The sequence below is a fragment of the Eubalaena glacialis genome, chromosome 13, assembly GCF_028564815.1.
Source record: "Eubalaena glacialis isolate mEubGla1 chromosome 13, mEubGla1.1.hap2.+ XY, whole genome shotgun sequence".
In the NCBI taxonomy this organism is placed as follows: domain Eukaryota; kingdom Metazoa; phylum Chordata; class Mammalia; order Artiodactyla; family Balaenidae; genus Eubalaena; species Eubalaena glacialis.
In genome coordinates, this window is record NC_083728.1 from 17,132,518 (window position 1) to 17,274,518 (window position 142,001).

Below are 142,001 nucleotides of genomic sequence, written 5' to 3' on the forward strand. Positions count from 1 at the left end.
CCCAAAGCGGCCCCCTCACCCCTACCTAGACCGGGTCCGTGCCTTGAAACCATCTCCCTGCTTCCTTTCCAGCCTCGATTTCAATGGCTCCAGCTCCTCAGCTTGACTCTTGGCAGCCAAAAGCAAGCCTCCTAGAATGCAAACCTGATCTTGACTCTCCAGAACTTAAAATCTAGGTCCTCTCCCTCAGGGTTAAATAGTCTGTAATCAGGTATTTATAGGATTCTGCCAGATCACCGCCCCACCCCCCAACCCCCCGCCACCAGCCAAAGGAAACTCGCCAGCCTCCTGGCCTTTACTCGGGCCGAGTACACTTCCCACCCCTCCCACCCGACTAGTTCCTGTTTATCCTTAAGAGTCCGTGGCCCAGCCTGCTTGTTGACTTGTGCGTCTCCCCATTTGAACTATGGGCTTGCTAAGATCCAAGTGACCCATCAATTCACAGCAGTATCCCCAGGGCCCAGAATTCAACTGTTGCACTGAATTCAGTTTACCACATGCTTCAACTCCTAGAGGCTTAGCAAGGATTTTCCATTTTAAGTTGCCATTTACCAAGTACCTCCTGAGTGTCACCCCAGATCGAAGACAGGGTGCTGAAAGGGGGAGTAAATGAATTATGAGACAGGAGCCTGGGGAGATGGGCTTAAACCTCAGCCTCTTAGCCCCTGCTTATGCCTCAGACCCCTCTTCCAGAAACTTCTGGCCACCTGGGGACAGTCTAGCCCACTGCTGCAAACTTCACTTACCACAACAGAAGGAACACTGACATCTTATTACACTTGCTAGAAGCTTCCACATCAATTAATTCAGGGCTTCCCCCACCCACTTCCCTCATAAAGTAATTCATGTGGACATCCCCTCTTCATTGCTAGGGCATAATATTTAAGAGTGTAGGCTCTGAAGCCAGACTTCCTAGGGTTTCATTCCCAGCTCCATCATTTACTAGTTATGTGATCATAGGCAAATAACTTCTCTGTGCCTCAGTTTTCTCATCTATAAAAATGAGATTTATCAAAGACTTAGATAGGTTTTACTATGTGCCAGCCACTGTTCTGTATGCTTTATACATTTTAATTCATTTAATCCTCATAGCAACCCTATGAGGTAGTATTAGTATTCTCTTCTTTTGGCAGATGGGGACACTGAGACACAGGCCTCCCCCAGGTCACACTGCTAGTAAATGGCAAAGAAGGGATTCAAGCCTGGGCTGTCTAGTTCCAGAGTATATGCTATTAATCACTACACTGGTACCTACTTTGTGGGATGGTGTTAGGATTAAATAAATTTATATATGTAAACCACTGAGAACAATCTCTGGTACATAATAAGCACTATATTACTTTTTGTTGTTATTATTATAACTCTTCAGCTGCTCTCATGCTTGTCCTTTGAGGTCTAGGAAGCTGCTTTGCACACAGCACACACTCTCACATGGATTATTAGTCCCATTTCAGGAGAGAGACAGGACCTGCCAGCTCAGGCAAGGTATTTGCCCAAGACAAGAGACAGGGAGCAGCTGTCTCCAGTTGCTAGCCAGTTGACCAATACACTTATCGACTGAAAAAGAATGCACAACCTAGAAGTTGAGAATTATGTTTTATTCAGCAGTATTACTGAGGACTTAAGCCTGGGCTATAGCATCTCAGATAGCTGAGGGACTGTTCCGGAGAGGTAAGGGAGGAGCCAGGATATATAGTAGTTTTTGCAATAACAAAAACAAAAAAAACCCAAGTAGTCAGAACATCAAAAGATTACTGCTAACTAAAGAAAACCAGACATCTTAAGTTAATGAATTTAGCACTCTTCTATGTGTGGGAAGATGCAGGAGTCTGAGCTTATTGAAATTACTTGTTTGATACACACCTTAACTATCTAGGGCCAGGATCCTATTTTTCTCCATCCTGAATCCCCCCAGGGCGCACCATCAGGGGTCGCTGCAGTGGCTGAGGGCTTCATGGCCACAACAGCCTTTGTTTACTGAAGAGGCAGGTGATGTTCTTTGTCCATATCAGAGTCTAAGAAGCCTGGAGTCAGTGCTTCGAGTCAGAGAGCAGGGAGGTCACCCTGGTACCAGATGGAATCTGGTTATCTGCACAAGTGTGTCTTCTCCAGTTATCATCATGCCAACAGATACCCCTGGAGAGAAGACTCCAAGTGTCCTGGGTGCAGCCACAGCTGGGAGTGGTCCCTGGGCTCAGGACTGATAACATACAGACTGCACTCTACCAGGAACCTTTTCCTGCACATGCCTTCCTTGGACAGGGAGGCTTCAGTCATTTGGTCATTCCACAGTTTGCCCCACCCCAGGTTCCAGACCCAGGGCCTGCCCCCCGTCTTGGGAAGACAGCATCAAATCTATTAAATGCTCGGGATGCAGCATCAGCCTGGACACAAAACAAACACTGATTGATAACAAATAAATGATAAGTAGGATCACATGTCCCTCTGCCTGGCGTCTTCCCCTCCACCTACTGAGCACCTCCCTTTTCACCCTTGTCCTCCCACCGTACTTCCTCTGCCCATAATTTTACTGCTCTCTCAAGAGCAGACAGCCCCACATTCACATTTCATCTTCAGATGTTGACCATAATGTTTGGCTCCTGGCAGGTACTCACAGAAGGGCTTTTACACATTTTTAATTGAATGAATGAAATGTTAAAGCTAACATTTGGGCTGGAGAGTTGTTAGGAAGGCACAGAACTGGGGGAACTTGGAATGCTAGAGTTTCGATTGTGTCTTATAAGGACCATCAAAAGAGATTTTGAAACAAAGGAATGTTTTTCAGATACTTCTACCCAAGGAATTCCCTGGCGGTCCAGTGGTTAAGACTCTGCACTCTCAATGCCTAGGGCTCAGGTTCAATCCCTGAAGGGAACTAAGATCCCCCAAGACACACTGTGCGGCCGGAAAAGAAGAAAAAAGTTTAAAAAAAAAGATACTTCTGCCTCACCCCCAAGGGCAGAGTGTAGAGGACAGAGTCATGGCAGCAGGTAAGTGGCCAGAGGCATGAGAGGTCCAGGACCAGCAGTGGAAATGGGAAACTTTCAACAACAGGGTGGATCCCAATGCAGGGAAGCAATTCAATTAACTGATTCAAGAAATCAGACCTCAACAGATAAATTTCCTCGCCCACTTCTCAAAAGATTGAGATTTTATGAATAACTATTTGCAAAGCACCTATATTTGAGTTCCAGCAAAGGACCTGCAAAATATTCAGGTCAGAAAATAATAGCTGGATTTTACTGGGGAAGACACCATGGGCCAGGCACCATACTAAGAGCTTTGCCTTCATTTTCCATTTAATGCTCATCACCATGAGAGGCAGGTATCAATCAATAAGCTCCCCATTCTAAAGATAAGGAAACAGGCACACAGGTGTTAAGTTGCCATGATCACACAGCTAGTGGGCAGGTGGCTTGAAGCAAAGCACCCATACTTTGAGATGTAAATTGAGAGTACAGTTTGTGAAAATATGTTGAAATGATTGAGGCTGGGCTGCACCTCAAAGGAGCTAGTCATCAGGAGACAATCCAACATCTATACTCACCAGAACCTCACCAGCTGATAGGAGAGACAATGAGTAAACAGAAAATTAGATCTATCAGGGTGAAGATAAAGGCAGGGGCTGTGGGTATCAACCAAAGGGGTCACTGAAGGCTCTTCACAGCTGGGTGATTTAGGAATCTGCAAGGTGGCCAGAGGGAAAAGCCAGTGCATGTCAAGGAGAGAAATATTAGGAAGTACTCAGACTGCCCAGAGTTGAAGTCATTTTTTTTTTTTAACTTTAAAAAAAATTTTTTATTGGAGTATAGTTTCTGCTGTACAGCAAAGTGAATCAGTTATGCATATATCCACTCTTTTTAGATTTCCTCCCCATTTAGATCACCACAGAGCACTGAGTAGAGTTGAGTTGAAGTCATTTTTGATTCTTCTCTCACATCACTTATCTGACCCATCTGCAAATCCTATTGGCTCTACCCTCAAACTCTACCTTCAAAATATATCCATTGGTAAAGCACACGAAAAGATGCTCAATACTATTTCATTTGGGAAATGCAAATTTACAACCACAATGAGATTTACACACCTATTAAAATCGCTGACTAAAAAGACTAATCACGTCAAATGTTGAAGGTGGGGAGAAGTCTCTCAAATACTGCTGGTGGAATGTGAAATTGTACAACCACTTTGGAAACAGCACAGCAGTTTCTTAAAAACATATACACCTACCATATGACCCAGCCATATGGAGCCAAGAAAAATGAATGCACATGTTCACACAGAGCCTTTTACATACTTTTATTTGTAATAGCCCCTAACTGGAAACACCCCAAATGTCCATCAACAGGTAACTGGATAAACAAATTATAGATATAAAACAAATATATCCACTCTGACAATAAAAAGGAATTACTTATACAATGTGAATCTCAAAATAATTATGCTGAAAGAAGACAAAGAGTACACACTGTGTGATTCCATTTACACACGACTCCAGAAATTGCAAACCAATCAACGGTGACAGAACCAATCTAAAGTGACAATGGTTGTAGAGAAAGGATGACAAAGGGACACGAGGAAGTTTTGGGGGAGTGATGGATATGTTCCATTTGCATGACTCTAGGGGTCCCTCTTCAATCACTGGGAGAAGTGTGGGGTCACTGACCACAGAACAGGGCAATCAACCCTGCGTGGGCTTGTCCAGCCTCATGCCCGCCCTAGCTGTGTCCTCATTCATGCAATCGCAAAGAGTGAAAATTTGGTTTCTTAGAAACCTTCTGGGAATTCCCTGGCGGTCCAGTGGTTAGGACTCCGCGCTTCCACTTCACGGGGCACGGGTTCCATCCCTGGTCAATTGGGGAACTAATGCAAATCTCTTGCATTCCTGATGAGGGGGATGAGACTCCAAGAGAAGAGCCAGGATCCTGGGCTGCTTTAATACACACACCACGTCCAGCCCAAACCTCTGACTTCTTATCCTGGGCCTTCTCGGGCATCAGCTTTCACAAACACTTAGTTCTTCCTTTTGTAACATGGCCACTTGCAGTTCAGCAATCAAGCTGGAAGGAGTCGCGGACTAAGGAGTTAGGGCACAAATTCAGGGAGGGAACGGACGACGGACACCAAGGCCTAGTCCAGAGGCGGGTGGAAACCACCTGCACGGCCCAGCCAGGCCGGGTCCCGCGGCCGCACTTGAAGGTAACATCACCCACCTCTGTGAAGATGGAGAGGGAAAATCAGGCCTTGGAGTCCACCTGGAAGTCTCTCGCCGCCCACAGTGACCAGGGACAAGAGACGTGACCTGTTTCGAGGGGGTCCAACTAGAGAATAAAGGCCGAAGATCCCAGGCCGTCTGACCACGGGGCCCGCGCCTCCGCCCACAGAGGGCCCACTTCCAGGCGCGCGCTCCGGCTCAGGCTCCGCGCGAGGCATCGCGGGAGTCGCACCGCCTGACGTCACTATAGGGCGCGGGCTTGGGGTCAGGTTGGAACTCGGCTGCTGGGCTGTGGAACTCCCGGAGACTTTCCCCGCGACGCGGTCTCGCCCGCTGACCCGGCCGGCCCCGCGCCCTCTGAGCCATACTCCCTGGGAGCCTGATGGTGAGAGGACGGGTGAAAGGCCCAGGGGAGGAGAGGGAGCAGGGCAGGTACGTCGCCGGCCTCCGACACTATGGCGGTCACGGCCCGAAGCCCGGTTGACCCCCTTCTACCTCGAGCCGTCCCTGACTCGCCGTGTGGCTCAGCAAGCCCTGCACAAGCCCCTAACACTGCAAGTTTCCTTCACGCTATTTGTCACCGTCAGCGACTCTTACGAGGTTAATTTCTCTCTCGGATTGTGAGCTGCAGGAGCGCAACCCTAGGATGAAACATTAGTGGGCTTCGTGTTAAAATTTGGTATAAGCAAGATTTATTACTCTTTTTAAAGTATATATTTCTTCCTGTCTCTTGAAGGCAGCGGAAGAAATTAATAACATTGGTTGCAGAAAGAGGAACTGAATGGCTAAAGAGGGTGAAATTCTCTTTCAACATCCTTCAGCGCCGTGCTTACGTATGTATTACCTAAAATTTTTTAAATTAAAAAAATTTAAATTTCCTTAAGGCATACGTAGCGCTCTAGGACCTTTTATGGGAGAGTTTGAAAACCTCTCATACATGATTTTATGAATAAGAAGTAACTTAGCAAAAGCCACACAATGGATCTATGATCTATCATAAGATACTGCAAGTTTTCCTCCGTGCTCTTGGGGGAGGAGAGACCTTTTGTCACCATACATCTCTCTCATTATGTTATCACCTCTTCGTTTTGTTTTTTTTTTTAAGATTTATTTACTTATTATTTATTTTTGGCTGCATAGGGTCTTAGTTGTGGCACACCGGCTCTTCATTGCGGCCTGCAGGCTTCTCTCTAGCTGGGAGGTGCGGGTTTTCTCTCTCTAGTTGTGGCGCGCAGGCTCCAGAGAGCGTGGGCTCTGTAGTTTGTGGCACGCGGGCTCTCTAGTTGAGGTGTGAGAGCTCAGTACTTGTGGCCCGTGGGCTTAGTTGCCCTGCGGCATGTGGGATCTTAGTTCCCCAGGCCAGGGATCGAACTGGCGTCCCCTGCATTGCAAGGTGGATTCTCTACCACTGGGCCACCAGGGAAGTCCCTCCTCTTCGTTTTTTTTTTTAAATAAATAAATTTATTTATTTATGACTGTGTTGGGTCTTCATTGCTGAGCGCGGGCTTTCTCTAGTTGTGGCACATGGGCTCAGTAGTTGTGGCTTGCGGGCTCTAGAGCTCAGGCTCAGTAGTTGTGGCACACGGGCTTAGTTGCTCTACGGCATGTGGGATCTTCCTGGGCCAGGGATCGAACCCATGTCCCTTGCATTGGCAGGCAGATTCTTAACCACTGTGCCACCAGGGAAGCCCTTTCCTCTTCGTTTTGATACTAACATTTCTCTGATGAGAGATTTTTTGAGTTCAACAAATAAAGTCTCCAACAATTTTTTTTTTTTCGTTGCTACCTGCTAGGACTGGTACTATCACTTTATTGTTGTTTTGTGTGTATGTGTGTGTGTTTTTTTTAGAGTGAAGTTGAAACATTTGTTCGAGTCAGTTAACTTTTTCATCTCAAGTGGCATATGTGCCAGAAAAAGGATGTGCACATAGGTGAACAGCATCTGGGATAAAGGGCTCATGTTTGAATTTAAAAACAGCCCTGCTCGTTATCTTAACCAATTGTTTAGACTTAACTTCACTAATAGTGGACCAATCTGACATTATACATAGCATCACCTATGAAATATTCTTGCCAAAAATGTTTAATTCAAAGCTAGCCTTTTATGTCTAACTTCCAGTATGCAGGAAATAAAGGAGATAAAGGGACAAGTTAATAGACATCAGATAAATCTAGAATGTGGGACACCTAATTTAGTCTCTTCAAAAAGTCAATGTCATTTAAAAAAAAAGGAAAGAAAAAGGAACAAAAGAAAGAGGTAGGGAGACTGTGTATTGGATTTAAAGAGACTAAAGAGACAAATCCAATATGTGAAACTTGACAGGGTCCTGGATTGAAAAAACATCTATAAAACATTTTGGGGACAGTTGGGAGACATCTGAATAAATATTAAATATTAGATATAATGGTGTATTGTAGTTATACAATGATGTATATTAAGGGGTAAAGTATTATAATGTGAAATTTAATTTCAGATGTTCAGTAAGAAAAATACACACATAAAGTATATATGGCAATATGTTAACTTTTGAAAGTAGGTGGTGGGTACCGGTGTTTATTGTACTATTCTTACCACTTTTCTGTATGTTTCAAGTTTTTCATAAGAAGTTGGGGAAAAACATACATCCTTGCCACAAGTCACCCATAGATGAAGGGGAAAAGGCGGCTGACGCATGGTAGGACAGGCCTTGCTCCCTCCGAGGAACCTTCTCGAGTCAGGAGTGTGGGGGAAGAAGCTGTTAGCAGGCAGGCAGTGCTCCTCTGGACCTAGGTCTCCCTAGTCCTCTGTGTCCCAGTTGGAAAGTGAAGTTGGATTAGATTCAGATCCAAAAAGTTCCTTCTAAAATTGTAGGTATGGGACTTCTCTGGTGGCGCAGTGGTTAAGAATCCGCCTGCCAATGCAGCGGACATGGATTTGAGCCCTGGTCTGGGAAGGATCCTACATGCCACGGAGCAACTAAGCCTGCGAGCCACAACTACTGAGCCCGCGCGCCACAACTACTGAAGCCCATGTGCCTAGAGCCCGTGCTTTGCAACAAGAGAAACCACTGCAATGAGAAGCCCGCGCACCGCAACAAAGAGCAGCCCCCGCTCGCCACAACTAAAAGCCCACGCACAGCAATGAAGACCCAACGCAGCCAAAAATAAATAAATAAAATAAGTAAATTTATAAAAAGATAAAAAATAAAATTGTAGATACAAAGAACAGAGTAGTGGTTACCAGAGGGGAAGAGGCAGAGGGGAGGGCAAAATGGATAAAAGGGATCAACTGTGTGGTGACAGATGGAAACTAAAGTTTTGATGGTGAGCACACTGTAGGAAATAGAGAAGTAGAAATGTAATGTACACATGAAACATAGAATGTTATACACCAGTGTTACCTCAATAAAAAATAAAATTGTAGTTATCTATTGCGTAACAGTTTATTCCAAATTAATGGCTTAAAACTGCCATTTTATTATGTTCATAGATTCTGTGGGTCAGGAACTCAGGAAGGTCAGAGCAGGGACAGCTTGTCTCTGCTCCATGATGTCTGGGAACTCAGCTAGGACAACTCAGAAGACTAGGGGTGACTTCACGTTTGGAGTCCTCTTCATTCACGTGTTTAGCAGGTGATGCTCGTATAGGTTGCGACCTCGGGCTGTTGGCCAGAACATCTATACATGGCATATCCACGTAGCCTATCCAGGTGGCTGCAGACTTGTATGGAGGCTCCGAGTGCCCCAAGTGAACCAGGCAGAAGCTGTATAGCCTTCTATGACCTAGCCTCAGAAGTCACAGTGTCAGTAACATAGTGCCAGATTGAGAGGGAGGGAACAGATCTCACCTCTCAATGGCAGGAGAACCAAAACCACAGTGTAAGAGAAGAGCACATGGGATGGGAGGTAATGGTTGAGCACATTTTTGGAATGTATTCCAAATACATTTCCATGAGACTCCCTGCTGTTCCACAGCTGCTTGTTCTCAGCTGGCCCCCAGGTTCTGCCCTTTGAGCAAAGTGGCCTCCCCCATCCCTAACACTGTGTTCTGGCTTGGCTACTCTGAATAAGCCCTGCACTAGGGCTTCAGTGTGAGAGAATGGAAGCCTACAGAGCTTTAACATGAATAAATCATTTGAAATTCAAGATGTGACTTGAGCCTTTCTTCCCAAGGTTTTAAATTTCCAAAAATGTATAAAATAGATAACTAATGAGAACCTACTATATAGCACAGGGAACTCTACTGAATGCTCTGTGGTGACCTAAATGGGAAGGAAATCTAAAAAAGAGGAGATATATGTATACGTATAACTATTCACTTGGCTGTACAGCAGAAACTAACACAACACTGTAAAGCAACTATACTCCAATAAAAATTTTAAAAAATGAACTTCCAAAAATGTTAATTCCTCGACAGGCTATTTTCCTGGCTTCAATTATCAACTCCATGTGAACAACTCAGATCTTGAGACTGGACATCTTTCCTAAGCCTTAGTTAGGTATTTCTAGCTATTTACTGGTTATTACCACTTGCACGAATTGCCATTGTCTCAACTGGTTCTTATGCTCTGAAACAGCTCGCCCTTCAGAATCCCCGTCTTCCAAAAACTCCACCACTGTCCCGGGCAATCAGGCTCAAAATCTTGCCAACCTGACCTCTAACGCCCAGACCAAATCTATTTCAGAATGCCACCTTTCCTACAACAGCATCTTAAATCCACGCTCTCGTTACTTCCTCTTGGAGTTATATGACGCTCCCCCTAAGGGCCTTCCTTCCAAAGTTCTATCTTTACAGAACCCACCAGCTAAGCTATTCCCGTTGCACCATATCCCTTACACACTGGCAGCAGTTCTGCAATCTTCTATCTGGCTTTCAGGCTTTCCCCAAAGCTGGTTCCCAGTGTATCCAGTACATTTGCACAATGCACAAATGCTGTGCATTTCCACATCAACTGCTCCATTCAAGCAGGTACAGTCTCTCCCGTTGTCCTTGGGACAGATGATCACATTTTGTCCTGCATTATAACCTAAAATGATGATAGAACTGAGTGGTTCAGGAGCTCAGAGGAGAGGGACAAAGTGTGGGTGAAGGCAACAGCCTCCAAATGGTTGTGCCTGTGTGCAGCTGGGAGATGAAGGAGTGAGTGAGCTATGTAAGGAAGATACCTATCAACTATATTACCTTTCTCATTAGGTACAGTGGGGCAAACAGACTGTGGGTTAAGTTTGTTTTCTATCCTTTTGAGCTAGTCCAAAAGCTGTACAGTATTCATAAGCTTGAGAGTTACTTATGCTTCTGATAAAAGAGACTCAAATCTAGAACTGGAGTCGAAAGAAAAGACTTCAATGAGAGACTGATGCATAAATTAAAAAAGTACAGATTCAAACAGATTTAATTTAAAAAATGGAACATATCTTACAGAAGTTAGAAATGTTATCCCTCTCTGGGCACTATAGAAGATGCACAGACCTTCCACAGCTCATAGAAGAAAGACTGTATAGACAATTTTGATAAAGAATTGAGGGACAAATCAAAAAGAGTTTATAAAGAGAGAATCAGGAGGCAGAAAATGCTTGAAGAGGCTTGGTCCTCAGAAATTGTTCTGGAATGCCGTTTCACTTGTATCAACATCATGTTCCTGGATGAGGGAATAAGACATAGAATTTTAGAATTTCAGTTCAAAACCTGAAATGTGAATTCTTTGTTGTTTTGGACTTTGATTAGAGATTCTAAATCATCATTAATTGGGACACATAGGTAATCTCTGGGCTTTAAGGCTAAATCCAGCCCAAGGATTAAGTTTTCAAGACCAGGACAGGGCTTTGACCACAGCCCACCACCCACCGTGAGGAGTGGGGAGCAAATACATTTGAAGGTACTGATGCAGACACCACACCAGACTTCTTACCTTGGCCTTAGGGGCCTGACCCTGCCTTGCCACCAAGGTAAGTACTGTTGGGAATCTACCTGGCCCCCATCCCACATTTCAGTGCTGAGCAAGTATACCAATACCTTGCCTCTGAGTTGCTTTCCTGGTACTGATCTCAGAGCACTCTAATTGCCCAGATGTTCCTGTCTCGCTCACTGCACGTAGCTCAGGCAGACAGCAAGGACTGCATTCACTGCCACAGCCCTGACATCTAGCACCGTGCCGGCACATACGAGGCATATATTATAGTATAAGTACCCAGCAGAGCCAGACCCCGCCAGTAGTGGCTCAGATCCTAATCAGTCTTTCTGTTCAGCATCTAAAATCCTGTGTGTGTGTGTGTGTGTGTGTGTGTGTATGAAAAATGGACTTTCTCTTTATACTGTTTTATAGTCCTTTCCCCCCACCCCATTTACTCTATCATGAATGTCTTCCTAAGTCCTTAAACATCCTTCTAAACATTCTTAATCTTATGGATGCACCCTAGATACTTAACTAGTTCCCTACTGATGAAAGTTTTTCTTCTATTAAAACAATGCTTCACTGAGCATCCTGACTGGTAAATCTACACACATTCAGGAATATATATATATATATTCTGGCCATGCCACATGGCATGCAGGATCTTAGTTCCCCACCCAGGGATTGAATCTGTGCCCCCTGCAGTGGAAGTGTGGAGTCTTAACCACTGGACCGCCAGGGAAATCCCAGGATTATATTATTAAGACAAATGCTAAGCATTAGAATTGCTGGGTCAAAGGTATACATATATATATTTAGGGCTTCTGAACGATATTATAAAAAATATCTCCATAAAAGTGGAACCAGCTTATTCTCTCATCAGTAGTATATAAATGAATGCCCATTTACCAACCTTGGTTGGACATTTAATTTTAGAAATCCTGTCCAGGGATAGGCAAGATGAAGGCCAGGCATAATTTTTAAGTTCTTGGTCCTCAGCCCTGGGCAAGAGGATTTCTAACATAAGGTGCTGACCTCACGTCCTGCTGCCCCATCCTTGGTTCAGTTATCTCCAGCCACACAGGCATTACTGCTGTCCCTCAAACAAGCCAGGCAGAGCCCAGCCTTAGGGACTCTGCACAGGTCTTCTGCCTGGGACACTTGTCCCCCAGCTATCTCCATGGCCAACTCCCTCAACACCTTCACGTCTTTGCTCCCATGTCAGCTTTGTAGTGTGGCCTATCCTGACCACCCTATTTAATATCACCACATTCAGCACACTGATCCCTCTGACCCTGCTCTATTTTTTAATAGCGCTTATCATCTCCTAGCATCCTATGCGATTTACTTATATATTACGTTTATTGTTTACTGTCTCCTCCAGCTAGATATACGTCCCATATGTGCAGGGAACATCGTCTGTTTTGTTCACCTAGTAGATAGAGAAATGCCTGCAGAATGAATGAATGAATGAATGGCATAGAACACGAGAAGTCCAGTTTATGGATGATATCACCACTGGAAGGACTCCCACTTGAGTGGGTCTTCTGGGTTCTATACCTGGTTCAATTTCTTGAATTCCACCACTTGGAAGAAGATGTGCTCGAGGATATGTTTGGCATCTTGCTGGTCCTTTGGTAGTTTATTGGTGACTCCAAGGATGTCACCACACTTCCTGATGTAGAATTCCAGGTCTTCTTCAGTACCTAAGCACAGTTGGGGCAGTTAGATTCACCCTTGACTCTGCCCTTCCCCAAGTACAGACTTACTGTGGTTTGGGTATCCCTGTCAGGTTCCTACATCTCTCAAGATCACTGACCTCTCCCTTGGGTAATGTGACCAAAGGACTTAAACAGTGACAAACTGTAGAGATCTCTGATGTGCTGTTTTTGTAAATTAGGACAAAAGTGTGACACTCCTGATTAGAATAAAGCTAGCCAGGTTCTGGCTCCCTATTACCAGATCTGGCATTCCTACATTACAAAGAACAGGAGCAACCAGCAGGGAATCAAATTACCATTCTCTGATTGCCGCAAGGATCACTGTGTGAAGGACATATGGGTATTTTATTTTATTTATATTATTTATTAAAAAAATTTTTTTGGCCACACCGTGCAGCTTGCAGGATCTCAGTTCCCTGACCAGGGATCGAACCCACGCCCCCAGCAGTGGAAGCGTGGAGTCTTAACCACTGTATTGCCAGGGAAGTCCCAGGGGTATTTTAAATAGCATTTATTATAGCAATATTATAGGAAAGGAAATAAAAGAAAGAAAAAATCATCCATAATTCTCTGTGTAACCATCCCCAGCCCTGTATCAAGGATGGACAGCCATTACTGCCCTACTTACACTATACTGTAATTTCTTTTCTTCCCCTCTGATTTGCATTTTTAAAGTTATGATAGAAATGATCTCTCACTCTAGCTCTACCCCCACCAATACTTCCTAGGGTAATTACTGCCATGTATGCCTACATGTCTACATATGTGTAAAAAAACGGGATCAAACTATAACAGTTCTGTAAGTTGCCGTCATCATTTAACGATGTAACATGGACATTTCATGTCAAAGCTTATGCTCCACATCTTTCTTTTAACAGATGTATAATATTCCACTTTGTCTCATATTTTTTTTAACCAATTCTCCTACTGATGGACTATTAGACTGTTGTCTATTTTTTGAATGCTACAATTAGTATCTCTGTATCTTTTCTGTTATGCATTTCTACTAGGATTTCTGCAGGATAAACCGCTAGAAACAGAAACGCAGGGTCAAAGGGTCTGATCCTTCACAGGTCTATTATTCCCACTGGACTAATTACTAGGTCTTGCTAATTTCTGATTGCCTAGCACCTACCACAATGCCTGGCATGGAACAGAGATGCAGTAAAGGTGTCTGACATTGAACTATTTTCATTTTTGCACATTCCTTTCTGGTCTTCGAGCACATACAGATGTTCACATAGTTGGGATCCTACTCTAAGTACAGTTTTATATCTTGCTTTCTTCATTTAGGAATCTCAGTGTCACCCCCTGGCCTTTGTAACCCTCTTTTATAATGACTACATATTGTCCCACTGATTGAATGTGGTGCAATTTACTACCATTTCCCTGTGAGTGAACACTAAGGCTATTCCCAATTGTATTTTATTTTTTAATAAGTAACATCGTAGTCATCTGTGTACCTTCATTTATCTCCCTAAGTTAGATTCCCAGGAGTGGGGTCACTGCCTCAATCTTATGTCTCTGAGTCCACGTGTACAGGCCCACCTACTGTGCTGGAGGAAGGGCATGTCAGGAGGAGCAGGGGGCCGAGAGTCAGGAGCACCACTCACCCTGCAGCTGTGCGGCCCGGAGCCTCATTTCCTCACCCACGGGTCAGGGTGGGCACACTTGACTCTCTAGAATCCCTTCCAATTTGAAGTCTCTGTAATTCTCTTGGCCCTGACTGAATTTTTTTATTCAATGGCTCCTGTGACCAATGGCCTAGATTTGCTAAGAGGCAGCCAGAGTCAGAATTCATCCTGGGGTCACCCAACAGGTCAGAACTAAAGACACACAGGAATTAAAGCTGAGACCCTGGTCTCTGCTTGGCACCATGCTCTAGCTCACTGAGCTAACTGACCCCTAGGGAAACAAGCCACATCATTCACATGAAATAAACAAAAATTGTGCTTTTATACTTCCATTGATATTCTGTTCTCCCTAAGCAAACTCTAAGCTTTCTTTCACGGCAAATCTCAGAAATTCACAATTTAATAAAACTCACAAAAGAAAACAAACAAGAATTTGACCACACTCACACTTATTGGTGATCTGAGCAAGCCGGGCCTTCTCAGAGGAGAACGTCTCATCTAAGTCAAACAGCTCCAGCGGAGGGGGTGATAATTCCCTGAAACTAGGAGGGAAAACCTAAAAGGCAATAAGGTCTTTCACGAAAGAGCACATCCAAAGCCATAACTGACGGTGATGAGACGTAAGGAAAATGAGACGGTGAACCGCCCAGCGCCCATGCCCTCCTTCCCCCCTAACCCATGAGACCACAGCAAGCAAGACGGCGGCCCAGTGCAAGCAACCCAGCAGAACCAGCTCCAAGCACACCGCCAAACTCGCCAAGCTGATGTACCGGCGCCCATTAACTCATGCAAGGACACACAGCTTGGGGTTTATCCAGCTTATTTGCATTTTGTGCAAATTTGTGTTGAACATTTGATTGCATGAGTCGTTTCTCATCTGATGATGAGTTCTTCAGGGACAGAAATTGGGGAAACAGATGTAGATTAATGTAGAAAGTGCTGAACTTATAGCCAGAATTCGCAGGTATGAAGCAGTGGTGTGCTGATAAATGTCGAGCTATCACTCAAAACAAGAGGCCTGATCTGTAGCATTTGTCATTTCCTGTTTTGTAAACGCTTCCACTGTGGCCAATTTTCAGGTTTCCAAGGTGAAGCCAACTGGCTGATAACATTCCAGAATGTGGTGGGATAAGACAATTTTGAAGGCAAGTGGAGCTCACGCTGGACTGGAGTGTTGAAAAGTAACCTACAGACACGTGACTGTCCCCTGGGCTCTCAGAACTGTGCTGTGAATCTGAGTGCCTGTGGCCTGGGGAGCTCAAAGCTTTCTAGCACAAAGCTCTTCCTCCTTTTCAGCCAGGAATTCTCATACATGCCCTTCAACCCCACAAGACAGGAAACGTTTAACAGCCAGAGAGGTCCACACCCTTGATTCCTCAGTTGGGAACTACACCAAATGGAAGTCCCTGTAGAATACTAACAGGTTTGGTCTCTATGCATGTTTCGAGCCAGAGAAACAGGACCCCATGAGGAGGCCAGCTCCACACGAGGCCAGCAACAGCGGGGCTCTGCGGCAGGATGCCCCCCCCCACACCTACTCACCGCTGGCTGAAGGGCTGGCAGCGGCGTCTCAAACTGAGGTTGGATGAGCTGGAGCGGTTCATGTTTCACGTTTAGCTGCTCGTGAGCCCTGTGTTAAGAAGAAGATAAACAAGCAGGAATCAAGATGAGACACTGATGCAAAGCACGTCTAACTGATCTCACGGTGCTCGTCTCCAACGATCAGGAGGCTCAGCACTTCGGCAAAAAAAATAAAAATCACACAAAATGTATTGTTACATGTAATGTAACGATCCTTTCAGGAATCTTCTCTACTGTAACAGACAGCATGACTTTATTGAGAACTGAAAGGGAAAGTTCATTCAAGTTTCCTATCGGGCTTCTCCTAAATAGGCTTTTAATTTTTACCCACTGGACACCGTGAATCTTGTAACTCACTGTGTCTCCTTATTTGTTTTCACCATCAAGAGACAGGAGTCAAATCTGAAGTCTGCTTCTGGCGACTGAACAGATCCACAGGATATGCACTTCTGTGTGCTCATTCACTCCACAAACATCCACTGAACACCTACTGTGTACCAGGCAGTTTTATCTGCCAGGAGTACAGCAGCAGGGGAAAAAAGCAACCAAGGCAGGCCCTCGTGGGACTGACATTCTAGCAGAAGAGAGACACACAATAAACAAAAGCCAAGATGCCAGGGATAAATAAGCATTAGGAAGAAAAGCCAATCAGGAGAGAGGGACAGAGACAGGGAAGGGGCAGGGAGTGGGGCTTTGCCAGAGCAGCCCTGCGTGAGGGGAGGGGCAGGTCAGGCAGTCTCCCTCAGAGGCGTCCCAGGCAGAGGCCAGAGCAAGGAGAAGGGGGAAAGGGGAGAGAGACATTTCCCCGGAACAGCAGGGCAGCCAGAGCAGCTGTGGCAGAGTGAGAACGGCACGAAGGAGTTAATGGAGTCAAGGGCTGACCTTCCCCCACGGTAGTTTTTTTATTGCGGCTTCCCCTTTGCCTCCGTTCTCTCAAACCTTAATTTGACCTTTTGCATCGGGGTACAGATTGTACAAGCTCTGTGACCTCCTCTGGGAATGAGGCAAATTAAAATATACTCACTCACCCAACTTAAATTGTGTGCTCATTTGTGGCCTTTCAAAATTCATCTAAGCAAGCAAATGCCAAGGGGTGTGGACAAAGTTCATGCCCGTTTCTGTGCAGGGGTGCTTTCAGAAAGGAGACAGGTCTGTGACCGCAGAAAGACGGCTAGCTGAGCTTATGCTGTCACCACCTCCACTAGTCCCAGATGCTTGGGGAGCGTCTTTCCTAGCAATGAGCAGATGATCCCCACGGACAGAAGAGAAATAACTTTTCTTGAGCATCTACCACATGCCACGTGCTGTGCCTGACCCTGTGCGAGGCACTTATTTAATGTAATCCTCAAAACCGCCCTGGACAGTGGGTGTAATCTCTTACAGAAGAGGAAACAGAGGTATAGAGTTGAAGTAGCTCCCCAAGGTCATGTGCTTAGGAAGCAACAAAGGCAAGATCAGAACTCAGACCTGGCTAATCCCTGCCAACCAGAAGCCCCGCGACTCAGTCTACCCAGATGGCAGAATTAGAGGCAGTTCTAAGCTAAAGGTCCTAGTACCCACACACAAAGAACCCTGCTGCCAAGTCCTGGCCTTGGTCATTCTAGCCATGATATTCTGTTTTCTGTCCCTAGATAGAGCTGACTGTGCTGAAGCCCTGTGTAAGTAATAAAATAAATTCCATTAAGTCTTCCCTTTCTCCACTCGGCTCACCACCTGCCCAAATCTTCCTCCTACTAGTGGCCAACATGTACTTGATGGGGGTGCGGAATGGGTGGAGAAGCTAATCTTAAAAGCAAGCAAAACCTAATCCAGAAAGATGATCAATATGGGAAAAGGGGAAGAATAAATGCCATTGCTATACACAAATCTGTGAAATGGGGCTGCTCTATATTCCAGAATACTCTGGCCTGACCTTTGCTGGTGCATTTTCACCGCCCATGTCTCACTCTCCATCCCACCATGAACTCTGAGGGCAGGGACGCCACACTGTTTGTCTCTACCTCACACCCCACAGGCATCAATAAAGACCGGCTGGACAAATGAAGTCACTTCAGAGCAATACCCTACAGCTGACATACATATTTAATGACGAATGCAATTTTTACTCAAAAAGAGAAACTGCATTCAAAAGTTGTTACATGCGAATAAAAATACCTAAGAGCTCCGCACAGAAACTGTAAACCAGTAACTCCTGCCCTTTGCTGTGGTATGAAAGACAAATACAATTAAAAGAGCCGTCCGAGCCTCTGAAACATCCACCACCTGACTCTGCCGACACTAAAATAGCAGACAGTTCCAAGCAATCTCTCATTCACACTGAAGAATGGTCGTGATGGCCTGGTCCACCTGCATCGGGGGAGAAGCGAGTCAAAACGGCAGCAGCCGGTTAGACTGGAAACAGCCAGTGGAGCAGCCTGATGGAACTTCTGTTGTTCTAAGAAAAGCCCTGAGTTAGGAGGAGAACGTCGGAGCTCAAAACCAAGCAAATGAAGAGCCAAATGTGCAGCCAGGATTTACAACCTGGCTGTCACCTGCAGGCTGCAGGTGCTGAGGGGGTGACAGAGAGGCCCTGGCAGCTCTGGGGGTGTCAGTGCTGTTCTCTTTTTTAGAGACTCTCTAACTTCCTACAGTAATAAACCTCCAGATAATTTCTTCCCAGGTTCAGGGTTAAGATTGGCTGGATTCAAATTCAGGTGCCACCGAAAACTAGCCGTGTGACCTTAAGCAACTCACTTATCTTCTCTGTGCCTCAGTGTCCTCATATGTAAAACAGGGAGAATAACTGTATTATGATTATTACATGATAAAGCAACGTACATAAAAAAATTAACATGGTGCTTGTTAGGAGTCAAGGCTAAATGCAGGTCAAATGGCAACTAGGAATGAACTTCCTTGCCTGGACATACCCTGCCTTTGCTCAGAAAGCAACCTCCCTGCAGAATGTTCTCTCCCAACACCCCAAACCATCTCCTGAAATCCTCTCACCCCTTAAAGTGCACCACCCATCAGAGGGCCAAGCAGACACAAGTCACCCAGAAATGTTTTCTGAAATCCTCAATGCCTGGCTAAAACGGCCCCTCTTTCTTAAAGCCTTCCCTGCTCACCCCAGTCAGAATCGAATTCTCTTTCCTCATTATGCTATGGCCTCCAGTTTTACAGTTCACATTTAGCATTAGATTAACCTTGCATCACAGCTTTTGTCTGTCTCCTCCATAAAACCATACACTTTAGGTACGGTGCTCAGCACAGCCAGAGCTCTATGAGTGCTTGATGACCTTGAACATAAGTACAGGGCCAGGACGTTAGACAATCATCTGTAGCTGTGCCTTCAGCCTTTGGTTTATCCAGATGTAGATCCTGTACCAGGCCAGAGATGCTCAAAAATGTTAGTCCCTGCCCCTGTTGTTAGAGATGCAGAACACCACCAACAAAGCCGGCATGAAACAGTCAAGGACTGGCCTGAAAGACACTCAGGCCTGGCTCAGATCCCTGCTCCCACCGTGGGAGAATCCTTTCCCTCTCTAAACCTCAGTTTCCTCAGCTGGAAATGGGGCAGGTAACTCAGAGGACCACTGAAAGTATTAAATGAAGGCACAGTGTGGAGTGCTTACAGGGTGACTGCCCACCTTGGTTTACTGAGGGGGGTCTCTGGGACGTGGGACTCTCTGTGCTCAGACCAGGAATGTCCTGGGCAAACCGGAACAAGTTGGTTTCTCTAAATGTCCAATACAGAGCCTGGAGCACAGCAGGAGCTGACAACTGCTGGCAGTTTCCTCTGTATCAAGCCCCACCCCAAACTCCCAGCTGTCTCGGCCAACCTCATCACAGGTCTGAGAACACGTTTTGCACACCGCACTTGCCGTACCCCTAACTCCCGCCCCCAGGCTAGTGTTTTCAAACCGAACACTCAAGTGGAGTGCAGAGCAGCTGAGAGAGCCGAGGTACTGACTTGATGACCTTGGGGAGGGAAGTGGTATCCAGCTGGTAAACGGACAGGTCGAAGAGGGTGGTGAAGTCCCGAGGGTTCTCATCGCCCTCCTGGAGACACACTCGCAGCCGCTCGGACAGGGTGGCCGTGTCGGGCAGCATCATGTAGTCGGAAATCTGAAAGCCACAAGAGGGTTCCTTTCAGCAGAGCAGGGGCAAGAATTTACTCTGTCTGGTCTCCAGCGCCTCAGGTCTAAATCTGCAATATTTCTACTCTCTTGCTAAGACATCTCACTGTTCATGATCACTGACAACTAAACCTTAAATAAGCCACTCTTGGTGGAAAGAAGGACAAAGGTCACCTGGGTAATCCCCAACGCTGACAAAACCCAGCTCTGCAATGATTCATGCTGGTCCGCACACAGCTGAATATGGCTGGAGAAACGCACAACCCTGCTGACTGGTCTCCTTTTCATTACACACTGATCTTGAGTGCTCAGCCATCAATTAAATTCTCAAGTTCATTCCCTTTTCCCCTTCTCGTAGGCAACACTTTCCTTCTGTCACGTCAACCATCTAATATGATTTTCTACCTCTTAATTTTAGCTGATGACCTTATTTTCTACATCAGTGAGAAAACAGACACAATCATAAAAGAAAGTCCACAAGCTCCCATTTCAACATCTATCCTTTCTCCACCCACTAGCATCTGGGCCGTACACTCTGCTTTCTCTCCTGTCCTGTGTACGAACCACCTGTGACCCCAGCACAGACAACCCCTCCTTGGACACTAGACCCCAGCCCTTCTCACCTAGCCGAGGACATGCCTGCAGCACTGCTGAGAACCCTTAATGATGACATGTGCTGTCTGTTGGTAACAGTAAAAGACCGGGAAAACCTAAATGACCATCAATAGGAGACTGGTTAAATACACCACAGTACAAATAATGGAAAATTCAGTTTTCAAGAAACAAAACAAAAAACAATCAAAAGAAAGCTCTTTATGAATAAGTATGGAAAAACCTCCAAGACATACTGGTAATTGTAAAAAGCAAGGTGCTAGACAGTGTATATACAAAGCGTACATAGCACCATTTGGGTAAAACAAGGGGGAAGGAGAGCATACACACGTGCATATTTGCTTATCTCTATATAAAATATCTCCGGAAGAACATACAAGAAACTGCTAAGACTGCTGTCACTGGGGAGGGGAGCCAAGTGGCTGGGCAAAGACAGAAGGAAGACTGTTCATTGTGCATGCTTTTGAATTCCAAACTATGTGAAGGCATTACCTAGTCGAGCAATAAATTTAAATTTAAATAAATGCATGCTGGCAACCAGGAGTTTGTGTATTCCTAATTTCCCTTTGAACTGCATTTAGCCTTGACTTCTAACAAGGCCAACTTGGTGATAGTTTTAAAAACTGGTCTCTGAAGTCACCCACAACATACTGTTCCACATTCTCCAGAGCCAGCACTTGGGGAAACGTGCCTGAGCGTGATGGAAATGAGACGTCAAGACAAACAGGCTCACTTTTCTCTATATCCCAAGCGTCGAAAACTCCCCCAATTCTCAAACTTCTTTTTTAGACAAGAAACAAGGGAGAAGCATCAACAAATAAATGCCCTTCCTAGCGCTATTTGGCTGTTGTAGAGGCTTCAAGCCTCTAATAGGACAGGGACGAAGGTGAGAGCAGTAACAAGGGCGCTGACTATGGCAGAACATACACCCGGGTCACGGCACAGAGATAAGTATGGGCCCAGCAATCCCAAAGGTCCCGTGGCTGATTCTTAGCTCTGCACAGAAGCCTGCTACAAAATCCTAGTTCAGACAAGTAGCAAGGCCTTAGATGTCCAGACAGAAACATAAAAAGAGTGCTCCCCAGGGAGATCAGCTTGGTGATTTGTGACCACCTAGAGGAGTGGGATAGGGAGGGTGTGAAGGAGGGAGATGCAAGAGGGAAGAGATATGGGGATATATGTATATGTATAGCTGATTCACTTTGTTATAAAGCAGAAACTAACACACCACTGTAAAGCAATTATACTCCAATAAAGATGTTAAAATAAATAAATAGGGGCTTCCCTGGTGGCGCAGTGGTTGAGAATCCGCCTGCCAATGCAGGGGACACGGGTTCGAGCCCTGGTCTGGGAGGATCCCACATGCCGCGGAGCAACTAGGCCCGTGAGCCACAATTGCTGAGCCTGCGCGTCTGGAGCCTGTGCTCCGCAACAAGAGAGGCCGCGATAGTGAGAGGCCCGCGCACCGCGATGAAGAGTGGCCCCCGCTCGCCGCAACTAGAGAAAGCCCTCACACAGAAACGAAGACCCAACACAGCCATAAATAAATAAATAAATAAATAAATAAAATTTAAAAAAATAAAATAAATAAATAAATAAATAAATAAAAATAAAAAGAGTGCTCCCAAGACCACTGGTTTTCATGACTTCCTGGCAGATTTTGAGGTTAAAACTTGTTATGTAAATTCCTTCAGCTCTTTATCAAACTATTATTTTATTAAATATCATTTGAAACTGAGCTATTGTCTGGGTTTGAAACCCATTCCAACATAATAAGATTTGATCTGAAATCACAGGAAGTTTAGATTTTCAGAATTTCTTACTGTGCAATGATACTGGGTCCCGTGTTTTACTTTCCAAAGCCTTACAATACAAAGAATGTTTTTCACCAGGTCTCACAACTGAAAGATGTATGAAACTGCACGGTTTCAGAGAAAGGCCTTAACAACACTCCCCTCCTCTGGTTTTCTACTGATGCTTCCCTTTGGAACCAGCCCAGGGTCACACGTGGTGGAGTGTGAACAACAGAGCAGTACAAAAGGCTCAGGCTCCGGAATCAGCCTGAAGTGGGCGTTAAGAATGGCTTGAGCAGGTATTAATCTAAGTGGGAACCTTGAAGAATTTACTTACTTCAGTTTCCTCAGCTAGAAAACAGGAATGACAGAAACTTAGCAGGAGCAAAGTGGCCACACAGGACAGGAGCAGATGCAGCACCTCTTAGCGCTGCTTCCCTCGACCCACGACACTCTAAGTAGGATTGGCGGCTGTCAAAGATGCCGTCCACTCAGAGTTGGGTCCTGTGAGACCTGAAAAGCGAATTCCTGGCTGTACCCCAATTCTTCTGTTTTGGGAGCGAACATCACTTTCCAGGAGAAATTTAAGCAAAATAGCTCCACACAATGTTTCCATGTAAGGGAGTATTTTAGACATGGGGCTCTCATGTTTGCTAACCCTAGTCAGCCCCTGGGTTTCCCAGCAAAGTCAGTCCTCATCTGAGGGCAGAAGCAGTCAGCGGGCAGCCATTTCTGATGGCCTCTGCCCACCTCCTGCTACCCATCTCCAAGAAATCATTTTCCTGACATTTCAGGGTTTAAGAAACACAGAACTAAAGGAAGAACGAGTAGACTTTGAATTAGGAGACCTGGGTTTGAGTCCCAGCTCTGTAATTGCTTGCTCTTTGGGAATATTACAATCCTGCAGAATTTCAGTTTCCTCATCTGTAAAATGAGAATAAGACCATCTAACTCCCAGGGCTGTGGTGAGGTTTAAACAAGATGATTTATGTGGAAGTATGTGATATACAGTGCTTGGTAGATAATAATTACAAGAGTTTTTTAAAAGTCTTGATAGATATATAGCCCTTTTTACAGCCTTTAGTTTAACAAGTAAATTTACATCTATTCATTTAGGCCTCACAATTATCCTGTGAGACAAAGAACACAGGTATTAGTGTCCCCAAAACTAATGAGAAAACTAAGATGAAAAAGGTCAGAAATAACCTGCTTAAGGTCCCAGGGCTCATGGTGGAACGGGACCTAGAATGTAGTTACTGGTTCCTAGTCCAGTGCTGGTCTCACCACTCTGATTTGTCTGATAAGTATTATTATAATGACCTTAGGATTGTTATTCCTAAAGGCAACAAAATGAGGGTTTAAAACTTAAATTCTGATGATCTTTGTTTCTTCATGAAAAAATTATTTTTATAACCTTCATATTTTGGAAAGAAGTATTTCTCTACAGATACTGATTCTGAAAGTTTGGGCCAGAGAGCATACATTAAATTCCAATTATTACATATACAGAGAGAGGCTCCCACCCCATTGAATTCTACGACGAATTATATAATTCATTGATTTATTATTTTTTTACAACGTGGCCTTCATCTCGCCAAAAAGCATCACTTCTTGCCATCTGTCTAACAGATAAAGTAAGAGATAGATATTCCTTTGGAACTGTTAGAAGTGGTGCTGAGAAGCTGGACCCAGTTTTCATTTCAAAGTTTTTTTTAATGATTCATAACCTCCTACCTCTGGGTCCTCAGCATCAATCTGGTTTAGGTGGATGTCTCCTGTTGTGAGCCACTGGAAAACAACATCCTAAATTTAAAAAAATAAAAACAGAATTACCTATTTGGTTATTTGAGAAAGCTGAGGGCAGGACTAGAGAATTAAACCAATCAAGAAAAATGATAAAGGGAAAGAGAATACACACCAGTGATTTGAAAAAGGGAAGCCACCCTTATCTTGGTGAAATCATATGAAAACTGCAAAGTTTTCCTTACCCTAGTGCCATTTTTATTATTGGAAATTTATCATCTATCTTAGGGCACTCTAACCTTTAATCACCAGCCAGAATTTATTAAAATTTGTTCACTGTTCTGAAACAATCCCTGCGTAATGTGCTGATGACAGTCTGGACTTAAAAAGTACAATATAACAAGATGCCCCCAGAATGTGATAAAGACGTTGGAACTTCATGTAGATTCTACAGAAACAAGATCCTTTTTTTTTTGGCTGCAACTCACAGCTTGTGGGATCTTAGTTCCCCAACCAGGGATTGAAACCAAGCCCTTGGCAGTGAAAGTGCAGAGTCCTAACCACCGGACCGCCAGGGAATTCCCAGAAACGAGATCTTAAATCAATCTCTCAATAAGACAATAATCCTTAAGGCTGAAGGAACTTATTTCATTAATGAGAAAGCTCAGTGGGACCTTCTCCCTCTGGTTGAGTGAGTCACCGGCATCACGCCAACATCCAGCTCTGGCCTGCACCCTGTCACCCTTCACAGGACATGTTTCCTTTGCACTTGCCATGCCTTTCCCTCCTTCCCCGCCTCAATCAGAGACAGTCCTATCATAACCCCTCCGAAATCCCACTCGTGCTGGCCAGCCCCTCCCCCGACTCACACCTTCCCTGCCTTCATTCAGGTCCTTGTTCCTTCTCTGCCAGCCTCCTAACTGGCTCCAGATTGCCCTCTCCCTTCCATCTTCTGCACTCACAGATCTGACTATGCCCAAGGCTGCTGGACACTCTACAAGGGCTCCCCATGGCTTTTCGAAGAAAGTTTGAGCTCCTAGGCTCTATACGGGAGGCCCTGCTTGGGTCTGCTCCTCCCCACTTCTCCAGGGTGGCTCCCAGCCCGGGCTGGTGCGCTTAGAAACGCTCCCCACGTCCTTCTGGATTTACTTCTCTGTCTCTCACATTCTCTCTCAGGGTCCTATATACTTTTTTAAAGCAGAGACTATGCCTGACTCATCTTTGTATCCTTAGTGCCTGGTGTATAATGGGTTCTGAATAGCTGGTTTTAAATGACTAGATGAACTCAGCAGTATTTTTTTTTTTAATGACAGGAAAATCATACATATTATTCATTAGATAAAAGAGAAGAGCTTACCATGATTTTGCTGTTTTCTTCTTTATCCAAATATTGGTCACTGAACATGTGACATGAGCCAAGCACTGCCAGTTTCCCACCTTGGTTCTGTTGATGACAAACCAGTGTCAGATATTCAGATCCCAAAATGTACCACGTGCATCTCAGTCCCCAAACACTTATCATTACAACCATGTGAGCAAATGTCTTATATACTAAGAAGTGCCAATTCACATGGGCATTTTAATGGTCTAGAAATGTCAATTATGATAACAACTATATTCCAACCTGCTTCTCAATTTAGACAGTTCTATACCCTTCAATTTGACTTTAATAGAAAGCAGTGTGAATTGGTTCGACAGTATTTTCCCATTGTGAAACTATAAATGAAAATCATAATCTTAAAGGAAAAAACAGACAAATCCATAGATAATCTGTAAAGATTTAGACATCTATGAATACCAAAAAACAGTATTTAAGATCCAAACAGAACACTAAGCCACAAGCACGAAAAGTTCACAAAAGAAACGACTGGTTAATAATAAAAACTTTAATATTAGTAATTTAAAAAATCAAAACAAAGTACTTTTTCCTATCAGATTAATAAGAAAAAAATGACTATAAATAGTGTTGGTCAGGTTTAGTGAAGTAACTTCTTTGACAAATGTTGCTGAAACTGTCAACAAATGCAACAAAGCAGTATAAAATATACCAAAAACTCTGCACAACTTTATAGTCATAATCACAAAAGATTAGAAACAAATCCAAATGTTCACCCACAGAAATATGGTTAAGAATAATGGAACCTCCCCCAGTTGTTAAATTATATATTAGAAAGGTTTCTCAGTAATATGGGAAAATGCTTCTGTCATAACATTAGGTTAAAAAAAAGTGTACCATCAATTGTACAGCTATTGGAGTTTAAAGCCTGTGAGGCAAGTAAACAAAAATGAGGCACAAGCAAAAGTGGGAGAAAATGATCAAAACGTCAGCCTGGGCTGCCTCAGAGTAGTGCATCTCTGCATTTAAAAATTTTTCTACAATGAGCATATATTATTTTTGTAATGAGAAAAAAAACAGTGCAATATTAAAAACACAAAATGAAATCAGATTTTCTAGCAACGTCACATACAGAGGACAGGCACAACTGCAACCACACTGGGAAAGAATGACACCTAAGCAGAGCTGTTGAGCTACAAAATGCACAAATTCTGCAAATAAAACAAAATTTGCAAAACAAACTCTGACCTGTCCCACATTAAAAGCAAATGCTTCAGAGGAAAAATAATACGATTACTATACCATAACCACTACAAACAGATAGGTTACTGAGAAGAGGAAGTGAATTGGGTGGAATTCTATAGAAATAGCAGGGACGTGACTGAACGAACTGGGCTGCGATTTGAATCCCTGTAGGTTAGTAAATACCTATACCTCTACTCACAGTCAGATTTATATTATCTTTTCCTTAGTATACAGTTGACCCTTGAACAACATGGGTTTGAACTGCATGGGTCCACTTACCAGCGAATCTTTTTCAATAGTGAAGAGTACTGTACTACACGATCTGTGGTTGGTTGAATTCGCAGATGCACAACCGCATATACAGAGGACTGACTCTGTAACACGATTTTCCACTGTGCGGAGGGCTGGCACCTCAAACCCCTGCACCGCTCAAGAGTCAACTGTATTTTCTTTTCCCTACCTCATTTATTTCAAATAGATTATACATCGTCTTTTAATCCTTTTATTCTGTCCTGACTGATTCTACCATTGTCTTCAGCTTCCTTTTCCAGCATCTGTCTATAATTTGTTCCAATTAAATAAGAGTATGTCTACTCAAGCACCAATTTGCTCCTTCAATGTTAATGAGTCTATCCCAGTAAACCAAAGACCTAGAAAGGACCATGATAAGCTCAATGAAGGCAATGGCCCTGGGCAAGGAGGCAGAACGCTGCCCCGGTGCTAGCCTGGCCCTGCTATGGGTTCCAGATGGAGCCTCTCCCTGGGATCACTGCTTCATCTCACCAACAAGAGCGACAGGCAACAACCTCTCTGAAAGATTGTGTTTATAAGGCAGGACTGAAAGCCTATCAGAAGGAGAAAATGGGCTTTTAATAGCTAGGCAATGAGCACATGATAATCTCATGAATTCTAGAAGAATCACCACACTTAGCACAGAATTCTGTACCCAACAGATGCTCTATAAAAATCCACTGATTAAGCCAGGTAAAATCTCTGTGCACAGTTAAAAAATCAAATAATTATAACAGTTCTAGTATTATACTACCAGAGGCCCCCTAAGATGATGTCTCATTACTTTTGTGCCTATAAACAGACATTTAATGTAAACAGTTATTTCCACATCTTGAATCATTTAATAACATGTTAATTTGGGTTTTTTTGGCCGTGCCGTGGGGCATGCGGGATCTTAGTTCCCAGACCAGGGATCGAACCCGTGCCCCTTGCAGTGGAAGCACAGAGTCTTAATCACTAGACCACCAGGGAAGTCCAATAACACTTTAATTTTAAAACAGTATTTCCTGCGGTTTAGGAGAGACTAACTACCATTAATAGCTATATCAATTTTGTCTAAATATCGTCTTTCAAACACAGCATAGACATTTATTTACTTCCTAATAAAAATGACGTCAGAGCTTTTAAATATGAGAGGGAAAAGTAATACTTAGGTCCCACAAAGAAAAATAGAATCATGTGTAGCTAGAGACATGTGTAGTCTCTGGAGAAAAACTGAGAGGTCAGCTGGTGAATTCCAAGTCTTGGTAGACAGATGAAGGTGAATTCAGCAAACATGAATTAAAAGGCAGTGGATATGTGGGGTGATAATGAGAACGGCTGTGTCCTCTGGGACCACCTGTTCCCACATTTTGTGGGGTTTCCAGGATGAGAACTGAACAACTAGTCTTCTGGTATGTTTTCCTGGGATACACTAAAATACCAGCAGCACAATTCTGTGCATTGTGGTATAGGTTGCTAACTCAACCTTTCTCTGAATGGATTCTCTTACACTGAGGGTGAGAGCTGGTAGTCAAGAGACAGTTATACTACAGTAGCCTCATGCTACAGTGGAAAGGCTTTGGCTCTAGAATAAGAGCCAGGTATAGTCTTGACTCCATCAATGACTGGACAATCCACTGTTTCCCCATAAGTAAAATGTAGTTAATTGAAATCCTACTTCACAGGACTATTGTGAAGACCAATGAGAAAATATGGGAGTTCCCTGGTGGTCCAGTGGTTAGGACTCCGAGCTTCCACTGCAGGGGGCATGAGTTCAATCCCTGATCGGGGAACTAAGATCCCACGTAGTGGCACAGCCAAAAAAAAAAAAGAGAAAATATATGAAACCCCATGGAAACTAAAGTAGTTCTTACTATCTCAGGAAAAAAAATTACATATCCACCCTTATCTAAGAAAGGCTGGGGCTTCCCTGGTGGCGCAGTGGTTGAGAATCTGCCTGCCAATGCAGGGGACACGGGTTCGAGCCCTGGTCTGGGAAGATCCCACATGCCGCGGAGCAACTAGGCCCGTGAGCCACAACTACTGAGCCTGCGCGTCTGGAGCCTGTGCCCCGCAACAAGAGAGGCCACGACAGTGAGAGGCCCGCGCACCGCGATGAAGAGTGGCCCCCGCTTGCCGCAACTAGAGAAAGCCCTAGCACAGAAACGAAGACCCAACATAGCAATCAATCAATCAATCAATCAATCAATCTTTAAAAAAAAAAAAAAAAAAGAAAGGCTGTACCTTCGAGTGATAGAAAGCCAGGATGGGTCTGTTAAGTGGGAAACAGACAGAGCCTGTGGACAGAACAGCCACTGCTGGTTTCATGACACTCAATGTGGCACCAAAAGGATAGACAAAGGTGAGAGCCCTGAAAGAAAGAAAGAAATATTCAAGGTTTTTTTTAATGAATAAAAAAATTTTGAAGATAATCTGTGTTTCTTGAGCAAGTCACAATCAAACAGAAAATACTCTATAAGCTTTGGTTTGTTAACTTAAAATTAGTTATCACTCTAGCTACAGGTTTGATAAAGTATTTTAAGAAATGTGAGTATAAATTAACAATTTACAATCGTGCGTGTAAATGACTGTAACTGGAAGAACTAAAGCAGCCCCAGCGGAGGAAGAGGAAGAAGAGGGGGCCTCATCTAAGAACTGAACCAGAGCTACACATGAGCCTGCTCTGTGTAACAATGTCTTAGATGTAAATGCTTTCCTCTCCCTTATAAATTTGACTGGTGTTCTCTCTAAGAATGAGCATCTGTCGTCAGAAGGGTATGCTACCTGTTGAGTGCTTAAATCAATAGAGGCATCTATTTATCCCACATTGGACACTTCTACACAGACCTGCTTTGGAGTCCCTCCTCTACTCTCCACTGTCCTCGCAAAGACTGCGAGTGTCTTGAGTGAATCAGTACTTGGGGCAATGTACTCCTAGAAAGGGTGTGGGATGGAGGGGATAAGGGTGGGGTGCAGACCTAGGGGAGGCCAACCCCTACAGGAGGCGCTAGGGTTTTAGTGAAAGAAAAATGGAGCTCTGCAAAGGTATTTGTTTGAAGGAAGTGTCCTCAGAAAGGAGAGAAACGGGAATCTTAAAACCAAAGCATACAACTGGAAACCAGGGCAGGGGGGGAGGGGGAATGGGCAGAGGGAATACCCATGAAGAGTTCCCTATGAAGATTTTAATTTTCCTTTCTCTTAGACCATTCTTTTTAGCTTAAGTTTTAAATTATTTCCTTCCAGTGTTAGTTTTCCCCATCCCTTCAGTAAAGTCTCACCTACCGCTATGACTTCTGTGTCTCATCGTGGTTGAGAAGTGGTACCTGCCCCATGCTCCCCATTCTCCTCCTTCCGCCCCTACCCCAGTGGTATCCCAGTAAGGGGGGTGCAGCCCATGATTTCCAGGACAAGAACAGAAAAAAATGAGCAGTTGCCAAGGAGGAAGAAAAGGTAAGTGGGAGAAATAGTTCTGTGGATGTCAGGGCACATCCTTCCCCACACCTTCCCCAAATGCACTCAAGGGAGATAATTCTTAAGGAGGAAGGCAGAATGGTTATATGACGGAAATTGTCAAGCTATTATTTACACTCCTCTATTTCTTTTATTATTACTAAGAAATCAATCAGACTGACATTTTGATAAGACTTTAAGCATAAGGTTAAACACCCACCCCCAAAACAAATACAGGACTTTTCCTAACCAAGTGCGAATGAGTAAGATTAGCTGGGAGAGTGTATTCCTGGAAGAAGGAGCAGATATGTGAAGCCCCTAAGGTGAGAGAGAGCTTGGCATACTTAAGGAATTCAAACAAAGTCAGTGTGGCTACAGCTGAGTAAGAGAAGGAAAAAGGGACATGATAAAAAATGGGGCTAAATGAGAGCTTGAGACTCCATTAGGTCAAGATATTTCAAAGCACAAAGCAGGACTGCTTATCCCACCTCAAAGCCTCCCAAGACACTGTGCTGCTTCCGGGATGACCCAGGAAATTAACCACCTGCCATCTGCCCTTCACGACAACTACTGAGGAAGTAATGATGGTCACATCACAGGTAAGGTACAATGCCCTCTACCTTACAGAGCACTTCCACAAGTACTGCCACACTGGAGTTTCCCAAGAACTTTGTAAAATTAATACTGTCCCCATTACACAGATATGGCAACTGAAGCTAAGAGTTACTTTGCCCCGGGTCACCCTGCAAGTAAGACATGAAGTCAGGAACTTCTAAATCCTTCTAACTCCAAGTCCACAGTTCTTTCACTTATTCACCAAGAATCAGATTGTGATTCTTGAATGTCAAAACTGTCAACTTATGATGTATGTTGCTATACATTCTCCCCTTTATGACTTTACCTTGGTTTCATACTAAGAAAGGTCTTTTGGGGGCTTCCCTGGTGGTGCAGTGGTTGAGAATCTGCCTGCCAATGCAGGGGACACGGGTTCGAGCCCTGGTCTGGGAAGATCCCACATGCCGCAGAGCATCTAGGCCCGTGAGCCACAACTACTGAGCCTGCGCGTGTGGAGCCTGTGCTCCGCAACAAGAGAGGCCGCGATAGTGAGAGGCCCGCGCACCGCGATGAAGAGTGGCCCCCGCTTGCCGCAACTAGAGAAAGCCCTTGCACAGAAACGAAGACCTAACACAGCCAAAAATAAATAAGTAAAGGAATTCCTTTAAAAAAAAAAAAAAGGTCTTTTGTACTCTAAGATTATAAAACATTCACCTATAGTTTCTTTTAGTGCTTTTTATGGTTTCATTTTTAATATTTAAAGATTTAATCCATCTGAGATATATTTTGGGGTGTGGCATGAAAATGGAAATGTTTTTCCAAATGATTAGCCAAAATTATACCATTCATTCTCCAATAATTTGAAATCTCACTTTAACTATAAACTAATAACCGCTACCTTCCACATATTTTGGATCTGATTCTAATTTTTTAATTTATTTTTCACTATTTCTGTATTAGTATCACATTATTCTAACTACTAGAGCTTTGTAATATGCTTTAATTATATAAAAACATTCAACTTCTATGGGGCAAAATACCCCAAAGTAAAAAGGTAAACTGGGAAAAACATTTGCAACACATGGAGGTCTTATAAGTGAATAAGAAAAGACAAACCATCAATAGAAAAACAGGCAAAAAAGCAGTGAGCAGGAAATTCACAGAATAAATACAATCAGCCAGTAGACTTTAAAAGCCATCCCATTCATAATAATCAAAGAACTGGCTCTTCCCTGGTGGCGCAGTGGTTAAGAATCCACCTGCCAACGCAGGGGACACGGGTTCGAGCCCTGGCCCAGGAAGATCCCACATACCGCGGAGCAACTAATCCCGTGCACCACAACTACTGAGCCTGCGCTCTAGAGCCCGTGTGCCTAGAGCCTGTGCTCCCAACAAGAGAAGCCACCGCAATGAGAAGCCCGCGCACCGCAACGAAGAGTAGCCCCCGCTCTCCACAACTAGAGAAAGCCCACGAACAGCAACAAAGACCCAACACAGCCAAAAATAAAATAAATAAAAATAAATAAATTTATTTAAAAAAAGAAAAAAGAATTGCAAGTTAAAATAAAGTGGTATCATTTTCAACAGAATATTCCATGCTGGCAAGAGAGGGAAAAGGGGCATGTTCATAGGGACTGTAAATGTTACAAAAGCCTGGAGGGTGACTCGGCAATGCATCTCATTTGGCAATGCATCGACTGGAAGACCTTTGACCCAGAAATCTGAATGCTAAGAATCTGGCCTACTAAGATATTAGCATTAAGTGCACAAATTGTACATACAAAGACGTTCACTTTGTGCTTTGTTATTTATGATAACAAATATAAAACTGTTGATAATAACAGTAAGGAAAAGAAGTTAAGAGTACAGGCCCTAGAGCAGACTGCCTAGGTTTGAAACTCAGTTCTGACACTTACTAGTCAAGTGAGCTTGGGCAATTAAACTGTTATCTTGTCAACAACCTTATAGGTTGTTGTGAGGATTAAATGAGGCAATAATACATGCCTGTGACAGAGTAAGTGCTCAATAAATGTTAGCTGGTATTATTAAAGCAGAATATTATAAACTACCTAAATGTTCAATAATAGGAGATTGATTAGATTAGGATACATCCAGTTTAAGCCAGTCATAAAAAGGATAAAGTACCTAACTCTATTTTTACATATGAAAAAAAATTAAAAAATCTAAATACTTTTTTTTTTTTTTTTGGCCACACAGTGCAGCATGCAGGATCTTAGTTCCCTGACCAGGGATTGAACCCATGCCCCCTGCAGTGGAAGCACAGAGTCCTAACTGCTGGACCGCCAGGGAATTCCGAAAAAAATCTAAATACTGTTAAGGATTATCTTTGGGGAGAGGGGCATGGATTTACACCGGAGGACTTCTATTTTCTTCCTTTTGAACTGATCAATCTGGTTTTTGGTGAGAATTACTTTTGTAATCAGAAATGAAAATGCTTCGCTTTGAAAAAGAAAACTCTTCAAATGGCAAATACGTCCTCTTCAGGTGGCCTCAGAAAACACACTCACTGGGCATTGTTTCCGCTGCTCTCCTCTTCAATGATCCCAGGCACGGCCTTTCCTGCAGCTCGGCTAATTTCCCTTGAAGAACAAAATTAAAATCTAGTAAACAAAAAAATTTAGGAATTTCACAATCCATTCATTAATAGTAACTATGAATTAGATACAAGGACTGTGCCAACTTGTTCAAAATACCATTCTTAAAAATCAAATAAAGGTACTCCTACACACGTACATCTCTTTTGGGAAGCCTGCAAAAGTTAAAATGAAAATATAAGAATCAGTTCCTCTTTCTTGAGTCCTGAGGGAAAGGTCCAAATATGTACTAGACCCGCATTCTAGTCCTGTGTTCTAGACTCTCTATCTTCAGACCCAGCAGAGCGCCTGGCAAGTTCAAGTGTGGAATGAATCGTCTGGAATACAGGGAAAAGCTCCCAGAAGGCCCCTGTTGTTGCCCCCTCATGCATTCATTTCTCACTTTCTCAAAGCTCTTAATTTATGTTTTAGGATCCAATGGATGAGAAAAAACTGACTTCATCCTAGATTCCAGGGGTGGAGAATATGACATAACTGTGCCACCAGGGCATTCTATGCCCTCTGTCACAGCAAACCCCAGGTCTACTATTGCTGGGAATGCTGGGACCAAGGCATATGCTCTTGCCCTAAATGGTGTGGCATGAGGATACAAATTTGGGAACTGTTAAAACTAGTCAGCTCCCCCCCCACAGGAGAGCAGAGCCGAGAGAACTGCAGAGAAATGGAACTGGAGCCCTGATGACCTTATGAATATTATAGTCAATCCATACCCAAAGCCTGCCCTAGTTCTCGACTTTTCAATGACATGAATCAATAAAGTCTCTGTATTGTTTAATCCCATCCGAATAGGGTTTTCTTTACTTGCAACTGAATATATTCTAACCGTCAAAAAGGTGATGTGGAGTAAGGTTTCAAAAGATGGGAGGGGGGCTTCCCTGGTGGCGCAGTGGTTGAGAATCTGCCTGCTAATGCAGGGGACACGGGTTCGAGCCCTGGTCTGGGAAGATCCCACATGCCCCGGAGCAACTAGGCCCGTGAGCCATAACTGCTGAGCCTGCGCGTCTGGAGCCTGTGCTCCGCAACAAGAGAGGCCACGATAGTGAGAGGCCCGCGCACCGCAATGAAGAGTGGCCCCCGCTTGCCACAGCTAGAGAAAGCCCTCGCACAGAAACGAAGACCCAACACAGCCAAAAATAAAAAATAAATAAATTAAAAAAAAAAAAAACAAAAACACTCCATCCCACACCACAGTCTTTAAAAAAAAAAAAAAAAGATGGGAGGAATGTAATTTGATGGATGAGAAGTAATATAATAAAATAAATAAACTATGATATAATAAAATTTTTAAAAAAGGCAAGAAAGGAAAAAGGGCCAGAAAAAAGAACGTGTGAGAAGGGAGAAGGGAAGAGTCACGTAGGAAAGAGGAGAGTCATTGGCAAAGTCATTTCTGTTTTCAATATGCTTACCTATTCAAGACTCCATTGGAAACTAGAGCTTCTTTAGGATGGAAATACTTATAATATACATTTCTAACCACAGCATCTTTAAGGGAAAAAGAGAGGAAGGCGCTTCTTAGATTAGAAGTAAGTTTGATATTATAGACACATACAAATTTTGACCTGAAAGGAATCCTGGAACTATATTCCAATCTCTCTCATTTTATAAATGGAAGAAGCCTAGCACTAGAAAATGCAGACTGCCGGTGAGGCCAGAATCCTGGACCATGCACCCTCACAGCCCAGGGCTTTTTCCATTGTACTATTAGGCCCAGAGGACTACGATATAAATAATAAACAGGAAATTACTGCCTCTATTAAAACAACAATAATAATTACCATTATTAACCATGATTCCATATTCTTCTAGGAGAAAGTTAATGTTGGTGTCAAATCTGGATTCCCCACCCTCTCCTAGCATCACAAGGATATCTCCACCGCCATCAAGGTACTTCTTCAGGACCTCAAACTACACAAAGAAAAAGAAACAATCTATGAATATACCGCGAAGACTTTTGTCCAAACTACTATGAATAAGACCTTAACTAGGGACTTCCCTGGTGGCACAGTGGTTAAGAATCCGCCTGCCAATGCAGGGGACATGGGTTCAAGCCCTGGTCCGAGAAGATCCCACATGCCACGGAGCAACTAAGCCCATGTGCCACAACTACTGAGCCCGCGCGCCACAACTACTGAAGCCCATGTGCCCTAGAGCCCGTGCTCTGCAACAAGACAAGCCACCACAATGAGAAGCCTGTGCACCGCAATGAAGAGCAGTCCCCGCCTGCTGCAACTAGAGAAAGCTTGCACGTAGCAACGAAGACCCAACACAGCCAAAAAAAAAAAACGACCTTAACTAGATGAAAAAGAAACAACTTCAAATCTATTAAGGCACTTAAATGTAAATCTATATTAAGATAATATAAAATTTACTCTCTATGTAGGATTTCCACACTTGTCTTTAGTATAAAGCTCCAAGATACTCAAACTGAAATGACATTTTCCAAGTTGACTATCTGGACAGCAAACCAAAAGTGGAAAACTATTAGCTAAAGGAAGCTCACAGGTCTCCTCCAATCAGCAGCATCCCTGGTCTTTACCTACTAGATGCTAGTTGTACCTACCCTCTCTGGACAATCAAAAATGTCTCCAGATGTTGCCAAATGTCCCCTGGGGTTGGGGGAGGGGGTGTGGAGTGAGCAAAACCATCCCTGTTTGAAAACTATTGATAGAGATCATACCTTTTCCTCACTGCCAGCCAAGGATATCAGAATAAAGGCATTTCATACCACCTCTCAGGGAGGAATTCTGTTCAAGTCACTGACTGATCAAACCACATAAGAAAGGCATGTTGTCTACCTATCTCTTGGAAAGCTCTCTTGCTTTCACAAAGCTGGGGAGAGAAGAAAATCTAGGGCTGATTTTGTTGACCTAGCCTAAGAACACCTGGGGTGGGTGGTCTAGACCAACAGTCTCTCAACTTTCTTTAAGCACCCCATCAGAAAAAAATTTGAATGTGCGCTCCAATATGTATAGAAAGTATGTATATTTATAGCATTACAAAATATACTCCCCAGGGAATTCCCTGGCAGTCCAGTGGTTAGGACTCTGCACTTTCATTGCCGAGGGCCCGCGTTTAATCCCTGGTTGGGGAACTAAGATCCTGCAAGCCGCGCAGCGTGGCCAAAAACAAAACAAGACAAAAACTCCCCAAAAGGACATTTTTAAGGATGATAAAGATATGAATAATTTCCTTCTGGCACCCCAGTGGTTCATCACATGCATCCCACTTGGGAAACCACTGTCCCAAAGCAGCTCTGCTACAGCACGGCCCTCTTGCTCTTGCACACAACCTGGATTTGCTTCTCTCCCCCAATCCCCTAAATATAGAAAATACAGTGCAACAGTTAACATCGCCAAGATGGCTTGTTCCCAAATGAGACAAAACTTCACAGATTCTGGACTCCACACAATAGGCTGTCCCATTCATGGTGATTCTGTATACTTAGATTTATATTTAGCCTTTGTTTCAAAATGGCAAATGTAAAGAAGTGTTCTAAGTGTATGTAAGCTCAAGGATTAACACACTAAAACATAATTATTCTTCTAGAGTATATATGCCCATACTTTTACAATTTGAAGTTGATATTTTTTTTTAATAAATCATCTCCCTTTAATATAGTTAGAGCATCAACTTTTTTTTAAAAATGGTGATGAGTTATATTATCTATGCTTTTCAATTCAGTATGATAAAGGGGCATTTGTAATAAGGTGGCCCTTGATCTGACGGGGTTGGGAAGCATGGTGTGGGCTGCTGGAGATAACTGAATACCACCACTAAGCGAGTGTGATGAGTCAGTGGAGGTGAGGTGGGAAACAGGGGAAGACTCTGAATTCAGCCTCGCCTCTAGCTTGATTCTTGCCTCTAACGTCAGACATATGATGTCTGCTCTGTCACAGAAGTTTCTGGAGGACAACATCAAAGAGGGATCACATAGCCCTTGAGGTGTGAACTGACCCTTTACGAGTCCTCAGAGACCAGCAGCAATGACCAGGAAAGCGGTGATCTCTGCCCTGGGTGAAGACCTCTGCTGACCACTAGGATCAGCCCAGTGGAAGCATAAAAACACAAGAGGATGTTGGTTCTTAGGAAGAAGCTAAACGCTTTTCTCCCTTTCCTTCCCGCCTCACTCCAACTCTAAAGGAAAACATGGTGCCAGGGGCTGGTCTGGTGAGAGAACAATAGGCTAAAGTTCCAAAGAACAAAATCTGCCTCTCAAGGGACCCTTGTCTTTTGTAAGCCACTGCTTCCCATCCCTGAAAGCCTGAAAAAAGGTTTGGTCTGGCGCTCATCTCCTCTTGGGAAAAGGCCCAGGCATGGGTCTCTGGCCCTCTCTCTGGATGCCCTGGCTTTCCTGAGGCTGCTTGCTCCTTGGCACAGACGGGGACACCTCTCTTTCCTCCCTAGATGGAGAAGGGAGGTGGAAGAGAAACTATCGGAGTGTGGGACCAAAGCCCAACAGTATTCCTTTGCAGGCCACTGCCCGCTGTGTGTACTTTCCGAGGGGTCTCATGGGGTAGGAGTGGCTGGTCACCTCCACATTCCCAATGATAATTCCTGCTCCTGTTCTCAATTAACCTGATTAAATAGTTATGTCTCCCTCCATGCCCCTCCCAGATGAGAGGGTGGCCTTGCAGTCAGGTTGAGAAAAAAAGGACAACAGGAATGCTCCCCTGTGGACCCCTCCCCGTGGCCTCACCCGAAGAGAAGGAGACGTTGGACACCTAAGTCTAAGGACCACACCGGCCCCGCCCTGCCTCTACTCCCTCCCTCCTCCCCACAACCCTCCCTGAACACCAAGCACTTCCAAGTCTCTGTGAGAAAGGTTCTTGCTATGTTCTGGGTTTTTTGCTTTTTTAACTGTGGTAAAATATACATAACATACAATTTACCCTCTTAACTACTTTTAAGTGTACAGTTCAGTAAAGTTAAGTACATTCACAATGCTGTACAAACAATCTACAGAACTCTTCATCTTGCAAAACAAAAACTTCATACCCATTACAAAATAACTCCGTCTCCCTCCTCCCTCTAGGTCCTGGCAACTACCACTTTAACTTTCTCTCTATGAATTTGATTACTCTAGGTATACCATATGAATGGTACCATACAGCGTTTGTCCTTTTGTAACTGGCTTATTTCACTTAGCATAATGTCCTCAAGATTCACGCATGTCACGGCAAGTACTGGAACTGCCTTCTTTCTTAAGACTGAAATAATTCATTGATGTATTGATCCCATTTTGTTTATCATCTGTTGGTGGACACCTGCGTTGCTTCTACCTTTTGGCTATTGTGAATAATGCTGCGATGAACATGGGTGTACAAACACCTCTTTCCATTCTTTTGAATATATATCCAGAAGTGGGATTGCTGGATCATATAATTCTATTTTTAATTTTCTGAGGAACCGCCATACTGTTTTTCCATAGTTGCTGCACCATTTTACCTTTCCATCAATAGTGCACAAGGGTTCCAATTTCTCCACATCTTTGCCAACACTTGTTATTTTTGTTTGGGTTTTACACTTAACGATTCTTTGTCTATCCATGAAATACAATAAAAAACAGCTTAATTTTAAATGGAATTTTCCTATTTTTAAAGCAAAAACATGGCAAAGAAATATGGTTAATATAGAGTTAGCCTGCACTATGTGTCTGGCACTTAACATGCATTAACTCAGTTAATCATCACAACAACTCCATGATGAAGAAAGAGATGAAGTGACCACCTTAAGGCAACACAGTTAAGTGGTGAAGAGGGATTTAAGCCCGGGATTTCAGAGCCCATGCTCCTAACTATCTCACTACATTTCTTCTTTATGGATATTTCTTACCTCAGCTGCAGTAAATTTTTCCCTTGGCCCCGCTGTAATCCACAGTTTCACCCCAGTTAGCTTCTCAGATGTAATTTCATCTTTTAAGCTAGAAATATGATTTTAAAAGCAAGTGTTAGATCCATTATTTAAACCAATTTATGAGCTATTTTAGCATCTAGACTGTATGGAATCAGAGGCTACAGAGGCACAGAAATGAAGGGATTTAGAGGTACCTGGTCCAGCCTCTCTCCCAAAGTGAGAATCCCCTCGAATAGGTCTGCCCCAGAGTCATCAGCCTGTGCTCAAGCACTACCTATAAGCCAAGGCGTCCAAATTAAACCACACTAGAGCGTAAAGAAGTCCTCCAACTACTAATTCAATCAGCTCTACCATTAGCTTGTATGATTACATATCCTTTACCTATTAAGAAAAACCACAAACACACACACACACACACACACACACGGATATTTTCATTTTTCCTTTCCCTAAACTGAAGTACTGACCCAAGTTAAAATACGGAGAAAGCCTCTAACCTCTTAAAAACTTACATATGTATAACTGGAATAATTACTTGATTTGTGATTTGGGGGACCACTTAATAATATGCTAATTGCCAATTTCTGAAAGATATGTTTTAATAATAATTTATTTATTTCTGAACGACCTTTAAATGGAACTCCTCCCACCTAAACAATCTATTTTACATAAGAAAATAAAGACTTCTCAGTGTTATCAGCAGGCTGTTAGCATCACTTAGAAGGGAAAACAATTCACTCCGTCACCTCTGAATCTTCCAATTACTCCGAAGTCTTTTCTGCATGGATTTATAGCCATTGCTGGCGGTAAATACTTCCTTTTTGTATGCATTGAAAAGAATGGTGCTCCGAAGCTCTTTCTCCATGGTCACCTTATGGAAAAAAGAAGGGATCAGAAAAAAGGGAAACAATAAACAATATTCCAAAAGAAAGACCCTAAAAGGAACCAATAGTCTACTTCTTATAATTCATTAAGAAAAGGTGGACTTCCCTGGTGGCGCAGTGGTTAAGAATCCGCCTGCCAATGCAGGGGACACAGGTTCAAGCCCTGGTCTGGGAAGATCCCACGTGCCGCGGAGCAACTAAGCCCGTGCACCACAACTACTGAGCCTGTGCTCTAGAGCCCGCGAGCCACAACTACTGAAGCCCGCGCGCCTAGAGCCTGTGCTCCACAACAAGAGAAGCCACCGCAACGAGAAGCCCGCGCAACTCAACGAAGAGTAGCCCCCGCTCTCTGCAACTAGAGAAAGCCCGCGCACAGCAACGAAGACCCAACGCAGCCAAAAAATAAACAAACAAATTAATTAATTAAATAAATCTATTAAAAAAAAAAGGTACACAGCTGCAACTTAGCTACAGTTTCCCTACAATTCAAAGGCTGAAAGTGAAATGAATAATCACGGCTGCAAAAACCAAGGCAAACCCTGGGTTTCCCATCAGCCCACTTCCATGGCCCTGCCCTGCCATCACGCTACCATGTGGGGAACCATGTTTCCAACCTGATTCCTCACTGCTAACTACTGTTAAATGTGGGGTATAGTTTTCTAAATTCTTTTTATACATATGGTAACTTATAGTTTTACTTACTAAATAGGACCATATGCACTATTCTGCAACACACTTTTTTCACTTAACCTGTATCTTTCACATCTTTTCATGTCACTATATATGGATCTACCACTTTTTTTTAAACTGCTGCACAGCATTCCATTTTATGGATGTACTGAAATTTATGTAACCACTCGTATACTGATTGACATGTTTTTTTCCCCACATTTTTGCTAGTAGAAGAATACTACAAACATCATCTTTGAACATGATTTTTTGTGCACTTTGCATATCTATAGGATAAATTCCTACCTGTTGAATGGCTAAGTAAATTATTTCCAAATTGTCCTCCAAAAAATTGTACTAATTTTTACTTCCACTAATGCTAATACATTTGTTTCCACACAATCCTAATTTTAATTTTTTTAATCTTTGCAAATAAGATAGGCAAAAAAAATCCTTATTATTTTAATTTGCACTTTGAAATTAGTGAGATGGCCGTCTTTCACTGTTTATATTGGCCACTTGTATTTCTTCTGATTTTCTTGTTCATATACTCTGCTATTGGGTTTTAAATTTTTCTAATTGATCATTAAGTAAATACTTCCATAACTTTGTCTTTAGACTTAGCTGCTGGTCGTTTTTTTTGGTTTAGTTTGCTTGAATTTTGCAGGCCACACAGAAAGTTTTAAATGTTATAGAGTCGAAAGCATTAATCTTTTCCTTTCTGGATTGCGTGACATATTTAGAAGAGTTTTTACCGTGCTAAGATTATAAATACATCCAACAATGCTTTCTCCTAGTACTTTTATGATGTCAAAATTTTTAAGACTTAAATTTTAGTCCATTTGGACTTTATTTTGGTGCTTTAATTTTGTTATTGTTTTAATTACTAGCAAGCTGCCTGACACCAATCCATCCTTTCTATGCTAATTTAAAATACCACCTTGCCTATATAATAAATCCCTAAAAACTGAATTTTATTATGAATTCTATACATTCTAGCTGCCTGTAAGTTCCTGCCCAGTTCCATACTATTTTAATTACTACAGCTTTATAATATGTATGTTATAATACTTGGTGGTGCTGATACGAGCTAATCTCTCTTATTACTCTTAAGTTTTAGAATTTTTCTCGTTAGTCCCACATACTTATTTTTTAGGTTGAACTTTAAAATCATTTTGTCAGGTTAAAAAAAAAAATTCCCCCATGATCCCACCACAGCTATCTTTTCATGTTCCATTCCATCCATGCCCATGCTTATTTTCACAGTGTACATACAACATTGTATTCTGCTTTCTGATTAGGTTAGTGGTTGCGTGGTTATGCCATAATAAACTCAATCTTCATGAGCATCTTTTCACTTTTTGCCATCGTAGACCCTACTGAAATGTACATATTTCTGCTTCTGCCATTAATTATTTTTCCCGTAGGACAGATTCCTAAGAGCAGGATACCTAGAAAAAGGGACTAGGATGTCACGTTATGGTTTCTTGTCCAATGCTCTTTCATACTCAGCAGGATGACTAAACATCTCCCAGCCAAAGGCGAGTTAGATTCGAGCCCAGTCTGAGGTCCGGGATCCGGGCCTATATCTGCGCCCCCCCTTTTACTTTACCCTAGCGGACCTCGATTTTCTCTAAGACGGGCCCAGCGGCCTCGAGGACAGTCCGGCGAGGCCCTCGCCAATTTCCAACGCCTCGGCCGGCTCACCACGGTCGGAGTCCGTCTTACCTGAGGCCCAGTGACCACCATCTTCACCTGACGCCGCCCAGCATCCCGCGGCCAGGTATCCAAGGCCGCTTAGCAACTGCGGAGGCGAAGCTGCGCGCTGGAAGGGCGTGGACCCGGGCGTGGATCTACCTCCGGAGCGACGTGATGACAACAGGCCGGAAGAGGCCGATTTACCCAGCTAGCGAGGAGGGAGAAGTATGGGTGGGGGCAAGGGGCGGGACTAATGTGGGACTGTACCATTATTTTAGATGAGGGGTAAATCCAAATAGAATGTGGATTAACTTTAGGCCAAAGATAAACTCATTTCATTTTCTCCTTTAATACCCAGTCTCTTTAAAGCCTGATAAAAATGATAGGCCCCAAGGGCCCAAACTTCGCCCCACCCGGAGGGAGGAGACTAGTGGAGGCTTCCGGCGGAGAGTGCGGAGGGCCCAGCTTTGATCCCAAGGGCGCAGGCGCAGAGCGGTGGCCCGACGGGTGGCGGAGCTTTGCGGCTGCGGCCGTGTGCCGGGGTCGCCCTGCTGAGAATGCGGGACTCGAGGCACGGCGCGCGTTATAGGAAGGTTTCAGCGCCCTGGGAGGTCGGGGAGGACCTCCAGGAGGAGGGGGGCAGGTTTTGTGGTGAGGATGGGAATATGAGATAGTTCTTTCTGTTTGATTTGCCCCGCATCTCTGAGCGCAACAGTGCCACGCCCAGGATGTGGCGGTGAACCAGCCTCTGGGCATCCCCTGGCGGCGAGTTAGACCTGACCAGATTCTACCAAAAAATAAAAATATAAACTGTTTTAAGGGAGCTGTGAGAGGCCGAAGCTGGGCAGACAGGGGTCCCCGTTGAGCAGAAAAGTGAGAGAAGAATGGTTCATTAAGGCAAGGGTTGGGGAAGGGCATTTGGGCAGAAGGAACTGCTTATGCGGAAGAGCCATCGCCAAGTACGGTTTGCCCCGCTGTCGCCGTGAAAATGAGAAACCAGACGCCGGTAACCACAAACAGGCAACCCTTCTCCCCAGGGGAGGGCTCAGTGCCTGCCCTGAGGGAGCGTGGACGTGTGTGCAATGCAGCTGTCTCGCCGGCTCAAACCGATGAGAGCAGAGACTTTAGAATTTTTGTTACAGTCTTCAGCGGGTACAGAGTAGTCGGAGTTTTAGGGTCTTAAAACACACACACTGCTCCTGTTGCTTTTTCACAACTACTGTGACTGCAAAGTTAAAAAGTGAAGTAGAGGGTGATTGTGATTTCTCTTCCTGAGGATGCTGTCTATTGGTACCAAATTGGGTGAATACAGTTTGCAGTCAGTCTTTGCCAGCAGACCAAAAAAGTAGCTGCCCAGAGCACTTCTTCCACTATTGGAGGTTGTAGACAGAGCAAGGGCCTTAGAATCAGCTGCCACCAAGTTCAGTTCCTGGCTGTGCGTTGTACCATCTGGGTGACCTTGGGCAAGTTGCTTACTATCTCTGAGTGAAAGTTTCTTAACCTGTAAAGTGAGGTTAATAATTTCTAAATCCTGGCTTATTGTGAGTATTGTAGATAATGCATATGCAGCTCAGAATGTGCTAAATAAACCAAGGTGTGAACATATCTGTTCTGATATTGAACAGATCAATTCAAGATTCATAATTTTTCGTTTTTATTTTCTATCCTGGTGAAAATTTCATGATTTTACAGTCTTAGAACAGATAGAACCATTACGTGTTTCACAACCCATAGCAGGTTGTATACTTTGACAATACTATCACATTTCTGACAACTACGCTCTGTTGCTTTTTGCTTTGGGAAGTTGGGGGGATTTTGGCCTCTCCCTCATCACAGTTCACATTTGTCTATTAGCAGACGCTACTAAGATGGAAATCAAATCATAGTGTTTCTCTCAGAATTCACAGCACATATCAAAGGATAATAGTAGCTCTTCTTGACTCAGCTTTGATCCCCAGTAGGTCAGTGTCAGTGTCATTGGTGTGTTTTCCATGGTCTTCCAGCTTCATCCCCCATAATTCCTGGGGCAGGGGGCTGGGTAAACAAAAATGTAAGGCAAAGAGTGGGACTGAGTTAAGAGGAAAAGGCAGTAAAATCACCAGCACACACTGATGTTAAGAAAGTTCTTCTCTTGTTCACAAATCAGAAAGCTAATAAGACCACCATGAAGTAGGTGATGAACCACAAGCTTGTGAAAAAGACTTTTGTTGCACTGAAATAAGGCAGCAAGATCCATCAGATAAGTGCAGGGTGTCCTGGACTCATGGGGTGTTATATGCTCACATTCTGTCCAATCAGAATTGCTTTTAGAAATGGCTTATCACCAGGACTGTACCAGCCCCAGCCTGGGCTCCCTATGGCCCTAGACCTGCCAAACATACAGAGGTATGTGAGGTAGAGCACAGCATGAACTTGGCAGCCAGGCTCAGACGATGAGCATCCAATTGAATGCCTCCTCTTCAAGACCCCGTTTCCTATAACCCGGCTTGGCTCTCCTTAGAGATTTTGAAAGTCATTCTGCTTGGATCTAACAGAGTGAGAGGCAGACCAGCACAAAGGTTACCTGTGAGAGCCCCAGAGTCAGCTTATATGGCTCCAAGTCCCAGCTCTGGCCCTTATTAGCTATGTGACCTCCAGGCAGGGTACAACTTCTCTGACTCTGTTTCTTCATTGGTAAAAAGGGGATAGTTCCTACCTTGGGGTTGTTTTGATGAAAACTGAGACTTGAAAAAGTCTAGCACAGAAACTGGTTCAGCATAGGCAGATGTTCTCAAGCTGACTTTGACCAGTTAAGCAAAAAAGGAGTGGTTAACGGGATCAGAATCTCTCAAAATCATTGGGAAAACTAGAGAATAAGACTCAAGGATTCCCAGGAATGACAGGAATGATGCTGCAGCACTGATCTGATGAGGAAACTGATGCTGCCAATAAGTACCAATTGCTATATCATTGCCACTTCTACACCAGGAACTCAGCTTTGTGGGTGTTGTTACCGCAGCTACCACATGAAAGAGAGCTCCCAGTTCCTTCCTTGAGTCAAAAATCTGGCACAGGTGCATCCTGAGGCCACATGCCTGGGCCCGAGCCGCAGGGGGGGCTGGGAAAGTTAGTATCTAGTATTTTCAGCTACTGTAAGTGGAGGTAGTTATTGCCTCTCATGGCTCATAAAACAGGAGATTCCCTGAATATAGGAAGAGGTTCAGATGCCCGGCAGACAAACCTAACAAATGTGCAATCCACCCACCCAAAGAAAGACATCATCGACATAGAAAAATAAGAAGGTGTTGGGTGATACCCTATAGGCTTGTTACATCTCCGTCATTTTATACATTGAGATCAAAATCCAAACACCAAGAGACCCTCTGGTAAAGAGGTGCTGGTTGCCTACCCAACATTTCCCCCTTCTCTCTTAGTGTTGGAACCCCTGTGTTACTGTGGGGAGTAATGTGCCCGGTTAATCAGACATATATCCCAACCTCCATTACAGGTAAGGTGGATGGCTACTGAGATGCAAGCAGAAGTCATTGGGTGGGGCTGCTGGGGAAGCTCTATAAAGGTGCCCTTTTGCCGTTTCCTCCTTTTTCCCTGCCCAGGACACAGAAGCAGTGGTTAGAGCTCCAGCACCATTTCATGATAATATAATAATCCTAATAGTAGAAGCCACTTGCCAAGGACGGCAGAGCAGAAATACAGAAAGCCTCTGACGACCTGTCATACCAGTCCTGGACCACCTAACATCACCTATATTTTATGGGCTGGGAAAAAAAAAATCTTATTTAAGCCATTGTTACTCTGGGTCTGTGTGACTAGCAGCTGAAGGTAATTCTTACAGATACAAGCTGGCTTCAGTGGTTTCACAGGTGCTCCTCTTCTAGCAATCTAAGACGGCATCATCCTCCGGTGCATAGGAAAATCCCAGGAAGGCACTTGAGGCCCCAGAACTGCTGGCCATAGTGTCGGGAGTGCAGCCAATGGACTTTGACACAGCTTCTTGGGTGAACTCTGGGTCAAAGTGTTTCAAGTCAGCAGGTCCTGCCTGTGAATATAAGCCAATGATAAGAAAGGAACACTGGGGTCAGAGCTGCCAAAGCAGCCCACAGCCATGAGAGAGACGTCAGTGCTGCCCTCTGAGTGCCCCAGGGGCATCCTTACTTAATTGTCACTTATTCATGCATTTACATTGGTCATTGTATTCCATGAGGTCCAATAACAATCTATCAATTCCTCCATCCCCCACCCCAGCACCCTACCTGCTCCACACCAACCCTCCAGACGCTGCTGGTAGGAAGTAGATTGTGACATGAATGCAGTATGAATCAAGGACATAAAAAATGTGCACAACAGATACAGTACAGAGAACAAACTAGTGGTTCCCAGAGGCAAGAGGGGTGGGAGGAAGGGCAAAATAGGTGAAGGGGATTAAGAGGTACAAACTACTAGGTATAAAATAAATAAGTTACAAGGATATAATGGACAGCACAGGGAATATAGTAATACTTTATAATAACTTCGTATGGAGTATAATGTATAAAAATATCAAATTACTATGTTGTACACCTGAAACTAATATAATACTGTAAGTCAACTATATCTCAATAATAAATAAATAAAAATACATTCACATTCTGTGACTTGGTAATTCCCCAATTGGAATCCATCTTAAGGAAATAATCACAACTGTGGGCATAGATATACACTTAAAGCTATTCATCAGTCCATTATGATAAAGAAAAAATGGTAATAACCTCAAGTTCACAATTAGGAATGTGGTAGAATAAATTATGTTGCCAACATAGGGCTGAAATATTATACAGTCACTTAAAATCATACTTATAATGTCTTATATGACTTAGGTAAATAATGACATAGTTTTTAGCAAAAAGAAAGAGGGGAGATATGATATTTATATATATGAAGTGTGACCTATGTAAAAAACATAGAAAAGACTTGAAGGAAACATGCCAGTGGTGCTTTCTCCTGGCTAGTGAGATAATAAGCTTTTTCTCCTTGATGCTTTAAACATCTGTTTTATACACTTTCTAGAATGAATACATGCCATTTTTATTATCAGGAAAAAAGCTAAACATAGAAAGAAAATCTTTACAGGGCTTAGTTCTGTCTGGGTGTGCTCCATGACACAGCGCTTTAAAAACTGTAAAGAGCTCTGCGATGAGGGTTATTGGTGCTAAAAGTAAAGAAGTGGCAGCCTGGCTCCTCACACAGAGCTCTACTGGCAGTCAGGACTTCTGGGCTCTAGACCCAATTCTGCCTCTAACTTATGGGGTGGCCTTGGACAAATCATTGAGCCTCTTGGACCCTTGGTTCTCCCATCTGTAGAAAGAGAGCAGGCTCAGATACCCTCCCCAGATACCCTCCAAGCTTCTATCAGCCCTGGGAATCCAGAATCTAGAATGTGAAGACCTCTTACCACATTTGGGTTGAAGGGTGGAGTCAGCCTCTTGTGGTACAAGTCGTCCCAGTTTATGGGGCTGAAGAATACATGGTTCTTTATCTCAAGCTGCAGGAAGAAGGTGCTGATCAGAAGTAGCCCTTTCCATTGGCGTTCCCACACCACCTCACATGCCTCGGAGCTCCAACTCTTTGGCAACTGGTTGTCAAGCCCTAAACTCTTCACTAGGAAGGTAACTTGCCGTTCTGGCTGGTTTCCTGGGACAAAGGATTGTCTGCAGTTAGACTTCTCCCCTTCGCCATTATCTCGAACTCCAGCCTTCTCCTCGTAGCAGTTGTTTATTCCACAGCTATTTACTGAGCACCTACTCTGTACCATACTAGGCTGTAGAGGTATGTCAGTGAACAAGACAGCAGAACCTGCTCTTGGGGGCCCCGGGGGATCTTGGGGACCCCCTGTCCCCAATTCTGCTTCAGTGCATCCTGACTCTTCCAGAATTCTAACCAGAGAAATAGAGCAAATCGACTCACTAAGGAAGATTTGGGAAATAAAGCCCCAAGAAAAGCTGCAGTTTCCCAAAGATCCAGAATTTAGGATTCAGCCCTGGGCGTGATTCACCACCTCTTTCCTAATCCAAACCAGTGCTGGCACGAAGTTCCACCTGTTCCAGCAGGACCCTCTCTCTATCTGTGTTTCTCAAAGAATGATTCTCTGGCTCCATATCAAAACCCCCCGGGGGGTTGCTAAAAAGCCAGATCCAAACTATTTCCAGACGAACACCCAAGAAACTGGTAACACTCATTGCCCCCAAATTTAAAAAACTCAGTGGCTGGAGGGACTTTTTCTGAATATCCTTTGGATTTTGATCTATGGGAATGTATACCTTATTTTAAAAATCATACATTTTTTTTTTAAGTATTTGTTTTTTATTTATTTATTTATGGCTGTGTTGGGTCTTCGTTTCTGTGTGAGGGCTTTCTCTAGTTGTGGCAAGCGGGGACCACTCTTCATCGCGGTGCGCGGGCCTCTCACTATCGCGGCCTCTCTTGTTGCGGAGCACAGGCTCCAGACGCGCAGGCTCAGTCGTTGTGGCTCACGGGCCTAGTTGCTCCGCGGCATGTGGGATCCTCCCAGACCAGGGCTCGAACCCGTGTCCCCTGCATTGGCAGGCAGATTCTCAACCACTGCGCCACCAGGGAAGCCCCCATACATATTTTTTAAGATGCAAATTTCCTCTGGGAAGGAGGGGACCTGTCTTCATGAAAGCCCTGTTCTTTAAGCTGTCCAGGGATGGGTAGGCAAATGCCCTAAATGTTGTTACACTTCACAGTATCTGGCATATAGGGCAGTTTGTACAAACACTTAAAAAGCACTACGTGCCAGACACTGGCCTAAGTGTTTGTATATATTATTTAATCTTCATAAGAGCTATGAACTGGGTGCTGTTATTACAGATGGGGAAACAGGCGCACAGAGAGAGGTTAGCCATGTGCCCAGGGTCCTGCACCTAGTAATTGGTAGAGGGGGTATCTGAACCCAGGTAGTCTGTCTCACAATCCATGCATCTCAACTTCTACGCTAGAAGAGCAAACTTCTAGGGAGCATGCACAGTTGGGAAAAATTATGAACCATAATATACAAAAAGGCCAAAAACCAACTGCCACTTCTGAGGTGCTGGGAGAAAAAGCAGGATACCGGGCATGAGCCCTGCACACAACACCACCAAGGGGGTGGGCAGATCACCTAAGCCACCCCTCCTGCCCAACCCACAGATCTGCCCCTACTCTCACCCCATTTAAGGAACGAGTCCACCCTCCTCAGAGAGCAAGCAAGGGCACCTGTTACTTTCTTTTGCCCCCTCGTGCTATATAGCACAAGTCCCAAGAAAGCCTTGCCTGAATTCCTGTCTGGCCTCTTATCGTTTTGTCACACTCTGTAATAATTTGTGTTTGTTTGTCTGCCTTCCCCTCATAAACTTAATAAGGGCAGAGGCCCAGTCTAACGAATCCCTAGCATTTAGCTCAATGCCTGGCACATAGTAGGTGCTCCATAAATACTGGTTGAATAAAAGTGTTCGAATGAAGGAAATAAGTATGCAGCAGCAGCTGTGAATCTCCAAATGTGTGAATTAGCAGTTCCTGGTTTTAGAAAACAGCTGGATGCATGTCACTGCTTCTGGGTTGCCTCTGCAGGAGGCTGAGAGCCCCACAAGGGGCCAGTGCTCCGCTGGCAGGTCACTTACAAAGTCTGTTTTGGAGCCCAGCCGCTGCCTCTGGTCCTTGTGAAGAAGGGCTTGCAGGAGGTCGCAGGCGGCCACTGTCCGGCCCCCAGGGATCCGTAGCGGCTGGTTCAGAATGTTCTCATACATCTGGGACACATCTTGGCTGTAGAAGGGCGGCTGGTGAGAGAGAGAGAGAGAGACGGGAGGATCATCCATGCTAAAGTGGGCATGGTTCTCAGGGACACTTGGAGCAAAGTGGGCAGCCGGAAGGATTCAGCCAGACCTGTGTCTGTGCGATGGCTCACCTGGCAGATTGGAGAGAGACAGAGACCTAAGGGCATCCAGCACAGCGGACAGGCTGTTAGGAAGGCCAAGAAGTCTCTCCCCACCAGTGTGAGGCTTGTGGATCCCCCAGGTGCCTCCTCTATCCCATGTCTCTTAATCCAGCTTGTGCAACGACTTTGCACTTTGCAAAGTTAACAGTTTCCTGTCATCATTTCATCCCAGCCTCACAACCATCCTTTGAGACAGGTGGTAATTTTTCAGATGAGAAGAGCAGGCAGCCTAGGATTGGGTCCAGGGGCTGGTTCCACAACCTCCCAGCACTGTGACCTTTCTGGGTCTCAGTTTCCTTGTCATAAGGCACCACAGGAGTAACATGTGAGACGGTATATTGTAAAGTGCGGAATTGACTTTATTGAAAAAATATATCTAATCCTTGTATTCACTTTGGCATCATCTTTTTTCAGCTTGGAGAAGAGTGATGGCTCATTCAGTTCCTCAAGGAGCCTGAGGAGGCCACACAAGGGACAGATCCACCCCCATCTCTTCCAGAGTCCGCTATACCCCACTCACCAGGCCGTGCAGCATCTCGTAGAGAACAGCCCCCAAGGACCACCAATCCACTGCCCGATCATAAGGCTCTTTACGAAGCACTTCTGGAGCCAGGTACTGTTGAGGGGAAATACATTTATCTGAAAGACACTCAGCCTCTGTCTCCCCATTTGTAAGCAAGGCACTTGGAGGAAAAGCTCAACAGCGGTTGATCCTGCTGTGATATTTACTTGTCTGTGCATATGTTTATTCAGCATCCATTTGTCAAAGACCTGATTTGCATGGGGCTCTTTGCCAGTGTGCTAGGGACATAGAAGAGATCAGGCAGGACTGCCCTGTACAGTTGTATGCGTTGTGCACCACACAAAAGTACCAGCCAAAGGGGTAAAGGGAGCTGCAAGCCTGGCTATGATCAACTTACCAAGCCATAATCCTAGTATAGGGGTGCATCTGACAACTGACATATATTTATTTATTTTAAAATTTTATTTATTTATTGTTTATGGCCATGTTGTGTCTTTGTTGCTGTGCAGGCTTTCTCTAGCTGCAGTAAGTGGGGGCTACTCTTTGCTGCGGTGTGCGGGCTTCTCATTGCAGTGGCTTCTCCTGTTGTGGAACACGGACTCTAGGTGCACGGGCTTCAGTAGTTGTGGCACATGGGCTTAGTTGTTATGCGGCGTGTGGGATCTTCCCGGACCAGGGCTCGAACCCATGTCCCCTGCATTGGCAGGTGGATTCTTAACCACTGTGCCACCAGGGAAGTCCCAACTGACATATATTTAAAGGGGAATTTTTTGGGCATTTTTCTGCCCAAAGTGGGTGCCTTTATCGAATTTGCTCAAAAGCATCCAATCAGTGTCTTGGGACTAGGAAAGCCCTGGGAATACTCACGGGGTAGTGGGAAGACTAACGGATAAAGTGTAAGTCAGTGTGGCACATGCTTGCACTGGAATTCTTAGTAACAGATGAATGGAAAGGAGTCAGGAAAGAGGAGGTGGCGCTTGAGTTTTTCCTGACAGCTGAATGCGTGCCTTGTATCTGTGCCTTGCGCAAGGAGAGAACCTGAGGCAGAGCTGTGCTTCCTGCCAAACCCGAGGGCTTGGTGGCCTCTTAGCCTAGTGTCTCTGCCACTGAGGAAAGGGGTCTCAGCAACAGACAAAGCCACTTCGAGAGACTGTGCGTATGGAGAGGGGCAGGGAATTACGCAGACCTGAGCCCTACTGGGTGTGTGGTCACGAGCAGGTCATTGAACCTCCTAGAACCTTGGTTTCCTCATCCACATAATGGGACCGCAGAATCCCTCCCTAGGGGCTGTGTTAAGGACACATGCTAACATATGTGTTACCCCTTGAACAATGGGAGCAACTGTGGTTACTCCTGTCTGTGCTCCCGGCACCATGGCAGTGGCTGAGTCATGGAAGAGACTTGTCAGGGCCACATGTCTCCGACACCATCCAAGGTGCCGTATCCCCTGCTCCTCGCCCCAGCAGTGTCCAAGGAAGGGACGGCTGGGCTTTTAGGCTTTGGGAGGCCAGTTCTGTCCGTGGACGCCCTGCCATACCCAAACATAGACAATAGCTCCTGCTTAGAGAGGCCGTCTGTCCATCAGCTCCCCTAAAACCAAATTGAGGAGACAGCTGAAACCTGAGACCCAGATTCTCAAGCGCATGGAGAAAAACAAAAGCTAAATTCCTGTCCCATGCCAGTTTGGGAGGACTTGCCAGCCCTTCAGCCTCAGTCCCCCACCCCCAATCCAGACATCTGTCCAAGCAGCTGGGAAACCCTTTGGGCCCAAGGTCCAAGGAGTTTAAGGAGTTTAAGGAAAGGTTTTTAACCCCAAAGCTGCAGGGAGGCCTTGGCAGGACAGAGAGATGTATGTGAATTACTGCTGAGACTCGCAAATTTTAACCCTCCAGGATCTTGGTGGCTGGAAGAAGGAGGTAGACCAGTGTCTTTACCCTTCCAAACCTCGATCTTAACTGTCAGGCCAGGGCCTCCTGTGGCACATGGACTTCACCCTGTAGGGCAGTGCTGTCCAATACAGTAGCTACTAGCCACGCATGACTGCCGAACATTTGAAATGTGGCTGATCTGAGCTGAGAGGGACCATAAGTATAAAAGGCACACCAGATCAAAGACTTAGTTAGAAAAAAAAGAATAAAATATTTCAACAATTTTATGTTGATTGTATGTTGACATGATACTATTTTGCCTGTGTTGGGTTAAATAAAATATATTACAAAATTGATTTCTCCTCTTTCTTTTTTGTTTTTAAATGTGGTTGCTGGAAATTTTTAAATTGCATATATGGTTTGCATTTCTGTTTCTATTTCTATCGGACAGCACTGCTGCAGAGTTTCACCAGCCGGGTCCCAGCAGCCCCTAGAACTGGTGCCCCCATGACACGGAGGAGGGAACCAAGGCTGAGTGTACAGCCAGCTCGGGAAAGTGCTTGGGTGGAAGAAGTGAGTGCCTCTGGTATAACCTGGTGGCCCTAACCAGGAGCTGTGGCCTCATCCACTCCCAGCCTTGCCCCTCCCAGGAGGTTTAGCTTACCTCGGGGGTGCCACAAAATGTGGACGTGGTCTCCTCGGGCTCTACACCTTCCTTGCAGAGGCCAAAATCCGTCAGCACCACGTGTCCCTATAGAGGAGGGAGGGCAGGGGTGGGAGAGTGGTCTGAGCCAAAGGTATACCCAGGTCTATCCCCAAAGCCCAGATGCCACATCTGGGGCAGCGGCCACGGGGTCTGATGTCCCTGGCAAAGGCACGGGCTGGCGGCTCCACTCAGAGACTCAGTGCTTCTAACCTGGATGCTAAGAGCAGCACAGGGACCAGGTGGGGAGATGGCATTGCACTGTCCACCCCCAGCTCATCACAAACTCAGATCGACAACCTACAACAGCAGCAGTTCCAGAATGTTCTCGCTGGAGGGGCCTAGTGGCAGCAGCCCCCTTAACAGAGGGCTGGGGACCCAGCAAGCACGCCTTGTGGCAGCTGAGCGAGAGGGTGGTTGGTAGAGCAGTGAGTGGATGCTGCAGGGCTCTGTCCAGATCCCCTCTGTAGGAGCTGTCCCGTCCATCCCTCCATGCTGGGCCATTGCCCTCATCCAAAGTCATGCCCCCTCTCAAGGGGCAATCCCCATCCAATGACTGGTCAATGTAGGGGCACAGATGCCCAGCCTCCTTGCCTCAGTTTGGAACAGTTCTAAAGAGCCATCCCAGCTCAGGCCCACCCCACCCCTGTCAGATCAGCTGAGGAGGCCTCACTTGCAACCACAGGGCAGGTGAGCTTCTTCCTCTGCCCAGTCCTGCCTCCTCACCCCCTTAAACGTGGATCTCTTGAGAGCGTTCCCCAGGAAACTTCTGCACCCAGCGCTCCATCTCAGAGTCTATTTCCAGGGAACACAGTCTATGACATGGAAGGACTACAAAATCCTCGAGCCTCCACATGGCTCCACCCCTGCCCCCCACCCCGTATACACATACATGCACATGGATACGTAGCCACGTGTACACATAACGCACATGCGTGTACATATATGCGTGTATGTGTGTATACAGGCGTAGGCACACATGCGCACACATACTTGAATGCGTCCCTAGCCACATGCACGCATGCACAATGCGTGCACACACGCTCATGGGCACACAGCACACACGCGCGCGTGCACACACACATACCCACCAACCTGGCAGTCCAAAAGAATGTTCTCTGGTTTCAGGTCCCTGCAGAAAATGAGAGAAAAGGGCGCTGTGATGTCACAGCTGCTTAGTGACGTGAGCTGGGGACCGGGGTCCTGCAAGAAGACTATTCATGGAGATGCAGAGATGCGCAGGGAGAGCCCGAGGAGGATGGGCACTCAATCCCAGGAAGGAGGAGGCTCCCCCTCGCTGGTGGGCCCTCCTCCTCAGACAGAGGACCAAGTTCACCAGGATTTCAGCAGGATCTGGGGGTCCATACAACGCCTGGCTGTTGGGGCAGAAGGGCCAGGCCTAGCTCTGAGCCACAGGCAGGCCTCACCTGTAAATGATGTTGAGGGAGTGCAGGTAGCCAATGGCGCTGGCCACCTCGGCGGCGTAAAACCGGGCCCGGGGCTCCAGGAACCGGCGCTCCCGCTGCAGGTGGAAGAAGAGCTGGAGGGGGAGGAGACATGTGAGCGGGTTCCTGGGGGACTCCAGCTCCTCGAGTGGGGGGTGGGGGGCAGCTGGCCAAGTGACCCACTCTCTAAGCTGCAATGTCCTCATACAAGGAAGGGCATGCTGGCCCCTGCCCCACAAAGCGGGCAAAGTGTCAGCAGGAAAGATGAATTAACAGGCATGGAGCACCTGCTGAGTTTCAGGCTCCAGCCAGACCCTTTCACGTCTCTAATCTCCTTTAATCTTCCTGACTACCTTCCAGGTATCAAGTAGGAGGCCAGTTTCACAGAAAAGGAAACTGGAAGAGTCAGAGCAGTCAGGTGACTGGCCCAAGGTCACGTACTGTAATTGGCAGAGCTGTGATGTGAACCTGGGTGCGTCAAAGATGTGCTTTTCCTCCAACCCAGGTGATAAAATGATTATGATGGTCAAACTGAGCCTGGGTTAGATCTGCTCCCGGGCCAGTTGCTTTGGTCTATTTGGCTGGCAAAGAAAGCCCTTTACCTCCACCAGGGAATTTAGGGATGCAGGACAAAAACTTCCCTCTTGGCATCAGGCTAAAGAGCATGAGGTCACACAGGTTAAATCTGGGGTCACTGAGAAGGGCCATCTTGTCATCTTGCTCGGAGAGGCAGAAGAGGGAGCCCAGCTTACCCCAGCTGTGCTTCTGGGTCACCAGGTGGCCTCAGATCATTCCCACAGGGACTGGTCACTCCCATGCAGTGGTCTTTGGTGTAAGATGGGGGCATTAGAAATCCTGACCACAGAGCTCCTCTAACATTGACTTTTCCCAGGTCCACTGAAGGGATTCTGGGCAGCTCTGCATGGAAGTCAAGTAATGATAATGGCTGGGAGTTAGATAGACCTGCCTTCAAATCCTGGCTCTGCCGGGTACAGGCTGAGTGGCCTTGAGCAAGTGAGTTACCTGCCAGAGCCTCGGTTTTTTTTCAGCTGCAGAATGGGTCGGCTGTAAGGATGAGGAGAGATTGTTCCAGAACCTGGGGCACCATGAGTATGTGGGATGGAAAGCTCCTGCTGAGAGCCGGGCAGGGAAGGCGCCAGGTGGACCTATACCCACCTCTCCCCCGTTGACATAGTCCAGCACAAAGTAGAGCTTCTCCGGCGTCTGGAAGGAGTAGCGCAGGCCCACGAGGAAGGGGTGGCACATGTTCTTCAGGAGCACGCTGCGCTCCGCCATGATATGGCTCTGCTGCAGAGTCACACAGACGGGCCGTGTCACCGCCTACACGGCCACCTCACCCGGGACCTTCTCGTGCCCCTGCTGAAACACCCAGCGTGGCTCCTCACTGCCCTCAAAGCCAAGCCCAGGCTCCTTGCTTAGCATTCAGGACTCTGTGTGGTCCACCTCATCCCCGACCAGTCCACGTGGGTGCACCTCCAGCCCTGGATCCAAATGCCCCGCCCCCCTCCCTGGGACAGTTAGCAAAGCTATGTGAATACCGCATAAATGAGTCCCAAGGACAATCCTGCAGAGGCAAGAAGCTGAGCACTATCCACATTCAGCCTTGGTTGCTGTCCCCCTGCCAGGATGCCGTTTTCAGACCATCAAAATCCTATCTTCAAGGCCAGCTGCGAGGCCATCTCCCTCAGCTTTCTGAAGGACACCTGCCCTTCGATGTCCTTGTTAGCATTAATTCCCTCTCCTGAGTCCTCCAACTTGACATTCAGTTCTCTCTCAGGGCCCGCTCTGTCCTTCTCATGGAGTTGGTGTTAAGAGACTCAAGTCAGGGCTTCCCTGGTGGCGCAGTGGTTAAGAACCCGCCTGTCAATGCAGGGGACACGGGTTCGAGCCCTGGCCTGGGAAGATCCCACATGCCGTGGAGCAACTAAGCCCGTGCGCCACAACTACTGAGCCTGCGCTCTAGAGCCCGCAAGCCACAACTACTGAGCCCACGTGCCACAACTACTGAAGCCTGCGTGCCTAGAGCCCGTGCTCCACAACAAGAGAAGCCACGACAATGAGAAGCCTGCTCACCGCAACGAAGAGCAGCCCCTGCTCACCGTAACTAAAGAAAGCCTGCGCGCAGCAACGAAGACCCAACACAGCCAAAAATAAATAAATAAATAAATAATTAATTAATTAAAAAAAAAAAGAGCCCTTCTCTTAAAAAAAAAAAAAAAAGAGAGACTCAAGTCAGCAGAAGTATCTAGAACTCCCAGATGGCTGGAGCTTGAAGGGCCTTTGGAGAGCCTGAAGTGTGACCCCCACGTTGCACAGATGGGGAGGCTGGCACCTGACAGAGCAGAGGACTGGTCCACCATGGAGCCCTGAATCTTTAGGGCAAGGCAGAGGGCCGGGCCGGGTCACCTGCAGGCCCTTGGGATAAGGCGGCTAGCCCGCCTTCCTGGAGAAGGGTCAGCATCCCGGGTACCACCTGGCCCCCCTGCTGGGCCACCTCTGTGCCCAGAGTTGGGACTCATCTTTGGAAGCCACCTGAGGCTGGGGGCGGGGGGCCGTCAAGAAGCAGAGAGGAGATGCCTGGGTCCAAGCCCTGGTACCTCTTTCTTCTTTAAGATGGACTTTTTCTGTAGCACCTTCACTGCGTAGAACATCCCGTCGGACTTGTGCTTGGCCAGTAGGACCTGAGCAGAAAGACGAATGCAGAACCCGTGGGTGACTACTCCTCCAGGCTTTGTATTTCTCGATGGCAGTGCAGGTCTCCAGCCCCTGCCCTGCGCCCATGATTCTGCAGGTTGTAAGCTCCCTCTCTGCATGTGCAAGTAACAGCAGGGGGCAGAAGAGGCCGGAGAAGGGGAGACCCAGGCCTTCCATGCTCACGGGTCACTCACCTTCCCGTAGTTTCCTTTGCCAATGACTTTGAGGAAGTCGAAGTCGGTGGGCCGGGCACTGGGGGACGAGGGAGGAACACGGGTCAGCATTTGCAAGCTTGGGAAACTTGATGCTTTAGTTCAAATCAGAGCTTCTTTTTAACTTTGAAGCTGGAGAAGGCAGGGAGCTTTCTAAGAACGCCATGTTCTCCCAGCCAAGAGGGTCTTATAAGACTGGCCCCTGCCCCTGGGGATCTCACAATCGAGTAAAAACAGACAAGGTCGGGAGAAAACCAGACACAACAGCATAAAAGGCAAAGGAATCTGACCTCCAAAGACTGAGAAGGGCCTGGAGGGTGGGGAGCTGCTAGTAATGCAGACTTTGGGGGGATACTTCAGCCACAGGGCTCAGCATGGGCAGAGGCTGGGGAATTAGTGGGAGATGAAGCTAGGGGCCGGTCCTAGGCCCAGATGGCAGAAGATCTTGACACTGGACCAGAGAATTGGACTATATTCCCAAGGTGAGGGGGAGCCAGGTATGAGGGGAGCTCGGGAGGAAAGTTATATGAGAGATGAGAACTCACTTTGGGTTGGCTGAAGGCCCCAGGTTGATATTCCCATTGGCCCTTGGGGGCTAAAGACGTTTAAAGAAAGAAGTGATTAAAATCAGAGGGTCCCTACTCCTTGGCCCCCTCTCTTTCCCCTGGTCCAAGCCCTGCTCCTTTTCCAATATCTCTACTAGGCTTCTTCCCTCCCTCCCTCCCTCCCTCCCTTCCTTCTTTCCATCCACCTGCCAACCCACCCACCATCTCACCTGCTTCACACAACAGCCTTGGGAGGCTGCTGGCCGTTGTACCAAATGTGAGCGTGAGGAAACTGAAGCCCAGAGAAGAGCCATCCAAGGACTTCCAGGATGCCCCACTGGCATGAGAACACAGGTGTCCTCAGGTCCAATCCCATGATTTTCCACCCCATTTACTTCTTGAAGCCCTTGCCCAAGTCTCTTCTCTCTTTACCCTGCAAACGGCCCAGTTCTGTGGGCTCACAGCGATCCCTGTGGGCACCCCCAGTCCTGGGACAGCCCACCCGGCTGACTGGGACTTCCAGGGATTTCCTCAGCCTTGGGAGGAAGTGAGCCCCCTGGTGGTCGGTGGGGGAACCAAGACCCACTCACCTGCAGACTGGGGGTCCCAGCCGGGCTAGAGTCCATCTTGTAACAGTGATCAGGTGGGCTCTGGGGACACAAGGAGAAGCAGGATGATAGAGCTGTTGTTGGGGAATTAGTGTCACCTGTCTGGGGCCTTAGGCACCGCTGCCCTCTCCACCCTTCCCCAACCCAGACACCTGCCCGAGGCCAGCAACCCCTGCGTGGGACAAGAAATGATATCCCCTGGACCCAGCCTCTCCCATCAAACGTCTCAGGAGGTAGAGAGGGAGGACGGTCAGGGGTGGCCCCTCCTAGGCTGAGTCTTTTCAAGGGTTGAGGACAGCCAGGGCAGCAAGATCCTTGTGAGCCAGGGCAACTGTGGATATCTGGGGTGGCCAAGGCTGGAAGGACTCTTGCAGAGCATGAAGTCTGAACCCTTCCCCCCATTTCACTGGTGGGGAGTCTGAGGCCCAGAAAGGGACTTGCCTAGGGTCCCACAGCTTGTGAGGGGCAGGCTGGGCTCCCCCAGATCCTGTACAGGCATGTTGCAACCCTGGATCCCTGTGGACAGCCCCTGGCTGGGCTCTGTGCTGACTATTATCTCTCTGCCACAGAGACTTCCGCCTAATGTCTCTGGAAGGGCAGCTGCCCTGGGGACCTTGGGCCAGAGCCATGGACAGACCCACTGACCTATGTCTATTTGAGATGAAACAGTGGAGAGTGTGACCAACAGTCTCTGTGGCCAGGAGCATATGTCTTCCCTGCCCCCAGCCTGCAGGGTGGAGGAGGCCGGTATGTCCAGGCCCTGGCTCAGCGTGCCCAGGACCCCATAGCCCTATTCCTGCTTGGAAGATCAAGGCCAAGAACCAAGATCTCACCTGAGAACCCAGTTGCTCGTGGGGGCTGCTGGGCACTGTGCATCCCAGGACCACAGCTTTGGCCTACTGTGGGACCTGGGCTGCAGTAGAGACCACCCGTCTTTACAAGGGGGTCCCTGGAGCAATCACCCCCTGGCCTTCTTGGGAGCTGAGATAGTGACCACAGGGGAAGCGAGGGAATGGCCCAGCCCTGTGGAGACCTGAGAGAGTGAGCCACAGAACTGCCCAGATAGGGAGTGCGGCCTGGCTTCAGCCAGTGCCCCGTACCTGTGCTCCCGCAGACAGCCCACACGCCCCCCTGGCCTGGCCCTGACAGCCCCTCTGCCAGGCCCCGGCCTCCCCAGCCCCACGTACCTGCGCAGCCTGAGGAGAGGCCGCTGGGAGAACCAGTTGTTGGAGCCGGAGGATGGGCAGTGGACAAGAGAGCCTCTCTCTGTTCTCCCAACAAGGGCCGAAGTGTCTGTGCCTGGCGCCGGCCCGGCCCCGGCACCCGGCACCCAGCTCGGAACTCCCGGCCGCAGCAAGGGGGCTGTTGATGTCACGCGGGAGCCAGCGGGGCTTAAGAAGGGACCGAAGACCTCTGTTCCCTCGGGGACATCGCCTCCCCCTGGGGGGTGTGGGTGGAATGGGGTGAGCGACAGCTGCCGGAGAGCCCGGGCGACTCTGGGGCTTGTTAGAATGCGTGTGAGCGTGTGGGGCAAGGAGTGTGTGTGCAGGTGTTTCGTGCAGAAATGTGTGTCCGTGTGTCTGTCTGTCTGGTGTATCAGTGTGTCCCTGTATGTCAGGGTATTTGTGCATCAGTGTGACCACGTTTGTATAATTTTGTCGGTGTGTCTGTACATCTGTGACTCTCTGTTCTCACTGTGTGGAGATGTGCTTCAATGAGTCTCTATGTAGTGTAGTGTGTGGACGTGGCAGTGCGTACCTCTATATATGTTAACGTGCTGTGTGTATATGTGTAAGTGTGAGTCTGTGTGATACCTGTGTGTGACAGTCGTCGTGTGTCTGTGTTCATATCGGTGCATATCAGTAAATTGTGTGTGTGTGCTGTATGTGTGTGTATGTGTGTGTGTGTGTAGGGGGCCTGTCTGTGAGGAGACAGGTTCCCCAGGGCCTACCAAGGCCTGGTGCAGACCATCTAGGGCTGAAGGTGAGGTTCCAGAGACCTCACCGTGGCAGCCGAGAGCCCTTTGCCTCCCAAGAACATGCAGGTGTTTCAGCGCCCGGGTGTCTGGTTCAGTCAGCGTGGCCTTGGTCTTTGCTGAACACCTGGCCCTTTGGGCCTTTCCCTGCCGACCCCCCGGGGCTCTGGCCGCTGTCTCCAGGGCAGGGCTGGTTGGCTGTGTAAGATCCAGGAAGCAGGGTCCTGGTGGCACCCTGGTGCACGAAGGCCTTGCTGCCTGGTGCGATAATCAGGTACTCACAGGGTCCCTTCCTCTCTCCCACGGAGGTTATATGGGGTGTTCTGGGGAATGAAGGAGTTGACAGGGCCTGACACAGCTCCTGCCCTTCTGGAACTTTCTGTGTGGTTACCACATGCCACACCCAGACCTCTGTAGTTCACCACAGGGTGGGTATCTGTGCAGCTGGGGCCGAGGGGGTTGGTCAGGGAGGGACCTAAGCCCAATGGCCTTGGGGGTTCTCTGTGGGCTCCGAAGCGGGGGTGTCATACAAGGAAAACCCAAGAACTGTATCAGAGCTCTCCATTTTTTAAGAACTGAAATGTTGAACCAATACACAGATGGACAGGATATCATGTTGGCAAAACAAATGCCCAGAACAAGGACATTTCTTTCCAATGACAAGACGCTGATGCAGCCTTCATTTAGGAGCACTGCTTAGAACAGGAAAACAATAATGAAAATAATAATAACCTCAGTGTCCCACCGTAGGGCACTTCAGAATACCCGCCGGCTGTAATAGCTCCCTCTCTGGAACTTACATCCCTCTTGAGAGACTGTCCCACTGCTATGTTCCCTTCTCAGTTAAAGTCCTTGAAAGAGTTGTCTGGACTTAGTCCCCTCTCCTCCTCCTTTTCTCTCTTGAACCCATTCCAAAGAGGCTGTCATCCCAACATGCCTCCAAAAGAGTGGACCAATGACCTCCTGTGCCAGAGCCAGCGATGGATTCTTTGTCCTCATCTAAGTCAGTGTCTCTGAGGACATAACCTGCTTTTCGCAGCTGGCTTGAGGATCTCCCGGTTTCCCTCCTGCCTCGTGGATTGCTCCTTCTTCAGATCTTCCACTGGATTCCCCTCTTTTTTACCCTGAAACACTGGCCCGGCCTCTATCTATACTTGTTCCCCAGTAGACCACAACCAGTTTAATGGTTTTAAGTGTCAACTAAACGCCACAATTTCCAAACTCATCTCTCTAGTTCTGCTTCTCTCCTGACTCTGGCTTCTCCGACACTTCACTAGTTAGATGCCTAGAGGCGCTTCACTCTTAACATGTCCAAAACGAAAGTCTTGACCCTTATTCCTTCCACTCTGCCCCAGACTGCTCCTCCCTCTGACATCCATCTCAGTAATGGTACTACCACCTACTCGAAAGTTCAAGCCACCAACTCGGAAATCATTCTAGAAACTCTGCACCCTCATCCCTCCTCCATTCCACCATGAAATCCCATTAGACTCCACCTTCAAAATATACCCAGAAACTACTGCAACCTGTCCTGAGCCACCATCATCACTTGCGTGGATTATTGTCCTAGCATCCCTACTGTGTCCCTATTTCTTTTTTTTTTTTAATTAATTTTTATTGGAGTAGAGTTGCTTTACAATGTTGGGTTCGTTTCTGCTCTACAGCAAAGTGAATCAGTTATATGTATACATATATCCCCTCCTTTTTGGATTTCCTTCCCATTTAGGTCAGCACAGATCATTGAGTAGAGTTCCCTGTGCTAAACAGTAGGTTCTCATTACTTATCTATTTTGTACATAGTAGTATATGTATGTCAATCCCAATCTCCCAATTCGTCCCACCCCTCTCTTCCCTCCTTGGTAACCATAAGTTTGTTCTCTACATTTGTAATTCTATTTCTGTTTTGCCAATAAGTTCATCTGTACTATTTTTCTAGATTCCACATATAAGCGATATTACACAATGTTTGTTTTTCTCCTTCTGACTTACTTCACTCTGTATGACACTCTCTAGGTCCATCCATGTCTCTGCAAATGACACTATATTGTTCCTTTTTATGGCTGAGTAATATTCCATTGTATATATGCCTGTGTCCCTATTTCTATCTTGAGCCTCTACTATCTTTCTTCACCAAAGCCAGAGTGACTCTTTAAAACTGGAAATCAGATCACGTGACTTTGTTGCTCAAAAACTCCATTGTTCTTCCCACCACACTTAGATTCAGATCCAAAGTCTTTACCACGGTCAACAAGATTCCACGTGACCTGGCTCCCATCTCCATCTCCACCTGGGTCTCCAGGCCCTCCCTCTCACTACGCTAGAATCTTTTTGCTGTTCCTCAAACACACAGAGCGCCCTCTAGCCTCCTGTCCCTTGCACCTATGTTTCCCTCTGCTTAGAATATTCTTCCCCCAGATGTCTGCATGGCTGGCTTCCACTAACATCACAGAGGTCTCTGCTCAAATGTCACCTCTCAGAGAGGACTTTTCTGATTGCGCATAACTGATTGTCCCGGTTTGTCTCGGACCTATGGGTTTCCTGGGATGTGAGACTTTCAGTGCTTAAACCAGTACAGTCCTGGGCAAACCAGGATGGTTGGCCACACCGCAATACAAGTCCCACCGGTTCCCCATCCACATTTTCTGCTTTATATTTTGCTTTGTAACACATCACTCTCTGACACCTTATCCTGCAACTCTTTAATTGTTTATTTTCTGTCTTGAACTAGAACATCGGCTCTGCAAGGGCAAAGACTTTTCTTGTTCACTGTTGAATCTCCAGCATCTAGGTCAGAACCTGGAATATGGTTGGTGCTCAGTACCTATTTGACTAATGAATCAAGGGATGAACTGATAAGATAAATTATAGTACATACATAAAATGGAAAATTACCCAGCTAAAAAATGGTATACAAGGGTTTCCCTGGTGGTACAGTGGTTAAGAATCCTCCTGCCAATGCAGGGGACACAGGTTCGAGCCCTGGTCTGGGAAGATCCCACATGCTGTGGAGCAACTAAACCCGCGCGCCACAGCTACTGAGCCTGTACTCCAGAGTCCGCGAACCACAACTACTGAAGCCTGTGCGCCTAGAGCCCGTGCTCTGCAACAAGAGAAGCCATTGCAACGAGAAGCCTGCGCGCCGCAATGAAGAGGAGTCCCTGCTCACTACAACTAGAGAAAGCCCGCGTGCAGCAACGAAAACCCAACGCAGCCAAAAATAAATAAATAAAATAAATAAATTTATTTTAAAAATGGTATACAAGCCTATGTGAATCAAAACAGGAACATACATGTGATACAATGTCAAGGCAAAAAGCAGGTTTCCAAATGGTAGGTGACCAGGAATACCATCTTTGTAAAGAAAGTAAAGACATGCACATGACCACCAAAAAAACGGCTGGAGGGACATGACCCAAGGTGGCAGTGGGTTAGGTTCTTTTTTATCTTCGTACCACTGTGTAAAAATTCTCAAAGTGTTGCTGTTCACTTAATACTTAGGTACTAAGTCCCGGTGGGAGCTTTGACATGCTTGCTGCCCCCAAACACACTCTCCCATCCCCTTGACTGTGACTCCCACACCTGAGCAAACTCTCAGCATCTTTCTCTCCTGGTACCACTGCCCTCTGATTTTTCTGGCCAGAGGCTGAATGAACATCGATACTTTTTCCCCGACTCTTCAGACCTACAGAGACCCCTGCAAACTCCCGGGGGGGTGGGGTGGGTAGTCCAAGCTCCTCCGTGACCCCTCCAGCCTGTTCCTCCCCCTTACTTGCCCCAGCCTAGACTTGCACCCCTCTGCCCCGTCACTACACTGACCTGCCCCCATCTCCCTGGACCTGCTGAATGCGGTGAATGCAGTGGTAGTGCAGGTGGTGTCACACAGCTCCCTCTTCTTGGAACACTCCCCTGACCAATCTGGTCTGCTCAGATAACCTTTGCATCTGTCCTCACTCACCTTCCCCAGAAGCCCCGCCAGACCACCCCCAGTGCCATGAACCCTAGCTCCCTTCCTTGTGCCCACTTCTGTTATTACACTGTCTTCACTCTACCGTCATTTACTCCTTTACAAGCCTGCCTGCCCAGTGCCTAGAAATGACATACCAATGACAGTGCATACCAACTGGGTCTTATTTTTTTCCTGCAGTGCCGTGGGTTAGGAACTATCATCATTGCTGTTTTAAAGAGGAGGAAACAGGCACAGAGAGGCGAAGTGACTTGACTGAGACATCTAGGTAGTAAATGATATAACTGGGTTTTGAACCCAGGCAGTCTGACTCCAAAGCCCATGGCCTGGAATGTCAGGAAGAAGTTAGGAATTTAGAAAAGAAAGGAATGAAGTTAGTGGGAAGGTAGTTAGGATTAAATGGGTTAGTTAGGAAGGAAGAAAATTAGGCAGCTGAGAAGGCAGAGAATTAGTTGAGAGGGAAGGAAGGAAAGGAGCAAAGAAGGGATGGAGGGGGACTTCCCCGGCGGTCCAGTGGTTAAGACTCCACGCTTCCACTGCAGGGGGTTTGGGTTCGATCTCTGGTCGGGGAACTAAAGATCCCACAAAAAAAAAAAAAAGAAAAAAGAAGAAGAAGAAGGAAGGGAGGAGGGAAATGATAGAAAACATGAAGGAAGGGAGTTAGCAAGGAGGGTGTTAGGAAGGAAAGGAAGTCAATAGGGTAGTTAGAAAGGAAATTAGCTAGGTAACTAGTTCCCCAGTTTGGTAGACCAATAGGCCGGCCGGCAGGTGCCCTGCTCACGGCTGAGCCGCTCACCTGAGAACGCTGGATCCCAGCTCAGGTCCTGGGCAGCAGCCCCGTGCCCAGCTCTGCCTTCCGGCCTCTCTGCATGGTCGCTCTGACCTGAAACCCAACCCTGACTTGCCGAACAACCTTCCTGGTCAGGAGCGACCTGTCACCCACTCGCTCAGGCTCCCAAACCAGCTGAAGTTCAACCTCCCAGCCCTGCTGGCTGGGAACCGGCTGCAGGGCTTTCCGGTTACTAATTAACCGCTGGACCTGAATCACGACGCTGGCTGCTCCCACTGGCTCCTCCACGGGGCCCTGCCCTGGGGACCCTTTTGAAAAAGGTACAGCACAGCTTAAGTTGTGTGACCTTGGGCAAGCGACTCCAGCTCCCTGAGCCTCGTGTGAATCGGTGATGACGGTGTGTGTTCTGCCTTACAGGGAGGAGCTCTGAAGGCCCTTTAACACCGCCACCTTTCACCCTCTGAAATCTTCCCTCCGCCCCCCTCCACCGACCCCCACCTCCAATTCCAGCTCAGATGCTGACTCTCCCACATAGCCTTCCCTGATTCCATCAGCGGAGTCACTTTCCCTTTCTCTTAGAGCCTGGAGAACTGACCATGGAAAGGGCTTGTCTTGCACAGCTCTCCCTGATGGGGACCACCCGCCTCTGGGATTAGCCCAATCATGGATCCATCCAGGGAGGGGCAGCTCATTCCCTCCGGAGCCAGCCTCATCACCTGATACCTGTGGCACTCTCTTGTGGTGAGCCAAAGCCGGGGCACAGAGCTCACCTGGTCTTGCACTGCCTGGGCACCGTCCTGGGAGGAGAACCATGGCTGAGCTGAGACCCATGCCCCGCTCTGCCTTTTGGAGAACTGAGGCTCAGACACCAGGGCTCAGCTCGCCCCAGGCTTTCTCCTGCTTGATCTGAAGCTGCCCAGACCAAGGGTTCTAACTCAGGGCAGGGGTAGGGCCTGGCCTGCTGGACAGGTGAGAAAACCTCCGCCCAGTGCCCCCTTCTTAGCAGGCAACTCAAGAGTCTGACTGCCATGCTGCCTCCTTCGCTGCCTTTTTATTAAATGTCAACAACTTCCCAGTCATCCTAGTGCCTTAGAAGCTGGCTGCTCTAATGTGCTCTGGAGGAACCCTGCACACCTCATTCCCAGCCTCCGCCAACACACAGCGGCAGGTGTCTGGCTCCTGCCCCAACAGAAGTGGCGGCTGGCCAAGGGCACCAAGCAAACCAGGGCAGAGCCCCGGGTCCTGCCCCTTTCTGGACAGAGCTGCCCCTGCTCTGCCAAGCTCCTCCTCCCCTACATCCCTCCTTCCACACACTCACAAAGCCAGTTTAAAAAGAAAAAAAACCCCACATAATGGTGTTGCATAAACTGTAGGGAAGAATTCCAACATACGGAAGACCTTGAAATAAACAGTGAAAGCTTCTCCTCCAACCCACCTTCAATCTCATTGCCAGGGGTAACTGCTGTTAACGAAACGGTGATTCTCCTTCCAGACTTTTGTCTGCGCCCTCATCTACATATCACATCCATTTTCCCCCCAGAAAAATGGGCCATACTATACATATTGTTCAGCAACTCACTTTTTTCCCCTCACACACAGCTTTCCACGTCAACACATACAACATTTTAAAAAACATCTGTATCACATTGTATACTGTGGGATTAGTTTCCCATTCCTATTTCCTATTCACTGTTCCTTTGCTGATGGACATTCAAACTGTTACCAAAATCACAGTAATTCTAAGCGAGGCCGCAGAGAACATCTTTGTGTTAATATCCTGTGACCTTGGGCAAGTGTTTCTGTCTGATAAACTCCTGCAAGTGGGAGTGCTGGGTTAATTTTGACCTATCTACCAAATTACTGTAACGAGCTGTACCAACTGACATGGCTATCGGCAGTGCTTAAACTTGCCCTTTCCCCTCAAAATGCTGCAGAAAATAGCCAAGGCCACCCCTGCCCTGATGCCACTGCAGTAATGCCATCCCTCCCCATCTTCATCTTCCTTCTTCTTTCCCCTTCCAATCTCCCTGTCTCTCCTCTCTCAGCTGGCTGGATTCTGTAGTTTGGGTGTGAAGGTCAAAGATTTGTTCTCAGGGATGAGAAGGGGAAATGAGAGCCTGAACCAATAGGAACCCACCTCCGTGAATATTCCCTCCACCTTGACATTCCTCAGCCCACTTTTCTGTGCTTTATCTGGCCCCCTGTCCCTACTCCCACCAATACCCCCACTTGCACACACCCTCTCACACCTGCAGATTCATCCATAGGCAGAGGGAATAACAGGCATTGGACTGAAAAACCGGTTACCCATGTGGGCTGGGCGCAGGACGCTTGGGCCAACATTGTTCACACACAGGCCAGAGATGAGCCCCCCAGTTTTCTCTTAGGAAAAAAGATTTTTAGAAAGTGATAAATGTACAAAATTTAAAAAATCGAGCCAGACTATGAGGTGGATAATGAAAAACTTCAGTTCCTTGTCTCATTCCTCATCGACAAGGAACGCACTTTAGCTGCTTCCTTTGGTAATTACCTCCACGTGTCTAAATAGCATGATTATGCTGCGATTCCTCCATCTGTCATTTTAGAAATTCTCAAGTGGCTTCCTTCTTTTTCTTTTTCTTTTTTTAACACCTTTATTGGAGTATAATTGCTTTACAATGGTGTGTTAGTTTCTGCTTTATAACATAGTGTATCAGCTATACATTTACATATATCCCCATATCTCCTCCCTCTTGCGTCTCTCTCCCACCCTCACTATCCCACCCCTCTAGGTGGTCACAGAGCACTGAGCTGATTTCCCTGTGCTATGCGGCTGCTTTCCACTAGCTATCTATTTTACATTTGGTAGTGTATATATGTCCATGCCACTCTCTCACTTCCTTCTTACAATATTTAGATCTTGCTCATCCAAATACACACTTCTGCTTTTCCTAAAGTTAATTAGTAACTGCCTCATTCGATGGCTTGAAATACTGAACATATACCTCTGTATACATACACACACGTATATAATTCTCTCTCAAACTCTCTGATAGAGTTTAAAGTAGCCTGCTAATACAATAATATATCGATTTCAGTTTGTTTGGTTGTTTTATTCTCATCCTTCCTGGAGACTTTCGTCCTTCTGTTCTCATCTGGGCAGCTGCTCAGTTGTCAACTTGGCCCTTCCTTTCCCATCACTCTAGAAATTCCCTTCGTCCCTCTCCTTTTTTTTTTAAATTAAATTAAATTAAATTTTTTTGGCCATGCCGCGTGGCATGCGGGATCTTAGTTCCCCGACCAGGGATCGAACCTGCGCCCCCTGCAGTGGAAGCACAGAGTCTTAACCACTGGACCGCCAGGGAAGTCCCCTTTTTTTCCCTCTCCTTGTTGGAGGTCCTATTTCCTGGATCCTATGTTGTCCTCTTTTTTTTTTTAACATCTTTATTGGAGTATAATTGCTTTACAATGGTGTGTTAGTTTCTGCTTTATAACAAAGTGAATCAGCTATACATATACATATATCCCCATATCTCCTCCCTCTTGTATCTCCCTCCCACCCGCCCTATCCCGCCCCTCTACATGGTCACAAAGCACCGAGCTGATCTCCCTGTGCTATGCGGCTGCTTCCCACTAGCTATCTATTTTACATTTGGTAGTATATATAAGTCCATGCCACTCTGTCACTTCGTCCCAGCTTACCCTTCCCCCTCCCCGTGTCCTCAAGTCCACTCTCTACATCTGTGTCTTTATTCCTGTCCTGCCCCTAGGTTCTTCAGAACCTTTTTTTTTTTTTTTTTTAGATCCCATATATATGTGTTAGCATACGGTATTTATTTTTCTCTCTCTGTGTCCTCTTTTTTTTTTTTAAATCTTTAAAATTGTGGTCAAATCTATATAAATAAAATTTGCCATTTTAACTATTATGAAGTGGACAATTCAGTACCATTAAGTCCTTTCACAGTGTTGTACAACCACCATCATTATCTATTTCCAAAACTTTTTCATCACCCCAAAGAGAAACTCTGTACCTATTAAGCAGTAACTCCCAATTCCCCCTTCACCACAGCCCCTGGTAACCTCTAATCTACTTTCTGTCTCTATTGCCTATTCTAGATACTTCATATAAGTGGAATCATACAATATTTGTCCTTTTGTACCTGGCTTATATCACTTAGCAAAATGTTCATCCATGTTGCTTAGTCCATTTTATGGTTGAATAATATTCCATTGTATGGATGGATATACCACTTTTTGTCTACCTATTCATCTATATTTTGTCTACCTATTCATCTATCAGTGGATACTTGGGTTGTTTCTACCTTTTGGCCATTGTGAATAATGCTTCAATGAACACTGGCATACAAATAATCTGTTTTCAAATCTTTTAGGTGTATACTTAGGAGTGAAATTGCTGGGTAATATGGTAATTCTATATTTAGCTTTTTGAGGAACCAAACTTCTCCTTGAAGAGCCAAAGTTTTCATGGTGGCTGCACCATTTTACATTCCAACCGGCAGTTTCTCCGCATCCTTGCCAACAATTATTATTTTCCTTTTTTTTTTTCTCGATTAAGGCATCCTAGTGAATGTGACATGGTATCTCATTGTGGTTTTGATTTGCATTTTTCCAATGACTAATGATGTTGAACATCTTCCCATGTGTTTATTAGCCATTTGTGTCAATGTATCTTCTTTGGAGAAATGTCTAGTCAAGTCCTCTGCCACTTTTTATTTGGGTTGCTTGTCTTTTTGTTGTTTAGTTTTAGGAATTCTTTATATATTCTGGATATTAAACTCTAGTCAGATATAAAATTTGCACCTCTTCTCTCCCTACAGGTTTTCTTCTCACTTTTTTGATAATGTCCTTTGATAGACAAAAGTTTTTAATTTTTAAAAATAAATTTATTTATTTATTTATTTTTGGCTGTGTTGGGTCTTCGTTGCAGTGCACGGGCTTCCTCTAGTTGCGGCGAGCGGGGGCTACTCTTTGTTGTGCTGTGCGGGCTTATTGCGGTGGCTTCTTTTGTTGCGGAGCATGGGCTCTAGGCACGCGGGCTTCAGTAGTTGTGGCTCGTGGGCTCTGGAGCACAGGCTCAGTAGTTGTGGCGCACGGGCTTAGTTGCTCCGCAGCATGTGGGATCTTCCCGGACCAGGGCTCGAACCTGTCTCCTGCATTGGCAGGCAGATTCTTAACCACTGCGCCACCAGGGAAGTCCCAAAAGTTTTTAATTTTGATGAAGTTCAACCTATCTATTTTTTTTCTTTTGTTGCTTGTGCTTTTGGTGTCACATCTAGAATCCATTGTCAATTCCAAGGTCATAAAGATTTACTTCTATGTTTTCTTCTAAGGGTTTTATGGTTTTAGCTCTTACATTTGGGTCATCGATCCATTTTGAGTTCATTTTTTATATAGTGTAAGGTAGGCATCCAACTTCACTTTTTTCACATGTGGAAATCCTATTGTCCTGTTCTTATCCCTACTGAATGGACCTGACACTCTTATCAAAAATCAATTGGCTGGGGGACTTCCCTGGTGGCGCAGTGGTTAAGAATCCGCCTGCCAATGCAGGGGACACGGGTTCGAGCCCTGGTCCGGGAAGATGCCACATGCCGCGAAGCAACTAAGCCTGTGCACCACAACTACAGAGCCTGCACTCTAGAGCCCATGTGCCACAACTACTGAGCCCGCGTGCCACAACTACTGAAGCCCATGTGCCTAGAGCCCGTGCTCCACAACAAGAGAAGCCACCACAATGAGAAGCCCACGCACCGCAGTGAAGAGTAGCCCCCGCTCGCTGCAACTAGAGAAAGCCTGCACCCAGCAACGAAGACCCAATGCAGCCAAAAAAAAAAAAAAAAAAAATCAATTGGCTGGGGCTTCCGTGGTGGCGCAGTGGTTAAGAATCCGCCTGCCAATGCAGGGGACATGGGTTTGAGCCCTGGTCCGGGAAGATCCCACATACTGCGGAGGAACTAAGCCCGTGTGCCACAACTACTGAGCCTGCGCGCCTAGAGCCCATGCTCCGCAACAAGAGAAGCCACTGCAATGAGAAGCCCATGCACTGCAACGAAGAGTAGCCCCCACATGCCGCAAGTAGAGAAAGCCTGCACGCTGCAACTAGAGAAAGCCCGCATGCAGCAACGAAGACCCAACACAGCCAAAAATAAAAATAAATAAAATAAATTTATTTAAAAAATCAATTGGCCATAAATGTATGGGTTTATTTCTGGACTCACAGTTCTATTCAATTGGTCTTTAGGTCTGCCCTACGTCAGTATCATACATTTTGATTACATTATCTTTGCAGTCAGTTTTGAAATCACGAAATCTGAGTCTTCCAACTTTGTTCCTTTTCAAGATTGTTTTGGCTTTTGGGAGCCCCTTGCAATTCCATACAAACATGAGAATCAGATTTTACATTCCTGCAAAAAAAGCCATTGGAATTTTGATAGGGTTTGCACCGACCCTATAGATCACTTTGGGTAGTATTGACGTCTTAATATTAAGTCTTCCTACCCATGAATATTAATTCTTTCCATTTGTCATGTTGAGGAAGTTCCCTTCTATTCCTAGTTTTCTGACAGCTTTTATTGTGAAAAGGTGCTGGATTTTTGTCAGATGCCTTTTCTGCATCAATTGAGATGATCATATGTTTTCTCCCTTCATTCTAGTAACGTGGCATATTATATAGATTGGTTTTCTTATGTTGAAAAGACATATCCTTGCATTCCTGGGATCGTCCTCCTTTTTTATATACTCTCTCATTTTGATGGAACACACCCTCCAGTGGCTTCCAGACGAAAGGTGCATAGGAGGTAAAAGTTTGAAACCTTGTATGTTTGAAAATGTTCTGCTTTCATATTTGACTGATAGTTTGGCTGGATACAGAATTCTAGGGTAGAAATAATTCTCCTTTGGAATTGTGAAGACATTACTCCTTTCTCTTGCTTCCAGCATAGCTATTGAGACATTCAGTGCTACTGTAATTCATGTTCCTTTGGATGTGACCTGTCTTATTCCCTCTGGAAGCTTTTAGATCTTCTCTTTGTTCTCATTATTCTGACGTCTCACCGTAATGAGGCTTGGTGTCATTCCTTTTACATCCATTGTGCTGGGCATTCAATGTGATTTTTTAATTTGTCTCTCTGTGAAATTTCCTTTTTTTTTTTTTTAAGTTTGTTTTTGTTTCATATAATTTGTTTTCTCTGTTCTCTTTTTTTTAAATTTTATTTATTTACTTATTTATTTATGGCTGTGTTGGGTCTTCGTTTCTGTGCGAGGGCTTTCTCTAGTTGCGGCAAGTGGGGGCCACTCTTCATCGCGGTGCGCAGGCCTCTCACTATTGCGGCCTCTCTTGTTGCGGAGCACAGGCTCCAGATGCGCAGGCTCAGTAATTGTGGCTCACGGGCCTAGTCGCTCCACGGCATGTGGGATCTTCCCAGACCAGGGCTCGAACCCATGTCCCCTGCATTGGCAGGCAGATTCTCAACCACTGCGCCACCAGGGAAGCCCTCTCTGTTCTCTCTTAACAGCATTCCTGTTAGTTGTATATTGGACTTCTAGTTAGTCCTCTAATTTTCTTATTCTTTCCCATTTTCATCTCTTTTTTTATTCCTCTTTTGTGGCAATATCAACTTTATCTTTCAACACTTGTATTGAATTATCTCTGCAATCACATTTGAAATTTCCAAAAATCCTTACTTGTCACTCAATGTTTCTTTTCCTTTTATAGCAGCCATGGCTGGTAGACGATTAACTTTGGACAAATGGAAGGATCAATTATTCCACTATGATAGTAGGAAAGAAGGAAGGATGGATGTAGGTAGGAGGGGACTGGAAGATGAGGTGGCTGGAAGGTGGGGTGCTCCTTCTGACGACCCCCATTTTCTCTATGACATAGATGGTGAGGACATCTACTGAGACCACTTGGAAGGTGATGGGGTAGGAGGTTTGAGGAGCATGAAAAGGGAAGTCAAACCTAATCCACCACCCGCCCCCCAAATTCCAGCTGCTTCCTGGGCAGCCCTAAGGGTTTACATTGAAGCCAGAGATCATCAGTCAACCATGGCACCAATCTACTCGGTAAGATAAGTTCCTGGTTAAGGTGTAGAGAAGATGGGCTCTTGGACAGCTCCATGGTTGGTACTCTAGCCAAGTAGTCTGGCTATAGCAGTGGGGCAAAGGAATTAAGGATGTTGACAGAAAGGGGTTGATGTGATTGAATATTTCTGCCACTTTCCCATCAGCTCATACTATCTCTGGGAACCTTAACAAATTCTAACTGTTCAGCTTGACATTTCCCCACCCCAAAATTTGAGGTTATTTTAAAAACCGGAGGCTTTATTGAATTTTCTGCCCTTGACCATTTATAAACTGTCAAGGATCAGGTCATTTTCATGCTGTTTTCAGGGGGTTCCCATTGTTTACATTTCTCAGTGTTGACAAGTATACCCATTTATCTTTATCCTTTGTTTTTTATCTTTAAAATAGAATAAAAATCAGGTTCTTTAGGACCCCTAACAGCAAACAGAATGCTTTATTCTCTTCAGTAATGGCACAATATTCATTTTGTGTTTTCTGGATGTTGGATCATGAAAAGAGAAACAGACTCTGATAGCAAATCATCCCGTTCTTCAGGTTTATTTATGTTGTTTCAATACACTGACAAAATACACCACATTTTGTTTGTCACTTTTTCTCTCTCAAGAGTCAAGAGTGACTTTATCTTTAACCAGAGGATTCTCTTAAAGAACACGCACATGTGCGTGCACACACGAACACGCACACACACACACACTCTCTCATGAGGCAAGTACAAAAAACATTAACTCCACCAAAGTGCATGTGAATGAAAGTGCAAACAGGCTTCATTTTTGAACTCTGGGATCATTCTCTCTGCTTCATAAATTAAACAGAAAGCGTCTCACTGCCCTAGGCCAGGGCTGGGCAAGGGCTGGGAGAGGCTGCCGGGGCCAAAGGGTATGTGGCTCCTGCCACTGGAGAGCAGGGCGGAGGGCACAGGGCAGGGGTGCCAACTCCCTCCCCTCACCCCTCACCGCACGCGCCCAGGTCAAGGTGCAATGATCTCATTTGGGGAAGGGATAGGGGTGAAGGGGCAGCGGGGTGGACAGAAGGCAGATTTCTTTCCCCCTTTTTTATGATTTGGTTTCTTTCCAGAGTTTGATGTTGGCGCAGACAGTGCTGAGGCCTCCAAGTTCGGAGGCCTGGGGGCCCTTTTCTCCAAGGCCCTTGGTCCACTCTGTCTCTCCTGTAGACAAGCATTAGGATGGTGGTGGACAGACCCACATGGCACAGCCGTCCCAGCTGCGCTCCTTAGAAGCGGAGAGGCCCCACAGCACAGCTGTGTGCACTTGCTGTCTTCTCCTCACACCAGAGTCAACGAGCATCTCTCCCCGGTTTCACAAGGAGCAGACGAGGCCACGGAGCTGGTGGGTTTTACTGCCACCCAAGCAACCAAGAGAGAGAGGCTCAGCTCGCTCCTCCTTACTCCTGGCCAAGGGGGCCCCAGTGCAGCCTCTGTAAACCCAACCCCCAGCCCGAGGCAGGGCCTGGCCGAGCCCTCCCAGGAAGGTAGGGCCTCTGAGGACCGTCTGCAGTCCTGCGGCAGCTCAGCTAGGGGAGCTGAATGGCTGCCCTGGCCAAGCTGCCTCTGGGAGAGAAGGTTCCCTCCTGGACTGGGGCAGGAACTCAACAGAGCTTTGGGTTTCCCAAAGATAAAGCTTCATATTTTAACAATAATAGCCCTTGACATTTTCCCAGCACCGAGCCTCACACCTGCACGCCGTCAAACACTTCCAAGAGTGCCCTACACGTACCCGCACATACACATCACATGATGGACAGAAGGGGTCTGGGGAAGGCCCCTGGCTCCACAGGAGCTTGGCGGTGGCTCCTCACCTCCATGTGTGGGGCTGGCTCTTGCCGTGGCCTCTGCCCCCGCCCCTGTAGGCTGGGAGGCGGGTTTGGCAGTGGCTCAGTGGAGGCTAGGCCCCCTCTTGGACAGAAAGGTCAAAGTCCCAGAGCCCTGGCAGGCACCTGGCTGGCAGTGCAAGACAGATGGAGAGTGGTAAGAGAGGCTTAAGGGACATGGAGACTTCGAAGATAGAATTCACCTTCTTCCCAACTCCCAACTTCAAGGGGTGTTTGTAAGACTCCCCAAAAGCAAGACATTTAAGGGACAGTTTGAATGTAATGCCATGGGGTGTATGTGCCAGGCAGAGTGCTACATCCCCACGGCAGGAGGCCTGGCAGGCATAGGGCCCTTACCCCCCGGGCAACACTTTGGCTGAGACCCATGCCTGCAGGGAAGGATGCTATACCCAGCTTGGAAAGCCACCGTGCCTGCCGGACTGCCCTGCTGGCCCAAGACCCGAGGTTATCTCATGTACCCTGGGGCTGGCCTCGGCCACCTAGCCAGCCAGGGTGCCTCCTCTCCACACTTGACACAGAAGGGGTGTAGGGGGGACATCGTGGAACCTTCACCTCTGCTACAGAAGTTAAACAGGTTCTAACCACCCACTCTACCGGAAACAGGACGGGGCATGGGACACTAAAATACCAAGTGGTCCAGAACTGGGCGTGTTGAAGAAGGCATCCTGGCTCAGAATCCCCCACTTCCAGGCAAAAAAGAGAAAGGCAGCCAAAGCCTCCCAATGGATCCTATGAAGACATATCTCTGGGGCTCACCCATCTAAGGGGGAAGAGCCAGCGGGGTCTGGCTGGGCCGTGCCCAGGAAACCAGGCAGCAGAATGTGGGCAGCAAAACCAGCAGACAGAAAGAGGGGAGGTGTCTTTTTGAATAAATACATTTTCGGCAGGGTCGCTTCCTGATAGGAGGAAAGGGAACAAGGAAGCAAGAGCGCAGAGAGATGCCAAAGAGAAAAGGGCCTCAGATTGGAGGACTCCTGTTCTACCAGACTGTTCTTAACGGCTGAGAGAAAGACCCTTTGGTGATGAAACAAGTCGCTGGAGATGCGGGGCCGCCATGGGTGGGGCACCTTCAAACTTCTCCATCAGTGGCGCTCCCCCCGCCCAGTCTCAACCTCACCGGTGTGCCCGGTGGCAGATGAGCTCTAGGACTCGGGGGCTAGGATTCCATCCTCCCCAGGGCTTCTCTGCTTCCCTGTACCTTGTACAAGGCAGCCCCAGAGAGAAGGACCACCCCTGATAAGGGATAGAGGGTGGCAGGGGCACGGATGGGATGTGAGGAACTCAAGCCGGGAAGGAAGCAGCAGCTGCAGAGGGAGATATTTAAGAGACCAGCCCTGAGCCAGTCACTTTAAGGTGTCGTCGGCGTTTTTGAACATGAGGATGGCGTTATAGATCTTCAAGGCTGGGCCCAGCTTGACACTCATGATCTTCACAATGTCCGCCTGTGTCAGCAAAAGGAAGGCCTCGCCGTCAATCATCTGAGGAGTTGCGGGAGGGAGGTGGAAAGCGGAGAAGGTGGAGAGGGTCACGGGGAAGGAGGGGGTGTGCGTGGGGAGTGGAGAGGGAGAAAGAAAATAGGAGTAAAGGACAGATGGGGGAAGGGAAACAGGAGGGAGGGGGAGAGGGAGGAGAAAGGACAAGGGAGGGAGGAAGGAAAAAAGGAAGACAGCAATGGGGAGAGAGAAGGAAAGAAAGATATCCACTGGTTTCCCCACGTCCACACACACACACACACATGCACATGCACGCACACACGCGCGCTCTCTCTCTCTTTCTGCTGGCTGGTCTGGATTTCAGTACGTGTTTACATAATGTCCTCTGAGTCCTCACTGACAGCGGCTTCAAAATACCTGCTGTTGCTGTCCCCACATAAGGGTCAATCTTGGCACTGCGAATAGTAAATAAGCAGACACCGAGGGCATTCCCACGTGCCGCAGGCTGAGCATGTCACCTATGAGCTATTCTTGAGAAGGAAGGGGGTGGGGCGGGGAAGGAAGACAGGAAGAGAGAAAAACAGAGATTAAATCTGAATCTGACCAACCTCTGCACCTGACGTCCAGTTCATAAGAAACACAGGGGAGAGTGGACCTAGTTAAACACCACCACGAGGAAGCAGTGAGACAGATCCAGAAGTTCACATTCACCAAGAGGGCTTCCAATGTCGCAAAAAAATTTAAAAAAGAGAGGAAACTATTCTAGAATAGAAGATATTTAAGAGACATAACAACCCAAACCAACTGTGCGGACCTTGCTTGGGTCCTGGCTCAAAAACACCAACTGCAAAAGATACTCTGGGCACGAGGGAAATTTGAATACAGGCTGGGTATTAGGTGATATAAAGGAGCTACTGTCCGCTTGTTCAGTGGGATAACAAGGCTGTGGTGATGCGGAGAAAGACTTTAGTTTTTAGAGATGCGTGCTCAAGTACTCAGGAGTGAAATGTCATGATGGCCATTACCTACTTAAAACTACTTCATCTGGGACTTCCCTGGCGGCGCAGTGGTTAAGAATCCACCTGCCAATGCAGGGGACATGGCTTCGAGCCCTGGTCCGGGAGGATCCCACATGCCGCGGAGCAACTAAGCCCACGAGCCACAACTACTGAAGCCCGTGAGCCTAGGGCCCGTGCTCCACAACAAGAGAAGCCACCGCGATGAGAAGCCCACGCACCGCAACGAAGAGCAGCCCCCGCTCGCTGCAACTAGAGAAAGCCCGTGCGCAGCAACGAAGACCCAACGCAGTCATAAATAAATAAATAAATAAATAAATAAAATTACCTTTCTTAAAAAAAAAAACAAAAACTGCTTCATCTAAAAATAGGTGAAGCAAATAATTGTTAATTCTCCGGGATAGGGAGATGGGTAGGGAAAGGGAGGGGAGAAGCCCGTTGTGGAGGAGGGAAAGAGATGCAGAGAGCCGGGGAGGGAGATGGGGCTAGGGGTGGGGTATGGTGAGCACAAGGGCCTTTTCTCTCAGCGGTGGGCCTGGCTGGGCTGCGGAGCCTCTGGGCAGGAGGGCCATGTGGCTCCTGGTCCCACCATTTGGCTTGAAGAATCCCCTCCTCTGGGTACTAGGACCCCTTTTTTGAAAAGGTATCATCCCTCCTATGCTCCCTCCTTAAGAATCATGGCAAACAAAACACTTCTATGGTGTTTCTTATGTTCTTAAAGAAACATAAGCATTTAAACATAAACATCTTTCTTATGTTCCAACACTGTTCTTAAACACTTTTCGTATATTAACTGATTTACTAATTCTCACAACACCCCTCTGAAGCAGTACCAGTATTAATTACCCCCATTTTACAGGTGAGGAAACTGAGGCAGAAAGACTAAGGAATTTGCCCTCATCACATGATGCTGGGCCAGGCACACAGCAGACTTCAATAATTATTTGCCGAGTAAATTAAACAAATACATGAGAGCTACAATAAAGGTGACAAGGGGAGGAATGGGCAGACTTTTCTTATGCCCATCAGTGCCAACCACCAGACTGAACAGACTACCCCTAAGACCATCTATCCAATATGCTCTAATTTCTCACTCATGGAGCATCCCTCTAATGAATGGTCTGTGTCCTGGCTGGAAAGAATCCTGACTCATGTGTCTGAAAGCATCAGTTCAGCCAGAGAAAGCCCATTCCTTGGAGCATGGTCCTCCCTGGGGAAATGGATGACATGGACCAGATCCCGGAGAAGGTAATCCTCAGACCCTGCAAAGGTCCTCCTCCACCCTGAGACTCTATTTGATGCCGGTGGGCCACCAGCACACCTTCCCCGCTTTTGCCATTGCTTTTTTGTTTCACAGATCATGCTGAACTGAGATACACAGCAGATGTTCCTGGGAGAGATAGACCTTTTCCTGAAAGGGGGAGAATGCCCAAGGATCAAACTCTGGGGTGATTCCACAGCTGGCTAAACCACTGCACTCAAAGAGCGTTGATTTGTGACCTGTTGTCACCTACAGGAAGATCTCTAATGGGTGCCACGTGCTTCCGCTCTGTCTCATTAAACACGTGCGGTGAAGACTTGGTGGAAGACACAGAAAGCTTAGTTTTCAAATGTACAAGTTGTATGAGGCTGGAAAGCCCTATGAATATCAGAGATGACAGAATCAAGATTTAAAACAATGAGACTATGAAACCAACGAGAGAACATTTAATAGGGATAAATGTAAAGTTTTACATTAGGCTAAAAAAAAAACCAAAAAAACCCCAGTGGTACAAAGTAACACACTGGAAAATTTGGTTAGACTATAATAGATAATTGACAGAAAAGGCACTTGGGAACTTTGATGAACTCCAAACTGGTGTGGTGTGGCTGTAATAAAGCTAGTGCAAACTTAAGTTTTGCCAACAAAAACATAGGGTTCAAATCTGGAGAAGGAGAAAACAATGCAAATGCCCACTAACAGAACTGTGGGAGTTTCATAAAACAGAGCACTGCTCAGAAATAAAAAGGAGCTAATTACTGGTGTACACTCTAACATGGATGAACCTCCAAAACATTACACTGAAAAGAGACAGACGCAAAAGAGTACGTGCTGTATGATTCCACCTATATGAAGTTCAAGAACAGGTAAAACTAATTTATGGTGCTAGAAATTAGAACAGTGGTTGCCTATGAGAGCTGACGAAAGGGGCCAGGAAAGAACTTTCTGGTATGATGGAAATGTTTTATATCTTGATTGACATATTGGGTTCGGGGTGTATACAGTTCACAAAACTTGTAGAATTGTACTTTTAAGATGTGTGCATTTCACTCCATGCATATTTTACCTCCATTAAGAAAACAAAACGTCTAGGTGTCAGCTCATAGGTTGTAACAAAGGTCCCACTCTGGTGGGGATGCTGATAATGGGGGAGGCTGTGCATGTGTAGGGGGCAGGGGGTACGTGGGAACTCTCTGTACCTTCCTCTCAATTTTCCTTGAACCTAAAACTGCTCGAAAAAAAATAAAGTCTTTTTAAAAACAAAAGCATCAGACATACAGGGGAGCAGCAGCCCAGTGAGTTCTGTGTTGGTCAGACGGCATCTGAAACTCGGGGCATAGACACATTCCGATAAGAAGATCATCAACCCAGAAGGCAAGCACCCAGAGTGGGGAGGAGTTTGCGAGTGCCACCACCCAAGGGTCAATGAAGAAACTGGCTGTGTTGGGCCTGGATAAAGAGATTCTTCCAGGGAAAGAGGAATATACTTCTTTCTCCTGGGCACCTGACCTGGAGGTGGCATCTATGGGGAGCTGAAACTACGCTCTCTTGGGTTAAGGGGGGTATGTGTATTCTTTGGAAGGAAGACCTAAACAAACTCAAAGGTCCCTTCCAATTTCAAACTCTACGAATTAGGAGAGTCATGATAAAGCTCTTTATTTAAGGACAACTACACATTGAAAGCCAGAAACACCATGGATTGAGCTCTCCCTGTATCAGGCATGTGGCTATAGTGATGTGATTTGTATATTACTCTACAGCATTGGTATATAATAATATAGATGTTGATGATATAGTTACACTAGACATTCTGGTATAGTGATCCACTCATCATTTCCAGCACTCACATGGCCCTGCAAGACAGTCATCATTATACCCATTTTATCTCTATTTTTTTGGCCATGCTGCATGGCTTATGGGATCTCAGTTCTCCAATCAGGGATTGATCCTGGGCCATGACAGTGAAAGCGCCGAATCCTAACCACTAGACCACCAGGGAACTCCCCATCTCTATCTCACGGATGAGAAGATGCAGACTCAAAAGAGCTCCAACCAGCAGAACTAGGATTCAAATCCACCTGTCCACAAAACTAGTGGTCTTTCACCTACAGCTCACTGCTTCTCAACTTTGGTAAGCTTTTGGGTCTTAATTTTAAGTGTGTGTTAGGATCCTTGCAGTAAATGGCAATAGCTGGGCCAGTCAAAATACACTTTAATTGACTGCCACTGAGGAAGCTAAGTTTGGAAAACAAAAGTTCAAGCAGAGGGCACAACTTTTGTTGTGAATGGAATCCTGTTTCCAGGATGGTTTCCCTTCCTGAGGACGGTCTGAACAGAGGGTTTGGTTCCCAAGCTGGGCCATGGCGCGTACCAGATTTTTCCCAGAGACGTGGGTCACTATGACTGGTCCCCCCAGGTGGGACGACAGAGGGCCCTCTCTAGCTGGGGGCAGTGCTGGGGAGGGCTCCTGCGTCCTGCTATGTCAACGATGGTGACCCTCCTCTGTCCCCACCCTGCTCTTTGCACCTTACCTCATCTTTGAAGAGCCGCGCTTGGTCCTCACAACCTGTCAGGGTCTGAACAAAGCCGAAGACCTTGGAAACCAAAGAAGACATGTTGCCAAGGGGACGGGGCTCGGGAGAGGAGGGAGGAGGCGGGCCTACCCGGCCTTGGTGCCTCCTGGGCTATGACAGTGTTGCTTTTTCTTATCAGCCTAAGAGGATCTTGCATCTCCGTGCTGCTGGGTGAGCGAGGTGAGGCCCCTTGCTCCCGAGGCCCAGGCCTGAGCCTGTCTCTCCTGCCGGACCAGCAGCACGCCCTCCTCCCCATCCACCAGGATGGGCCTATCAAACAGTCCCTCCGTCCCCCCCACCTCACCCCGAGCCACCCCACCTGCCCCCACTGAGCAGCTGGGAGGGAGTGTGGACCGCAGGAGGTTGAGTCAGGAGCGGTGTGGGGCTCTGCCTGACAGGGGCCTTTCCTGAGCCCTCCTGCCAGGGTGCGGTGAGGGCAAAGTAGAGGAGGAGGAAGAGGGAGCGGCCCTCACCTCATTGATGGTCCACTTGGCGACTGTCGAGGCCGAGATGCCCGCCACTCCCGGCAGGAGCCTGCAGTGCTGCTCCCAGCACGCTGACAGCGACCGGTCGGGGTGGGCCGACAGGGCCGACATGAAGAGGGACTGGTGCATGACGTCAGTGGTCAGTGCTGGAAGGCAGAGGCAGAGGCTGGCGGCCAAGGCCGAAGGCTAACCTGGTCCCTGAAGCCCGCTCATCCCCAGGCCACCTGAGAAACTGGCTGGCAGAGTGGGCAGGACCACGGCCCCTTTCGGGCAGCCCTGCGGAGCCAAGAGGGTGATCCAGATCTCCTGACTCCTCATCCAGTGCTCGCTCCTTGGGGTAAAGTGGGTTCCTCACGTTACAGACTGTGTAGAATGACCCCACCCCCATCCTTCTGAGGCTGCATCACCCTGGGCCCTTCGAGGATGCTCTTCCCTCCTGGATCTGCTGCAGCATCCCAGAAACACCACTCTCTAGATACCTTGCATCAAAACGGCCCCCAACATCCAAGCAACCTCAGCCCGGACATCAAAAGTCCATTCTGCTTGCCCTCCTTTTCCTAAGTCCTTTTGGGCCCCCATTTTTGCAGCCTCAGGGGGATCCTGTTTGAGAATCAGGATCAGCCTGCCCAGTCTGACACGCACCCCCTAACTGCTGCCTGTGTCTCAAGCTCCACTCCTCCCCACTACGTCCCCAGCCGGGTCTAGTTCATTCTCTGCGTGCCAGACCCCGGTCTACTCAGGCACATCTGGGGTGACCCCTGACCCACTCGCCATGCTGCCTGTCCCTCTGCTTCCTGATCTGTTCCTGGAACCCCTGGTTCCCGACTCCAGCCTCCAAGCGGTTCTTCAATTTGGTGAGTGACCCTGTTCTACCTGGCTTCCTCTTTGGCCAGGCTTGGTGGCTATCTGCTTGGACTTCATCTACTTCTGGCCACTCTGGCAAACCTGGCCCCTACCCGCCTTACCTGCCTTGGATGGGCCACATGGCCACTGTCCGATGGGGCTTGCCCTGCCTCTGCCCAGAATCCAAGACAGCCGGCTCTATCCTATTCAGGTGCTAATTCTAGACTCTCGTGAACGCGGTCCCCCACTGCCCTCCTCTTGCAGGCCCTCCCTGCTCAACACATTGTCCTTGCATCCCTCCTCTTCGCTTCAGCCTTTCACCCTGACTCCTTGCACCTCACAATCATCCTCAGAGCCTCTGGGATCCTGTTTCCAGCCCCACTGACTGTTCTTCTGTAACTCGGCCCGCCTGCTGCCTCTCTGCTCATCAGCCCAAATCCAGGCACCTGCCCACACCCTGAAGAGCACCACCCTTCAGCACCACCAGGGAGCCTGCAACTGCTGCACAGCCCAGCCAGCTCTCTCAGGACCCTTTTGGGGTGCACCCCGGATCTCCCGTGACAGCTACTGCCACCAGCGCTTCATCTACCTGCCCTCGGGTCTGGCCTCCTGTCCACCCAGGTGCCCCTCTTTGAAACCCTGTGTCTGGTGCTCCATGTACGCTGGCGAGGAATCTGGGAGCTGTGCTGCTCCTTATCTTTCTTCCCCAGAGCACAGGACAGGAGCTTTTGCAGGCACCCGTGATATCTTATCTAACTGCAAAACATCTAGCTGCAGGTCAGAAACAGCTCCTCTTGTTCTTTTCTTTTTTGGCTTAAAAGCAACAGAAATGTATTCCTCACAGTACTACAGGCTGGAAGTCCCAGATCAAGGCACCAGCAGATTCGATATCTAGTGAAGGTCTGCTTCCTGACCCACAGGCTGCCATCTTCTCGCTGTGTCTTCACATGGCAGAAGGGGCAAGGGGTCTCTTATAACGGCACTAATCCCATTCTCAAGGGCTCCATCCTCATGACCTAATCACCTCCCAAAGGCCCCACCCCAAATACCGTGACACTGGGGATTAGGTTTCAACATATGAATTTGGGGGGGATACAAACGTTCAGTCTATAGCACTATTATTATTGGAGGTCAATAACGGTGTGCTGAATAGGCACTGCGGAAAGGCAGGGGAACCACGGTGGGGGGGGCAGTGGGGGTAATGCAGTATAACAGAAAACACAAACTGGACTCAGAATCAGGAAATGGGGTTAGTTCCTTACTAACTTGCTCTTTAGTCCTGGGCAGGTCATTTAACATGGGCCTCAGTTTCCCCATCTGTAAATAAACTGGTTGGGTAAGGAAATCACTGCGGTTTCCTCATTCTTTCCAACAGCTGACACTCATGGGGTGTGAATGGCCCTGCGAACAGAGCACAGCTGAGGCCTGTCCTCTCCAGGCAGCCTCCCCCAGGGAGCTGTTTCCCAGCAAACCCACAGGGAGGAGGTCTACCCACGGATGCGTGAGAAGTCTCCTCCAGAACGAAATCCAGAGTGACAAGTGTCCCCTCTGGAAGAGCCAGCTGGTGGAATAGGGAGCCCTGCCCAGAGGTCAGAGGCCTGGGCTCTGTCCCCTACCCTGTCCCTGAAGTGCCTCAGGCCTTGGGTGAGTCCTTCTCGGTCCAATCTGGGCCACAGCCTCAGTCTGTGGAAAGAGTTCTCAGGATAATTCTGGAATGAACACAGTAGGCAAGAGCCCTCTGGCAGTCAGAACATGGAAGCCGACAAGGTGTACCAGGACGGGATAGAAGAGGTGCCCACGGCAGTCCCATCTCTGAAAGTCCCCACTCTGAGGGCCGGGAGGCAGGCCAAGACCCGCCTCACTCAGGCCTGAGGCTGCGGGAATTGCCTTCTGCTTCTAGCAAGAAGAAACAGTATGGAATAGCAGCAAGAGGGAGTCAGGCAAGACATCAGGACTAATAATTCCTGCAGGTTATCAAGCACTTCACATGGACCACTTCATTTAAGCCTCTCACCACCTTTTAAGATTGGCACTATTATTATTCGCGTTTTACAGATGAGGAAGCTGAGGCTCAGAGAGGTGGCTTCACCTGCTCAAGATCTCACAGCATGTAAAAGGCAGTCTGCCTTGAGGTTGTGCTTTAAATCTCTGTGCTAATACTGACCGGGTTACAGAGACTGTTCCTGAAGAACTGGAATAGCCTGGGTCCTGTCCAGAAATTGTGCATTGATCCAGGTGATTTCTCAAGGTCTCTTCTTGCCTTAAAGTGATGTGCATTCAGGGAATTCCTGGGCTGTCCAGTGGTTAGGACTCTGCGCTTCCACTGCAAGGGGCCCAGGTTCGATCCCTGGTCAGGGAACTAAGATCCCGCGTGCCCCCAGGCGTGGCCAAAAAAATTATCTATCTAACAAAAAAAATGATGCGCATTCAACTCAACTGAAACAAGATCCCCAGCATCCCTGCTGTGTATCAGAACCTGTGCCAGTGGTTGAAGATATAGATGAATTCATCATGCAGTGGAGGGCTCGGTCACCTTGTCCCTCCCCTTGGAGCCATGGGCTGAGCTGTGTCCCATGCCCCTTAAAATTGATATGTTAAAGCTCTAATCTCCAGTATCTCAGAATGTGACTGTATTTGGAGAAAGGGCCTTTAAAGAGGTGATTAAGTTAAAATGAGGCTGATAAGGTGGACCTTAATCCAATCTGTCTTGTATCCTTATAAGAAAAGGAATTTTGGAGACATGGAGAGACCCTGGGGGCACACAGGCATAGAGCAAAGACCATGTGGGACACAAGCAGGAAGGTGGCTGTCTGTACGCCAAGGAGAGAGGCCTCAGAAGAAACCAAACCTGCTGATCCTTTGAGCTTGGACCTCCAGCCTCCAGAAGTGTGAGAAAGTACACTTCTGTTGAAGCCACCCAGTCTGTGGTACTTGGCTGTTGCAGCCAATCTAAGACAAAGGAGGTGGAAAAGTGAACTGACGTGTGGGTCAGATAATTTACGTCTGTTGTACCAGCAGCGATAGCAGAAGTCAGACCCGAGTTTGAAGCCCAGCTCAGCCCCTTACGAGGCGAGTGACCTTCGGCAAATGACCTCACTCTACCAACCTCCCACTCCTCTTCTCACAGGAGAGAATGACATCTACGTTACAGACCACTTGTGAGAGTCAGCAACGGTATAGGTAAAGCATCTGAAATGGTGCTGGGCCCATAGTAGGTGCTCAATAAACAGCAAAGTAGCCACTATTATTTCAGGTAATTGACACCGGCAATGCAGCTATTATTCATGTTTTCAAATGAGGAAACTGAAGCTCAGAGATGTTAATTAAGTTGCTCAAGGCCACACAGCTAGAAAGTGACAGCCATGGCCTCCCTCCCTGGAAGCCTAGATTGAGAAAAGCAGAGCTGGAGGCATCATCCCACCTCACAGTGAACCAGAAGTCCAGAGAGGCTCTGCGCCTTTCCCGCAAACTCAAAGCAAAACCAGGGATGAAAAGGGGCTGGAATCGGAGGTCGCTCAAGGCCCCATCCTGTGGTCTTGCCACTGCTCTGTATCCCCAAGTATCTCAAATGCAGACGTGGCCTGCCTGCCAGCTTCTCCGGCTCTGGGCACCCCTGGTGACTCCTCCCACCAATTACTAAGTACTCATTGTGAATGTGGCGGAGGACACAGGAATAAATGACCCAGGACTCACTCGGGAAATCTTCCTGTGGGATCTTCTGATACTTTGGAGGGCGTCCGATCCTGGAGAGAGAGGGACCAGGTCCGTGGCAGGGAATCAGGGCCTGGCCTGGCCCAGGAGGACTCGAGGCCCTGCACCCTTGCCCTCCGCACCGGCTGTGATGGCGAGGCTTCTTCCTTAGGGAGAAGCCCGAGAGGTTCCTCTTACGGGCCAAGGCCTCCGTGTCGGACAGCTCTGCCTTCAGCCGGCTCTGGTTCCTCTCGGCCAGTGGGCAGCCCGAGAGGCAGTGGTGGGCTGTGAACTTGCCTGTGACGTGGCCAGAGCCATCACAACCAGGAGTGGGGCACTTTCTGGAGAAGAAGAAGGCTTAAGATGGGCTGAATCTGATTGTTCCCACTAAGCTCTTCCCAACCCTGGCCCCATTAGGAGAGCGGCTGGGTGGACCCTGGTCGGCCACCCCTAGTGGGTATAAAACAGACCCTCTCGGGCTTCCCTGGTGGTGCAGTGGTTAAGAATCTGCCTGCCAATGCAGAGGACACGGGTTCGAGCCCTGGTCTGGGAAGATCTCACATGCTGCGGAGCAACTAAGCCCGTGAGCCACAACTACTGAGCCTGCGCATGTAGAGCCTGTGCTCCACAACAAGAGAGGCCAGGACAATGAGAAGCCCGCGCACCGCGATGAAGAGTAGCCCCCGCTCGCTGCAACTAGAGAAAGCCCGCGCACAGAAACAAAGACCCAACACAGCCAAAAATAAATAAATTAAATAAATTTAAAAAACAGACAAACAAACAAACAAAAAACAGACCCTCTCTGAGCAACAGTGCCCAAGGGTCTCTTAGCAGGACCCCTTCACTCACCGGTGGTGAAAGCTGTACTTGGAGGTCTTGGTCTGTGGCAGGCTTCGACAGCTGAGAGGGGGACAGCCCCCAGGGGAGGCAGAGCTGGGCTCTCTGGGTCCTGGAGGGGCAGGAAGAAAAGGGTCAGCACAGGGCCCTGGGGGTGGGCGAGGGGCTGGGAGAGGAGTCATGCAGGGCAGGGAGGTCAACACTAGGAACCAGTTCCCCAGGTACAAGGGGCCCTGAACCAGGCTGGGACACCGCTTCCTGGATGGATATGGATGTCAGCCCTTCTTGGGGGAATGAGGGCTTGGCTCTCATATACTTTGTGGAAACCTGCAGGCCATACTCTCTGAAAGGAGGAGAACCCTTGGGGAGATCAACTCAGAGCCGGTGTGGGCACAGCTGCCCCCGGAAGCCACATCAGGCAGATTTTCATGTTATTCTTGTTTCTCAGTTTTACCCCCAAGACTTTGGTGACGTTTTTTAGGCTCTGCCCATGTGCAGAGAACAATCAAGAAGAATCAACACCACACGTGAAACACATGTGGGTGACCTCTAACCCCTGCCTGCTGAGGGGACCAGGATTTGATTTACGGAGCCACATTGCCTTAGCAAACACAGCGCATGCTCTGTGTGGCTCTGCTACTCGCTGAGAGAACTCCCCAGGGGTACAACTACCTCCTAAGCATATGCTCCCAAGTGAGCTTGGCCCTTCACACCTCCAGCCCCAAACCCAGCAAACTGGGGAGGCCAGAAGCACTGCTATGTGTAGCAGAGACCCCCGGGATGGGGAGGATGAGGGACCCCAGAGCTCACTGTGGGCATGCTATAGAAGGGGGAGGGGTGCCAGAGCTCGGGGGCAGGGTCGGACATCAGGAGGAGAGGGTCAGAGTGCCCTAGGGATACACACGGAGAGGAGGCTGCAGGGGATGCCCTGTCTTGGAGCACCAGCCCGCGGGGTGGAGGTCAGGGTGGTCGGCATCGATCCAGAAGTCATAGGCGTGACTCCAGCCATCAAAGTGGAGCTGGGGAGGAAAGGCCCTTGGAGGTCAGGTGTTCCTCGTGGAGCCCAGCTCAGCCGGGAGGTCCTCCAGGCTCCAGGAGGCTCTCCCCATCCCTGGGGCCTGTCAGAAGCAAGATCCTGGATTGGAAGAACCAAGGGGCCAACCCCACAGTAATCTGTCTTGGCCACCACACTTCCCAAGGGTTTCACCCTTTAAGTTACTGGCATCTCCCATCAATCCTTGGATAGGACAAGGATTATTAGGCCCATTTTATAGGCTCAGAGAGAGGACGTGACTTGTCCAGACTCACAAAAGTAAGTCACAGATGAGGCCAGACTGAGACCCAAGATCTTCGGCCTCAAGTTTAGAGCTCTCTTCCCTGCAACGCACAGCCTCCCTCAAGTCTGGCTCATGCCATGCCCTTGACCTCAACTCAGCCTACAGAAGTCCTGCCCAATTGGCCTGTCCACTCTCCCAGCCCGAGGGGCCCAGAGCCACCTTTATCCGATGGTCCTCCACATCCTCCACGCTGGCCACACGAATTAGGGCTGGGTTCCTGCGGTCCACGGCCTCCAGTTTCATGTTGACCAGGAAGCTGTGCGGGGGTCGCTGCAGGGGGACAGCGGCCTTCAGGCCAAGGCCCAGCTCAGCAGAGCTGAATCCCCAAGAGGGGAGCCCAGGTGCTGTGCCTGGGGAAACCACAGCCAAAGGGGGAGGCCAGGGCCCCATCCTGGCTGGCCGAGGGCTCCTCACCTTCCCGAGCTCAGCTCGGGGCGGGGAGAGATGACTCACCACCTTGAAGGCCCAGGCGGGCACAGCAGAGGCCCCAGTTTCTTCCAGATATTTCTCCCAACAGAAGCTGTCAGGGTCTGGGTAGTCTGGAGGAGAGGATGAGTGCAACGTCTAGGCACCCAGGTGTACTGGGGGAGCTCTCCCCTCCAAGCAGGACCAGGGGCATGGAAAGGACAAAGGCCCGTGGAGAGAAGTCCCCCGGCATCACCACAGCCTGCTCCTTGCAGGGGGCTCCTGAGGCAGAGGAGTGCCAGGCAGAAGCAAGCACACCACCTCACAGTTCACAGGGCTTTCTGGGAACCCTGGCCCCTAGCCCCCTCCTCGGCTCTGTTGCTCCAGCCCCGGTCCCATCTGAACCCCTACTGCACGTGGGCCAGCGTAACACCCCAACAGGGAAGGATACACTTTCTTTGCTCTGGACTCCTGCTCCCTTGCTGATGGGGGGTAATCTAACTTTCTGCCCTTCAACCTTAACAGAGTCAGGGTTTGACAGGCCTCTCCTAAGATCAGAGGGTTCTCAACTCCCAGGCAAAGAAGCTAAGGCTCCAGGCCACATCTGTCCCCTCACCCTGCCCCCTAAAGACCCAGCTAGTGAGATACTGGTAAGGGACCAGGGAGACGGGGGGTTGGCTCAGGCTGCAGGGTCACCTCGTGGAGGGGTGAGGGGCTTTCCTTGCTTCTGGCACCAGCCCACCGGGTGGATGTAGGGGCTGCTGGGATCACACCTGAAATGCAAGAATTATTCACTGTCCCAAGAATCAATCTTGTGAAAATGACTCTACTACCCAAAGCAACCTACAGATTCAATGCAATCCCTATCAAATTACCAGTGGCATTTTTTACAGAACTAGAACAAAAAATCTTAAAATTTGTATGGAGACACAAAAGACCCCAAGTAGCCAAAGCAGCGTTGAGGGAAAAAAACAGAGCTGGAGGAATCAGACTCCCTGACTTCAGACTATATTACAAAGCTACAGTAATCAAGACAATATGGTACTGGCACAAAAACAGAAATACAGATTGATGGAACAGGATAGAAAGCCCAGAGATAAACCCACGCACCTATGGTCAACTAATCTATGACAAAGGAGGCAAGGATATACAATGGAGAAAAGACAGTCTCTTCAATAAGTGGTGCTGGGAAAACTGGACAGCTACATGTAAAAGAACGAAATTAGAACACTCCCTAACACCATACACAAAAATAAACTCAAAATGGATTAGAGACCTAAATGTAAGACCAGACACTATAAAATTCTTAGAGGAAAACATAGGAAGAACACTCTTTGTCATAAATCACAGCAAGATCTTTTTTGATCCACCTCCTAGAGTAATGGAAATAAAAACAAAAATAAACAAATGGGACCTAATGAAACTTAAAAACTTTTGCAAAGCAAAGGAAACTACAAACAAGACAAAAAGACAACCCTCAGAATGGGAGAAAATATTTGCAAACGAATCAACGGACAAAAGATTAATCTCCAAAATATATAAACAGCTCATGCAGCTCAATATTAAAAAAACAAACAACCCAATCCAAAAATGAGCAGAAGACCTAAACAGACATTTCTCCAGAGAAGACATACAGATGGCCAAGAAGCACATGAAAAGCTGCTCAACATCACTAATTATTAGAGAAATGCAAATCAAAACTACAATGAGGTATCACCCCACACCAGTTAGAATGGGCATCATCAGAAAATCTACAAACAACAAATGCTGGAGAGGGTGTGGAGAAAAGGGAACCCTCTTGCACTGTTGGTGGGAATGTAAATTGATACAGCCACTATGGAGAACAGTATGGAGGTTCCTTAAAAAACTAAAAATAGAATTACCATATGACCCAGCAACCCCACTACTGGGCATACACCCAGAGAAAACCATAATTCAAAAAGACGCATGCACCCCAGTGTTCACTGCAGCACTATTTACAATAGCCAGGTCATGGAAGCAACCTAAATGCCCATCAACAGACGAATGGATAAAGGTGATGTGGCACATATATACAATGGAATATTACTCAGCCATAAAAAGGAACGAAACTGGGTCATTTGTAGAGACGTGGATGGATCTAGAGACTGTCATACAGAGTGAAGTAAGTCAGAAAGAGAAAAACAAATATCGTATATTAACGCATATATGTGGAACCTAGAAAAATGGTACAGATGAACCGGTTTGCAGGGCAGAAATAGAGACACAGATGCAGAGAACAAACGTATGGACACCAAGGGGGGAAAGTGGCAGTGGGGGGGGTGGTGGTGGGATGAACTGGGAGATTGGGATTGACATGTATACACTGATGTGTATAAAATTGATGACTAATAAGAACCTGCTGTATAAAAAAATAAATAAAATTAAATTTAAAAAAAAGAATTATTCACTGTCCCAGATGAAACTTCGAGGTCCTAAATCTGCTGTCCTATGAGATCATGGCAACAGGGCACACCCTCATGTTACTTCTGAGTGAGAGTGAGACAGATGAGGTGAGACAGTCAGAAAATTCCAACAGTAACTAAAAACTCTAACAGCACCTTAATATCTCAGGGACAATCACAGGTCACAGGGGTTTGCTCCTCTTAACCTTGGTACTTTAAATGAAATATTTAATTGCCATCATAATTAATAAATGATGTAGATCAAATCCACAGGGCAGTCAATTGTCCCCCGAGCAATATGTCAGGGCTGGGCTGGGTCTACGTGAAGCCTCCCGCCCCCGCCATCCCCTCCCCACCCCCGTCCCCACCCCCCAGGGCCAAGTCTGGGTCCTCCCACTACCAGTAGTCGTAAGTGTCATCCCAGTTGTCAAAGTGCACCAGGAAGCGGCTGTCCACCACATCGGTCACACTGGCCACGCAGATGAGGGATGGGTTCATGCGGTCCACGGCCTCCAGCTTCATGCCCACCTGGAAGCCCAGGGGTGGGGGACTCTGGGGGCAAGAAGAGGGGCTGCCACGGCCAGGCCCAGGCTGGCTTGTGCTGGCCCAGGACCCGCCGGCAAAGGAAGAGGAGTAGGTTCCCTGGGGGTCGTGCCTGGCGGGTGGGCAGGGAGGAGGGCGGGAGAAAGAGGCTGAGAAAGAGGGTCCCTCCAGGGCAGAATCATAAACCCCAGCCCTGAGCCACTCAGGAATTTCTGGCCTCCAAGGGACTCTCAGAGGAAGCCTCACTGTGGCAGAAGATGACTAATACGAGGCTACACCCTCACCCAAAGAGTCTGCCAGGCTGAGCACAAGCCTCCCCTCCCCAGACAAGCCTGGCCCAGCCGGGGCTGAGGCAGGTGGGTCCACAGTGGGGTGGCGGAGAAAGAGGAGCTGACATGTGAGGCAGGGAGTGCGGAGGGAGGGCAGGAAGGCACCTGCCACGTGTCGGGCATAAACTCCAAAAGCCATCACCTCCCTCAATCTTTACCACAGCCCTAGGGAGATGGGTATTATCACCCCCATTTTATAAATTAAGTGACTTGCCCAGGACCACAAAGCTGGTGAACGGTGGGGACAGGACTTAAACAGTTTGATTTAAAAATCTGCATCCCCCATCACAATAGGTGGTAGAAGCCCACCGGTCACATGGGAACCTCTAAGTATGATCTCTGGGTCTGGACTGGGGCTGGGGGTACCTGCCCGTTCCTGGACAGCATGGTACAGCCCCTGGCCCACGGGGACCCTGGACTTTCCATATGGTAACAGTTGTACTGGGAGTTCCCTATATATCTCTCAAACCTTTTGCTTGGGATTAGGAGATATTTTAGCTGCAGGATAAAGTTGCCAGCTGCCTTGAACAGAGAGAAAGACAAGGGGTAAGTGTTGGAACCAAATGGGAAAGCCTCAATGTTGGTCAAAAGGAAGGAAAAAGCCACTCCCCGAATAGAGGCTTGGACCTGACACCAAGAACTGCAGAGAAACCCAAGCCAAAAAGAAGAATGACACCTCAGTGCCCAGGCTCGGAGGGGGATGTGTGGAGGAGAGGATTTCAGCGGTAGGGAGGAGGGAGGGAACTGGGGGAACCCCGTAATCGGCTTCCTCTCTGGCCCTGGGCCTGCCCAGTGGGCCCCTCCCATCTGGTGAGGACCAGAGCCCAGCTGGGGGCACCAGTAGATGAGTGCTTGTCTGCTGAGTCAGAGAGCCTGGCCGCTGCAGTGACTCTACCCTGGGAGGCACATGTCCGCTCGCTCAGGGGCACTCACGTGGCTCTGGCTCACGAACAGGTGCTTGGGGGCAGCCTGGGTCCTTGTGCTGCGCAGGTAATGGCTCCAGCTGAACTCCTCCTCCTTGTAACCTAGGCCCCTCGGGGGGGAAGAACAGAGCACCGTGCAGACAGAGGCTGGGCCATGGCGTGCGCACCCCACACTGAAGCAGCAGAATCAGGCGGGCCTGAGGCCCCCACAAGCCTCGAGAACCTGCCCAGGGAACCCCTGCCGAAGCAGGACACAACCTAGGTGGACGTCCGCTCAAAGGGCAAGGGCAAAGCAGAAGCCCTGGGGCCGAGGCATAGCAGGATGAGATGCAGAGAGGCTGACTGTGCAATGGGAACAGGGAAGGAGGTACCGCCAGCAAGGGGTGGGGGCAGGTCTGGGAGGCTCACTGCCTCACTGGCACCAACCCAGCTAGGCCTTACCTTTGGGGGGCTGCAGCTTGTGCCCCGTCTTCTCGAACCAGCCAGCGGGATGAATGTCAGGGGAACTGGCATTGATCCAGAAGTCGTGGCACTCGGAATACCCATCGAAGTGCAGACGTAGGCGGTAGCCACACACCTGGCCCCATGAGGGGGAAGCACAGGGACGCCGATGCCAGCAGTTGCCGCACTCCCCTTCCCTCACCTCTCCTGGCCCAGCCTGGCATCTCAGGGGCTCTGGTGCTAGCAGGTTCCCCACTCCACCCCTCCTCACCCCCAGGTTTCCCTGCATCCTGCACTTTGCCCCACACCCTCCCATCCTGCAATGAGGATGGTTCACATACTCACGAGCCCTGAGCTCTGGGCACAAGACAGGTAGATTCTAAGGCACTCTCTGGCCCCTTTGAACCCTGGACAGACTCCCAAGGGCAGTGAGCAAGGCTCAGGCCTGCTCAGGGTCCCCGGGGACCTTTCCTTCTGCTATCTTCTCTCACTGCTCAGACCTCAGCAAGCTGATGGCGGCTCCTTGAGCATGGCGCCCTTGAACGTGGCATTCCATGCCCCAGAGCTTCCGCTCGCTTTGCCTCTTGTGCCCGGAACATCCTATTCATTCACAACTCATCTCTCAAGACTCAGCAATGGAGGCCCTTCCTCTGTGAAGCCGCTCCTGTCCCCTGAGTTCCCCCCTGCTCACATCTGTCATCACCCCTGCAGGCTGTTGCTGTTTATCTGGCTGATTCCCACACAACTGTGAGCTCCTAAGAGGACAAGGACCTTGTTGGACTCGTGCCACCATCCCCGCGCTCAGGAGCGCTCCTCCTCAGTAACATCACCACCCCGACACTTCGCCTGCTTTTTGTTTGTTTTTTAGCTTTCTGCGCGTTCCCCTCCCCTTTCTGAGGGCAGTGCAGTGCCCCCCTCATCTGAGTCCGGGCCCTCCGTGCCCCTGGCTGGCTCCTTCAAGCCATCCTGAGAGGCATCACCAGGATGCGGGTGCCAGCCTCAGCTCACCTCAGCCACGGTGAGGATGAAGTACATGCTTGGGTGCTGAGGGTCAATGCCTTCCAACTTCATGCCCGGTTTGAAGCCATTCTTGTTATGAGTGACCGCCTGGTACTGTCAACGCACAGATGGGAGAGGGCTCAGCTTCCCTCCAGCCTTACCCTTGCTGAGTGGGCTTGGGGCAAAGGAACTGCCTTTGGGCTCCACCTGCCCAGTACTACCAAAGGGGTAACTTATTTGGGGATCTTTAGTGCAGGGGTCCAAAGCAGGACAGACTAGCTCCTAGGTCCCTTGAAAAATGGATTTCAGGGCTCTCTCTTATCCAAGTCATGGAAAGATCAGAATTGATTAGAAAGCACCAGAATTCAAAAGTCTGCAGGCCCAGTGATGGGTGAGCCTGGGTCCCACTCCCCTATTTCTTCCCACCGAGGAAGCCCCTTACAGTGAGCCCTTTTCTACTCTGGGCCCCTAACGAGTCTTTCCACCTTCCATTCTGCAAGTCCTTTGAGGGATGTCAGACACAGAAAACACCAGAAGGCCTGAGTTTGGTGGTGAGTCCCTGGGCTGGGAAGACTAGCTCTTCCTAGGAGGAAAGTATGTGACTCACGTCCTGGAAGAGGCTGATGGGGGCAGTGATGGCCTTCTTCTCCTCAAGGTAGGATTCCCACGACCAGCCTTCCTTCTTCTCCCCTGAGGCTGTGGGCAGGAGACAGAGAGGCTGACCGCTGGGCTGCTCCTCAAATACTATCTTCCAACCCCACTCTACCTTAACCTCCAAAACAAACTTGTGTCTGTGATCACGTGCTGCCCTCTGGTCCCACTCAGCCATGAGGTGCCGCACACAGCGGGCTGTACCGAATTCTGTCCGTCCTGCCCCACCCCCCGGCCTACTGTCAGCAAAAGCACTTCGGATTAGGGAGCGACTAACAGAGGAGAGAAGAGGAAAAAGAGAGATGGGAGGAAAACATGCAATGAGGAAGAAACAGAAGAGACCACACAGAAAGAAGAAACCCGCTTTTCCCGATTCTCCTTCCTCTGAGCACTGACAGGCTTACACAGAGACAAAATGTATGTACGTGTGCTTGGCGTGCCCACAGAGTAGAGACTGATTCCACACACACACCCCAGACATACACACAGAGCGCACACAAACACACACTCACACACACATACTTTGGTCAGAGCCTACAGCCCTCGGAGTCTCCAGGTCCTGGGGAGGGGGGAGCTGAATCCCCCTGTGGGACCTTCAATTTAGCCTGAGATGGAGTCCTGGCCTCCAACACAGAGGTGAAACATCCTTTAAAGATGGGAAAAGCTGGCAACATGTAAGGTAAGCTCCCAATGTCAGCCTGAAAAAATTTTCCACAATCAATTCATATCGCTCGGGTAAATAGCTCCAGCTTCTTCTAGAAACTTCCATGCCTCAATTTTGTCATCTGTCAAATGCAGATCACTTTGTCTACCAGAGAGGGTCATCAGGAAGAGCAAGTGAGATGCTGTGAGTAAAAGATCCTTATGAAATACTGGATCCTTCCTAGGTCTCCACTAAGTCTGTCTGATCTGGATTCTCGCTCTGCCTAGCTCTGGCTCGCTTGGCTATTGCTCTGGGTCATTCTGCTGTGGAGTGGTTTGTCACTCAGGAAGAAGCTTTTTCCTTAATTGGAACCTACATGGCTCCTAGGAGCTGCCTAAGTTCACCAGTCACTCCACTGAAGCTTGAGATCCCAACCATCTAACCCAGATGGGCCAAAGCAGGTATTTTCTTCATCAGCAGATCAACTAAGCCAGGAAACTCTGAGACCTACACTGACACAGCAACCTAGAGCACTGCTCTTCCAGCTCCCCTCTGTCCTGAGTGAAACCTGGGTCGCCCCTTAGAATAGCGGTCCCCAACCTTTTTGGCACCAGGGACCGGGTTTCGTGGAAGACAGTTTTTCCATGGAGGGGGGCGGGGGGGATGGTTCAGGTGGTAATGTGAGCGATGGGGGAGGGTAAGGGGAGCGGCAGATGAAGCTTCACTCGCTTGCCTGCCATTCACCTCCTGCTCTGCAGCCCAGTTCCTAGCAGGCCGAAGACCGGACCAGTACCGATCCACGGCCCGGGGGTTGGGGACCCCTGCCTTAGAACACATCACCCTCTATGGTCCCTCAAGAAACTCTCACTGTTGCCACTCGGTCCTCATCTGGACTTACGGTGTAGAGGGAGGGGCAGGGGGGAGGCTTCAGGATGCCAGGCTTAGCATCACCTTGCTGTTTCTGGCCACTGGCATTCCACATCATCCTGCATAATACCTGTTTTTTCAAATCACCAGTACTATTTACCAATCCCTTTACAGCACCCAGTTCTCTGTGGATGACATCTTTCTTTTTGTCTCACTCTTCCCAAACTATAACACAAGCCAAGGAGCTGATTAGCTCTCAGATTTCTCATCTCAGGCACCTCGGCCCTGCCTTGGCTCTTTAATTCCAAGTTCATTTCTCTTTAGCCATACTCCAACATAGCCGAGCTCTAAGCCCCCCATGCCATAGTAGAGACCTCTGACGTCTTCACCTGCCATCCCTCACCCTCCCTTCCTTACCCTCCCATCCTCCCCGCCACTTCCTTCCCTGGGCCTTTATTACCTGGATTCTCTCATAGTCATAACACATAACAAGCACACAGTCTTTACAGTTTACCATCGCCCACCACTTCCTTCTACCTTAACCATTCCTTTTACCATGTAGGGGTACCTCCCATGCACCATGTCTGGTGCCAGAAACTGGGGGTACAGGGATGGTTCAGAGACTTCATATACATGGTCCCCTTTAATCCTAACATTGTCTGGACATGATAGGCAGGGCTGGTAGTAATCCTTTTCACAGATGAGAAAAGAGATTAAATGTAATCCACTAGAGAGAGGCCTGACCATTAAACCTTTTAGTAATGACTAGACTCCCTCCCTGACCAAGCCCCCAGCCTCCTCCAGTTTCCTGCATCCCTTTTCCATGGTGAACAACTGGCTGAAACTTTAGGTACATCCCCAAGTTCAAATGAGTCCCAAAGCTCCTGTGCATGTCTGTATAGTTTGTGTACCATACATAGGTGCCCAGCCAAGAGGGTGAATGGGGACTGAAATCTAGCCTGGCTCCTTGCCAGGCCACGTGGCTTAGTCTGCTATGAAGACAGGTTGCCTTTTTCTAATTGGTCTGTTCTGAAGGGGCACCTTTTTATAATTTGCACAAAGGCACCATATAGGCTGGCTGTAGCACCGATCCTCTCTTGATTTCCAGAAATGCTCCTTTGCTTATTTCTGTTCCCTTAGACTAGAAGCCCCTGGCTAGCACTTTCTTAGCAAGGTCAGGCTGTCCAAAACCAAACTCGCAACTTCTCTGCCAAAGCTTCTGCCCCTCTCAGTATTCTCTATCCTAGTCAACAGCACCACACCATTCATCCAGTCATGCAAGCTGGAAGCTTGGAAGGGATCCTTTACGTTTCATTTTTTACTCCCCAGGATTCTTTAGTGCCTGAGTCCTACTGATTCCAACTCCTAGCTATCTCTTGACTATACCTCCACGTCTCCATGTTCTCTGTCCTTCTTGTTTTGAACCTAGTCCTAGAGCCTCTTAATTTACTGTGCCTAAAACTCAGTCTATTGCCAGAATATCTCTAAAATAAAAACTGGTTTGTTATGTTTTTGCTTTGAGGTCCTCAATGGCTTTGGATTTCCAATCAAAAACCAAAAATCCAAATACCTTTCCACACATACAAACCCCCTAGTGAACTAGCCTCATCCTGCATTTCCATGCCTCTGTGTCTTTGCACATGGTGATCCCTCTGCCTCAGAGATTCTGTCCCCACCCTGTCCCATCCTCCTATCTTTTTCTCATCCTTCAAGACCCAGCCATATCTCTGGCACCTAGCACAGGGTTTTTACACAGAATAGATGCTCACCAAATGTTTGCTAAATGAATGACTAGAAGGATGGATGGATGCATGGATAAGTGGATTGAATTCACCCACCTACCCGGTAGAGCCTTCCTCGACTACATGAGGAGGTGTTTCTTCTTTGAAGGTCCTTTGTATCTACATACCTCTATTACAAAATAGCTCTCTCTGCAGCTAGACTGTGAGCTCTTTGACGGCTGGTATTGTGTTTTGCTTACTCTGAACTCTTAGCATCTAGCCCAGTGCCTGATACATGGTAGGCACTTAGTGTTTGTTAAACAAAAGCACAACAATGGAAATACTACATATCAAAAACTGTGTGGGGATGTAATGTACAGCACAGTGACTATAGTTAATAACACTGTATTGTAGGGACTTCCCTGGTGGTCCAGTGGTAAAGAACCTGCCTTCCAATGCAGGGGGCCTGGGTTTGATCCCTGGTCGGGGAATTAAGATCCCACATGCCACGGGGCAACTAAGCCCGTGCGCCTCAACAAGCGACCCCGCGTGCCACAAACTACAGAGCCCACGCGCCCTGAAGCCCGCGCACCACAACTAGAAAGAGAAAACCTGCAAGCCACAACTAGAGAGAAGCCCCATGCCTCAACGAAGAGCCTGCGCCACCGTGAAAGATCCCACATGCCTCAACTAAGACCCGACGCAGCCAAAAAAAATAAAGAAAAAAATCAAAACACTGTACTGTATATTTGAAAGTTGCTAAGAGAGTAGATCTCAAAAGCTCTCATTACAAGAAAAAAAATTCTAACTATGTGTGGTGATGGGTGTTAACTAGACTTATTGTGATCATCATTTCACAATATATACAAATATCGAATCATTAGGTTGTACATCTGAAACTAATATCTCAATTAAAAAAAAACAAAACCTCTGTGTGTGAGATGCAGCCAAAGGAGTATTTAGAGGGAAATGACAGCCATAAATGAACATATTAAAAAGAAAGAAGGCTGAAATTAATTAAATCTGAAAATTAAAATTAATCTGTCTCATGAAGTTAGAAAAAGAAAAGTAAAATAAGCCCAAAGAAAATCAAAGAAAGGAAATAAAAAAGAAAAGGCAAATAAAATTAATAAGGCTCTGGCCAGACTGATTAAGAATCTTTGGGGGAAAAAAAAAAAGAATCTTTGGGGGGGGTAAGGGAAAGGGGAGATGTTGGTCAAAGGATACAAACTTTCAGTTATAAGATGAATAAATTCTGGGGACCTAATGTATAGCATAGTGATTAGAGTTAATAATGCTGTATTATATACTTGAAAGTGGCTAAGAGAGTAGATCTCAAATGTTCTCACCATAAAAAAGAAATGGTAATTATGTAATGTGAACAGGTAATGCTATGGTGGTAATCATTTTGCAATATATGAATATATCAAATCAACATGTTGTACACCTTAAACTTACACAATGTTGCAAGACAAGTATATCTCAATAAAGCTGGGGAAAAAAAAGAAACAAAGAGAGAAGGCACACATAATAATAGGAGAAATTTTAAAAGGGATAACACTACATATCCTGCAGACTTCAAAAAGATAAAAGGGATATTATGAAGAACTTTAACATTCTTCTGACGAATTCCCTTCTTAATCATCCAGTCTTAAGCCTGCTTCTACACATTAATGAAATTGCTCTCTTGAGTCACCAGGGCCACAATCCAATGATCTTGTCTTATTACTCAACTCTCTTGATCTCCATGTGCTACCAGCCATCTGTTCCATCTCAGCATTTCCTTGTTGCTCTACTTTCTTGGCTGTATCTTCCACCTCTTCTACTTCCATTACCGGTTTTTCTTTCTCCCACCCTAACCTGCTCATTAATGGTGGATCCCTAGAAATCAATATAATACTTCCCTCCCATCTTCTCTCTGGAAGCTTCTTCAGCATGGCTTCAGTTTTTTCAGTAGAGATAATTCCCAAATTAATGGTTCTAGCCAGACCTTCCACTGGAAGGTCAACAGGAAAGACAAAAAAATGTAAAGAGAAGAACAGAACACCATGGTTCAAGAACAACCGATGACAAGCAGTCATCAGGATGCCACCACTGGCTGGGTCTTTTCATTTCAAATTGCTACAGATACATCTCTGTATTTATCTACTTCTTATAGAGCGTGGTTTGCCAATTCATAATCAGTTCATTTTAAGACAGAATGCTTAATGAAGAGCCCGTTACTTGTGTTCCAAAAGTATAAGGGATCTATGCCTGGACCAAACTCAAGAGGCTGGGCTCCATAATGCTGTGCTCTACTGTTTATCCAGCCCTCAGTTTCTACGGAGTATAAATGAACTCTTTTCAAAATCTAATGAAAGCCATGGACCACCTCCCCAGGAAAATGAGCAATTCACAGAATTTTGCATGTAAATTTAAGAGGGCACTGCTGCAAGAGGCATACTGATCAATGTCTTGTACTGAATCACACACTTAATATTCTCAACTTGTTCCCCAACTCTGCATGGCACTCCTTGTATTTTGATAGGAAATGTGTTTCTTATAACCAATTTGAAAACGGCAAGGATCTGAATAAATATTTCTCCAAAGAGAATATATAAATGGCTAACAAGCATATGAAAAGATGTTCAACATCATTAGCCATCAGGGAAATGCAAATCAAAACCACAAGGAGAGGAACTTCCCTGGTGGTGCAGTGGTTAAGAATCTGCCTGCCAAAGCAGGCGACATGGGTTCAAGCCCTGGTCCAGGAAGATCCCACATACCGCGGAGCAACTAAGCCCGTGCACCGCAACTACTGAGCCTGTGCTCTAGAGTCTGTGAGCCACAACTACTGAGCCCACGTGCCACAACTACTGAAGCCCACGCACCTAGAGCCCGTGCTCCACAACAAGAGAAGACACAGCAATGAGAAGCCCACACACCGCAACACAGAGTAGCCCCTGCTCGCCGCAACTAGAGAAAGCCTGCAGGCAGCAACAAAGACCCAACGCAGCCAAAAAATAAATAAATAAATAAATTTTTAAAAAGAAAATGAAGCTTCAAAACAAAACAATTGAAAAGGTGAAGGAAATATATGGGAGAGAAGGCTGAGTGTGTGTACATGAGTTACATGGTTCTAACTCTTAAACTATTGGAACATTACATCAGGACTAGATACGTCAGGTCTTTAGAACATGAATCCAATAGGGTAGCCATCAAACTGCCAAATAGAATGTAGATAAAATACAGATTATCCACACACACAGGACATGCAAGCAGCCCTGCCACCTCCACCCCTACCCCCAGATTCTTCTCCCAAAAGATCCCAAAAATGAGTGGAAAAAGATTTTAGCCATAAATGCAAACTTCTGTCTACTGATAAAGTTTCTTCCCTTGAAAAAAGGCAGAAGGGAGAAAATATCCAGAAACCAATGCCACACTAATGTTCACAGTTGAGATGGTGAAATATATGAATCAAAAGATAACTTTAGACTGGTCAACAGGACCCAGCTAAAAAAATGCTGGTTTAAGAATGTATTTCTGGGGAGGGAATTCCCTGGAGACCCAGTGGTTAGGACTCCGTGCTCTCACTGCCGATGGCCCAGCTTCGATCCCTGGTCGGGCAACTAAGATCCCACAAGCCAAGCGGTGCGGCGCAAGAAACAAAAAAAGAATGTATTTCCTTAAGAAAGATAGAGCAGTTGAGCCAACAGTAGTTAGACACTAACTCCTTCCTCTATTTAAGACTTGAGATGCCATAAACCAGTGACAGCTAAGACTTTGGCTTCTGATGTGACAGCCTCGGGTGAGAGAGAGAGCGGTGAAAATCTGGTTTGGCTATGATGGGCAAAATATGGAATAGGCACTACAGAGTTCAGAGCCCTGAACACAGATTGCGCTCCTCTGTATGGCACTGGATCCATCAAGGCAGAATGATGCCCTAGAACTGACCTCGCTGTCTGGTTCTCTCTGGGACAGGAAGACAGTGACTCATGCAACCGAGCCATGGTCCAAGAGGAAGCACCAACATACAACTCCTCCATTCATCCACTGAACAAACATTTATTGAGAGTGTACTCCACACCAGCCTCTGGACTAAGGACCAGGGATACAAATGCTTAGTAGAAGAGATTCGGTTTTGAGGGAGGAAGACAGACATTGCTACCCAGTATCTAGGTGATTATAAGTGTGATAAATGTTACTTGGCTCCAGTTGGCTGTTGTCACATGGCAATGTGGAGATGGTAATGGAGAAGACCTGAGGGCCAGAGCTAACTGTGAATGACCTTTGTTCCATTTTTCTTAGAACTGAAGGGTCAGAATGGGGGCCCAAATAGCAAGGTCAGACCAATGACCAGTACGGACTTGCTCACACCACCAAAGGGAAGTAATACCACATGGTGCCATTAAAGGCTGCTCAAGTCTTTGGATACTGTGAGGCCTACTCACAACTGGATAAAAGAGGATAAACAAACACATGATATAACCCCCAAGAACACACATATACTGATGCACAAACCAAAAACACTGTCTCTCTCTCTCTCTCTCTCTCTCTCTCTCATTCTCTCTGTCACACACATGCTAACTTATGGTCATCTGTATATGTACAACACACCATCACAATGGTAACCCACACTCCCAGCCTCACACTTCCAAAGGTGTATACACACATGAATAGAATATATACACAGGCCATCATACCAGGCTGGCTGCTGTTCCACTCCTCACTTTCTGGGGTGCTAGTGGTGGGTTGTCCCTCTGGATCCTTTCCTTCTTCTTGCTTCTCCTGTGGAAGGCAAGCCAGATCCCAGCTTCCTGTCCTCATGGATTGGCGTGAAGCCTCAGCCTCTATTCCTGGCCCCTGCCTAGCTCTCTGGTCACATGGTGTTCTTCCCCAAACAGATGGATATTCTTCTAGGCTACCAGCAGGAACACAGCTCTGGCAGACAGTCCCTTACCACATGGGCACAGACTCACATTAGCACACCCCCCCTAGTTACACAGCCTGACTGCAATTCTCCTCATTCCCAGGTGGGGAAACTGAGGACACAAATACTTGCCCTGTGCCAATTTTGCCTGCCCAGTGGAACTTTCATGCTCTGTCTCTTCCAGCTTCTCTGCAACTAGAGCCCTGTGCTCCCTGGCCTCTGGCTCAGAGATGGGGCTCCAGTGATGAAGCTTTCCATCTGCCTGCACATCTACTTGGTTACTGATTCATGTCAATGTGACTTAGCCCTGCCACTAGACTGAGATGGGAGCTCTAGAAAAACAGGAGAGTGGTTTATTTCCCTCCAACCAAGTACAGGATCTGACTCAGGATGGGACCCCAAAATATGATGAGTGAGTCATTATGTGTCTTCTCTAGCCCAGCCCCATGATCTGGATTAATGGAGGGGATAGTGGAATTGAGGTATAGCCTCTAGCCTCCCCCTACCCTCCCCATGCCCTCTTCCTACCATGGCCTCCGGCTCCGACTCCTCCTCAGATAGGCTCTGATATTCCCTGTGCTTCCTTTTCTTCATGGGTTTGAGGAGCTCAGAAGCGCTGGTGCAGGAGTTGTTCTGGCCTGAAGAGTTCTCCACTATGACTGACCTGAGGGAAGGGCAGCCTGAGGGAAAGAACTACCCACCCTGCACCATCCACACCCTCTCCTAAGCCCTGAACGGGCGTGGGGCTTTGAGGCCCGAAGGCAGAGAAGAAGAGGTGAATTCCCTCCCCCTTACCGCTCCTGGAAGAGCTGGGGGCAGCCATCATTGGAGGCACCAGGATCTGGACCAGCGCCTTGCTGAGGCCCACACGCCTGGCATTGGCAGGTGCCATCATCCTCTGGCGGGTCCTGAGGGTTATCTTCTGGAGGGTCCTGGGGGAGGTCTTCTGCAGGGGGCCAAAAGGGTCTCAGGCCTCCCACCCATCACTTCCACACTCAGGCTCCGCCCACCTCGGAGCCCACGCTTGGCCTCCCCTTTGGTCCCCCCACCTCGGGCTCCCGTACTGGACAGCCCCGCCTACTTTCCCTTCCACCCCGCCCCACCGGCCCACAGCCTTCTCCGCCCCAAGACCGACCCGTGGGCGCGGGCACACCTGCAGGCACCCGGGCCACGCCCCCTCGGGCCACGCCCCTGGCCTTGGCTCCTCAGGGAGTTCGGGGCTCCCCCTACTCCCGCTATGGACAGTGCTGGGAGGGCATCTAGGGGCCCAGCTTCGGGCCTGAGGCTCCTACCCGTCTGTTGGGGGCCCGCATCGCCACCTCCCGCCAGGGCCTCGCCATCTTCGTACTCGGCCACGCCTTCCCGCCGCAGCTCGGGGCTCGGGGGCTGCTCCGCTCCTACCATGTTCGGCGGTGCGTATTCGCTTATCTGGAACTGGAGTGCGGAGGGTCAGAGGACCACGACTCCTGTACTGGCCCTTGACCCAACCCTAGTCAGCATGGTCCCTCTCCAGCCGCCTCACTGCAAGCCACGCCCCCGGAACCCATTCACCATAAGCCACGCCCCTAGGGCCCCGCAAATGTCTCGTTTGGGGAGGTCTGCACTCCAAGCCACGACCCCAGAGTCCCTCACTCCAAGCCCCACCCCCAGAATCCTCCCTCTCGGCCAGCTTCCCCACCTTCCGCCTCAGGCCCCGCCTCCAGGCCCGCAGGCCCCGCCCCGCAGCTGCGGCTCTCTGGACCCCCGCAATCCCCACAGATACTGACCCGCAGGCCACTCCTAGAAGGCGGGGCCGCGGCCTCGGGCCACTCCAGGAGCCGCACTGTGCTGGTGCTGGGGCTGGCCGCCGGCCCAGCGCTTAACTGTGGCAGAACGGTGGCGGTGACAGGTACGCTGCCAGCCACTCGCTCCGGGGTGCCCACATGGAGCTGCTCCCGCGGAAAGCAGGACACATCCAGGGCACTGCTGGGCAGACCAAGGGTGGCCGAGCTGGCTGCGAACAGATACACGGACAGACACGACACAGATGAGCCTGGTGGCCCTGCCCCAATCCTGCCATGCATGTGTGCAGGCAGGTGAAAAGTATCATCTCCTCCCCAGGACCCACACCTGCTTGGGCAGGTATGTGGATGCTTCTCTTCCCCAGACCCCTGGCTATGCCCACCTGGAATGATAAAGGCAGCAGCGGGCAGGTGAGAGCCGGAACCTGGGCTGTCTCTGGCCACCAGGTGCACGCTGACCTCCCCTGTGGAGGGCCCCTTCAGTGTCCCCAGCATCTCTATTTCAGCATGCCCCTCCATCCTGGTAGGCCTACAAACGGAACACAGCCCCCAAGGCGATCAGGGAGGTAGGAGGCCTCCTTGAGGAGGGGCTGCCCACCCACAGAGAAAAGCCTCAGTGCTGAGGGGAGTAGGGTGTTTTAGGAGCCCAGCATCAAGTTTGGCTCCTGGCTCTATCCAGGTCACTCAGGTGAGGGCTCTGGCCAGGCCCTGCACCTCCCCCAGTCTCTGTAAGATGGGCATGTATAAGGGTGCTTTGTAAACTGTGCCCACTCTAGGGAGTCTCAGGCAGTGTGTTTCAGGCCAAGGTTCTGTCTGGCCAGCTGTCTCATGGCACAGCCCTGGCCAAGTCCAAACTCCCCTCTTTCTCAACCCCCACCTCCATCCCCAATAGAATCACTCCCTTCTCCCTCTGGGGATTCAGAGCCTTCAAGTACCAGATTCTCCTTCACTCATACACGTTCATTTTCCTGGGAGATGATCTTTCCTGATCGTGTTCTTTTATGCCCCCTGTCCACCACTCCCTCCAATCCCAACCAAGCACAGAGTAGGCACTCAAACATCTGTTGAAGAAATGTATGCATCTGAAGAGCAAAGAGGTAGTGTATGAGAACGCAGGCAGTGCATGATTTTGCTTTAATAAAGCCAGGGCAGTAGAGACATTTAATAAAGAGTTAGTTGAACAGGTAAGTTTATAGGAAAGAAGACCTAGTGACATAACAGATGTGCTTAATACCTATCATTTACTTAACTTCTAAAATGTGTTGGCCACTGTCCTAGATGCCCTCCCAGCACTGTCCAGTAGAATTTTCTGTGATGATGGAAATGTCCTATACCTATACTGTCCAACACAGTAGCCACTAGCCACATGAGGGTACTCAGCATTTGATATGTGGCTAATGTGTCTGAGGAACTGAATTTTAAATTTCGTTTAACTGTACTTAAATTTAAGTAGCTACCGGGGCTGGCCATAGCTACTGTTTAGCACAGAACAACTTTATAAATTTTCTTTTTTTTTTTGGCTGCGCAGCACGTGGGATCTTAGTTCCCCAACCAGGGATCGAACCCGCGCCCCCTGCAGTGGAAGCGAGAAGTCTTAACCGCTGGACCACCAGGGAAGTCCCTACATATTCTAATTAGCCTGTCACCTCCACCTCTAAAACACATCTCAGAGTCTGACCACTTCTCCCCATCTCCATCACCACCATGCTAGTCCCAACCACCATCAGCTCTCCTTGGACTTCTGAAATTGCCTCCTAATTCATCTCCCTGCTTCCTCTCCAGCCCCTGCTACAGTCTAGTCTCCACTAAGAGCAATCTTTAACAATGTAAACCAAATCACATAATTTCCCTATCCAAAATTCCCCAAGGTCTCTTGGCTGCCCTTAGAATAAAATCGAAGTGCTTTACGGTATAGAATCCAACCTCTGCCTTCCTCTCTGACCTCATCCTCCACCACCCTTCACCTTGTTCTCTACCCTTGATAGATTCTGGTTTCCTTCTATTGCTTGACAAACGTTCGCACCTCAGAGCCTTTGCCCTTGCTGTTCCTTCCCCCTGGAATGCTCTTCCCCAAGCTCTATGTTTGGCCGCCTCCTTCCCCTTCAGCAGGCATCGGCTCAACGGTCACGTCCCCAGAAGAGGTCTTTCCTGATCACTCAGTTTAAAGCACCATGCCCATCACCCTATCTCACTACCGCTTATCTCATAACTGTGTTGATTTCCTTTATGTCCATCACTATAATCAATAATGATCTTCATTTATTTATTTGTGTTTGATCAGTCGTCCCCATATAAATGTAAGTTCCACAAGGGCAGAGACTTTATCTGTCTTGACCATTGCTATATCCCTAGCACTTAGAATAGTCCCTGGCACACAGTATGTACTGTGTTGGATTTCAGTAATTTGAACTTGTTAATAAAAAGCAGTATAGGGGGGATTCCCTGGTGGCTCAGTGGTTAAGAATCCGCCTGCCAGTGCAAGGGACACGGGTTCAAGCCCTGGTCCGGGAAGATGCCACATGCCGCGGAGCAACTAAGCCCATGCGCCACAACTACTGAGCCTGTGCTCTAGAGCCCGCGTGCCACAACTACTGAAGCCCGCACGCGTAGAGCCCGTGCTCCGCAACAAGAGAAGCCACCGCAACGAAGAGTAGCCCCCGCTCACCACAACTAGAGAAAGCCCGCGTGCAGCAACGAAGACCCAACGCAGCCAAAAATAAATAAATAAATAAATATATTAAAGAAAAAAAAGCAGTATAGGGAATTCCCTGGCGGTCCAGTGGTTAGGACTCCATGCTTCCTCTGCTGGGGGCCGTGTTCAGTCCCTGGTCGGGGAACAAAGATCCCACAAGTTGGCGGTGCAGCCAAAAAAAAAAAAAAAAAGGAGTGTATGAGTAAGTGATACTTGGTTGCTTTAAGGTGTTAGCAGGGCTTGACAATGGCTTCTGGCATACAGCTTAAAGGAAAGAACATAGATGTAGGCTTAAGACAGACAAGTCAGTTTGAATCTCAGCTCCCCCTTAATACCTGTGATTCTGAGTAAGTAGCTTACCTTCCCTGAGCCTCAGTTTCCTCATGTGTAAAATGAAGGGGGTAATGGTATCTATCTTGAAGGGCTCTGATGAAGATTAAATGGAAAAAATATGTAAAGTCTTGATACCGGCAGACCTTCAATAAATACCAATTCACTCCCTTTTAACAGAAATTTTGAGGAGCTTGGTAGCTCCAGTAACAAATAAGCTGCTTGCTGGCAAAATCAGCTTGCAATGGTTGCTATCTTTCCCACCCTTCATTCCTCCCTCCTGCTGTTCTTGAGCACTGATTTATCTTCCAGCTTTTCCTCCCTAAAATACAGAGTACATCCTATATAGTATATAGAGAGTGTATATTCAGGTAGGCAAAGGCTTAGACATATAACCTGATTAATTAAGGCAACAGTCAAACCAAGGTTTGTTCTCCCCCTTCCCCCCTTAAAAAAAATGTTAAAATATAATAGCATTCCCTGAATTTCAAATCCAATTATTTTGTTTTGCACAGCTGACATAGTTGTACCATTTTAAGTTCTTTTAAATAGAGTTAACCATTTTATGCAAAACATTGGCAGTCATTAGGAGTGAATATGGTTACTACTGAAAGAATTCCATTCCGTCTGAAAGCCTATCATATATTTCAGGTCTATGAAGGGAGGGTGGTTGAGAGAGCTGCCCTTCTGTTCAGGTTTCTGCCCTTTTTTCAGCAGACATTGGAGGGCCAACTAGGTATCAGCATCCTTCTGTGCCCTGCGAATAGTCTCAAACAAGAGAAAGTGCTCTCATGAAGCCTACATTCTAGAAATAAGGGATAAAGTTAAGGCTGGAGTTATAATTTAAAAACCATCCTGTACAGACGGGAGGGAAAAATTATAGAACCGAGTATAAAGAAAAAGGTGGGAGCCTTGGAGCTCACCAAAATTTATAGGTTGGGAAGAGGAAGAAGATCTAGCCAAAGAGACTGAGAAGGAGCTTGCAATGAGATCAAAGGGCAACCAGAAGCATCTGGGCTCCTGGAGGGATTTCTGGAAGAAAGTTTTCTAGAAAGTGGGACTGCTCAGTGGTGTTCAATGCCACTGGCAGATCAAGTCAGATGAGAGCTGAGCGTTGACCATTTTAGCAATAAAGAAATCACCAGAAATCTTGACAAGTGCCATTTCAGAGGAGCTGTGGACACAAAAACTTGATCAGAGTGGGTTCTAGAGAGAAATCATTGATTAGTTCAATATTTATTGAGCATCTACTATGTGCCAGGCACTGTTCTAGGCAATGCAGATTTGTAATGAACAAAACAGACAAAAACCTCTATCATGGAGTCTGCATTCTAGTGGGGAAACTGACAGTAAGAATTGGTCCTTGTAGGGGGATGGGAGAAAAGGTAGTGGAAACAACAGGACTAACAACTCTTTCAAGGAGTTGTGTTGGGAAGGAGAACATGGATGTGGGGGATGGTATTTGGAGAGTGATGAGTTCTCAGGGAAGGGGGAGTTTGTTTTGTTTTTTTGTTTTTTAAATAGAAGATGCTACAGCATGTTTGTAGTTGATGAAAATGAGCCTATAAAGGAAGAAACTGACAGAGCAGGGGAAAAAGAATAATTCTAGAAGACACGTCCTTGACAGTGCAGGAGGGGAAAGGATCCAGGGCACCTGTGATGTTTGGGACCCATCGCATGCAGCTGTGGGCTCCTGGCTAGCAGCACCAACTATGTGTGTGTTTTTCCCCAGCTGGACCATTAACTTTTCTGAGACCTGGAACTACCTTCTCTGTGATTTGAATTCACTTCTCCTCTACCACTACCAGCCCCCAAATTCGCAGCTCACACAGAATTTTCATAAGCTTTGTCCCTCTAGGCCCACACAGCAACACAACCAGTCAGGCATGGCTCCCAGGCCTGAGCCAGATGCCAGGAATCCATCCACTCCCCCACTGCAGCTTGGTCACAGCTTCAGAACCCCACTTCTGTGGCCTCTGCCCATGCTGATCCTTCTGCTTGGTACCTTACCAGATCCCATATGTCTGGAAAATTCCTGATCATCCTTCAAGATCCAGCTTGATACCTCTTCTGTGAAAGGCCCAGAATCCACCCCCCAAAACAAAGTTCATCGCTCCCTCTACTGTTCTCCACTACACCACAATCTAACTATGCATTAACTTGTGTCTTCTCCTGGGACAGAACAAAGCACCAAAGGGCCTGATCCAGAGCCTGCACCCACAAATAGTCAGTGAATGAATGAAAGAGAGATGGGAGTAAAGAGTGATCAATAACATAAGAAGAAACACATATTTCTGAAATCCATAAATGGCTTAGCCATTCTTGCCTTAGGGGCTAGAATACTATTTCCTCCTTCTGTGTCTCTCAGAGCCTGGAAGAGGAGGGGATAGAGTGGGAGGCCCGGGCTACTGCGAAGGTTGTCACTGGCAGCCCTCAGCTGTCAGCTCCTCTCTGAACTGCCCTCGGCCAGGGGAAGCAAGTGCCCTCTCCGGGAAGCAGCCATCTGCCCACTAGTTGATACGGGGTATGAAGGCCCCGCCCCCTTGCCTCAATTTGGGACATCTCTGCAGGGCCATCTTCCCTCCAGAACTTCCCTTGGGACAGGCGGAGGCTCTGTTAAGACTACATCAGCAGTTCAACTTCTTCCTCCGCCCAACCAACCTGCTGTCTTCACTCACCTACAGGTGATATTCCCAAGGGCACCCCGATAAACCTACACTCAAACCTCCCTCTCAGAGTCTGTTTCCAGGGAACCCGACCTAAAACAACCGTTGGATTCCCAACCCAGATTAGTGTCTAGCACATAGCAGATGCTCAATAAATATTTATTGAGTGAATGTGTCCGTGTTTATTTTCTCTTGGACTGTCTGCCAAGGCTTCCCCCACCCCTTGCCCGTCAAGGCCTCACATACAACGGACCCTCAATAAATGCCCTCGCTCTAGGTGTTGGGGGTGGCGAGCTACCGCCCCAGACAGATACCCCCAACACACACTCTGAGCCCCAGCGAGACTGAGCGCCGCAAACTTGGGGCCTCGGCCCCGCCCCCCGCTGCAGCTGCGGCCAGAACGCGGGAGGGATGGATGCGGGCTCCAGGGTACCCGCCTCCAGGGACTAGTGTAGACGGCGGCGGGCGGGGCAGTCACTGACCAGTCAGCCCCGAAGAACGGTTACTTTTTAAAACGCCAAAATGGCGGAATTCTTTTTATTCTTTCCTTTTACGGCAAAATAATAATAATAATTCAATTTTCCGTTGTAAAAATTGGAAATTAACGGTAGGAAAGAGAAAGTTTGCCAAATGACCCATTTCAAGAAAACCAAAGCCCCGCCCTCTACACCCTCTCTTCTATTAATGAACAACTCTTAATTGACTGCATTTCTCTAAAAACCAAGCCGTCTCCCTCCCCACCCTCCCGATCGCCGCCAGCAGCACGGCGGACGCGCTCGCCTTGCCCTCGAGCCCCGCACCCGCCCAGACCCCCTTGCACTCAGGCTCCCCGAACCTCCTCCTGGGCCCGTGCACACCGCCGGAGGCGCTCTGGAGGAGCAACGCCCCGCGGCCGCAGACCCGAACACTCGCTTTGCCGGGCGGGGCCGGGCGGCGCGGCGCCCGGCACCCGGGGTCCCTACCTGCAAGGCCCGCGTGCGGCCGCCCAGCGCCGAGCTGCTGTCCGAGCCCTGCGCGGCGCGCGCCTGCGCGCACAGAGGGGCGGGCCCGCCTCCCCGCAGGACGCGGAGCGCAGACCGCGCGCGGAGCCCGTTTGGGGGACGCTGGCCGGGGGCCCTCCTGCCAGGCCCCGACTGCGTGGGCCTAATGTCCCCTAGCCCCGGGGTCGGATTGCTGCGCGGGCGGGGCGGGTCGAGATTCTCCCTGTCCCCCACCCCCTGCCTCACAGCTAGAAGCGCGCAGCGGGGCGCGGGGACCACGGCGCCGGAAGAGAGAGCCTGGTGGGCCCCTGAGCTGAGTGGTCAGTGACAAAAGACCAGGCTGCACGCACCCCGTACGCACCCCGGCCGGGTCGCTGCGCTATCCAACGCCTTCCCACGGCGCCTGCTCCTCACCTGAGGAAGGAGAGCCAAGGAACGTCAGAAAACCGTCTCAGGGCGGGCGAAGGGCCATGCAACCAGAAGAAAGGAGCCCCCCGCGAGGTGCGGGTTCCGATCCTGGCCCTGATGGCCTAAAGGGCAGCATCAGCCGCGCCTGCGTTTGGATGACCACATTGCCATTGGCTGTTGCTGTGACCTGGGGCATATCACTTTATCCTCCTGGTCCTCCATTTCTCCATTTGTAAAGACTATAACCTACTTCATGGCGTAGGGTTTTTGTTTTTGGGTTTTTTGTTTGTGTGTTTTGTTTTGTTTTGAATAATGGGTTCCCGTGGTGGTGTTGCCTTGCGCAAATCATTGCCTGTCTGTACTTCGATTTCCTTGGTTGATCTAACTAGTCAAATCTCCCTGTTACTGGTTCTTGTAGCACAAAATGCCTCTAAACGTTCGGCAGCTGTAACTTCACATAGATTTGTGTTATTGGAGAGGTTAAGAGACTGCAAGCTCCGAGAGGGAAGGAAACACACTAGTTTGTGTATCCCCAGCACCTAGCACAGAGCTGGACACTTGAGTGGGTGCTCAATAAACGTTTGTTGACTGACTAATGATGTACTGCATGCAGATGAAAACAGGGCAACTCTTGGTACAGTCGAGTTGTGCCCCACACCCACATTAGTGATTTAATCTAACCTCTTATTTTACAGAAAAGGATATTGAGGTCCATCTGGCCTAAGGTCATGGCCACAGGTCAGACCTCCAGGCTCCTGATTTCCAGTGCAGATGAGAAAAGAGTTCCTAATTAATTGTAGGCAAATTCCCCTAATTGTTGTGATCATCAGGTTTAAATTTATGCAGACTTTATTCTGGTTGCCACACCAACGCATTACATGTGTCCTTCCTCGCTGCAGTGTCAATTTTTAATCACAACTCGTATTATTGGGAACAGGATTACATCAGTTGAGGATGCTGGTTGCCATAACAATGGAAGTCTCTTTATACACACCAACATACACACCATCCACTCATTTTTCTCTCATTTCTACCCAGACTGTGCTTGTTCTAGATTCCAAAAGGTTTATTTTAGGTATTCAGAAGATTAAAAGAAAGTGACAGAACTACACAAACATAACTTCTCAATAAGGAATGCGTCTTTTAGACTAGTGGAATCTGAGCTAGTGGGACGCAGGAATAAACAATGAATGCGGGTGTGAGTTGCCGATATATTATTTTTTTCTGCTCGTTAACAGTATTTTGGTGGTCTTGATACCTTTGGTGGGCTTGCTTGCCTCCACACCTTCAGGGATGGAGAGTTCCCCCCAAGTGGATGTGTTTGGAGAAGGTTCTGCCTCTAATATAGCCAGAGTTTGCTCCGCTGGTCCAATCTGCCCTCAGGAGAAAGTGATCAAGTCCAATTCTTCCCTCAAGAGACAGCCCCCTCTTCTACAAGTTAATAGCCCCCAGTGTCTTCTCCAAGTTAACCCCCTACCCAAGAGTGGACCCAAAACTTTTTGAAATGTTGATGAATAGAAGCACAGAGAAAACTGTTGTTTGTGAGCAGCCCACACCTTTCTGTTCCTACAGGAGATTTAAAATTCACCATTGGGGCAGTCCATGTATTTTAGGAAAATCATCAGGATGTGCCCTTTTTGTAAGTGGGAGAACACTTCTGGTTTCAGCGGTATGGCACATTTTGCTAATAGGGAGCATTTTGTAGCACAGACACCCCAAAATCCTGGATAAAATATTACAAGGAAGGAAGCAGGCAAGCCAAGAAGGAAGGAGAGTAAATTCATGGCTGAACTTGAAAGAAAGGGAAGTCAGCAGGAGTCAGAAACAAAGACGGAAACAGAGAAACCAGGGGGTGGCCTGATGTCTCTCTTGTCCTGGAGGTGGTTGTTGGATAGGGATTTGGATTTCATCACACACATAGTGATGGGAGATGGGATCTTGGGTCCATGTGGTGCTGGGAGTTGAAACTGAATCCCCTGTATAAAGACTGGATACCCCTGACCTAGGGGTCCCACGGTGGAAAAGGCAGGGGAGGTGCAAGTTTCCAAATATGATTAGCTTCAGGTCCTGCTTTCCCCCTGGACATAGGTGTATGGGTGTATGTTTTCCAAAGCATCAGAAACTGACAAAATTTACATTTGGCTTTGGGAATTGAAGCTTATATTTGCAACCACTAGGTAAATTTGTCTCAGTGAGGGCCAGAGCCTCGGCTATTTCCATTACCCCAACCCTGCTAAATATCTGAATCTTGTTCTCAACATACTGATAGAATTCATGTCTCATGATGCTACTGAAAAACCCAATGGGTGGGCTTCCCTGGTGGCGCAGTGGTTAAGAATCTGCCTGCCAATGCAGGGGACATGGGTTTGAGTCCTGGTCCGGGAAGATCCCACATGCCATGGAGCAACTAAGCCCGTGCACCGCAACTACTGAGCCAGCGCTCTAGAGCCCACGAGCCACAACTACTTAGCTTGCGTGCCACAACTACTGAAGCCTGCGCACCTAGAGTCCATGCTCCGCAACAAGAGAAGCCACTGCAATGAGAAGCCTGCGTACTGCAACAAAGAGTAGTCCCTGCTCACTGCAACTAGAGAAAGCCCGTGTGCAGCAACGAAGACCCAACGCAGCCAAAAAAATAAAATATATTTAAAAAAACATTAAAAAAAAAACCAATGGGAAAAAAATCACTGGATTAAGCTTATTTTTTTTTAACTTTTTGGTTGCGTTGGGTCTTCGTTGCTGCGTACGGGCTTTCTCTAGTTGCGGCGAGCAGGGGCTACTCTTTGTTGTGGTGAGCTGGCTTCTCATTGTGGTGGCTTCTCTTGTTGCGGAGCACGGGATCTAGGTGCGTGGGCTTCAGTAGTTGCAGCACACAGACTCAGTAGTTGCGGCACGTGGGCCTAGAGCACACAGGCTTCAGTAGTTGTGGCGCACTGGTTCAGCAGTTGTGGCTCACAGGCTCTAGAGCACAGGCTCAGTAGTTGTGGCACATGGGCTTAGTTGCTCCGCGGCATGTGGGATCTTCCCGGACCAGGGCTTGAACCCGTGTCCCCTGCATTGGCAGGCGGATTCTTAACCACTGCACCACCAGGGAAGTCCTTACTAGTTTTTAATTGGTGCTGAACAAATGACCACAAAGTTAGTGGCTTATAACAATACAAATTAATTATCTTGTAGTTCTGGAGGTCAGAAATCCAAAATGGTGGTGCTGAACTCTTTTATCTTTTGCTTGTCCCTAGAACTCTTTATCTCTCCTTCAAATTTAAATGATAGACTTGCTGGGTAGAGTATTCTTGGTTGTAGGTTTTCTTTTCATCACTTTAAATATATCACACCACTCCCTCCTGACCTGCAGTTTCTGCTGAAAAGTCAGCTGATAGCCTTAGGGGTGTTCCATTCTACTTCCCTTGCTACTTTTAAGATTCTCTCTTTGCCATTTTAATTACAATGTGTTTTGGTGTGAACCTCTTGATCTTGTTTGGGATTATCTTTGCTTCCTAGATCTGGATGTCTGTGTCCTTTCCCAGGTTAGGGTAGTTTTCAACTATGATTTCTTCAAACACATTCTCTGCCCCTTTCTCTTCTTCTCAGACTTAGTACATCTGATGTTGACCCAGAGGTCTCTTGAACTATCGTCACTTTTAAAAATTCTTTTTTTCTGTTCAGCTTGGGTGATTTCCACTACTCTGTCTTCCAATTCACCGATCTGTTCCTCCATATCATCTAATCTACTGTTGATTCTTTCTAGTGTATTTTTATTATTGCATTCCTCAGCTCCGTTTGGTTCTTCTTTATATTTTCTAACTCTTTGTTAAACTCCTCCCAGTGTTCATCCATTCTTCTGCTGAGTTGGTTGAGCATCTCTATGGTCATTACCTTGAATTCTTTATTGGGTAGATTGCTTATCTCCACTTTGCTTAGCTCTTCTTTTGGAGTTTTGTCTTGTTCCTTTGTTTGGAACATATTCCTGTGTCTCCTTATTTTGCCTAAATCTCTATTTTTATTTCTTTGTATTAGGTAGATCAGTTACATTTCCCTTTCTTGGAGAAGTGGCCTTATTAGATGTCCTATGGGGCCCAGCAGCACACTCCCCTCTGGTTACCAGTGCTATATGCTCTAGGGGTGCCCCCATGTGGGCCCTGTGGCCCTTCTGTTGTAGCAGGACTGATTACTGTGGGTGCAGTGGTAGGTGAGGCTGACCCGTGGGCCACAGTTGGCTGTGGGGCTGGGGTGTTCTGGGACTGATGCTGGCCTGCTGGTTGGTGGGTTAGCACCTGGCACTAATAGGCCACAGGGAGGACTCCAAAATGGTGCTTGCCAGCACCAGTGACCTCATGGTAGAACGAGCTCCCTGAAATGGCTGCCACCCATTTCTGTATGCCCCAGGGGGAGTCCCACTTGCCTCCTGCCTCTCTGGGAAGCTCTCCAAGGTCAGCAAGTGGGTCTGACTCAGGCTCCTGAGAATAAAGCAACAACTAGGGCTCCTGGGAGAAATGCCTGATTGCAGGTTTGGGACTAGATATATGAGCCTGGAAATCTTATACCAGAAAGCAAAAAAGCTGCTAAGATTAGGGTTGTTTCAAAAGAACTCAGGAAGCAACTTAAATTGACTCCCACTGATCAAAGATAGAATAAAGCAACATCAAAAAAGAACTGCAGTGGGTTGAAAAAGTTTTAAAATCAAGGGTTCATGGATTAACGGATCTTGACAAAGATCTTGATAAAGATCAATGGCTGCCAATATGAACAACAAGAGATGAATCAGAATCTTATAAAAAGCCTCCAGAATAATGGGTCTCAAATTTGAGCGTGCCCCAGACTCACCTGGAAGGCTTGTTAAAACACCTATGGCTGGGCTCCACCTACAGTTTGATTCAGTGAGTCTGGGGTGGGGCTTGAGAAATTGCATTTCTAACAAGTTCCCAGGTGATGCTGATGTTACTGATTCAGGAACCACACTTCCAGAACCACTGCTCTAGGTTTGTTAATTCACAGGGAATGCAGGGGACAGAACATGCTAAAGTATGCCATGAGAATGCAATCAGCAAAATCAAGACCAGGAAACTACTCAATTGTGACCTTCAAGAAATACATTGCAAAAACAAAAAACAAAAAAACTCCAAATACATTGCAAGGAAAAAAAACTGGAGGACCCTATAGATAAATTGGACTTAAGATGTCTTTTTAGAGGTATATATTGAACCATCTTCAGCTGAAATATCTAGGATTTCCTTCAAAAGTATCTACAGAGAAAGTGGATAGGCATATAGATATTGTTAAAGCTGGATGAGTACACAGGAGGTCCATCACACTATTCTCTAGCCAGTGTTTGAACTTTTGCATAAAAGTAGCAGCAATTATTTAAATAGTACACGCAAGGCTGTCCGTGAATGACTGGAAAGGGGTAGTGACATTTCTAATACTTGGGCACCATATTCAGCAACTCTGCTTTACCTTTTTCTCACCTGGCTAGAACATTAAGGTTTGACTATTCTAATCATGGAAATTTTTATTTTATCTGTGGCTGCACCGCTCGGTGTGAGGGATCTTAGTTCCCCGACCGGGGATCGAACCCAAGCCCTTGGCAGTGAAAGCGCGGAGTCCTTAACCACTGGACCGCCAGGGAGTCCCCTGGAATGGTTTACAACACAGGCAGCTACTATTTCACAAGTGGCTGTGCCAGGTGCTCTGATGATCGCACTCACTGCCTACAATGTGGGAAGACACTGTTTCATAGCTGAGGACAGTTTTCTTTCTATTGCATATTCCTCTCATCTACGTAAAAGTTACCTCCAGCTCCCTTTCTCGGCCCTTGGCCAAGGGAACCACTGTCCTGGTTTCCACAATAATGGAGTACAAATTGATGCCATCAAAGCTCTCCCTTCAGCAACTTTGTCAGACTCCAAAAGGATTCCTTCCCCTCCTAAAACCCAAACACCCCTTCTTTAGATCTGACATTTAAAACAGTCTAACCCCCACAGAAAGCACCCCGACAGAATGCCAATGAACAAAACTTAGAAAATCAACAAATGTTAATAGTGGGTGACAGTTTGATAGGAACTGGGTATTTAATAGGCTCTGGTTATCTCCCACAAATTATTGACTATAAAGGGAAAAAGCGACTTCATAAGTAATTCAGGTTATTTTCACAATGTGCCACTAGATATGATGCACTGAGGACAGTCTCATTCTTGTGATATTTCTGCCAAAAATGCAATCGTGAGGAGACATCAGACAAACCCAAATTGAGAAAACTTCTACAAAATAACCATTCTTTACTCTTTAAAAATGGCAAGGTCAAGAAAGGCCAAGGACCTGTTCCAGTTTAAAAGAGACTAAATAAAATCATGACAACTAAATGCAGCAAATGATCCTAGGCCAATGGAAAAAAAAGTATAAGGAATGTTATTAGACAACTGACAAAACATAAATACTGCGGATGAGACAAGATTATTTCAAAGCCATTTTCCTGGTTTTGATAGGCAGACACTATAGTTATATGAGAATGTCCCTGGAAATACACAAAATTTTAGGGATAAAACAGAAAGATGTAACTTACCTTTCAGAGGGTTTAGGAAAAAACAGCATAAATGAAACAAAATATTATTGGTGAATGGCAAAGGGTATGTAATTTTTTGTACTATATTGCAAGTTTTTCCTAATTTTGAAATTTTATCAAAATAACTATAAAAGAAACCTGCTCATTCATGCCTCTTCAGTGCTTTTCACTAAGATGAATTGAGTATCTGAAATAGATATTGACACTTTAGGGCTGTTAAGAACTGAACCAGGATTTAAATCCTGCCTCTGTTAACAACTTCCCAAACAAATACCATACCTTTCTCAGTAATGATCTCAAAAATGGGTGCAAGTTTCTGGATGTTAACAATACCATAAATTACACGTGAGAGTTTCTTAGTAGACGGTGTAATACTTAAAATATCACTTGACTTTGTAAAATTCAGATGAGCTATGATCAAACTACCTGGGAAACATTAATTTTACCAGGTTTGCATCTCCAGAAAGATGCATAAGAAACTAGTAATCCTGGCTTCCTCCAAGGGGTCAAGGATGGAATTTACTGTTTATTAACTTTTTGTATTTACCTTCTGATTTTTGAACCATGATTCCTTTCTATTCACTTTATCACTTTATTAAGTACTATGCTGGGGGCCCATCTGTGAAGTTGTTATACGACAGCCAGGCGAATCTAAACAAGCTATTTAGGATCTAGAAGACCAATTACACAACTGCAAATACACATCCTTTTAGTGAATGGAAGCATACATGGTGCTAGGGACACAAAGATGTATCTTGTTCAAGATGTGGTTGCTGCCTCAGAAAGCTCAATATTTTGGGACTTTCCCGGCAGTCCAGTGGTTAGGACACCTCGCTTTCACTGCCGAGGCTGCGGGTTCGATCCCTGGCTGGGAAACTGAGATCCCGCAAGCCGCACAGCTTGGCCAAAACAAAAATGCAAGTCGCAGAACACACTCATGGTATGAATAGCTTACTGAAGTGCATAGGAATTACGACTGGAGAAGTCTGGGCAAATAGTGTTAGAGCTCCCTAGTTTATCTGAGTAATTGTCACAGAAAATGTTCAAACTGCTACAAGATAACAATGAGTAAATTCTATGTGAAAACTAAAGCAGGGCAATATGAGAGACTTACCACGTTTAGTCCTTCGTAACAGCATAGTTACTTATTATGGTATTGTTCTAAGTACTTCTCACATATTAACCTTTCATCTTCACCACCCATGAGGGGTTATCCCTACCACTTTGCGGATGACACCGAAGCACCAATGTTAAGTACTTGCCCCAGTTAAACCATCTACTATGTTGATCCTAACCTCATGTTTCTGAGGAGCTGAAAACAAGACCTTTTCTCATACTCAAATCAGGAATGAAACTTGCCAATGGCAACTCCAATTCAAAAAACCATCTGCCAAATATTTGGCGCTAAGTGGGAATACACAATAAACTCAAAACAAGCCTTTCCCTCAGTGAACATTTTATTGAAGCAATAAAGCACAAAGCAGGTTAACAAAGTGGGAGAAAGAAGATACCAAGAGAAAAGATGGTAACAACACAGGAGTGGAACATTAAGTCACAGGAGCAGGAAGGACTCGAACTGGCCATAAAGGCACTACGGCATGTCAACACACTACCACGTAAAAGAAAGCGGGATCCAGTTATCATTCACTTCTATTTTGCTCTCCACCAGGTTAATACTCCATCTAGCCACAGAGGAACATGTGGCAAGTTGTAGAGACTCAAATTCTACTTAAAAGTTAGCAAGGAACTAAACATTTCACTGGTCAAGTGAGCCAGTGTTATAAATACAGTGGTTTAGCACATCCAATGATGTAGGTCCACAGGTGTGGGACAGGAACCAGAATTTTAGTAAGTTGGCCTTTGCTGCTAAATTCTTATGGGTGCAGACATTTACCTATACAATTACCCACGGGGTGGGGGGCAGCTAACAATGCAAACAAACCTGCCTATTACCATGCGATGGAATTATCCACACAAGAAAGCCCAGTTGAAAGATGCTGCATACTTTTACAAAGCCTAATTTCACATTTTAGTACTCCCCTCTTTCATTTTAAAAGCTTTTGTTCTTTCGCTGAAAACAAGAGAATTTTGGTCAAAGCCAATTCTTAAAAGTAACTTGTCCTTAAACGTTAATTTGAAAGGCAGTGGAGGCTTGCTTCCTCATGTAAGAGTCCTAACTTTTGTTCTTTCAAACAGGCAAAACAATGAACGATAATTACAGATACCAGTTTCTTCTCTCAAAATCTGAAGTTTATATTGAAAAAAAAAAAAAACCCAAACCATATTTCTTATGAACATCTAAAAAAAAAATATCAAAAGCATTAAAGAAAATAAGGTCTTGGAAGAAGCATCAACCTTCTGGGGCACCATGTTCCTAAGATTAGGCTCTAAGATTTCGTAACAGGAAGCCCAGAAATTATTAGAACAAGTCTTTTTACATGAGCAAACACTAGCAGTTACAGTGTCATTTTGGCATCTAGATCTTTGACTCAACCTTTTCCACGCCGTCTCAATTTTATTAGGCTTAGCTTCTGGATTATCTAAACCTACAAACCAACTCTAGATTACGATGCTTTCTAGTCCCCCCTGCAGCACAGTGAGTGGTACCCACCACACCCTAACACTACCCAGCCCGTAACACCTTATATAGAGTGACAGCTCCCAGGAAGATGTTAAAGCTGAGCCGTATAACCTACATCTTGATTTCACACTAAGATTAATGAGTGCTTTTAATGAAATTACCTTATTTAAAGAATCTGGAGAAAGAGATATATATATATATAAGGTAATTCATTTCTCAAACTGCAATCTCAACTAACTAGGCTTAACGGATGTATGGACTAATTGGTAACCCAGTAACTCCTACAAATTTGCAGTATTATAAAATTTGGTTTCCACAGTATTCATTACCCTTCATGATGAAGTACAAAAGTTTAGGGTTAACCCGTTTAAATTTTTTCCAAGCCAACCACATAAAGTTTTACAAGGATGATCTAACCAATTATCACAGAACCCCACTAACTAAAGGGAACTGACTGTTAGGTGGAATTTTACTTTAATCAGTAAAATTGATTTATCAAGTGATCTGTTTTAAGTGCCTGTTAAGGATCTTTCAGCAGAAAATGAAATATTTGCTTTTCCATTTTGAATAACACACCAAATTTCTGATCAAAGAAAGGTTACTTCCATTTTTACATAACAAACATTAAAGACCACGGAACCTTATTCTAACAAAACACTAATTACAACGACCACTTCCAGAAAGTGGGATTACCAGGCTAGATAAGATCCCAAGTAACAGGAACTATTTTTTGAAGAGCTCAATCAATTTAAGTTTGAAAAAGGTTTCATTGTTTAAAAAATCTATTAATTTAGGCAAAATTGTATAACAGATCAACTATAAAATCTTTTATTTTTAACTTAACCTGTTTAAGGGGCCAATATGACGTTGGCAAATTTGAATAACAGGACAAAATAATGTTATCCAAATTGAATAATTTATTGCTGGTCTGAGACTTGCCTTGTTTTACACTTAAGTAGAATTTCCATTATTTCCACAGATAGCAGATAATCAATATTTAAAGGAATTTAAGAGTGACCTATTCAATAAGGCAATCATCTTGGTAGCAAACTTTTATTGAAATCTTACATAACTCAAGCTTTATAAAAAGCCAACATAATTGGAAATTGGGTTCTCCCTCTAAAGCCTTAAGTGTTCAAAGCTTGAAACGGTTAATTTAAAATTAAGCAAACAAATATAACAATGACAGAAACCCTTGCAGCAGATCCTGCTGAAATACTTAAAAAAAAAATCTAAATGAGCTTGATCTTTACAAAAGTTATTTTAGCTCAAAAGCTATAAAATCAAAGTTATCTTAATTCTACAAAGGGAGAGGATCTTTGACTTCATGCCATTTCTTTAGAACCTCATCTTTTTCATCAAATTTGGCTACAAATCCAATTTTTGTATGCCCCTGTTTTCGGGAGATTCTTCTTGCAGAAGAGGCCAAGTACAAATGTGGAAGAGTAACTGCCTAAGCAAGTAGGAAAGTGTTCCGTAATAGTGTGCAAAGAATGTAGAGTTCTGGGTTAATCTCTGGAACTCGATCTGGATCGTGACCTTGACTTTGAATGAGATCTAGAATGGGATCTTGAAGCTCTTTTTGGTGGAGGGGACACAGAACGGGCCTTTGAGGGTGGAGCAGGTAGGGGTGAATTGGAATGAGACTGGCTCCTTGATCTGGATTTTGACTTTATATCACCTTTCCCATTTTCTTTGGGGGAACGAGATCGAGAACGAGACCTGCTTCGAGACTTCTCATATTCATCCTTCGATCTGCTCCGAGAGCGCGAACGGGAGCCTCGATCAGACTTAGGTTTAGATTTGCTTTTTGATCTAGATTTCCTGCCTTTTGAACGAGAACGTGATCGACCTTTGCTCCGAGACCTGGATCTAGACAATAAAAGCCAGATATTTTTCAGTACCTTGCCAAACATATAAGCACTCTATAAAGTATGTAATTCAGAAAAACACTCAAGGACACATTTACCGGGAGCGACTTTTTGAGATACTTCGAGATCTACTGCGGCTGCTCCTACGACTCCTACTTCGTGACCTTCTTCTAGACCGTGACCTGTAACAAGAAACGTGACAATAAATCAATAAATCTTTACCTCAAGACGTCTTGACGTGAATGTTTGAACAATTTATGAAAAACAGACAAACCAACAAAAAAACCTTAATTGCTCCAATGATGCAACAAAAGAAACTAAGAACTGACCTAATTTCAATTAAGCAGCAATTGAAATACTGCTGTTTGAATTTTCCTTTATTTGTGGCAAATACTGTTTCCTCCCTTCTCCACATCCTTCAATAAGTTACCTTGATCTGCTTCCAGAATAAGACCGCCTGTGGCTTGTTCGTGGTTTATCTTCAATTAGTCTAATATTTCTGCCATTGATTTCCGTACCATCCAGCTTATCCAAAGCACGCTTCATGTCAGAGTAGGAGCGAAACTCAATGACGCCTTCGTTTGTGCGTTCTTTGTGAGCATCCGCATAGGTTACTTCACCTGCTTGTCTCATGAAATCCTAAAAGAGCAACAAGACTGGTCAGACCCAGAAATCTAAAGAAAAAACTATGTGTTAAATCCGATCCTCAGAAATAAAAAAACAATACAAAACCCTACCTTTTAACCATCAGTCATATCTTTTTTATCTCACATTATAGCACTTACCTTTAAATCTTGCCAACTGCAACGACTAGAAAGATTTTCTACAATAAGCCTGAATTCTGTGCGTACAGGTGGTCCATATTTGTCTCTGCCAGAGGTTCTCCGACTGCTGTATCCACCTCCACCACCTTTATCACATGAAGAGAACAATTAGATGCTTTGTAGTGATAGGAATACATGTTTTTGAAAGTTAGTACAAACATATCAATTTTTATTTACTGGAGTAGGACTTTGCTACTATATTGCTAAACCTTTGATACAATTGTGATTTGCCATAAATTAAATTAAGGGCAAGTCAAATAGACTAAATCCAACTAAACTCTCCTACATTCTGTTAGAAAGTGACTGCTCCTTTATTCAATTTACCTCGCTAAGTTTTATTTTACAGAACATTGTAAAATATAAAACTTAACTGATTACATGCATTTCTACATTTTACAAAAATGTTTACTAGTTACACTAAGTACTTACATCACAGTGTGAGGTTTTTGGTGGTGGTTTGGCCACAAAACACGCAAGGTAACAGTCACCTAGTTCAGATTAACCAGTTTTGTCTAACCCTTGGAATCCTCACCATCACCCTGCGTCTAATGGCAAAAGGCTGCTGTCGTCATGGCTTCCGGTAAGGTCAGCCAAAGGGTCATAGGGCAAGGGTCACACAATGTATGGAAAAGCCAAGGCCAATCAGGAAAGGCAGTCATCTTAGCCTCAGTGGACACAGCCTCAGCCCCATTGGTCACTTTCAAATTGAAACATCAAGGACTTGTTAAAAAGTTTGAATTCAACATGCAACAATTTCAACATCAAACATTTAACATAACCAAAAATCCCCCCACCTCCTCCCAATAACATGCCCCAACTAGTTCAAATACAGCATAAAGCTCATTTAAATCTACTTTGTGGTAGACTACCACATTACTTCTAAAGAATATTTCCTTTGGCCCCCGCCAATTTGAATAACACTAAAACCTACTCTTAAAACCCCACCCCCTTTCCCGCCCCGACCCCACCTCCACCCCAGCCTGTCCCCAAACTTCTAGGCTAAATCATTCACATTCCCAGCTAATGCACTGACAGGTAAGTAAGGGGCATGCAACAAATACAGCCATCCCTCACTTCCTCCGTAGGCAGAGCCCACGACAGTGCTGACAGGGGCCCAGCACGTCAGTCCCTCCCAACTTAGCAACCCCGCCCCCAAACACCCAAACCCTGGCTAGGCAAAACCCACCACCCAATCCCCGCGCTCCGGCGTCCCGTGTCTTCCCCGGGCAGGCGCGAAGGCAGCGGGTCCCGGGGACACCCGAGTCAAACGACCCCGGCCACCGCGCCTGCCCGGCTGGGAGGCCCCACCCCGCCGCCCCTAAGCCTGCGCCCGCCCCCCGGGGTCCCAAGGACGCGGAGCGCGCGGGGGTGGGACTCACTGCGGCTTCCGTAGCTGTAGCCGTCACGATCGCGGCGCGGGCCCCGGGCGTGCTCCACGATCACGCGCTCGCCGCAGAGCTCCTTGCCGTTCAGCTCGTAAACGGCGTCGTCGGCGTCGCGGGAGTCCTCGAACTCCACGAAGCCGTACCTGGGGGGCGGTGCGAGGGCGGGAGACCGGCGGGAGTCGTTAGGCCGGGGACGCGCGCGTGCGCGCCCCCGCTCCCCCCGCGCGCTCCCGCAGCCCCGCGCCGCCGCCATCTTGGCGGCCCTGCCACGCGGCGCCGCGGCCTTGGTCGTCTCCTCCTTCCGACGGGCCCAGCCGCCGCAGGCCCGGGGCGCTGCAGGCGGACGTGGGCACCCAGTCCCGACTCACCCATTTTTAAGGTCTATTTCGAGAAGGCGGCCATAGCCACTGAAAAAGCGCTGGATGTCCTTCTCCCGGACGTTGTAGCTCAGGCGTCCTATGTAGACGCGCGGCATGTCCGCGGCGGGCGAGGGGCCCGAGGGCTGGCTGTCGAACGGCGGACCGCAAGGCAGAAGCCGCGGTGCGGGTGCGGGGACAGCGAGGGCCCGGACACACACCTCCCACCGCAGCGGCGGCCGAGTCCAGCCACACAATGGTGCGCGCGCGCCTGGGCTACGCTATAAGGGCGGGCGGCTGGGGGTGGGGCCCGGCGTGTGGCGTCAGCGCGCTGCACCTACCCTCCCGCGCTTTAATCGGAGCGCTGGGCGCGAGGGTGACTTGCGAGTTCTTCGCCCGCCAAGTTTCGGGGAAGTGAGGTTCTACCAGCTCATCGAATTTTCTCCACACATCCTTGTAAACGTCGTATTCCGTCTCCAGCCGCGGACTTGTTTTCTAATTTGTACTTAAAGTAAAAAAACGAACCGTTCCTCTGTGTGATCTCTCCGGGACTGGCGCTAGGAGAATCCCTTTTTTCATTGGTTCTCGAGGTTGTCATAATAGGCCTCCGCGGTCTCCGATTGGTCCCGGGAAACGAGGCTCGAAATTTCTCCGCGGGTTGTTCGGCTCACGCTCGGCTGGTGGGGAAGGTGCCTACGGACGCAGTCGATTAGGTGCCTTTTTCCACAGCGTCCGAGGTTTGCGCTCCGAGGTCGTGGGGACCCGGCCGGGCGCGCACAGCCCTGCTGGCTTCTATCCCTCTTGGTCTCACAGCCGTCATCGTGGTCTCACTTCACCGCCTCCCTGTACGTCCACCTCTCCTTCCATGGGTCTTTCTTGGCGCACTGGCACCTGGAGTCACCTATAGATTGAGGTGTATATGGCAGTCCCACGCTCGCTGTAATTGCCGACGAAAGGAGCAGGGCCAAGGCCTCTGGCCCAAGAAAGTTGAGCAAGACCTGGCAGTCCTGCCACAGAGGTACGCTCATTTTCTCCCCACTGTGGAGAGTCTGTTGTCCCAACGCGATCCCTTCCCCCATTGGTTTGGAAGGCATCTTATCTATGTGGCAGAAACGCACATTTTGGAGTCTATCACTAGAGATGCCATTTAAAGCTGGAGAACTAGATGAAAACCACAGAGGAATAAGTTTAAGTGGAGAGCAGAAGACCCTGTAGTCCTCTGAAACTTCAGTTCAGGAAAAGGTGCTGGGAAGAAGTGACCAGAGAGGCGGGAAAAAGAGCTGGAGGGCATGGTGTCACACAAGCTGAGAGGAAATGGCATCACGGAGATAATACTGGCTGTTTAGGTATCTCCGTATATTCCAGCTCTTCGTGAGCGGGGCAGCCTTGATATTCTACAGCTTCTGGTTGAAAGGGGGCAACTTTGCCCCCACCAGGGGACATTTGGCAAAGTCTGGGGGTTTGTTGGCTGTCACGACTAGGGGAGGGGGAGTGTTAATAACTGGCATCTGATGGTAGAGGCTACACTGTCTGTGCTTAAAGTTAGATAAGTAAAATATATAGGTGGATCTTTAAAAAATTGTGTGTGTGGCATATAGTAATTAGGGAAAGAAGAATTAATGGGATAACATTTTTTTTCACTCATTGAATTGTCAATATTTTAAAGTTTGTTAAAATTCATTGTTAGAGGGGAATTCCCTGGCTGTCCAGTGGTTAGGACTCCATGCTTTCACTGCCTTAGGGCCCGGGTTCGATCTCTGGTTGGGGAACTAAGATCCCACAAGCCACGCAAAAATTCATTGTTGGCAAGAGGTGAACCAGGAAATGCCACTCTGAACATTCCTTTTGGGAAGGTAATGGGGTGGTACTTAGTAAGAAGCATATGGGGAGTGGGGTGTTGCCTCCTCTCTCCTTTCAGTTCATTTGCCCAAAGAGAAAGATGCAGCTGACGTTGTCCTCCACACTCTCTCACCTCTCTTTCTCCAGAGCCCAGTGACTACTCCTTTTTTTTTTTTTTTTTTTTTGGTTGCACCGCGCAGCAGCATGCAGGATCTTAGTTCCCCGACCAGGGATTGAAACCATGTCCCCTGCAGTGGAAGCACGGAGTCCTAACCACTAGACCGCCAGGGAAGTACCGCCCACTGGCTACTCTTAACAAAAAATTTGAATTGCCTAAGAGGAAACAGTCTCAAATAGCTTCATTGAAGGGAGTGTTGGGCCATCAGCTTTCTGTGGAGTCTTGCTGATAATCTAACTCACCTCTGTTGATATTTTGGAAGAACAACTCAAAGGAGAAATGATGGATGTACAGCATGTGGTGGTGTCTGAAGTGTCTATAAACATGGTGGCAGATAAAGATCACTGCTCATTTGAAAGTTGTGGAGAGCTGACAGGAGTCTGTCAGAAGACAGGGAGAGGAGACTCAATCTGATACAGAAGAGAGTTAATAACTTCAAATCCATAATTACCCAGATTGTAAAGTACAGTCTGGAGCAGGGCATAGTTGTGATTTTCAATCCAGTGGGTATTCTTACTTTTGGAAACCAAAAGTATTTCCCAAGCTTTGAAGTGATGTAAGCTGGATTCTGATAGGCTGTCTTATGTTTGAAAAATTTATCATTCCAGAGGCTGTCAATTTGAATGGATTTTGGGAAAACATGGCAACTCAAGAGGGTGGAGTGCAATGACTGTGGCAAACTATGGCCCCAGGCCAAATCAGGCCTGCTTTCGGGTTTTGTAAATAAAGTTCTGTTAGAGCACCGCCACACCCTCTTACTTACCTAGTGTCTGCTCTTAAGCCACAACAGCGGTATTGAGTAGCAGAGACTGCCCGCAAAACCTAAGATATACACTAGTTGGTTCTTCACAGAAAAAGTTTGCCTACCCCTGGTCCATGTTAGGGACTTGTAAAGATGCCTGTGGTATGTTGTTAAATGAGAAAGGCTAGTTTTAATATATGCATGATCCTATTCTTATAAACAACAACAATCACCCCAAGCCTCAACCCTATATATGAACATATATGTGTATAAGGGTTGGGTTTGTGGTTATCTTTGAGCATCCGTGGGGGTGAGTCCTACCCAATCATGTCCCTGCTAATCCTCTCCTAGCATTCCTTACTCCTCCTCCCACTTGCTTCTTACTGTGCCTTGAATGTGCCAAGCACCCACCCACCACAGGGCCTTTGCCCTGACCGTCTCCCGGTATCTGGAGCTCTCTTTTCCAATGGTTTGTTCCCTCATTTCTGGTTTCTGCTCAAAATCACCTTATCACTCCTCTAACCACTCACTTTATTTTGTTTTTCCCCAGTTTTATTGAGATAGTATTGACATATAATACATGTAAGTTTAAGATGTAAAATGTGATGATTTGATACATGTATACGTTGCAAAATGATTACCACAATAAGGTTAGTTAACACCTCCATCCCCTCACTTAGTAACCATTTTTGGGGGGTGTGTGTAGTGATAATTTTTAAAGTCTGCTCTCTTAACAACTTTCAAGTTGTTAATACAGTATTGTTAATTATTAATTATAGTCACCATGCTGTATATGAGAGTCCCCAGAACTTATTCATCTTAGAGCTGAGAGTTTGTAACGTTTGACCTACATCTCCCAATTTCTCCCACTCCCCAGCCCCTGGCAACCAGTATTCTACTCTGTTTCTATAAGTTCGACTTTTTTGGATTCTGTGTATAAGTGCGAACACGCAGTATTTGTCTTTCTCTGTCTGACTTACTTGGCTTAGTATAATGCCCTCAAGGTCCACCTATGTTGTAGCAAAAGGCAGGGTTTCCTTCTTTTTTATGGCTGAATAACGTTCCATTGTGTGTGTGTATATATCACATTCCTCACTTTTTTTTTTTTTTTTTTTTGGCCACACAGTGAGGCACGTAGGACCTTAATTCCCTGACCAGGGATCGAACCTGCGCCCCCTGCAGTGGAAGTGCGGAGTCTTAACCACTGGACTGCCAGGGAAGTCCCTCCCCACGTTTTCTTTTTTTTTTTTTTTTTTTAAATTAATTTATTTATTTTATTTATTTTTGGCTGTGTTGGGTCTTCGTTTCTGTGCGAGGGCTTTCTCTAGTTGCGGCAAGCGGGGGCCACTCTTCATCGCGGTGCGCGGGCCTCTCACTATCGCGGCCTCTCTTGTTGCGGAGCACAGGCTCCACACGCGCAGGCTCAGTAGTTGTGGCTCACAGACCTAGTTGCTCCGCGGCATGTGGGATCTTCCCAGACCAGGGCTCGAACCCGTGTCCCCTGCATTGGCAGGCAGATTCTCAACCACTGCGCCACCAGGGAAGCCCCCCCACGTTTTCTTTATCCATTCTTTCGTTGATGAACACTTAAGTTGTTTCTGTGTGTTGGCTACTGTGAATAACGCTGCAGTGAACATGAGAGTACAGTTATATCTTTGAGACAGCACTTTCATTTCTTTTGGATATACTGTATACCCAGAAGTGGAATTTCTGGATCATATAATAAGTCTATTTTTAATTTTTTAAAGAACCTCCACATTGTTTCCATAGTGGCTGCACCAATTTACACTCCCACCTTCTCCCCGCATCCTCACTTTTTGATCATAGCCATTCCGACAGGTGTGAGGTGATATGGTGATCATCCACTTTAAAACAGCATCCCTCCCTGTACTTTCTTACCCTGTTGTATTTTTCTTTATCAAACTTTGACCACGTGACATGTATTTATTTACTCTCTCCCCACCCCCACTAGAGCCTAAGTGTCATTAGCACAGGGATGTCGTCTGTCTCTTCACTGCTGTATCCCCAGTATGGAGGAAAGTGCCAGGCCCACAGTAAGTGCTCAGCGTGGTAATTGTTCAGAGCCCAGGAAATGAGGCTGTCCGTCCAGCAGATACCCGCACTGAAGGGCTCATTGGGACATGCTGGTGGGATGGAATCTTCCTCCTTCTGGCTCGTGCTCACCCACTCGTGTTGCCCATACACTCACCCCCTCTGAGGGCTGAGAGGTGTGCAGAGATGTCCACTCCAGATCCCACACTTCCTCCGCCCAAACTTATCTAGACAGAGAGAGAAGGCTGGGGTGGCTATGGAGACGCCAGGATTCTCATACATTGTCAGTAGGAATGCAAATTAATACAGTTGCTTTGGAAGACTGGTTGGTAGGGTCTACTAAAGATGAAAGCTGCTAGTGTTACCCCATGGCCTAACAGCTCCACACCCAACAGAACCATCTACATATGCTCTCCTTAGGGAACGTGCTAGAAATTCATAGCAGCATAATGTGTAGCAGCCCCCAAATTGGAAATCACTCAGATGCCATCAACAGGAGAATGGACAAATCAGTTGTGGTTTATTCACACAGCAACGAGAAGGAATCACAACCATACACAGCAAAATCAATGGCTCTCACAACGATGTAACCCTCTAAGCAAGATGCACGGGAATCCATACTCTATGATTCCATTTATGTAAAACTGAAAAAAACAACCAAAACTAGGCTATGGTGTTAGAAGTTAGGACCAGGAGTCTGGGGAGTGACTAGAGAGGAGGCTTCTGGGATTCTGGTCATATTTTGTTTCTTGAGCTGGGTGCTAGTTACACAGTGTGCTCTGTTTGTGAGAATTCATTAAGCTGTACGCTTATGATTTGTGTACCTTGCTGTATGTGTTGTGGTACTTCAATGGAAAATTAAAAAAAAAAAGATAATAAATCTCTTGCAAAGAAAATTGTAACTTACTTGACCTGGAGCCCTCTGGGTCCTGCTGGGGACTAAAGGTCTACTGAGGACTTGATTCATAGTTTTTGCCCATGAATGTTGATTTGAATCCATTAGTTACTGTGTTTGCTTCCAAATGGTTTTCTGTAAGCTAATTGCTCCTTGGCTGGGAAGATGTGGCTCTGTCACCACCTGGTGGCTATTTGTTATTACAGTGGTAGATAAATTCCACCTGCTGCCTCGTCCACGCCTCTTGCAGCTCAGTGACAAGGTCTTTGAAGGTCCCTGAATCCAAATCTTCTAATTGTCAAGCCCTTACCCAGAGGTTTTCTGGCCCTTACTTGAACACCTCCCCTGATGGAGAGTTCACTGCCTAACTGGGCAGCCAAGTCCATTCTTGGACATCTTGCACTGTGATTAAATTCTTTGTAGAAAGTAAAAAAGTTGCTGCCTTGAACTGTCTACCCACTGGTTCTGATTGTGCCTCCGAGGCTGTTCCATAACCACATCTGTTTCCCACACATAGGTCTTTCAGATGTTTGGGGGCAGCACACAGACCCTCTCCCTGTTCATGCCCCCTCTTTTGGCTAAATGTCTACAGTTTCCGCCAAATCTTTCCTGGGGCCTGCTTTCAAGTCCATTCGTCACCTTGGCTGCCGGCTGCTCGTGTGTTGAGACTCATCTGTGGTCCTCTTCAGGTGCGGCCCTAAGAGCCAAGCTGGCCCCCTTGGGCTTGTCTGGACGTGCCCATTGCTGCTGCCGCCATACTGTTCTCTGGGCCAGTTAAGAGCTGTGGCCGCTGTTGGCATAGGTGGCGGCTGCTGTCTCATTCCTCACTCAGCCCTGCCTCTCTTGCTGTGCGGAACCAAACAGGGATCGAGAAGCTCCTGGAATAGCCCACTGTGGCAAAAAATGTTTGTCTTGTGAATGGAAGCAGGCTAGGCAGCAGGATGGAAATCCAGTGCTCATAGGCAGGTGGACTCAGAATCATTGCTCCAATTTCTGGGGCAGCCGGGAGGCAGAAGTGCCGATGAGAAAGATCCGAGTTGGCCATGTGTCAGGTGAAGAGCACGAGGCCGTGGAAGAAATCCGAAAAGAATGACTATAGAACCCACAGCAGACTTCAGCCAGTGCTGTGGGCTCCAAGCCTGTCAGAGTCCCATGAGAGGCAATGCTGGGTCCCCTCACAGATGTTCCCTGAGGCTGCTGCATGTAGGTTTCTGTTCTTCCACCTGGCACTGAGCTTGGCTTGCAGACATTTTACCCGTCATTAGTTCCACATGCTGTTATTTGGAAAAATTTAAGCTGAAGCTGATTGCCTTGTCAGTGCTCATGCTTATCACTACAGCTCTTACCCTGGCAGCAAAAGCTGCATCGCATGGTGACCCTCTAACGTCGTAGGGCAGAGAAGTTGAGTGGAACATGCTGGAGAGCATCCAGGGGTGTGCCCAGCGCACGAAATCCACTTCCTAGCAGAGGGAGGGGAAGTAAGTCTTTTTAAAGGCGTCTTGCATGGTCCCGGCACTCTGCGAGGCTCAGGGGACATAACCGGTGTGAAAACAGACCCAGTCAGGCCCTCCAAAAACTAGTCCCAAAGCAGTGATCCTTGGACATTGGCAAGCATGATTTCAAATCAAAGCTATGCAGGCTCTATCCCTCAGAGCCGGAGTCAGTGGGTATGGGGCAGAGCCTGGGAATCTGCATGTTTAACATCCTCCTGCGTGATTGTAAAGCAGACGGTCAAGTGACCATGCTCGGGAAATACTGGCCTGGGGTCTTACTACTCAAAGCGTGGTCTGTGGACCTCCCTCCCATCAGCATTCCCTGAGAGCGTGTTAGACAGGCAGGATCTCAGACCCCACCCCAGACCTACTGAATCATAACAGGCATTTTAACAAGATTCCCGGGGGATTCGTGTGCACATTCAAGTTTGAGAAGCATTGCCATTGCAAGGTGCAAGGGAGTCGTTCTTTTGACCGTACTTGTGTATTATTTTTATAAGAGGAAGAGTGTATTCATGCATTACTTGGTAATTAAAATAAATGAATGAAAATCTTTGCCAAAATTGGGAAAATCTTGTACGTGAATGTTCACAGCAGCTCTGCCCATAATAGCCCCAAACTACAAACAGCCCAGGTGAATGGCTAAACAGATTCACAAAATAGAATACTACTCAGCAATAAAAAGGAACAATGCAGATTAATGCATTATACCATGTGGAAGGAGCCGGACTCAAAAATCTACATGCTGTGTGAATTCACTTATATGATGTTCTGGAAAAGGCAGAACTAAAGGGACAGGTTGTGGGGCCTGGTGTTTGGAGGGGAGGATTGACTGCAGAGGGGCAGGAAGGAACTTTCTGGAGTGAGGGAAGTGTTCCATGTCATGACTGTGGTGGTGTGTACACAAACGTATGCATTTACCAAAACTCATTGAAATGGATGCTTAAAATGGGTGTATTTGTACGTAGATTATATATCAATAAAAGTGATTAAAAAAAAAAAGACACGTAACAAGACCAAGACCATCAAGTGCTTCGTACCAACTGTACTGTTTCCAGAGAGCCTAGGTTAAGCCTCTCCCCGTTGCCCTGTACCCCACCCCCGATACCTGAGTTTCCTACTCATCCTGCCAAAAATGAGAACTGGCCCTCCAGGCCTGAAGGGGGCGCTGTGTCCTGCAGTATCTCACTGTAATAGTCCACTAGGGGACTTTCCTGGTGGCGCAGTGGGTGAGAACTCAGGGTTCGAGCCCTGGTCCGGGAAGATCCCAAATGCTGCGGAGTCCCCTGAGGACTCTGGGAGCCAGTGCAGAGCACACACCTCAGACTGGCGAAGAGAATGGCCTTTGCGCAACTGAGAGGTTTCGCAGTGGTACATCAGTTGGCCAGCCGTGTTGGAGGAGGGCTGCTTCCAGGAGCGTTCACTCCCTGCCACTTCCAGCTTGCCCAAGTGGCCAACTGTCTCCTACAGCCAGAAGTCAAGCCCTGGGGTAGAGAGGCGCAGGTGTTGGCAGCACTGCAACCTTGGCTGTGGAGGTGAGTGTTGAGAAGACGAAGCAGCTAGCTCGGCATCTGCCACGGGCATGTCGACTTACCTCCCCTTGCAATTCCGTTTTCAAGGCATCTTCCCCTGATAAGAATGGATTGATGTACGGTTTCTTGTGAACTGAGCTGGGCGCTTTTGTCATGCAGCACACCCCAGTTCCCCCACCCCTTCCCTGCCTTCACCAGCTCCACCTTGACATGCCAACCCCAGTGACTGTTGCTCTGCCCTTCTCATAAAAGTTCAATAATAAAACCAGTAGAAATAATTACTCGGGGCCTCAGATTTTGGATACCAGCTGGAGAAAAGCATGATACAAGGCTGGAGACCAGATGGGCTTCAGCTCTAGGAGCAGCCTGGCAGATGTCTGGAGGTGGGGAGGGTGGAGGTCAGAGGACTGGCACAGTGGCCCACTCCTGGTAGGGGTTGTGGGCTGTTTCAAGAGTGAATGTCAGTGTTTCAAAACTTTGGCCACCAATGTTTTGGATGTGACTTGGAGGAGTGCCTAGAAGGAAAGGGTGGAGGGCTTTGGAATTATCCAAATTTCACCTTTCTGGCAGTGTGCCAAGTCATCTTGTGCCTCTGAGCCTTATTCCTCATCTGTAGAATGGACATAACTATAGGATGAAGTCGTGGAGTTGAGTTGAGAAGTAATTAAGATGGTGCATCTGCAGGGCACAGCCTGGTAGACCAGGTGTCAGCAAACGTTTTCTGTAAAGGGTGAGGCAGTGCATACTTTGGCTTTGTGGGCTAAATCTCTGTTGCACCTACTCCGATCTGCCCTTCTGAGGCTCAAGCCCCCAGCGCTGACCCCTGGGGTAGGGAATGGGCAGAATGGGGAGGTTTTTATTTCTCTCTCTTAAGAGGGAAGCAATGTTTCCTACTCACCTTTGTCCTCCTTTGGGCTCAGCATAGGGCCTGGTGCATAGTAGGTGCTCAGGAAAAACAGCATATGACACTGGGAACAGAATGGCCTCTGGAGTCAAACAGACCTGGGTCCAAATCCTGTGACCTGTGTTAAAGAAAAAAATTATTCACCACCCTTGTTAAAAAACGGGAAAGCAGACTCAGTTCAGGGGGGAAAATTGAGATAAGTGTAGGGACTACTGCAATGGGGTTTTGTGGTAGGGAGAGAGATTGAGCTCAACTCCGAATACAATAAGGAAAACAAGTAATTTATAGCCAAAGAGCATGGTGTGTTGGGTTGACAGATGGAAAATCATCAAGAGGAAACATCAGGAGTAAGGGGCGATTCTGGTTAAACCAACCTAACAGGATTCTTGCTGAAGGCAGGCCAGGGTGATTTGTCATCACCTGGGGGATGGTAGAAGATGAGGAACCTGATCAGATATTGACTGTGATCAGATATCAAGGGTGGGGAACTCTAGTGAAACCAACTTAGCAGGATTCCTGCAAAAATTGTACATATTAGCAGAGATGAACACAGAAGCTTCGAAATCAGGCCCTAGCTGGGAAGAGAGTTCAGAGGTTAAAGTTTGGTCAAGGAGAGATTCTTTGTCACCTAAGCTAACATACTTCCCTTCTCTGAGCCTCTTCATCTGTAAAATGGGCGTGATAATCTATCTACTGCATAAGGTTGTTGCAAGTGTGAATGGAGATCATGGGAAAAGTGTGGATGCTGAAAAATTTTTTCCTAAAAAAGAAGCATAAAGTCTCCACCTTCCATGATTTTTGACTCAACCCCCTTAGTCCCCCTGGATTGCGGGTCATTTCTTGTCTTTAGTCTTCACCAATAGCCCTCTCTGGCCGCTCTTGGGCTCTGTGGGTGGGTGGGAGATGGAACCATGGGAGAGGAGAGGTTGTCTGTAAAGAGGGTGAGGGGGAGAGTCATGCTTCCTGTTATGAACTCAGGGCCAGGCTGGCAGTAACAGCAGACAATCAGTTTTTGCCCCAAGGGCTCAGTGTTGGCTATGAAAAATTCATGGCCAGGAAAGGTGTCTGCCAATTATTTTTACACTCAAGGTGCAGAGATTACAGAAACACAGTGGAGCCCATTTCAGATCCAGGCCTCCCAGCGCTGGCTGGCAAATACCCCCCTACTGACTTTCCTCCCGGGAGAGTGTGGAAGTCAGGGGTCTCTCTTTGGGGGCAGGCTCAGACTTCCAAGTATATGCAGAACATTCCATGATTCCACAGAGAAGAGGGTAAGGGAAGAAAGGACACACGTGGATCTTGAAGCAGGCTCTGAGACGGGGATTTGAGTCCATGGAGTTTATTTGGGAGGCGATCCTGGGAAACACCAGGAGGGAAGGGAAGTGAGGTGGGGAAGGGAAGTGAGATGGGGAAGGGGCAGAGCTTAGAGGTGTATTATCAAGCCAGTTACATTGTGGACAATGGAGCTTAATCTCACCTGGGGACTCTGGAAATGGTGTAGCATATACACTTCAAAATTACTCCATTGGAGGGTGAAGGAGTGGGGGTATTTACACTCTTGTGGATCATTATTGGTTGAGGGCTGCTGCAGGGGTGTTAATTACCCAGTGCTTCTGGCCTGTTTCACTTGGTGGCCAAGACAGTCCTCAGGCAGGAAATGCAGGTGTTGGCAGCTGGCATGCCTTGAAATGGTAAGGCCTGGTGAATTCGAGCCAGGCACCCATAGAGACCTACTGTGGTCCAGGCACTTAACATCTGCCATCTCATTTAACCTCTGCATATATCCAAGGCTGAATCTTAGTTTGCCTCCTCTTCTCAGTCCTACTCCTTAGGGCTGGGACTAGGGTGCGGAGAGTGAGGCCTTCGTGCCAGGCTCAACATTTAAGGGGGCACCAAAAAACATGGCCATCAAATAATATTTTAACGCAATATTTAAAAAAAAAAGGAATGGGGGGGGTGGGATGAATTGGGAGACTGGGGTTGACATATATACAGTAATATGTATAAAATAGATAGCTAATAAGAGCCTGCTGTATAGCACAGGGAACTCTACCTCACTTCACCATACAGTAGAAACTAACACAACATTGTAAAACAACTATGCCCCAATTAAAAAAAAAAAAAGGAATAAATGCAAAAAAAATCCACAATGAAAAAGATATCAGAATTTTAAATCTAGACAGGATCAGTAACAGTGCCAAGCCATATTGAAGCCTGAGGCAAAGGAAAAATCAGTAGTACTGATCTTGTTCATCACGGATTTTTTTTTGGCATTCATTTTGATTAAAAAAATATTGCACTAGAACATTATTAGTCTTGATTACTGAGTTTTTGGCATGCCCTTGTATCTGGTGCCCGAGGCAAACCCTCATTCATCTCACCTTTGTCCTGGTCCTGTTGCAGCCTCTTTGTCATCCCCATCTTGGTAGGTTGCACTCAGTCCACTCAGGGGCTCAAGCCAGAAATCTGGGCTCCTCTGTGGCCCCTCTCCTTCCCATTACTCATCTTTCAGTCCTACCTCCAAGCATCTCTCAAGTCTATCCTCCTTTCTCCATCTCCTTTGCCACCACTCCTCCACAATGAGGCCCCCCTTTGTGGGCTCCCTTTGGCAGACAGGAACAGTTTCTTGGATTTCCCTGCAGGCTCTGCTGTGCACTACAACACTCACGTCAGTGTTTCCAGCAGACACAATAGCGCCTCTTTCTCTGCCCCTCTCATTTCCTTCCCTTCCCCAAGTCCTCCCACATCTGTGTAAGTCCTTACAATATGAAACATCTTATTCCCATAGCGCTTGCAGAGGCTCTAATTTCTGTGACTAAATCCTGATGGCTACCCCACCTTTCTCCACCATCTTAGCTGCTCCAGGTGGGCATGGGGGTATCCTGAGGCACAGTCTCCTCTTAGAGCCTCAACAAAGCAAAACTCCCTCTGATCTGTCCTTATCCCCTTACCTACTGGGATTGCTAGTTTCTTACCTTCCCATTTTGGGGTGAGAGAGGTAGGGGCACTGGGTCCCTGAGGCCCAGTCAATGTCTTTCTCCTATTCGCATTGTTTCCAAGTCTCCCTCCTTCCTTGGGTCCACCTCCAGCTCTAGAAGAGATCACCTTCTTCTCGTGGGGTGGGCACTTTCCTGACCTCTTTTCCTGAATCCCATCTCCTGATTACTCATAATAAACTCTAGATTTAGGCTTTGCCCTTGATATGTAAAAGGAAGATTCTGGAATTAAGAAACTTTACTTTTTTTTCCTCCCATGGCCAGATTTTAAGACTACCATCTCTAGACAGACTCAAAGCCAAACTATGACCTCTTTATTTCAGGTGGTGTCTGCACTCCTTTTAAGGTAATAAATGTCCTTGATTGAATGGGGCGGGGGTGGGGTGGAGTGAAGGGACACACAACATCATGATTCATGGGGATGCAAAATAGATGGATCCATTTGATAGTTTCAAAAACATTATCCCCTTTACGCAGTGAAATGAGTCCCCAAGTTCCCAGTACCTTTGCCCCTCTCTGGGCATTCACTATTTCAGGAGAGTTCCAGCAAGTTCTCCTGTTTAGCATTACTTCCCCACATCAGAGCCATATTTGTCTTGGGCACATGGATGGCTTCTTTGCTCACTTACTTATGTCCTGAGTGGACAAAGAGGCTCCTTGAACCGTTGGTGGTATAATCCAAACTTTGGGTGGGCATTTGCATAAGGAAAAGAGAGACCTGGATTCCAGTCCTGGCCCTGTCTGGGTCTAAAGTCCTTGAGTGGAAAATTGGGAAAATAGTACCCGCCTCCCCGCCCCCCCCCCGCCCCAGATGGGTTGTTGGAAGGACCAAACAAGATAATGGGTGTACAGTGAAGCTTTACATAGCAGCTGGCACAGACTGAGTGTACTCTTGGTATCTGTTTCCTTTCCTCCTCTCCCTCCCTGTCTCCTCAACTTCCTGCCATCCCCTGCCCTCTGAGCTGAGCCTCCCTGTACCAGAACTCTGGGCTTCTGTACACAGAGCTTGGTACTGGATCTGTTAACCTGCTCAGCAAAGCTCATCCAGCTCTCAAGCACCAGCCCATCCCGTTGCTGTTCAATAGTGGGGTGATTAGGCATAAGTGGGCTGCAGCTCCCCAAATGACTAATTATTATTATTATTATTTTAATTAATTTATTTTATTTATTTTATTTTTGGCTGTATTTTATTTTGGGTCTTCGTTGCTGCGTGCGGGCTTTCTCTAGTTGAGGCTAGAGGGGGCTACTCTTTGTTGCGGTGCGTGGGCTTCTCATTGCAGTGGCTTCTCTTGTTGCGGAACACGGGCTCTAGGCCTGCAGGCTCAGTAGTTGTGGCTCGCGGGCTCTAGAGCGCGGGCTCAGTAGTTGTGGCGCACGGGCTTAGTTGCTCCGCGGCATGTGGGATCTTCCCAGACCAGGGCTCGAACCCGTGTCCCCTTCATTGGCAGGTGGATTCTTAACCACTGCGCCACCAGGGAAGCCCCCCAAATGACTAGTTATTAATGCAACTTTCTCAGGAAAGAGGTGTGTTGGTTCCCCAGGTGTGAATGACCTTGGAGCTGAAGATTCCCCCAATGTCATTTGATTATTTGACCATTGTCATTATTGTACACACACACACACACACACTCACTCATGTGTTTAGGGTCCTGCGTCTTGGCATCTGGGAATCTTGGTTCAGCAGAAGTGTTGGGTTAAGGGACATGGGTGGGGGGAGCAGAAGAGGGGCCAGATGGCCATCTAGGTACCTACAGGTCCCCCCCACCCCCAGGTCTACTCATTAGTCCAGCCCTCCTAGCCTGGGGCTTACTTTGTGTTACACCTATTCTGACTGTTGTGCACACAAGGGTGGATGGGACAGAGTCCTGCAAAGCCCAGAGTGGAATGGCCCCTGCTGACCTCTTAGGTCCTGAATTTCTCCTCCCCTCTCTCCTCTGTGCTCCAGACACAGTGACCTCCTTTTGATGAGTAGAATGTATCCACCACTTTTCCTCCTCGGACCCCCATCACCTGCCCTGCTAGTCTCTCCTGTTCTTCCTCCTTCTCCCCTCTCTTCCCGTGGCTGGCTTCTCATACTCCAGGTCTTAGCTCACCTGTCACGTCTTTGGGGGAACTCCTCCTGGACCACCATATCTAAAGAAAGTCCCCCTAAATTTATTTTTCACAGTACCTCACTTGCTTCCTTCACAGCATCTATTTAAGTTATTTTAACCCTTTTATTTTTTTTGAACGCACTGCGCAGCATGTGGGATCTTAGTTCCTCAGCCAGGGATTGAACCTGCGCCCTTGGCAGTGAAAACGCAGAGTCCTAACCACTGGACTGCTAGGGAATTCCCTATTTTAACCCATTTTTAATTTGCTTTCCTGTCCCCTCCACCAGATTGTACACTCCATGAGAGCCGTTTTTGTTTTGTTTCCTACACTATCCCCAGCACGTAGATAGTGCTGGTACTAGTAGGTGCTTAATAAATATTTGTGGAAGAGCAGTCCTCACTTCCCC

At 47.2% G+C, this 142,001-nt stretch overlaps 4 protein-coding genes across 10 annotated transcripts; all 4 read right to left on the bottom strand.

The window, feature by feature from the left end:
- Positions 1-10,553: 10,553 nt before the first annotated feature.
- On the bottom strand, positions 10,554-43,061 carry IFT52 (intraflagellar transport 52). Of its 3 annotated transcripts, XM_061209268.1 has the most exons (14): positions 42,892-43,061; positions 40,357-40,481; positions 39,590-39,677; positions 35,533-35,662; positions 35,164-35,239; positions 33,671-33,742; positions 29,382-29,508; positions 25,641-25,727; positions 24,275-24,343; positions 19,970-20,124; positions 15,982-16,069; positions 14,887-14,995; positions 12,645-12,790; positions 10,554-10,832 (listed from the first exon to the last, which is right to left on the bottom strand). In XM_061209268.1, the coding sequence occupies exons 1-14, from the start codon at positions 42,910-42,912 to the stop codon at positions 10,785-10,787; spliced, it is 1,341 nt and encodes a 446-aa protein (XP_061065251.1). In that variant the 5' UTR covers positions 42,913-43,061; the 3' UTR covers positions 10,554-10,784. The 3 variants fall into 3 exon arrangements, with proteins under 3 accessions (XP_061065251.1, XP_061065252.1, XP_061065253.1); XM_061209269.1 differs by lacking the exons at positions 35,164-35,239; positions 35,533-35,662; positions 40,357-40,481; positions 42,892-43,061 and having other exon boundaries at positions 39,590-39,668; XM_061209270.1 differs by lacking the exons at positions 29,382-29,508; positions 35,164-35,239; positions 35,533-35,662; positions 40,357-40,481; positions 42,892-43,061 and having other exon boundaries at positions 39,590-39,668.
- A 1,457-nt stretch (positions 43,062-44,518) lies between these two features.
- Positions 44,519-66,298, bottom strand: SGK2 (serum/glucocorticoid regulated kinase 2). Of its 4 annotated transcripts, XM_061210036.1 has the most exons (15): positions 66,182-66,298; positions 60,634-60,886; positions 59,429-59,488; positions 58,839-58,888; positions 58,276-58,333; positions 57,985-58,068; positions 56,543-56,674; positions 55,349-55,461; positions 55,017-55,053; positions 53,883-53,969; positions 51,348-51,443; positions 50,514-50,669; positions 48,290-48,379; positions 46,692-46,897; positions 44,519-44,895 (listed from the first exon to the last, which is right to left on the bottom strand). In XM_061210036.1, the coding sequence occupies exons 3-14, from the start codon at positions 59,462-59,464 to the stop codon at positions 46,733-46,735; spliced, it is 1,104 nt and encodes a 367-aa protein (XP_061066019.1). In that variant the 5' UTR covers positions 59,465-59,488; positions 60,634-60,886; positions 66,182-66,298; the 3' UTR covers positions 44,519-44,895; positions 46,692-46,732. The 4 variants fall into 4 exon arrangements, with proteins under 4 accessions (XP_061066019.1, XP_061066017.1, XP_061066016.1 ...); XM_061210034.1 differs by lacking the exons at positions 60,634-60,886; positions 66,182-66,298 and adding an exon at positions 59,069-59,175 and having other exon boundaries at positions 59,429-59,479; XM_061210033.1 differs by lacking the exons at positions 59,429-59,488; positions 60,634-60,886; positions 66,182-66,298 and adding an exon at positions 59,069-59,182.
- An 11,114-nt stretch (positions 66,299-77,412) lies between these two features.
- L3MBTL1 (L3MBTL histone methyl-lysine binding protein 1) lies at positions 77,413-106,737 on the bottom strand. Of its 2 annotated transcripts, XM_061207849.1 has the most exons (20): positions 106,602-106,737; positions 106,204-106,430; positions 105,730-105,871; positions 105,233-105,383; positions 104,966-105,101; positions 104,211-104,295; positions 96,254-96,342; positions 95,656-95,760; positions 94,648-94,783; positions 94,217-94,308; positions 92,812-92,963; positions 90,685-90,761; positions 90,037-90,122; positions 89,743-89,853; positions 89,151-89,265; positions 88,259-88,358; positions 87,553-87,750; positions 87,413-87,462; positions 82,865-83,022; positions 77,413-77,586 (listed from the first exon to the last, which is right to left on the bottom strand). In XM_061207849.1, the coding sequence occupies exons 1-20, from the start codon at positions 106,735-106,737 to the stop codon at positions 77,452-77,454; spliced, it is 2,481 nt and encodes an 826-aa protein (XP_061063832.1). In that variant the 3' UTR covers positions 77,413-77,451. The 2 variants fall into 2 exon arrangements, with proteins under 2 accessions (XP_061063832.1, XP_061063833.1); XM_061207850.1 differs by lacking the exons at positions 106,204-106,430; positions 106,602-106,737 and adding an exon at positions 82,350-82,412 and having other exon boundaries at positions 105,730-105,900.
- A 14,563-nt stretch (positions 106,738-121,300) lies between these two features.
- SRSF6 (serine and arginine rich splicing factor 6) lies at positions 121,301-127,139 on the bottom strand. The gene is made up of 6 exons (XM_061208703.1): positions 126,883-127,139; positions 126,509-126,657; positions 125,091-125,215; positions 124,736-124,944; positions 124,404-124,487; positions 121,301-124,306 (listed from the first exon to the last, which is right to left on the bottom strand). Exons 1-6 carry the CDS (start codon positions 126,987-126,989, stop codon positions 123,943-123,945), a joined length of 1,038 nt encoding a protein of 345 aa, XP_061064686.1. The 5' UTR covers positions 126,990-127,139; the 3' UTR covers positions 121,301-123,942.
- Positions 127,140-142,001: the final 14,862 nt, after the last annotated feature.

Excerpts from the sequence above, each read along its gene's own strand:
- SRSF6 (XM_061208703.1), bottom strand. The coding sequence starts at position 126,989 with ATGCCGCGCGTCTACATAGGACGCCTGAGCTACAACGTCCGGGAGAAG. Across the intron at positions 126,658-126,882 it reads GAAATAGACCTTAAAAATGG|GTACGGCTTCGTGGAGTTCG; the intron begins GTGAGTCGGGAC and ends ACCGCCCCCCAG. Across the intron at positions 124,488-124,735 it reads TATTCTGGAAGCAGATCAAG|GTCACGGTCTAGAAGAAGGT; the intron begins GTAACTTATTGA and ends TTCTTGTTACAG.
- IFT52 (XM_061209268.1), bottom strand. The coding sequence starts at position 42,912 with ATGGTGGTCACTGGGCCTCAG. Across the intron at positions 39,678-40,356 it reads AGTAATTGGAAGATTCAGAG|CTTAAAAGATGAAATTACAT; the intron begins GTGACGGAGTGA and ends TCATATTTCTAG. Across the intron at positions 12,791-14,886 it reads TGCTCAGATCACCAATAAGT|GTACTGAAGAAGACCTGGAA; the intron begins GTGAGTGTGGTC and ends AACTGTGCTTAG.
- L3MBTL1 (XM_061207849.1), bottom strand. The coding sequence starts at position 106,737 with ATGGAGGGGCATGCTGAAATAGAGATGCTGGGGACACTGAAGGGGCCC. Across the intron at positions 106,431-106,601 it reads TGCTGCCTTTATCATTCCAG|CCAGCTCGGCCACCCTTGGT; the intron begins GTGGGCATAGCC and ends ATCTGTTCGCAG. Across the intron at positions 92,964-94,216 it reads TGTTCGTGAGCCAGAGCCAC|AGTCCCCCACCCCTGGGCTT; the intron begins GTGAGTGCCCCT and ends TCTTGCCCCCAG.
- SGK2 (XM_061210033.1), bottom strand. The coding sequence starts at position 59,182 with ATGCCAGTGGGGCATCCTGGAAGTCCTTGGATGGCTCTTCTCTGGGCT. Across the intron at positions 55,054-55,348 it reads TCCCTCAACATCATTTACAG|GGACCTGAAACCAGAGAACA; the intron begins GTGAGGCCTGCC and ends CATTTTCTGCAG. Across the intron at positions 48,380-50,513 it reads TGGGCTCCAAAACAGACTTT|CTTGAGATAAAGAACCATGT; the intron begins GTAAGTGACCTG and ends TTCTTCCTGCAG.